Source organism: Megalops cyprinoides, chromosome 18, assembly GCF_013368585.1.
Source record: "Megalops cyprinoides isolate fMegCyp1 chromosome 18, fMegCyp1.pri, whole genome shotgun sequence".
Taxonomy (NCBI): domain Eukaryota; kingdom Metazoa; phylum Chordata; class Actinopteri; order Elopiformes; family Megalopidae; genus Megalops; species Megalops cyprinoides.
Window position 1 is genome coordinate 30427652 of NC_050600.1, and position 144179 is coordinate 30571830.

The 144179-nt window shown below is 41.4% G+C and overlaps 3 protein-coding genes across 3 annotated transcripts; all 3 read left to right on the plus strand.

The window, feature by feature from the left end:
- Window positions 1-32360: 32360 nt before the first annotated feature.
- Window positions 32361-43861, plus strand: spon2b (spondin 2b, extracellular matrix protein). The gene is made up of 6 exons (XM_036551962.1): window positions 32361-32428; window positions 33916-34145; window positions 38162-38385; window positions 40730-40921; window positions 41575-41743; window positions 43647-43861. The coding sequence occupies exons 2-6, from the start codon at window positions 33923-33925 to the stop codon at window positions 43859-43861; spliced, it is 1023 nt and encodes a 340-aa protein (XP_036407855.1). The 5' UTR covers window positions 32361-32428; window positions 33916-33922.
- A 4470-nt stretch (window positions 43862-48331) lies between these two features.
- On the plus strand, window positions 48332-53842 carry si:ch211-255i20.3 (transmembrane emp24 domain-containing protein 11). Its single transcript, XM_036551000.1, has 5 exons — window positions 48332-48461; window positions 49876-49967; window positions 50252-50377; window positions 51722-51868; window positions 53693-53842. The coding sequence occupies exons 1-5, from the start codon at window positions 48332-48334 to the stop codon at window positions 53840-53842; spliced, it is 645 nt and encodes a 214-aa protein (XP_036406893.1).
- Window positions 53843-54157: 315 nt separating this feature from the next.
- Window positions 54158-82153, plus strand: LOC118793465 (probable E3 SUMO-protein ligase RNF212). The gene is made up of 14 exons (XM_036551659.1): window positions 54158-54334; window positions 56969-57081; window positions 58595-58656; window positions 68940-69014; window positions 69650-69706; window positions 71710-71768; window positions 71890-71949; window positions 72245-72303; window positions 73769-73838; window positions 75805-75847; window positions 77124-77187; window positions 79971-80040; window positions 81096-81231; window positions 81945-82153. The coding sequence occupies exons 2-13, from the start codon at window positions 56970-56972 to the stop codon at window positions 81223-81225; spliced, it is 861 nt and encodes a 286-aa protein (XP_036407552.1). The 5' UTR covers window positions 54158-54334; window position 56969; the 3' UTR covers window positions 81226-81231; window positions 81945-82153.
- The last annotated feature ends 62026 nt before the right edge of the window (window positions 82154-144179 follow it).

Here is a 144179-nt window from a genome sequence, read left to right on the forward strand (position 1 = left end):
ATAAATGCCATCACTGTGTACTTGTGTAAGGCCATGGTTCCTTTTCAAACAGTTGATAGAAAGGGCTTTAAAGACATGATCAAAGCACTGGATCCAAGATACGTGGTACCTGACCGCAAACACTTTAGCCAAATTGAAATACCAAAACTACTGTACCTGGAGTTATCTCAGTCAGGGTTATTACCAAAAACCATGTTTCAGAACAATACTGTCAGCCAAATAGCACACTCTTCTTTTAAGTGAAATGTCTCTTCTTACTGCAAAAGGACCACCAGGCTCCAGCAGGTTTTTGGCAGAAATCTGGAGTTGTACCTTGACAGCACCAGCCAGCCAAAATAAGCCAACCGCCAGGGAAGAATCTGATATAAAAGCAATCAGCTTGGATTTATCTCCTAAGACTGCCCTACTTGGCAGCCCCAGATGGCCACTGATCTGGCCAGAGGGTGACTGCTTCTCAATAATATTTTTGGAAAAAGAAAAAATAAAATAAATAAAAACTCTTAACAATGGCTTTTGCCCAAGGCACCAATGGGGAAAGGTAAGATTAAGAGACCCTGAGAAATATGCATGATATTATTCACAATTTAGTAGATGAGAGGATCATCAATTACATTATTGCACCCCTCCTTGTAACTCTAAGATAAATAATGTAATAAAAACCCTTCTCTGTCATCATTTCTAATGGATCTCTGAGATGAGGAACAAAAACCAAGAGGGACACAAAACCAGTTGTGCATCAGATGAATGCATTCACTTGCACTGTTTCTTGATGCTATTACAGCGAATGACAAAGGAAATGTTGTCCAATGGTGACCTTGGTACATGGTAGTCTACTTTAGTATAAATAATCTGTATTTTAGTCCTGTAGTCATGGTCTCTGGCTTGCTCATCAGTATAACCAACAAATATGAACTAAGTGCCTGCATGATGCTTCCAAAAGCAATATCAAGCTTGAGAGGCCTGATTCCACATACATTGCAGTTGCTTACAGTTTTTCTGAATGCTTAAACACTAACAGTGATTCTTGAAGCATTATCTCTGAAACCATTAACACTTGTAGCCAATGCAAGTGTGCCAAACTGAATGCACACTCTCTGCTTTACACTCAGTTTGCAATGTAATAACACACTTCTAGCAAAACTGTAAATATTGGTCTCTACATTGCTACTCTATTTTGTCCACATTGATACATGTGAAAACACTTTTAGATAATGAGTTCACTTACAAATCAGAGCTTGAGCACTATAAATAGGCCACAGGTAAACATTTGGATTGGACAACAATGCAGGCCAATATTGGACAGAGAGTAAGAGGGGTGAGAACTAGAGGAGGACAAGGAGGAGGAAGAAGGGGATGAGGAGGACGGGGACAAGGATATGAAGAAGTAAGAGGAGGAGGAGGAGGAGGAGAAGGAAGAGGAGAAGTAGGACGGGGGAGAAGGAGAGGACGGGGAAGAGAAAGAGGAAGGGGAGTCAGGAACACAAAAACTGATGAAATCAGAGTGACTGTGATTGACCATGGGATGAGCATGAGGGAGACTGGGCAACGGGTTCAACCAAATCTGAGTCACTATATTGTTGCAGGCATCATCCAGATATTTTGAAATGCGAACCGGTAAGTAACTGTAAGTGCTGTGTAGTCTTACTGGTACAGTAATATGTACTGTACTTTCATAATGAGAAGGGTCTATCACTAAAAGAAAACCAGTATCTGGTGGAAGAGGTCAACTGTTCACCCCAGAGGAGGAGACCCACGTTGTAAATATGGTCATTGCAAATAACTGCATCAGACTCAGAGAATTGCAGGACCACATAATAGCAGATAACACCATATTCCAAAACGTCAACAGAGTGAGTCTCTCTGCACTGTCTCGTCTACTGAAATGCAATATAATTAGGATGAAGCAGCTGTACAGAGTCCCTTTTGAGAGAAACTCAGACCGTGTAAAACAGCTGAGATATGAATATGTGCAGATGAGCTATACTATCTTATCATCGGTACTGGATCTGGAAGTGTATGGTGCGACATCATATTGACTGATCCCTGTCTTTTCATACTGTGCTATATTGTTTTGTCTTGTCTCTTTATGGCGCTAGAAGCAGATGCAGTGTATCATTTTTTTTGTTAACATCTTTTTATTCAAATTTTCCATATTTACAAATGAGTACAGTAGCTTAGGGGGATCATCACATCAAAAAAAGGCAATGACACAATATACAAAATAAATATTACATAACTACAGTATATGATCACTTCAAAGCAGAGAAACTATGGCAATGTCATAATGAAGAGCATCATGAGCTAATATATGTGGATGAGGCAGGTTTCAACCTTGCAAAAACAAGGGGCCGCGGCATACCCCTTCTACAGGCAATGGATACGGCACTCCAGATGATACTTTCCATGCAGCCTAGCTCAAGACAACATCGCATGTGATGTGGATGAAGTCTAATGGCCAGACCGACAAAGAAACCCACAAAGATTTAGCCTAATTTTTTTCTGTTCTTTTTTTTTCTAGCACAAATGTTTTTATTTTCTTATACTGCACCTTTGTTGTTTGAGGAGTGTTAGAACATTTTGAGAAAAAAAAACTTTTTCCCCTTATTTGTATTGATAGTGTATATGTATGACAAAACTTTATTGCGAACTGCTATGCCCTGCACACAGAAAAAGCAAAAGCCACAAGTGTTTTTCATTTATACTATCAGTGTGTAGTTGGTGCTTCGTGCTTATTGAAATGATAGTTTGTGTGTACTGTATTGACGCAAAACACAATTTTTTAAAAGAATTTGAAAAGTTTTGCAAAAATTGTTTGCTTTTGCAACAGATGTATAATGTTTTGCTGGTTTGGTGTAAGGTTTTGTGGTTAATGTGTAGAGTTTTGCAAAAATAGCCTATGGTTTCAAAGTAAGTGCCTAAGCAATCAGAAAAAAACAGATGCTCGGAGCAACTTACATCACTTACATTTTTGACATGTAGTTGGTTTATATTGCTGAATATTTATTGAGGTAATCTGAGATATGTACATTGCCCAAGGGTACAACAACAGCAACCCACCTTGGAATCAAACCAGCTAATTTTGGATTACAAGACCTGCTCCTTACCACTATACCAGGGGTCGGCAACCTTTCTGACATGAAATGCCAGTTTGAAATGTTCTTGTTAATTAGTGTGCCATATCAACATTAAGTTTAACATTAGGCCTGCACAATATGATGTGCGATGTGCGATAACATTGTTCAATATTGCGAAGACAATATGACTTGTGATAAATAAACAAATATTACAGTGTGCATATTAGCTATACAGTTCCTATGTCTTTCTGCTTTAATAGGTACACTGCTAGTATAGACCCCAAACACTGAACAGCCTATGCCCACTCAATAAAGAAATGACATAAATTATTTCAAACATTCTTTTATTAAACAAATTGCACATGAATGCCCAACCAATTAAAGAGAAGATTTATTTAAATAAGACATTATAACTATAAGAAATTAAAGTTTAATTTCCCTGCTCCCTTTAAAATATTTTCTTCCAAACCAAATTCTTTCCTATGAAGGGCCAAAAATTAATCTGGATGGAGGGCCACGGGCCAAAAATAAATGTTGATGTTATGTGAAATTACTTTAAAATGTAATATATTTTATACAAAATTAACATTTTAATTCGAAAATAAAATTCCAAAATAACAAAAACACTACTCTTTAATCTGCTCAACAGTAATTTTATTAATTTGCATTGATGATTGTCAAAAACATAAAACATCCATATGCTTCTTCTTGGGAGCATAAACATATTTAAAAGGAAAGACACCTTTCTGACAGAAAGTGCATACAACTCAAGGTGCTTTAGAAAATTAAGTTGAAAACAGCTGTATTGTCCACCTTCAAGAGTGGAAATTTAACTTCATCTTGAAAAAATTGACAAAAATATAAAGTTAAACATCATAGTGATAGCACTAAATAACAAATCAATATTGGATATAAAGTTTACATTGAGCAACGTTTAAGTTACACATCACAAAATATCCCCATATGGTAGCTAATGAGCCACAATATCAAACGTATTAACGAATATTAGCTTCTCATTCACAGAGTCACTCGGAACGATTTGGTAATTTCGTTTTATAGTAACGTTGGCTAACTAATAACACCAACAACAGATTATTAGTCGGAAATACAACAGAATCCGCTAACCCGGGCTGCCAGGTTTGGCATAATTATTTTTTCCTAATTGGTAGTGATTTCGCACTGACTTGTGTGACTGAAATGGCTTCCTTACTGAGATCGGGTCAAACTAAACAAAATAAAACATGCATTTTAGCCATCAATTTGAACACTCGTTCCTGCGCAGAAATAGCCGTGGTTTGTTTCCATGGTTAGCAGTTTATTGTAAGTAAACACTTGGCAGAGTTGTGTTTTAGTGCTATTCCCAAAGCGAACCTTGTCGGGAATCGGTTTTGATAGTGTGTAACACGATTTCAGCGCTTTTTATGTGACGTCACTTGAAATCAGACTGGCAACCCTGTCGAAAAGGCCGACTGTAGTTTATCACAAAGACACGTTTCTTTTAGTGCATTTTATTTCCTAATCAAGCAGCGCTCGCTACGCCCCTGCCCCTTTCCGCTCATTGGTGGAACGTCAGGTGTAAGGGGCGTGTCATCTTATCCGGAAAAACGTGGCGGTGGGAGCTAACTGAAAACTATGACAAGCTTAATAATGCTAATGAAAACATAAGAAACCATGTAACATAAGATGTGCGCTACGTAGCATAAAAAATAAGTTACGTGCGAAAGTAAAAAAAATAAAAAATAAAAATCTTCTCTCGCGCGCTTGATGGTGATGGTGGCACGGGTGCCTAAGGTTGCTGACCCCTGCACTATACTATACTATTACTCCTTACCACTACTCCACACTGCTGCTCCCTCCGGGGTTATAATCGTTAACGAAAACGAGCACGAGAACGAAAACTAGTGATAAAAAACCATTCTTGTTAACTGAAATAAAAATGAGAGTTTGCAGAAAAAATGAAAACTAAACTGAAATTACAATGTGCACAACAAAACTAAATAAATTGAAATAAAATTGTGAAGATAATTCCAATGGTTTACGTCTTTTCCGTGCATGCAGGTTGGCGCGTCTGAACTTGTGGATGTTATTGCCTGTATTTTGATGAGGGCCCAACAGATGGCGATATCTTTTGCGGCTGTGAGATTAAGACCTGCAAACAGAAGTATAGTGGCTAGCTAATCAGGTGTGTAATGGTACAGTACATAGTATAGGCCTACCATATACTGTAGTATGGTGTTCGCACAACATCCAGATCACATAATGTCCTATTTCACAGAACGTATTGTGGACATTAAGCAACGCGTGGCTGTATTATTTGTTAATAAAAAACATTTTCCAAAAGCTTTGGTGTGTTTTATGCATGTTTGTAATCCCAAGGGGTTTGGTTGAACGAGGTCCTATCAGTGCACTTTTTGTGACATAATAACAGCTTGTGACAATTTTTCTTATCATGGATAAATTATAGACATATAGCTATTTATGAAGGTGATGGCATGAGGAAAGAAACTGCTCCTGTGTCTGGTGGTTTTGGTGTACAGGGTTCTGAGAGTGGTGCGCTTAGCTGACCACATTTCCAGGACTGCCCTCCCCTCTCTGCAGGACATCTACACCAGGCGATGCAGTACCAGAGCCATCAAATTATGGACTCCACCCATCCCAGTAACTGCCTGTTTAGCTTGCTGAAATCTGGCAAGGGCTTCCTCAATCTGATGGCCAAAACTGAGAGGCTCAGGAGGAGCTTCTTCCACCAGGCCATCAGACTCCTCAACACGGACATGCCCGCCACACTAATCTCAAACACATACTCTGGACTTTAATGATGTGATACTTTCTAGTTTTTATTTTTATTATTCTTATTGTACATATTTTTACTTTCTAGTTTTTTATTCTTAACGTACATACTTTTCTCCTTTTATCTATTTTTATCTAATTTATTTTTATCTCTGCTACTTTGCACAGCCTAAGGAGTTGGACCAGTTGTACAACTGGTTGGACCAGTTGTACACTTCACTGCAAGTTGTATACTGTTTATAACTGTGCATGTGACAAATGAAGTTCTTGAATCTTGAATCTTGTAGCACCTGCCGGAGGGGAGGAGTTGAAAAAGTGTCCACAGGGTGTGAGGAATCTGTAATGATTTTCCCTGCCCGTTTCCTGGTTCTTGAAGAGTACAAGTCCTGGAGGGTGGGCAGGGGAGCACCAATGATTTTTTCTGCTGACCTTCCTGTTCGCTGCAGTCTGTTCCTATCCTGATTTGTGGCTGCTCCAAACCAGACGGTGATGGATGTGCACAGGATGGATTCAATGACTGCGGTGTAGAACTGGCTCAACAGCTCCTGTGGCAGACCATACTTCCACAGTTGCCGCAGAAAGTACATTGTTTGCTGGACCTTTTTGAGGATGGAGTTGATGTTGGTCTCCCACTTCAGGTCTTGGGAAATGGTAGTTCCCAGAAACTTGAAGGTCTCCACAGTTGACACAGGGCTTTTGGATATTGTGAGGGGGAGCAGTGCTGAGGGGTGTCTCCTAAAGTCCACTGTCATCTCTACAGTCTTGAGTGTGTTCAGCTCCAAGTTGTTCTGACTGAATACTTTTGAGTATGACCCAGTATCTGCACAAAGCAAGTGTTAAAGGAGTTCGGTCTAATACAGAACCCCAGGAATGTTTTAACCCCAGGAATGACCTGGCTGACGTGCTAGATTTGACGTTGCTAAATTCACTAGGCCTACCAGTTTGTTCAGCAAAGAGTCTGCAGACGGTTCTTTGGTAGCAAAGTAATCCTCATTTATTCTACAGCAGTCACAGATAAAGCTCAATGTCCATTCACGAAATACCACACCAAACAAACTCGCAGTACAGCTTACAGCAGGCGTGAGCTTAGCATGAGCCCAGTGTGAACCTAGCGGTCAAAAACCCTTTGCCCTTCCGGGGTCAAAGACCTAACCACAACATTGAACTTGGCTACCAATATACCTGAGCACCCCAATTAATAACAGTGACACCCAGTGTACAGAAAGAAAATTACAACTGAATTATCAGCAACATTTGGCTCCTACAGCAAGTGTCTTGTAGTGAACAATGATGGTAAAATTTGTGGGGCCGTTCTCAAGGGGAAGAATCCCACGAATTTAAAAGTACACCTGAAAAGTGCACACAAAGAGGCCAATCAGGCTTTCCAGGAGAGGGAGAGAGAATGTGGGGCTGAGAACATGCGGCACCGCCGCAGTACAGTGAGCCCACTGAAGCACACACAGCAAACTTTGCCACAGTGCTTTCAGCTGCGTGATAGCTGGTCAGTTAGCTGACTGGCTTGCTTGATAATTGTAACTTATTCCAAATTTTGGTTAAATGCTCTGATATAGATCGCTAGCTAGCTAACAAAGGCATTCACAAAACATCAGATTTTAACTATTAAGCAGACTATACGGGTGAATGGTTATTTGCAAACTGAACATGACTCTAGCCTGCTGCAAAGACATCTTATTGAATTGGCTGTCCCTGACGTAATCTTGACTTGCAAAAACAAAACTAAATGTGTCTGAATTACCTGATGCTGTATTTCACTGAGCTTGGTAATCAGTTTGGTAACCGATTTTTTTGTAAGATGACAAACTGGTACAGCGTAAATATGAATATTAGTGGCTACTTCTACATCGCTAGCCAACTTAGCTAGCCAGTTATCTAAAGTGTTTAAAGAGAGCCATGGTGTAGACAAGAACATAGCTAGCTACCGGGTGACATGTATGCTTATTGCTAGCTTGGTATAATAACAGCCCCCAGTACCTTCACACCTACTTTGGGAAAGACACACATAAATACATTCACTCGCTCACTCACTCACTCACTCACTCACATGACACATAAATACATTAATTCATTCACTCATATGAAATACACATAAATACACTCACATAACACATAACTATTCACTCACTCACTCATTCACTGGCATATCATATTTGAAGAAACTGATTTTTGGATGAAGAAGTCCAATTTGCCAATGTGTTACAGAGATTCATTTACATATAGCATACTCAGTCAGATTTATTTTAACAGAACAACTTTGGACTTTGAACTGACAGAGGTATAGGCTACTTGTGTTTATGTTTATGTTTATGTTAAGAATTTAGTTGTGTGGCCTAAATAAATATTACTAACAGTGTATAGTTTTGCTGATTTGTGTATCACAAAATGCATTTTGAATGTCTTATATCCTACCCTTGATAAATACCTACTAGAATATGGAAAACTAAAGCTAAAACTGAAACGAAACTGAAACGAAATAAACTAGTCATTATCAGAAAATAAAAACAAAATCAAAACTGTAAATGAAACCATAAAACTAACTGAAACTAAACTGAAAACCAAACCAAAATAAAAAACTAAACAGACATAAAAACTAAAGAAAAATTCAGAACTATAATTACTCAGGCTCCCTCACACTGCGATCACAACTTTTATGCTTAAAAACATTTTTTTCATTATGCTTTGATTATCATACCCTTTGTTTTCACCACTGCCTGGTTGTATGGTTTGTAAAAATTATTTTTCATTGACTTTTTGATACTATTTTTTGAATTTGCTATGTGATTGTGATTGTGATTTTGTTTGTGTCTTATCACATTGTAGTAAAGTTCCTGTTGTTGGAATGTTTGTGTTCATGTCATTCTGTCATGTGTTTTTCATTTTGGGGAAATCAGATTATCTGCTTTGTGTTTCAACATCTGTGTTACCATGGTGCTCTGTTGATATCTGCTATTTAGTATGAATCATTGGTTAATAATTGTATCCATATTCCTATCTGTGTTTTCCATGAATGTTTGGAGAAACCTTTTAGAGACTTATATTACACATTATACTGACAGGTGGAACATATAGACAGTTTTGTCAGATGAGTGTACAGTCCATTATTAGCATTGTAACACTGATTCTCCACTGAAGAGGCAGTGAGACTTCTTCACCTATACACCTACAACCTGTGACACGTAACCCTGGCTGGAACCAGTTACACACAACACAAGCTGGAACCTGGAACATACAATACAAGCAGGAACCAGTTACACACAACACAGGCTAGAACCTGGAACACAGATAGGAACCAGTTACAAACAACACAGGTTGGCACCAGTTACACACAACACAGGCGGGAACCTGAGACACAAGCTTGAACCTGGAACATACAATACAAGCTGGAACCTCGAGCATACAATACAGGCTGGAACCTGGAACTTGCAATACAGGCTGGATCCAGTTACACACAGGCTGGAACCTGGAACATACAACACAGACTGGAACTTGGACCATGCAACAAAGACTGCAACGTGGACCATGCAACACAGACTGGAACCTGGACCAGCTACACCAGCTGGAACCCGGAAAATACAACACAAGCTGGAACATGGAACATGCAGTACAGACTGAGTTGCCAGGTGATAGTGCTGATGTAGCAGGCAGGGGGAGTGGTGGGGACTGGCCACCTTGCCCTCAGCCTGACCCCCTTGGCTGTAGGTGGGAGTGATGGCTCTAGCAGCTGGAGGCTCTATTACAGCTTCTACTAATTCCACCTATGAGAAGGCCAGCTGATCTGGGCACAGGGCACCATGCCTTAGGTCCAATGGGGAGGCAGCTACATGGTCCATTTAATGGGGGAACCAGATGAGGAGCTGGAGAAAGTCTTAGACTCTGGTGGCGCCAAATTACCTGCACCAGTCGTACATGCTACATTCACCCATCATGGATCCAGTCTGAGGAGGCAAGGGAACAGGGCCTCATTTCAACATGGGTCAGAGGTAGAGTTCAGTATTTACTGGTGGGACATGTGGGAAAGACTCTGCTGCACTCAGGGGTCCCCACATAGCACAGATCTGATGTTTGCAAAGCAGCACTGCAGAACATCTCAGGATGCTCTCTGAGTGAGGAGAAATATATTTATGGTTACTGTCTCTTTGGTCAGCATGCATCTACTAACAGCCAATGTCTGTAAATGGAGCCTTTAAATAATATCTTAAAATTATAGCTCCAAAAACAGACATACTTCATTCACACCTACAACTCCTTGACTCACTTTACTCCTGTGAACATAAAAAGGTCCCTCCACCCCAGCCCCATAGTGTGCTGGCAGCAGCTCTCCACCGCGCCTCTCAGACATTGGGCTCATCCCTATCCGTCCCATGTGTGCCCCAGGGTCTCTTGCCTCCTCCACACTGATGAGCTGTGAGAGATGTTGCAGCATCTGAGATATTGTCCTTCACTGAAGAGGCAGTAATTACTCATGATTTAAGTTGATATTATATAGTTGTACATTTTTCTCTTAGACTTCCTGGTGTACTAGCCTGAGAGATATGGTCGCATAAATGCAAGAATAGCCCACATTTTTTGTGGTAGTTACACAACATGATAAACCATCGCCGAACTGTGGTCACATGGTCTTGGCTATTGACCTGTGCTCAACAAGACCAAATTGCGAAAAATGCCAAAACCCAATGGGTCGTGATGAGCTGGAGCACAAATGCATGGCCTGTGTGGTGTAGGAAAGGAACACAAAGCAAACGATGAATAGCTGCCAGACATCACTCCTCTTTAAATGGATCCCTGCATGGTCTACCTCCCTCTCTGGTTCAGAGGGCATCAGAGGCTGTTCTCTGATAAATTACCAAACATCATTTGACATGCATGTGAACCTAGAGCTTGAAAGTTATTTCACCAATCAGGAAAAAAATCCAAAAATATTTCAAAATTAAATGTGGGGAAAGTGGTTAGTTGGACATACAGTACTTTAAATGAAATGACCCTTCCAAAGAAGACCATAAACACTTGATATGTCCAACTAAACACTTTTCCTGGATTTGATTTTCTAACCAAAGGACCTTGGGTCCCCTCTGCTACTAGGAGCTGTGCATGTGTCAGGAAAGGGACCAGCAGATAAATGTTTCCTTAAGGTGTGCGGTCACCCGGTTTGGTCAGGAAGTGAGCCCACTCTGCGCTCTTTGCCTGCCTCATGTGTGCTATAGCACCTGGTGATTCCAGTCATAGAGGAGCAGATATCAGACAGGAAGCAGCTCCACAGAGAGAGAACCTACCTCGTGTGGATTCCTCCACTGCTTCAAAACTTTGAGAAGTCTCTAACTTTCTATTAAGAGGGGCTGGAAACACGTGGGGAGATTAATTACATCATCCCATTATTTCAAAGGAGAGGAAAACTTGAATTGCGCTCTTTTGCCACATAATGTTAAAAGAATGGAAGTTGTCAGTGTCATAAGGTCCTAATTCAGCAAAGTTTATAATGGTAAATTCTAGTAATGATCTATGGCCACAATCAAAGTCTTAATCTCAGAAAAAGAAAAGAGAAAAAGAGACTGAAATTATCATATTTCTTTGAACACACTGACCTTGTTCCCATCTCATGAATCTCTTAGCAGAAAGTTCATACTTTTGAGGCATACTATTATGCTCTTATGAATATATATTATTCTCATGAGTATACATCTGCATCATATACAATATACATACACTATATACAAATACACAGTCTAAGCAATCAAAACAACAGAAATTATCTTGAAGAAGACTACTTTATTCCCTGTACTCAGCATGTAATATAACATTGTACGACAACATCAAAGCTGTATCTTCAGAAAGGATACGTGTGTATGTGTGTGTGTGTAATGAAAAAAGCAGCTTCCCTGTTAATGACTGAGCATTATTCCAGTATCATGTAATATATATTACAGAACATAACACAACCTTCTTAGCCCCTGACAGTTAATACTTCGGTCTTGTCCTGTCCTCAGCCCAACCATAGCTGACAATCCAGCCAAAAATCTTTCAGCAAATCCAACCGTTGCCAAAGGAGCAGAACTCTTCTGCCCCACGCCCACATTTCACTTCCAGGAGTCTGCTTCAAAGCACATCCCCCCAGAGAACCACCAGCTTCCTTGCTGTGTCCCTGAGAGGGACACTCTTCACTAATGCATGGGTTCATCTAACCTACCTAATGCTAACCATTGCAGTACAAGACTGTGGAACAGTGAGGTAACCAGAAGTCATTGCAGTACAAATCTACACAGGAGGCTAACTCTTCCCTTCTAACATTCTTTTAATTAAGAGAGATTACTATGCTTTTGGTATACTTGGAGTTGTATTAATGGAGAACGGAACAAAATCCCAAAGACCATATGCTATGGGGAAATATACAGAATGGGAGCATTATGTATATAGAACTACTAGATCTGAGACTATAAGACTCACCTTAGCTCCATGCTATTCAGCCCAGTACATGTACTGTAGAAGAAAACACTGTAGCAGGAAAAACAATCTGGACGGTCTTCACCAGATTGCAAAATCAGATTATATGATAAATACATGAATTTGAATTAAGAATTAAAACCCATGAACCTCTTCTACTCCCAGATCAACCCTGATGACTTCATCTGGCAAACTAAACACAGTGATTAAATCAACACCTAATCCCTTGATTTCCCATTTGCTTGACCTTTTCTTGTTTACCCCATAGCTAGCCAGCCAAAACAGAGTTATACATCAAGTTTCAGTTTAAAGTAAGCTAAGCAAGTTAAAATGTTTATAATTTTTGGATATAATGTACTTTTAAGTAAAGCAACAAAGAATACCCTGGAGATAACTGAGCATAAATATTTTTGGGAAAATCACACACAATGATATTGATAGGGTGATTGATCTGAGGATGGGGCATTAAATATTTTCAGTCAGATAGAGAAAAACAAACTTTGAGAAAAACAAATTAATGTGAAGTTTCATTAATCCATGATTACTGAACCACCCTGCGTCATTGGATTTGGAGTCTGGGCCATTATTGGAAAGGAAGATCCCCACATCCCTCCCAACGCTACCATTGGATGAACACCCCCACACACATAGCCTATTTCACATTTACATTTATTTATTTAGCAGACGCTTTTATCCAAAGCGACTTACAGAAGTGCATACAGCAAGTATAGCGACAGTACGGGGACAGGATGTGTGCAGTTCCACAATGAGACAGTTCTCAGCTGAGAGCAAGGTCTGTTTGAGGACACAGTACTATTAGATTTGTACAATTACAGCCTATAGGGCAACTAATACGATACACTTTCAAACGGCGGACTTCAACAACTTCAAACGGCGCAATGAGCGTCAGGGTAAAGGCGGCAACAAGAAACAATTTAAAAAGCACAATTTAGAAACCACAGCAATTTACGACAGCACTGATTGGGAGGGGGGGGGGGGGGGGCAATTGTGTGCTGGGTCAGTCCAGGTAGAGTCTGAAGAGGTGCGTCTTCAGGCCCCGTCTGAAGGAATGGGGTGAAGAAGCTGTCCTTAGCGAGACAGGGAGTTTGTTCCACCACTGGGGAGCGATGTAGGTGAAACGCCGATGTCTGGCAGAACGAGCACCTCCTGCCTTGACCATGCAAGGAGCGAGGCGTCCAGTTGCTGCTGAGCGCAGGGGTCGGGCTGGTGTGTAGGGTTGGATGAGTTCTTGGAGGTAGGCAGGGGCTGTTCTGTTGATATCAGGGGCTGTCCTGTTGATATCATAGGCCACACTGAGGATTCTCTGGTATTTACATCTGATGGATATATCCATTCCAAATATTTAATGTGTCTCTTTTCCACTGTCAGTGCCCTATCCCATTGTCTTCTAGAACCTTCTTTTTCCTGGAGTCATGAGGTAATTTTGCAGTTTTTTTTCCTAGACTTTGGCTCTGGGTATTTTGGTTTCAGATATTCAGACCAGCCTCAATGTAATTGGAAAGGTGCAGCATAACACATACATTTTATATGATTCATTAATCAGGTTCCCAAGTGGCTAAACCAGTTAAAATGCTTGTGAATGCTAGCTAGTCCCACACCTCATATCCAGGTCAGAGTGTGGGCTGGTTCATTTGCCCACGATGGAAGAACATGATTGGCTATATTCTGTTGGGACAGAGTGGGTTTCAGCGACCAGGGTATCGTTATCCTGCCTGCAAATTACTTGGATGATGTTAATGGTAATACACAAGTCAGCATTCACTGTCCTGTGTTGTGGAGCTTGTAGTGTGAAAAATATCTGGCTGCTTGCAAGTGGAGGATTGGAGTGCTCCTGCAGAGAGGGCGGCCTTATGTAGTATAATTTCTTATTCAAAAAGGGGGAAGTAGTACACAAAAGAAAATACAAACTGATTGATTGACTTGGTGGATTGTGTCTGATTATCAAATACCTAATTTTGTCACAATAACAGTATTGAGGGGAGCTCAATGAACTTCCTTCCAGTGCAACTCTTCATTGCTTAATTGGAGCCACTGATTAGGTGGAAAGTGGAATCCCCTGATATTCCAGATGTTAATCAGCTGCTGGTTGAAAAGAGTGGGCTCCACTAGTGATACTACCTACAGGCTAACCCAACAACACAGCTCTGAAACCTAACATTTAATGCACAATTCATTTGGACTAACTTTTATCACTTGATGTTTTTAAATAAAAGAAATGTCCTTTAATACCACCACAGGGCATTGGGAGGGTGTCCTGTTGCAGCCAGATGTGTGTAAGACATCCTACACCCACTTGGCAAGTGCAATGCTAACAGTCAATGAGCCTCTTGGGAATGCAATCATGCAAGAGCTTCCTGCTGTCCACCATAATGTGAGAGAGGGCAGAGATATTTGATTGCTTATTTGTTTAGCAGATCCCCTTATCCGGTGCAACTCACTGTAAATAGATGACATCATTAGATAGCTTCCATTTACGCAGCTGACTGCTATAGTCCAACAGCACCTTAATGCATGCATACAGACCCTGTTGAGGACCTCTTTTCTCAATAGTTTGTCCATGGATACTGTAGCACAGCATGAATAGATTTCCCCTGTTGTGGGGCTTTGAGAATACAAGGAAACACTCATTTACCTCAAAACAACTGGTATACAAATGAATAATGCTATCTTATGTGTTAGAACATGAGAAGAAGCCATTCAACTGAAGTTGGCTTGTAATTTTGCCTATAGTCTAGAATGTATTTACACTTTAAGTGCTGTTTTTAGTGCTGTTTCCATTATGAATCTCACTAAGCTATTACATGCATTTATAACTGAGTGAAAAAATGTATCTTGTGCATGTGTGTGGATATTACCTTCACTCACATAGTCATATTGCCCTTCTCTGTGACTTGAGTCTCTATGTCCTTATACTGTGGTGCTCACAACTCTACAAACTACTGTAAAATGAGCTAAATGACACAAGCAAGTAATACAAAATTGAATTATTCATTTATATGTAATATAATTTTTCCTTATTTCTCAGCATCCTATTAGCCTGTTTTACTGGCAAACTTCCAAACCATTTACTTCAGACCTGGTGAATTTAACTATTTGAATACTAATGAGTAACAGATACTAAGCTAAAGAGTGTACCTAGTACTTCACTAATACTACAGCCAAAGCAAAGTAGTAACATAACCATACCTCTAGACACACATACCCCCCCCCCCCCCCCCCCACACACACACACACACAGCCCAAAGCAAGTGATAAACACTTCCTTTACAATGACCTAATTCCACATACTGGAAGCAAGCAGAGCACCATAAATCAGCTGCCTTTGTTTGTGACTTGATGCTTGTCTGACTTGGCACACTGTAGGGAAATTTAGATTTTTATTTGAATGTTTGGAATTGCTTATCTTTCCCACATGAATATGGGGTGTTGAGGACAGCTGTTGCTGGTGCTTTTGACAATCAGTCACATGTAATAAAACTGTAAAAAGCAAAACAAAAGTCCAGGACAAACCTGGCTAAGCCACTGATCAATGGTCAGAGTTGTTGTCATGCAGGAAGCCGCCATGCTACGTTTAATATCCTGGTCAGACCCGAATCTAGTTTGTCTGCATCTGTAGCGGAGCCCAGGCCTATGGTTCCCTGTTCAGACAGTCCCACATTTGTTGGTTCTGAAGCCTAAAAGGAAACAAGACACTTTGTTCAATAACAGCTTATCCAGACCCCTTGTAAAAAATGACAATAAAAACAGTCCTATATGCAGCAGAGCAAGGAACAGCCAGATGCCAGTCTTTCACAGCGGTGAAAGAGTGGCAAGGAAATTTCACAGGAAATTTCACCCAAGAACAGCCCAGGAAGCACAGACAATAAGTTATCAGCCCTGTTAGGACAGGCCAGGAAAGGAATATGAGGTGTATCGTAACGCATTTGTGCACATGTGCAGCAGCATTCAGACTGTGTCATCGTTAGATGTCTTTGAAGTACATGACAGGACATTTTCTGTGAGTTTAGTAGCTTCTCTCACAATCATCATTTCCCTCATGAATCTAATCAAGACTTAATACATTACATTTTAATAAAACGGTCTATGGGTCTACTTGAAGAGTAATCCTGGAGAAAATGTCTTGTCAGATAATGTCATTTGTAAGGATTACTTATGAGTAAATGCTTATGCAACACATCCAACTCTTCTTCACATTTAATGGTCTCATAAGACCACCTCAGGTGCCCTTTAAGAACATCCAGTTGTTTAACTGGTACCGCTATCAGCAGAAAATGCCATAATTCAGATATATCATACAGAGTATCAGTCATGCCTGACAGAAACAATCCCTTCTTTGTCCTCTTTGGAAGACAGCTCTTTCACATATTTTTTTAACATCAAGAATTTCATAAGAATTACATATTATAACTATACAAATGCTTACATATATGATCACACCATGTTGTTATTATTACCAGTATCAGTGGTTAGTTGTAGTAAGAGCAACTCTAAAATACTCAAATACAAGAAGGAAAAGTTACTAGCAGAATAGCTCACTCTCTACTATGCTGTATTCCTGAGGCAAGGGGTCCAGCACCCAGAGTAAAGTGAATGTGGGTTCCCTGAATGCCAGCTCTGAGAATGGTCCCAAAACACAGACACACATTAATCTAACACATCAATGAATGTAATGTCATTAAGGAGGGTGACACTGAGGGAGACTGCAAATTATGCCTCTCCACCTCTGTATATTTAAAAAGGTGATTCAGATTTAGCACCCTAAGCAGCTCAATGGTACAACAGCACCTCTGCCCTTCACAGCGGTGTACTTACGATGTCTTTCCCATAGCTACATGATCATGGTAAATGTCGTGGTGGGTCAGGGTGATGGTCAGCATCTGCTCCTCAGAGAGCAATGGCGAGAGATCACTAGTCTCACCAACACCCACCCTAACAATCTTCAAAAACAACAGTTAGATTGTACTTCTCAGATCAGACATCACACAACAATGGATAAACAAAGGCACTGTTTTGCAACATATGGGTGGTGCATCCCTAAATGAAATGGCTCCAAACACAAGCCAAACACATGAAAAGCAAGATGCCTTACTTTTCGCAGACTCATTCCCACATATTTGCTCAAAATCAGCAGAGGCTGGTAAACACCAGCAGATCACATATAATCTGGATGACAAGGTGGAAACAAGTGGGAATGAAAATGTTGACAGAGGGGCTGGTTTATTTTCAGAAAGAGCGACACACTGGCCTTTCCTGGCATACCAAATTTCCAATCCTCTCAAAGAGACAAAGATCTTCAACAAGACAAACAGTGAGAACTCCAAGAAACAGCTAAATTCAGAGTTTCCACAGTCCTTAAATGCAAACAGATTGCTCTCCTGTGTAGCACCTGGGGCTCTGAAAATTCACACCATCTCTCTGTCCTCGGCTTTCCTCTGGCATAGCATCGAGGATGTGTTACACAGACACTTTCAAAACTATAAATTTCAAAACTCATGAAATGCAATTGTGGTTTTTAATGGATGCCATCCACACTGAGCACTGAGCTGTTTACACTAGGTTACAAAATGCATTGCTCTGTGAATGTTATTAATTAAACAGCCACACGTGCCAGTGTGTCAAGCGAAAATCCTAATATTTACACACAGCTCAACCACTCCTGTCAGAAGAAAGTTCTGGTATTGAGAAAGGGCGGCCCAGAGTGTAGGAGTGGCTTAATATGTGGCAGTAAGGAAAACTCAAAGCATTTCCCTCATTGCATCAGCTTTAATAGGTTGCTGCCATGGAGAGCCGGTCACCAAGCTCCCTGTAAAGTTTCTAACTTGGGGTGCCACACTGCTTATTAATTCAGAAGGATTCTGCTCCAAAAGCAGCCCTATGTGAGTTATTTTATTATGTATTATTAGCATCTGTTTGCTGAATAAAATCTTGAGAGTTAAAAAGCAGTGTTGAGCTTTCATTTTGTGACTTTTATTGAGGAAAGTCTCTCAGACCAAAAAAGGGCTGCGGCTCTTCTGTAAAATATAGAGAAGGCCTGTTTTCTTTCATTCCTACAAAGAGCCACTGTTTTAATAGGATGACCTAGAGGGGTGGGTGCCACAGTGTAGGTGTAACATTCTAGAACACTTTAAATGCTACATCAAGCACCATTTGTTACCTGGGCTCTGTTGTGATACCTTTCCTCAGTAAAAAAATTTAAAAAAAACAAGGGATTGGATTTACAATGTCAAACCCTTTCCTTCCTGTCTGAAGGTGTAGTTATCAGTGACAATCAAACATCCATCTGTCCCTGATAGCTTGTCATCACCTGACCTTCATATCAGCTCTCCAGGTGATCTCAGGGAGAGTTGTATTTTCAGTAAAAACACAAATTCAAATTTCAGCATTTTTTAAAGATTCACATTTGTCAAAACACACATATCAAGTTTGAAGAGTCTGAACAGGGTGAATCACATTTCAATGATTCACCCCTAACAAACATTGCTGACAGGTGCTGCCCTGCCCAATGGCCCTGCTCCCCTGAGGGCTTTCGAGGCTCCAACGCATGCTCTGTTATTTGGGGAGAGGAGCTTTGTTGTTGCTTTGCTGTTGTGGCTTTAATCGAGGCAGACCATGGCAGAACCTTGGCAGAGAGGACCACAGGCTTGAGCACTTTGTTTACTCAGAGCGAGGCTGGAAAACACTATGAAGGCAAGTCCAGCTGACACAGCTGTATAACATTTCAACATATCGTGCTGGGGGGACATAGGAAGGGGAGGGGGGACCATAAGAATGGGAGTTCCCTCAGGAAGCGGTCGGCCCACTTAACTGCAGAGAAGCTGCTAACAGGAGATGATGTGCTGGAGCTCCCACAGCTGTCCTGCTTGAGTACAATACCTCCTGTTTATACACAGGTGGACTACAAGTTTAAGCAGGTAAGCAGGTCAGTTGTCTGCCGCAAAGGAATACCATTTGCCACAGGGGGAAAAACATACTCAATAAAACAAAACAGCCAATTGACCTGTCCGGCAAAGCCAAGAGTTACTCTGCTCTCTCTTCAAACAACATTCTCCAAAAGAGGTTTTGAAAGGCTTTAATTCTTTATTGTCCAATATGACTGTAATGCTTCTCATCTCAGCAAATGCATTTACTGTTTTAGTTAGAGGTTTAACTTCTTTAAAGTGCTTTCTGAGTGGTGTAACAATGAGGACTAAGAGGATGGCTGTGTGTATCGAAGTTGAAAGAAATAACCTCCCTCTTTGTCAGAAACATCATTATGTGATTTTGTTTTTGTGTGGTGTGTATGGTAAGGTGCAGGCTGCTTCCTGGAGAAATCCACAGAGATGCACAGCCCTCTCTTGTTGTACGACTGACAATTTCAAGAACAACTCACCCCATCAACACTGCATCCACATACACACTTCGGACCCCTGTCAACACCCCCTTCCCAAAGGTTCATCAAATGCAGAACATATGGACCACTTGACATTACAGCTTGTATGCTTTAAAGTAACCCCTGGAGTGTGTGGATTCACACACGCACCTGTTCTGGGGCCTGCTTGGAGAGCTCAGGACACTGCACCTTGCCTGATTGCCACACTACAGGGACACATGTGCCGTTCCAACTGATTGATGACACAGACAGTCATCCTGACTCCAGCTGAAATCCTTTGCTAACAGGAAGTGCATCGTGCACTCCAGGAATACATGTTCACCTTATGCTCACCCTAGCAAAGTTCGAGGTCACTATAATCTGCTCAAATGCACTGTTGTACCAGTGATGGAGAATGTAGCCTGCACTTTTCAATTTTTGTTTTTTTTAAATTTTATTTTACTTTTGGCAAATCCACACTTTCCATCATCTCAGTAGCATAAGAATGCGCTCATGCTGGAATGTGCTCCGAATTTATCTGCTCATTTACTCATTGCAAAACATTAAGAACAGGGTTTTGGCATGTCTTTTCCATGCAGGCATTCCAGAGAGAGAACAGCTTTTAATCGCTGGTCCCTGAAAGATCTGTCTCAGCATTTAATGTGATCCAAGATGAGAAATCTATTTGGGGGCCCTTTGCACATGGAACGGGCACCAGGTACCAAGCACCACAGATATTGTGCAGTATGGCAACCTTCCATTATTATGTAACATAAATGAATACATTCTTTGAATTACACATATAATGTAATGTTGAATACAGCTTGTTATTATTGCTGAATGTTAAGCAGATTTAAGATGTGATGGCCACCAACAGATTACATGATACCTCCACCCCCAACCCCCCTGACAAAGCTGTGTCATAGTTCTTTTTACCACTGTGTTGCAATAAGCAGCTGCCATCTGGTTGTTTGGTAATCATTGGTGGTGAATATGCTCTCACATCTGTCCCCCCCCGGCCAAACCACAAGGTGTGAAATCCCACTTCGAACTGTCTAAAGTTTTGGGTCGAGGTCACCTGGTAAGTGACCTTTCACCTCTGCAGTCATGTGGGATCTCCAAGGGGGCTTAAGGAATTTAGCAGCATGGCCTCATTTGCTATCTCTGTGCCTGGACTCTTCTGCAGTGTAATTACAGTAGGGGAAAAACCGAAAATGCAAAAGGTCATGGAAATCCCTCTTTTCAAAGTAAATGCTTTGACCCATTTTCCTTTGATCTATTTAAACTGATGAGGCTTTAATCTTGGGCCAAATGTGAGGGGAGGCGGACAGGACGGCCGCTATTTTTTGGCTCCCCTCTCTGCTAATTGCAACAGTTTAGAGACTGGAGGCTATGCATGGCCTGCGAAGGCTTATATCAAAGAGAAGGCATGCTATATGCTTCCTGGTTAGTAATGACAATGAGGGGTGCATACTTCATTATCTTCAGCCTCGCCTGTAGTCTCTGGATGGGGAGTGTGTTTGAAGAAATAGCTCTGGTTTGTTACATTTAGGATGTTCAAGACCACCAGCCTCAATGACAAGATGGAAATACTACTTTCTGGAGCCAACCTAAGATTAACTTCTCATTTCTCCTTTCAGCACTTTCCCTTACCTCTTTTATTGGTTTAACCATGACCATATGGACAAAATAAAATTCTACAAGGCATGAGACAGGATCCTCTGGAACCTGGACCCCACTTTTCTGCAAAGGGGTATAATGAGCCAGACTGGATCCAGTTCTACAGTGGGAAAGAACACAGTGAGGCAGCCTGGTTACAACTTGACACTTGAAACGTGGAATAAGAAAAGGAATGAAGGTACAAGTTTAGATTTTTGAGAAACATTTTGGATATTCAAGAAATATTTCAAATAGCATCTGATCAACACCTGGAACACCAGATGATTGATAGATAGATACTTTATTCATCCCCTTGGGGAAATTCAGGTGTCCAGTAGCTCACACGGGGTAGATTAGAGACAATACAAGCATTCTTGCACAGACAATACAAGCATTGAGTTTATTTTCTTTTTCAAATAAATATTTCAACTAAGAAATTAACTTCTGAGATTGAAGAAAACAATAATCATTTTGGCCTGTTCCTAGAACAGTTTAAGGTCAATGTCAGAATATGCTCAAATGAACTGATGACCTGATCCAATACTATACACTACATTACCCAGGGCTCTCTGGCATTCTAGTGGCTGTCTGTGAACTCCACGGAGCATTTGACACCCCAAATAACCATTCTGAGAGGATAATTCATTGTTACAATGCTAATTCATTGGGAAGTCAGTGAACAAAGTTAACTAAATTCAGTGTGGAAACATTGAGCCTCTGATCAGCCACATTGGAATAGTGGTGTCTGATAGTTACTTTAAACATGCAACATGTTTCATTTGCAACAAAATCCTCATATAAAGTAGAGCTATTTCACTTGTTCATGGGTTTCCTGTACCAGCCTGACAATGCCATTCAATTCAGTTTTCATGAAAGTCACAGACCCACAACCGTTTAAGACAGGGATAGACAATCCTGCCTCCTAGCTTTCCAAGAAAGAATGGGAGTCTATTTCTAGACCCTGGCAATTGAAACTGGCACGTACTAGCCTCACCATCAACATAAAGAAGTAACTTGTTCCAAAGGAACCCAGGATGCTTTATCTGGGACTGTTGTGGTTTCTTTTGTTCATGTGGAAATAATGAGCTCAACAAACCAAATACGAAAAACAAAGATACAGACCTCCACACCATCTGGTCCCCAAAAGGAAGTACCTTATCCTCTCATGGAGAATAGAATTGTCTTGTTTCAGAGACTGCTAAGAAACTAAACTTTACATTGCATTACATTATTGGCATTTAACAGATGCTCTTATCCAGAGAGACTTATATAGGTTAAAATGTTTTACCTATGTTACCCATTTTTACAGCTGGATATTTACTGAGGGAACTATGGGTTAAGTACCTTACCCAAGGGTACAACAGCAGTGCCCTGGGGAATCAAAACAGCAGCCTTTCGATTATGAGTCCTGCTCCTTACCACTGCTGCCCCACTCCTGTCCATAAGCCTTTGGTGTTGTTTCCCTTTAAAGGAAACCACACTAGAAAAACAGAACACCCCTCTACCAGAACTTATGTCAGGACAGGAGAAGAGTCTGAAGGGATTTCCAGAAGGGAGTCAAATTCAGGCAACTTACCAACTGCACTGAGAGGGAGAGAGGGGATGACACAGAAAGATGACAGGGAGACAGAATTATCTGTTGCTTCTGGGCTCACTTTACTACAAGGAAACAAAATTCTTGCTGAACGCAGATGACCTGTTCCAGCAGCCTCCCACTGAACAAGGGCTGGATTTGCTATAGGAACACTGCAAATATTTAAGAATGGACACAAATTAGACACCAAGTACTACCATGAAAACCTATTTGAGCAATAACCAGAGGAAGGTGTTTTCTATTTTATGTCTGGGCCATCCTTGGGCAACATAATGTGTTGAATGAGAGTCAGATTGGCTTTTTACCAAAGCATTGCAAAACACCAAATACCCTACATACCTAACTAAACATACATCCACCAAACAAATAAATAAAGAAAAAACATATGTCTGCCTCACTGACTTCAACAGGCCACTGGACTTCAAAGGGCAGTTAAGTAAATATCATAAAACTGTGTGAAAAACTGGAACCAAAAAAAAAGTGAAAACTGGAACCAAAACACAGAGCTCTTCACTCAGGGACATGGCTTGTAAAAGGAGTTCAGTTTGGGAGTCCAGCACTATTCAACACAAACATTAATAAGTTAGTCATGATGTCATGTTGCTGTAGTATGCAGCTCCTAGACCAGGGTACTCCACCACGTCGCTTGCAAGCTACCGGTAGCTCACTGCATGTTTCTGAGTAGCTCGCCAAAAGGTTCAAAGATTATGTTTAAAAAAATCCGACAACAAATAAATGCACCTTGGAAACCTCTTCCCATTTCAACCCAATCAAATACACAGATGTCACACCCCCCTCCAAAACAAAATGATATCAGCTGTCAATAAAATACGTCATGCCACTGTCAAGTTTGTCAACATGTCGTCACGTCAGTTACGCTGTAGGCTAGCTACTGAGGTAGCTACTGAGCTAAAGCATGGAGTTTGATGGTGTTAGCAAGCCAGTTTAGCTTATAAAATAGCCAGATGTGTGATGAACAAAGAAAGTGGCCAGGCCAAGAAAAAGCAGAAAACATACTATTTCCATGAGGAATTGGAACGTGTTTTTTCTTTTCACGAATGTGAAGGAAAAGTGTGTGTGCCTCATCTCTGGTACCAGTGTTTCAGTCGGTAATAGATGCAACATTCAGCGCCACAATCTAAAATTCTTAACGTGAAAAGGCTTAACTTGGCTTAATGTTCCAAAACAGCGATCAATGATCACCAAATTTCTTGCGGACATGTCTTGTCATAAACACTTTCACCTGCCTAAAAATCAAAACCGAAATCCTATGAGTATGGACGTTATCTTACATTTAAGCGTTTTCCTGTCTATTGACGCCCATTATAAAGAAAAGGCTTAACGTGGCTTAATGTTCCAAAATAGCGTCCAATGATCACCAAATTTGTCTGAAATCTCACATCATAAACACGTAGTAATATTTTCTATGACTTTGATGTGAATTTAAGATGTTTTGACATATTATGTGAACTTGACACATTTGAATTTTTGACACATTGGAAACTTGAAACATATGGATACAGAACATACATTTGACATGCTATTGATGTGAATTTAAGATGTTTTTGATTCAAAATGTAAGCTTTGGATATTGTGATTTGTTACATGTATATTAAAAAAGTAGCTTAATTCAGCTGGTTAATTTGAGTGTTTTGATACCTTATGTGAATAAGCGCGAGTAATGTAAGACATGATTAGCTCTCGGCCACTTTCATTTTTCGAAGTAGCTCTCAGATAAAAAAAGGTTGGGGACCCCTGTCTTAGACTAACTCTCCATAAGTCTTAAATTCAAGTCCCACTCTATGCAAATGACCTGGTCCTGCTGTAGCCTATAGATAAGGGGCTCTAGTAGAGCCTGGCACTGTTAGAACAGTACTGCCAGACCTAGGCCCTGGCAGTCATGATATCTTAAAGAAAATCATATCTCCAGTATATAATCTTGATCAAACTCAGGACAATAATACTGATATAAACATTACTATGTAAGCAAGGAGGAAGCTGCGAGACCAACCACACATATTGTGTAGCTGTAACATTCCTTGCCCTCTGAGCAGAGGCTTCAAACAAGCCATCCATCACATGTGGCAAAAGGGCATGAAAAATTCCACATCTGTAAATAAATTCCAGCAGTTGCTCTTACATTTCCCTTCCCCAGCTGACCACCTGCCCATGGCCCATACTGGCTCAGACTATGAATATGCAACAAGAAATCTGAATAATTCAGGGAGGAATTTTAAATTACAGTACATGCTGAACCAAGGTGCCACAAAAGAGAAACACAAATTAATTATGTTTAATAATCAAGGGCAAATAGAACAAGCGTAATGATATGACTACAATGGAGTACTTACATTAAGCCAAGTTATACAGCAGCCATGGCACCCAGTAAACTTCTATCAAATGACAGGTGTGAGACTGGGCTTTACATACATCATAAAAAGTAGGGGCTTCCCTGATATGTGGACCAAATTCTCATGCTATTCAACCATTTGTCCTTGACTAAATTGGTGAAACAAATAACTGTGTCTCCAGAATTTACCATTGTGCTGTCTGATACAGTACTCTAGGTATATACAGAAATTGGTCCATATGCTGTCTATAGTTTAGTTCACAAAGCCCTTTTGAAGAAATTCCACAAATTCATTCTGTTTAAAAAAATTGCATGCATGGCTGTTCCCTGAAACACAGGCTGTGGTACAGTATAAAGTGGTAGCCAGACCTGATATCCCTCTGCTTTTCTGGCTTTATTATCTGAGGAAACACTCAGGGTGCAGGAGAGCTGAGCTTATTAACACAGATGAAATGATGAAATTAAATCTTTAATTTCCCTCTAAGTTAAAAATTACCAAGCAGTTTAAAGGGGGCTGTTATATTCCCCAAGAAGGAAAGGGAGAAAAAAACCTCCATTGTAAGTGCTTTACCAGCAGGCAAGAAGGGGTTCTTTGAGTCTATACCATGAATTTAGCCCCTTTTTTGAAAAAAAAAAAAAAAAAAACAATGTGTGTATTTTATTTTTGTGGAATGATTTAGGCTTGTGTGCAGGGCAGTACATTCTTGAGTTTGACTGCAAAGTTAATTACTGACTCTAATGGAAGCATGACACATGAGACTGTAAAACAGAGCATGCACATGAGAAGAATTCATTATGTATAAATGAACACAGAGAAAACTGCTTTACCCTTTAAATAAAAACAAGGCTCACAAACATGCTGTCTATGTCAAATGTTGTCTGTAGCTTTACATTTGCAGTCTATGGACAGCAACTGGCAATTGTCATTCAGCGTCATTTACACTACATTACCAATGCCATTAACTCCCCAGCCTATGTAATTACATGGTCATAGCTTGGTGGCACTGTAGCGAAGGGCGAGAGCAGAGTGTGACAGAGTGCTGTCACTACGATTGAGTATGCGCTCTGACTGCCATACCAATGAGCCTGGCTCTTTGGCATTGTGGTCAAAGTTGCATGTTTGGTAACCTGTACACCTGGGTTCAAGGCTGGGTGGGGTGACTGCTCTTACCCTTTACTACAAATGGTGCTAGCAGTGGGATGGCTGGCACGGAGGCGTGCCCAGTGTGTGAGCCGTATGAGGGACCCCCAGGTTAGGTTGACCCCGGTATGTGAGGGACCCCAGAGATGGGTGAAGCACGGTGTGACGGACCCCAGAAATGGGTGAAGCACTGGTGAGTGGGGCACCCTGGGATGGGAGAAGTACGGTGGGGGATGCGCGAGGGATGCCTTGGTGTGTGAAGTGTGTGGGCACGTTTCCCGAAGGGGAGGGCAGTGTGATGGAGTGCCATCACTACGGTTGAGTATGCTTTCTCACTGCCATACCAACAGGCCTGGTTCTTTGGCGTTGCGGTCAAAGTCACATGGTTGGTACCCCGTAAACCTGGGTGGGGTGACTGCTCTCGCCCTTTGCTACAGGCACATTGATGTAATAATGATACAGAGTGCATTAAGTAAAATACGTAGAGCAGTGGAAATGGATACACCGTAATGCTGTGTTGAGGATGCATGCATGTATTTTGCATTCAAAAGTTCATTATAACACCATTTGTTTGAAATGCAATAAAGTGACTTACATCACACTCCAGCAGTTTTGTAAAGAAGGTGTCTGGCCAGAAATCTCACATTTTCACAATAGGAAAGGACATTTGCATAAGGCTTAAGATGTTATAAACATGTTCTGTTGAAAAAACATGCTTTTAAGTATATTGAGAACTGCTACTTTTGAGAACTTCAAAAATGAAATCCCTGACTACAGTGCATGGGCTGCTGAGTGTGTAACTGGGAATGTCTCAGTGATACAATATGCAAGACTTGGTTAATACAACATGAAGTCAATCCTATTCATTTATGACCTGCATATTATCTGTACAAAGGAAAAGCTTTTTTTACAAATCAATCCTGCATATTGCAGCTTGCTGCTTTATATGAATAAGCTGTCACATAAAAAGTGTTACTTTGAAAGCTTTTTATCAAGGTGCAGGCATTCGATCTGCCAGGAGGTCTGGCTACCAACTATTGTCATCTTCCATTTAAAAAAACCACCAACATCTCATTATTGTTGAATGCTTGTAAAACCCTTACGCAAAGATTAATTGGCAAATAAATTGATTAACGACTCACTTGAATTTGAGACTTCATGGGGGATGAGAAGAGGAAAAAGAAGTTATCTAGCTTGTTGTTACAGAATACACAGTCAATCACTGTTATGCTGACGACATCCAACTCTTTTTCTCTTTCCCTCCCTCTACCCCCCAGGTCAACAAAAAGATTTCCACATGCCTGGCTGACATCTCCAAATGGATGTCATCCCACCATCTGAAGCTGAACCTCAAGAAAACAGAACTGCCCTTCATCCCAGCCGGCCCGTCCCCCCTGCAAGACCTCTCCATCACCATCGATGGCACCACAATACCATTCTCTCAATCAGCAAAGAGCTTGGGCATCATCCTCAACAGCATCGTAGACTGCAAGGAGTACATCAGGAGGAATCGTCCGTTCCTGACAACATACGCCACCCAACTCCTTGTCCAGGCCACAGTGCTCTCTCGCCTGGACTACTGCAACTCTCTCCTTGCAGGCCTCCCAGCCTGCACCACCCAACCTCTGCAGCTCATTCAGAACATAGCTGCCTGACCTCCCCAAATTTCAACCTCCCCAAATTCTCCCATGTTACCCCCCTGCCTAAATCCCTCTCACCTTCTCTGCAGTCAACAGGACAGCCCCTACCTATCTCCAAGACCTCATTCAGCCCTACACACCTGCCTGGCCCTTACGCTCAGCAGCAACTGGACATCTTGCTCCTTGCACAGACAAAGCGGGAGGTTATCGTTCTGCAAGGCAACGGTGTTTCTCCTCCATCACTCCCCAGTGGTGGAACAAACTCCCTGTTTCACTATGGACAGCTCCATCATTCCAGTCCTTCAGATGTGGTCTGAAGACACATCTCTTTAGACTCTACCTGGTCTGACCTATCGCACAATCGCCCCACCCCCGACCACTCACTCCCCAACTCCTGTCTGTGGTCATCTTCAAGCTCCCCATCTGGATCAGTGCTGTTATAAATTGCTATGTGCTTTCTGTGTTTTTGTTTTCTTGTTACCGCCTTTACTCTGGCACTCATTGCACTGTTTTGAATTTGGATGTTGTTAGTTGCCCTATACCCTGTAGTTGTATAAATTAGCTAGCACTGCATCCTCAGACAGACTTTGCTCTCAGCTGAGAACTACTGTCTCATTGTGGAACTGTACACATTCTGTCCCCGTACTGTTGTTATACTTACTGCATGCACTTTTGTACGTCACTTTGGATAAAAGCGTCTGCTAAATAAATAAATGTAAATGTAGAATACAGCAAATGCCTTGTATCTATCAGCTTCCACCCATGGAGCGCAATACAGAGATATACATAAGTGCTTTGGTTGCATGTGGCTCCTCAGTATAATACCAGGATGAAGAAAGATTCTAAGGCCATTGTGACATCATGAAAAGTGCCTGTCTTTTGTTAGGTTACAATGAAGAGGGTAAAAACTGAAAAATCAAAGACTGATTGCTGCTATTGTATGAAGATGGCCTGGCCTCTGGCCTGACAAGTAAATGCAAAAGAAGGATGCAGTGTATATATTATGGGGTCTGACAGATCTAGTGCATCAACAAGTGACTAGTTGGTTAGGCTACCCCATACTCTGTATGTAGGAGCTTGTATTCCACTTCAGCTTGGCTGCCTGCATGTCTCTCATTACTTAAGAATATCACTCTGCAACAGGTAATATATGTATGTGTAGTGGGATGTTAGTCTTCCTCACACGGGGTACCAATTATGTAAGGGTCATGCCTATCCCCACAGAGGCACTGGCAATTTAGCGAGGATAGTTAACATTCCTCAACAAACATAATAATTAATAAAATGAGGTCTTTTAAGCCTATTAGAGCCCAGTTTGTCAATACAAAATTCAGACAAGACAACAATGTAATTAATAAGACAAGTTTAGTAACACAACACAGACAAACACTGACGAAATGACATAAACTAGAATATCTAAACAAACAGAACAGAAAATGAATTAATGAATCAATTGCGAGACTGTTACTGTGAGACAGGACAACACGGAAAGGGGAAATGTGATGATAAGGATTTGTATGTTTCAGAGTGGTTATCAGCAGCTAAGTCAAACTACAGGAGATTATGAAGTGATAACCGTAGTTTGACATGCGCTGACAAAACATAATTAGACGTGTGTCTAACCGTGCAAGTTACCTTACTTGACAAGTGTAGCTAAACTATGTGCAAATCAGTCGAACCAGTGTCATAATGGTAATCGTAACGGGAAAAAATTATCATTGTACGAGTTGCGGATATGTCTAATCACATCTCGTACAAGATCAAATCAGCTACGCAACAAATGATGCCAGTATTAAACAATAACACTCATCGAGCTATTGAGGAGGACCAGTCCATCAGACTTGAGGGGATGAAAGCTCACTTGTGGCAGGCCTACTGGGAGGCTGCAGTCCGTTTTCCACTGGAGGCTTCTGGTTTGTCGCTGAAAACAGAGACACATGCCGGAGAGATCCATTGCCTGACCGCCGCTGGGGAACAAATGCGGCGTCCAGGTCCGTCATTGGAGGTCCGCTTACTATGACTTTCCTTGCCACACACACATAAAAGAAGCGCTACATATTACCTGCAGCTAGGTCTTCTGGCATCCCTGCCAGGTACAAATGTCGTCGACACAGGAATGACAAAGAGATCTGGTCGTCTTCACATTCAATCAGATAGCCGTCTTTTCTGACAGCCTCCAACTTCGTGTCGGGGCATTTCGCTCTCTAAGGTTGCGTCATTCATTTTTGAGGGACTTGCTCCCAGAGCCGGTTGTGGATTCATAACGGGGCATACTGCAAAGAGCTTGGCCGTCCAGAGCTGAGGATGAGTTCAGGATGCGTTGGTGGTGAGTTCAGGATGCATCGGTTTGATTTCAGGAGGCATCAGCGATCAAGGAGTTTTCCTCTTTCAGAGCTTGCTGATTTCAGAAAAATTAAGTGCATCTGTTTCGGGGGGAAAAGACTTCCCCCCCCTCCCAGAGCAAGGAGGGGTTCCCTAGCAGAGCTAGATGAGGTGTGATGCCACCAGCAACAGGGAGCCAGGGAGCCAAGGGAGACCAGGGACACTTATATAGAGCCACTTCAAACACTATAGTCCACATGGGTACACAGTTCAGTCACTGGTAGAAAACTCTAATTGTCATGCGATCTGATTGAACGAGAGGGGCCCATGTAGATGCCACATGACAAAGACCTGAGAATCTCCAGTGAACTATGTGTGATCCCATAGGGGCTCACGTTTCAGGTGTCAAGTGTCTCAGAGGTATTGCACGCATGGCTGTGCCAGGATGTTTGTGTTCATCTTACACCAAGAGCAGTGTCATGAGGCCCAACAATAAATGGCTTGGTGTTCTTTTATGGCCTGATAAGGGTGAGCGGTCATGCAGAGCCCAATCCTCTCCTTACCAGATGGCCACGGCCATTTACATTCCGAAGGTGCCAGTAGTAAGCATTGTAAATAACTTGATTTTGGTTGTAGATATGTGTCCATATCCCCTACATATGCTAAGACATGCAAGGAGAACTGCATGATCCAGAGCCCATTAACCTTTCTTCAGGTTTATGTACTGCACTTACAGCAGATCCGTTTGTGGATTTCTCTTAAATTCTCCAAAGAAATATAAATTATTGTGCATTGAAAGCAGCTAGCATTTAGTAAATATTAATGTGTGCATTAAAAAGGAATGAACTGCTTAATGCCTGCAGCATTGTTGGCAAGGGTTCAGTGGTGCACCACTGGAACTGGTTTTATACTACAGAGCTCATCGGTTTGTTTAGTTAAACCCTGAGCAGTCTTCTCACGTGTTAGGACTGTGTATTTCCACAAGTGTAGGCCTGTCATACTGAGTCACCAAATGTTTAACACTGCTGTTGTTGGAAAAAGGATGAAAACTGATGTCCACCTTTCATGCAGAATTACTGCATCAAAATCACAGACATCGTTTTTTCCCCTTGATAAGACTGATCTGTGGCAACACAGCCTACCTCTCCTGCCTCACGTACATTTCACTAGACCAAGCTGTATCAGATTTGGTCTCTTTAGGTGTTTGCTGCTTCTTTTTATAGGCAGGCAGCAGTTCTCCAAAGACAGATACATCTGAGTCTTATGCGTGCAAAAATGCTTCTGATTAGCATGGTAATTATTAAGATGTTTAACTGATTCCTTTATATCATATGCTTGTGAGACATTCATCCCTAAAGTGACTGTGAAAGGGTTAGGCTTTTAAAGAAATGAAATGTGGCAAGAAATGTGGCTGTGGTTTGTCCAAACGGTTTAGGAAAGCGCTGAAAAGCCAATGCTCCAAAAAGTCAAACCATGTCCTCTGGTCTAATTTACTGCTCTCTTCAACGACAGTAACAGATTTTGACTTCCCTGGAACTTCAGCCTGCGCTGGGGGAAGGCTCCAGTGGCATCCTGCCTGACATCTGGAGGGGAGCTGGGGGCGGCAGCACCAGGGAAACGTGAGCATGTGGAAGCTATTAGAACAGCAGGCTCTAGCATGTGTCTCTCTGTGCTCTGTGAGGAGCCCAGCAGGGTTCCCGTGGCACTCCCATGGCAGCCGCTCTGGCGGACTGAACGGGGGAACCATGAAACTTGACGGAAAAAAAGAAAAGCCATCTTTTGGATCCAAGCCATCTCTGTCCACTTCCACTGGAGGGAGGTGTTTCAAAAAAGGGGTGGGGTCTACGAGAGAGGCGCATGCACCGGCCAGTGCCAGTGGGGTCAGGAGGTTAATGTAATTGTTTGACTCGTGGGACCTCTGAAAGGCTTAAATAGCCAGCTGCAGCGGGTGGGAGCTGCAGTCCATCCCACAGGCAGCCTCGGCTCAGGTGATCTCCTCTCCTCGCGTATCTTCTCTCATTACTCAGCAGACTTCAGTGAGTAGCTGTATGTTCCTTTGCTCTCATTTCCTCGCATCTGCAAGCAGTTCCTTTGCTGCAGCAGTGTCATGCTGTCTGAACATGCATGCAGGATATGCATCCTCACTGCAGCCTAATTAGAGAAGAACACTCATTTTGCTACAGGGAATTTCACTAAATTTCTCTGGCAGTATTGCTAACAACTGTCAATAGATCTAAGAAATAAACACACTTGATGCAACAAGTCATGGTAACGTCATACAATTCTTACAACATCAATAGAAATATTCTTAAAAGGGGACAAATCCTTATAATGTTAAGTCAATCGCTCCACACTTCATTTATTTCTGTCTTTACTTGTGACTTTCTTGTTATTACAAACCAGTTGAATATTCTTGTTATTACTCATTTTCACACTGACTCTTTTACAGGCTGTCAGTCCTGTTACTGACAGACTTTATCCTACAGTAGCTCATTTACAATATGCAAAGCTCATTTCATGTCAAATTTTTCAAATGACTTTTTGCTTGTAGTCTGCTGATATCATTTGCAACTTTCATGACAGTCTACCCTTCTCCTGATTATTCAGTATGAACTACTTTTCTGGCAGTGCTGGTAGCTAATTTGTTACTTGGTGCTACCTTTTAAACTCTAGCCTTTTTAAACTTACCACACCTTTTTAATACACACATCTCACCATTAACTCCGAAAAAGGGAACTTACTGGTTTAGCAGTCACACACAAAGGAATCAGGTGTGTCCCCAACAGCACTCAACGACAGAGACATGCCTGTTTTGACTTTTTTACAGCCCACTTGAAGAGAAGGATTTCTGTTGTCCTTTTTCCAGTTCACATTTAATGCTTACACTTGGAAGATCTGGAACATTTTTACTAAATCTGCAAGCTTTAACAATAATGTGTCTGTTTTGCAGTGCCTCTTGTTTGTTGATTTGTGTTGATTATATTGAATACCCGCTGATTACATATTCCACAGCCCATGAAAGCAATCTCTGTATGGTACATCAGATTTAAAATATATGTATAGAGATGTACAGAGTAAGGGTCACCTTACTGTATCAGCAAGTGCAGCAGGGTATCATGGTGGGACAGCTGGACTCTGGACTTGGAGTCATAGGTTTGAATCCCAGACTGTATGCTATAAGTGACATTCAACAATGTACACAGTTAACACATGACTTAAAGCTGGAGTAAATTAATTAACAGATGCATTTTATTGACATTCTAAATATAGCCATGTGCAAATAAAAACAACATTTTATATGTCTCCTACTTTTCAGTCACATTTAATGCTGTTTCCTCAGTCTTCCCTGAGCTTAACAGGAGCTGTTAAATGAAATCCGAGGACTCACGCCAAAAGGATATGAATTCCTTCTGTGTTATTCACGCGTGTTGGCTTGCCTCGAACTAAGTCTGTGTGTGTCTACCCCCTCAGCTGAGCTGTGTGTGAGGATGATCTTCCCTTCGTGTCTCTGTCTCCTCCACAGAAACAGCATGGTGAGGATAGCATGCACTCATGCGAGTGGACTCCTGAGCTGGCTGGCCACCCTGTCCTTGCTCCGTGGTGTCCCAGCGATGCCCATGGGCGTGGACAAGGTATGCACCACAGGCGCCAGTGCCAAGTACAGCCTGGCATTCACGGGCATGTGGAGCCAGACTGCCTTCCCCAAGCAGTACCCCCTGTACCGGCCCCCTGCACAGTGGTCCCCTCTCATTGGTGAGTCAAACCCACTGATATTTATCAGTGCAGGCTCATATCTGTATCTGTTAAGGGAGTTTTGGTGTGTTAATAACTAGCCAGGTTCCACAGAGCTCTCTGGGGTTTTCTAAACAACAGGAGTGAAATCATAGACTGCAAACCCTTACATATGTCATTCATACTGCTGGTGGGGGGGGGGGGGGGCGGGAACGAAATAGGAAGAATTCAAAATTGTAAAACAAAAATAATCAAAACAATTACTAATACAATTTTGTATTACAGTGCTCAAATTAAAACTGCTCTCCTTTTTCTTAGATGTTATTAAAATGAAAACTGCAACTTCAATAAAAAAAGATATTTCAATGATGAGCAAAACAGTAAACAAATTTAAATGCAGCATTTGTGTGGTGACACATGCATCATCACTCAAAACAAATGATGAAGATGCAGAACAACAGAACACTAAGGTTCATACAGTTTGCTCAACAAGTGATCACTCTTATTTCCTCATCCTTTTGGGGTTATAACAGAAGTCCCTCTGTTTTGGTGACTTTTCAATATCGTCGTAGATGTCAGAACAGAACTCCTCCACCACTGAGTTCAAGGAGCACAACAAATCCTTGGATGTATTATTCACCATGTGCACGGTGTCTCCATTTATATCAAACAGATGAGGGTCCTCCCTCCTGACTTGGGTCTCAACCCATTTTCTTGCCTCTCATTATTGGACAGTTATCCAGTAAAATGCTAACAGTTTGGTTCCAATTGAGGTCAGAATGCAGTGTCATTGAGTGCAACCATAAGGGCTGAAGCATCAGCTACATTTACTTTTTGAGCAGCAAGATGCTGTGTTACAACTTTGTCCAAGTCGTCATCATTCAATTAGACCAAGACATTGAGAATTCTGCCCATGTTGCGGGTTGTGGACTCGTCAACTTTCAGTGAAAACATGTTTTGACAGCTTGTGCGCTAAACATTGCCTAATGTGACAGGCAATGCCGTGAGTGGATAGGTAACTGGCCCGTGTATTTGACACGCTAAGTTTGGAGAGTGCTGTTCTGTCCTGTGTTAATGTTTACCACAGGTCAGCTAGCGCTGACGCTATCATGAAAGACCAGTCATGTTCCGCTATAAATGTACAAACGCTGACTTTATGCCTACACAGTCTTGGATGGATGAAGCGGCAGCAGCTACAGTGGCCACAGCTCCCAGCAACGTTGACGTATAACAAAGAGCCCAAACAGCTGCTTTGTGTGAGCGATCTGTATCATGCTGAGACAATGCTGTATACAATACTGTATTTTTTCGAGCACATAGCACAAAAGCAGGTCCCGGGCTCGTTTAATTTGTGACACCATGAGCTGAACATTTGTCCGTTATTACCGCTTTCATCTAACCAAGCCCATCACCATTTGTTTTTCAGCTCCTGTTCTATTGTGCTTGTGTCTGCGCCAATCTTCACAAGTTTCGCTTCCATGCTCCATCTAATTCAATCCATGCTAGCCTATTGTGCAGTAATCAACTGATGCAGTCCCCACAAATACTTCCTGGGACCATCTCACAGAAAGTAGAAACTAGTTGCCGATTGGATAAGAACAGTGCTCTCGTGCCAGTACGTCGCCTTAACAGGCTACTATTGGTTAAAACTCACAGAGGGAAAAAAAACACCACGTCCGTGATTGTTTTTAATAGAATTGTATTCTGGTTTGACAATATCAGAGCCCATCTACGCTAGTATAATTCATTGCCTGATCTAAAATCTCTGCACACTGGAATTCCATCTTGGGGCCAGAGATCTTTAACCCATGCATTCACCCTCAAGCAAGAGTGGCGACATGTTTTGGCACTGATATGAACAGACAGATATACTGAGCCCAACGCAATGCCCTCTGGATAAGGGTAGAGGGAAAAAAACGTGATTTCTGTCATGTTCTGAAAAAATATCTTTGGGTGGTATTAAACTCTCCCAACACTGCATTGTGGCACATTGATTAGGATATTGGAATCGAAGGATACAATGGGATATGTATTACGTTATTTAACCTATCCTGCTTCAATAAATACATTGTATAATATTTTACATGAGGATGATTGCAAATAACAATAACATTTGCTATTTTTTTCATAGGAAAAATGGGTCTATCAAAAGATATACTTAAAACAAGGCCTGGAATTTATTTAAATAGATAGGGACAAGGGGCCACATGTATCAACAGTGCGTACGCACTAAAATCGTGCTGAGCACTTTTCTACACATAAAACGGTATTTATGAAAAGATGCTTCTTGGGAAAACATGCGTACCTCTGCGCATGGTCTCGAGGTGGCGTACGCATGAAATTTGTAATTTGCAGATTGGCGACACCAAGAGGAACTAACGGTGATGCAAGTAAACGGGTCTTGTGTCAATCATTGATGAGTGTTATTGCGCCATGTCCCGGTGCCAGGATGAAATGACTGAGGGGGCAGTTAAAAATGGCGAGGGGGAAAATCTTTATAGTCTATCTATATTGTAAAAAATAACATTATCATCCTGCCTATTTCTGCATTTTTTTCATCCTGCGGGTGGCAATATAGTGGCGTTTTGACTAGATGCGAACAATTCCCTACCTTACCTTTTCCATGTGTTTGTGCATCATGGCCATAATATGAAATAGCAATATTTGCGGCAGATTGCCAGGTCACCACCTAAAATTGGTCTGGTAGTAGGTTTAATGAAATTTATTGATTTAACCATGCAATAGCCTCTGAAAGGCTACATAACAGCAACACAAGACTACTGTTTCAAAATCAGATAATACAATTATTTCACAGCAGTGGTGAAGCCAGTATTAAAAGAGAGGCCAAAAACGAATAAGCGCACACAGGACCAGTGTGTCCGCACCTGGCGCCACGATGGGGCAAGAAGGGGCTTTGCCCCCTCAGTTGTATTTTCTGCCCCCTCCAGTTTAAGTTTAATGTACCCTACAGAAAAATAGCACAAGCAACAAAAATATTGGAAACGTTGGAATACTCGCTGGAAACGACACAGGGAAGTAACGTTTCGGTCAACGAGAGAGAGGGAGAGAGAGAGCGAGCGAGAGAGCTGCATGGCATGAGCAGAAAGACAGACAAATCGATCTGATTATCTTTTTACTTAATGACCCTGACACTGTTGGCTATTATTTTGTTGATTTTAGCAGTCATCTCTCAGTGGTTAGAATCGTTCATAAATTGTATTATTTTGCATTTTGTAAATCTACATTCCGAGTGCTCCGATTCCTTCGAGTACGAGGACACTCAGGTTTAAAATCCGATCACTTCTTTTTCTTCTCCTCCACCGTACACACCTCTGGTGAAACTGCATTCATAGCAGTCACCACTTTGAGCCACTCCGCATTTTTCCGTCGATTCAAAATGCCGCTAGTCTGGCCTCCAAAAGGGACATTTTTCTCTTCTACATCTCATCAACCATCACCTCCATCTCTGTGTCCGAATAATTTCTTTTCTTACGTCCTGCCATTGATCCTCAACATCAGTCTCTGCATTTCACTCAGATTTACCCGTGATCTTTAATATGCTAATTTGATGAATTAAAGGCGTGTCTATACAAGAACAATTGTGGGAGTGGACGTTAAGCGCGTTCATGTGCACATAATCTCATGTTGATTTCATTTACGCTCAGATTTATGAAGACAATCAGGTGTACGTAGTGTTTGATAACTCTGACAAAAAACCTTCGTACACAAATCGTGAGATATGCATGAACCTATGGCAAGTTGTACACAAAGATTGATACATATGGCCCAAGGTGTTATACTGTGTATATAGAGCTAAAGATACTTTCACATGGATCCAGACCATGTAATGCTGTCAATGAGAGCAGCTAAGGACTAGTTTCATTTTGGCAGAAGTAAAAATATTGGAGCAAAATATAAAGTAAAATATTGGAGCTTAGAGAAAGCAATTACAACAGGTAAACAGTAGAATACAGAATGATCATCACTGCCAACTTGTTAATAGCACAAGCATCTCAGAGTGGCTATTCTCTTTCCAGGCGTAACTCACAGCTCTGACTACCACATCTGGCAGAAAAATGAACATGCCAGCAATGGTGTGCGGGAGTTTTCAGAGAAGGGCGAGGCCTGGACCCTGATGAAGGAGGTGGAGGCAGCTGGAGAGCGAATCCAGAGTGTCTATGGGGTCTTCTCTGCACCTGCTGTTGCCTTGGGAACTGGCCAGACCTCCTCCGAATTTGAGGTCTTCACTAGGCACTCTTTTGTAAGTTTCCTGACCTTTGACATCTCATCTCCTGTCAGGTGATGGACAAGCTGTACCTCTTTTACATATGCCTCATACAATTGAGCTAACCATTTGATTCTAAATAAATCTAAATTCTTTTATTAAAACCCTCTCCTTGAACAAGTTATCTAATCTCATCTTGAATCAAATCTTTAACACCTTGAATCTGTAACCTTATCTCAGTATTGGCAACTCATATACTGTATCAAACAACCTCAATAAAGTTAGATGAGTTTTAAATTGTAAATTGTATTCATCTCAATGCCATGTAGCTCCATAGTGCAAAGCAAAATATTAACGTTATGGTGTGGAATGCCTGATCACCCACATGGGTTCACTCTAAGTGTGTACTTACACTAGGCAATCCATACCGTGCCCAAGCTCATTTGAACCCCAAAGTCCAGTTCGTTTGACTAGTGTGATTGCTCCATACCGTGCCCGGGCACGGTACGCTGAAGGGCCACTTGAAGAGGTGGGCTCGGGCACGCTTCAGTTGGACTCGCTAATCGTGCCTGAGCACGGAACTCGAACAAGACGTCAATGATGTGACTGTCCCATTTAACAAATATATCCGTTATAGCAACGGTTAACTGGATATCTGTTAGTTACACTCCCAGTCATAATAAATCCTTTAAACCATCATTTGATTAGCTAGCTGACTTCCTTAAATATAACAAGCTGGCTAACTCAAAAATTATCTTTGATTGGTTAGTTCTGCAGATCTATATCTAAAAACAACTCTGTGGATCCCCACATTAGCTTGATTACTAGCAAGCATAATAAAACTAACCATACTTTATGTGATGATGTAAGCATTGCTGTTGTCAGGGACTTAGAGTATCACAAATGAAGTAGCCAACCTGTTTAAGTAGCTAGTTTTCAACAATCTTTCAGATAGGTAGCCTGTTAGCTAACTAGGTATGTTGGTCAAATTTATCGCTAGATAGCTAACGTTCGCTCCCCAGCCAGTTAGCATTGATTATGCAACACAGCAATTTTCAGTTAATCATGCTGCACGTATAAGAAGATTTTTACGGAGGCAGCTGGCATTGAGGGACGAATTTGGAGCCTTACTCGCCGACTACAATTCACGTTCATCAATAAGGTGAGAACCCAAGTATTCTCAAATGAATTGAAAAGTGTACTATCCAAGTAGTATCAGAAGATATTTGTTGTAATGATGACAGTAGAGCACACACAAGTAGTAGCCCTAACCGGTTAACATTAGCTAACATTATTGTGATTAGGCTACTGTAATCTGACACAAAATATTGGTCTGTCCCTTAGCATAATGACTGAAACGTCAGCTGCCTCCATAAAAATCTTCTTATATGTGCAGCACGATTAACTGAAAATCGCTGCGTTGCATAATCAGTAAATCTATAAGGCATGTGAGAGGGCCATGTGTCACTGTGCCCAAAACGACTCAGAATAAGCCACAAAGTAAGTACAATCATGAACTCCATTGTGCTGTGCGAGAGCACTTTTCTTCAACACAAAAAGTTGCATCATGAAAAGTGCAATGTGAGCGCAGGCCAGCGGGGGAGTGGGGAGGGGGGACAATCATACTCGGGCACAGTACAAGGTAACCGGGCCTAGTGTGATTACGTCCTAAGTTAGGAACTCCACCTGTTCATCTGAGCAAGGCAGTCTGGGGAAGGGTCCAGCTGGTAACATTCAGCTGGGGGCACTCTGGGGAAGGGTCTAGCTGGTAACGTTCAGCTGGGGGCACTCTGGGGAAGGGTCTAGCTGGTAACATTCAGCTGGGGGCACTCTGGGGAAGGGTCTAGCTGGTAACATTCAGCTGGGGGCACTCTGTGGAAGGGTCTAGGTGGTACAACAGAACAACAGACACAAGGATGGTTTCCCGGCATTAGAGTCGCTCTGTGTAGTTACTAGAATGCCTACAATCAGTTGCTCGATCCCCCCTCATTCTTACTGAAGTTATCTTTACTGGTCGCTGTGAAGCTACAGTCACTTCCTGCCGAGTCCTGGAATATTAATGAGCAGTCAAGCCTTTAACACACTTTTCCTCTGAATGACTAAGTGGGGCAAGGATTCTTAACATCCATACTGATCAGAATCAGAGCCAAAACAGTAGTTGCCTGACTGCCTGATAAAAAATATATCAATGAATACCTGTCTTCTCGACATCTCTGTAGGTTCACTGATGCACACACACACGCTTCGCTACATCTCTGTATTTTCACAGATGCACACACAGGCTTCTCTACATCTCTGAAGGTTCACTGATGCATGCGTAGAGAGTATGACCATTCGCTCCACCTGCTGTTATCTCTGGTGTCCCCTTGCCTTTCCCCAGCTGTCCTTCATTGTGCGCATCGTGCCCAGCCCAGACTGGTTTGTGGGAGTGGACAGCCTGAACCTGTGCGAGGGGGACCAGTGGAAGGAGAATGTGTCGCTGGACCTCTATCCTTACGACGCTGGGACAGACAGCGGTTTCACCTTCTCCTCCCCCAACTTTGAGACCATTCCGCAGGAGAAGGTTACACAGGTAATGCCCTATTGACGGATTAACATTACATTATATTAATTTAGCAATGTACCTACCTACAGCAACTTCCAGAACATGAAAACAGAAGTGTATTCATTCAAGTTAAATGAACATCAGTGTCAGACCAGGCTAACAAGACTCCTAGACCACTGACTGTGAGCACAACACCATTCAAACGCAACCACAAGTTAAGATGCCAATCTGACAATAATGTAATGTAATCTGAAACTACACAGCCTAGAATACTAAGGAAAGTCAAGCACATACACTACCATACATGTTAATGTCACTACATCGCAACATCCATAACATACTAGACTACAAGTATTCTACAAGTAAATAAGCGGCATGTAATGCAAGTAGCAGGAATAAGAGCAGGTGATATCTCCACAACTGTTTTACAAGCAGGTAATGTCCCAACAGTGGATTAAGAGGTCAGGGAGAGCTTTCACCATCCATCAGATCAATGGCTCTTCAGGTGGATGGGTGAACATTGTGCTTGATATGTTATGCCCGGTCACTCAAGTACCTGATATTGGTTTACTGAAACATCACTGGGAGCTCAGAAAATTGGTGCACATGCAGTGAAACCCCTGACAATTTCTTATCAGTAAGTAACAGTGGTGTAACAGACTTGCTCCTGTCTTCTCCAGATTACCTCATCATTCCCCAGCCACCCGGCCAACTCCTTCTACTACCCCAAGCTGAAGCACCTTCCCCCCATTGCCCGGGTGTCCCTGACTAAGGTCAAGAGTAACCACATCTTCAGCCTGCCCATTGAGCCCACCCAGTCCAATCAGATTCCTACTGGCAATGAGATTGGTGATTCCCTAATAAGTAAGCATTTGAAAAATGTCTATCAATGTAAATACAGAACAGATAACAGGCTGTTAATTTGGGTTTTTCAAGACCAGAACATGTCAAATTTGCATTAACATAATATTATAATGCAGGATATATGCCCTCAGATCAGTGTTTCTCAATCCTACTCCTGGAGCACTCCTGTCCTGCATATCTTCAGTCTATCCTTGCTCCAGACACACCTGATTGAAATAATTAACATGCTCTTTATTAAATCAGGGGTGTTCGGCTTATCAAAAGCGCCACTGATGAGTTTGGTCAGGTAGGTAGAGCAGGGAAAGATGGAAAACATGCGGAGCAGGGGGGCCCCAGGAGCAGTCTTGAGAATTAGTGCTTTAGATAATATTAACCTGAGCCCATATTTAGACCAAGGTCTGCTCTCTGATCCCAACACAAGTGATTTTTTTCAAATGCTGAATGCTGATCTAATGAAGTGTGCCCACACTGTATGTTGTCATAAATATTAACTTTGTTGCACAACTCATAACCCATGAGAACCTTACTGAACTGATTACTTTCATCATTAGAGATAAATGAACATTATAAAATTTATGCAGAATAAGGCTTCATAATCAAGGGAAAATCCTGAGAGTATCACCCCTCTCGAAGTCTCAGAATCTTCTGATCCTGGCAGAGCATCTGGAGTGCATTAGTGTGAGAGGTGCATTTGTGTGACCAGTGTATTTGTGCGAGCACTGTTTGCAAATGTTGTATTTGTGTGAGTGGTAAGTTTGTGTGAGCTTTGTGCTTTTGTGAGTGTTATATTGTGTGAATATTGTGTATGCAGAAGAGTTGTGTTTTTGTACATGTGGTGTGTTTGTGTGAATATTGTCTATATGTGGTGTGCTTCTGTGAGTATTGGGTGTATGTGGTTCATTTGTCCTTGTCCACCACATGTTCCCCGACCACCAGCCCCAAAAGCCAAGAGCTGCTCTGGGTCACTACGGCAACCAGACAACAAACCCCAAACAAGATAACAGAGGCCAACATATATTGAGGCTGAGTGTTTCTAACTCTAACAGGAAGGATTTGTAATGGAAGCGAACTGATGTAAAGTGCAGCTCTGCATTCATTTCCATGTACCATCTGTGTTCTCCTTGCCCTTGGAAAACCCGGATCTGGGATAGATATCACTGTGTTTTTACAAGCAGGTCACTCGTTGAAGTTAACCTCAAGTACTGGAAGGAGGGTGCCTGCCACTGACAGCAATAACAAAGCACTTTCACCGCAGTCCACAGGCAGCTATGTCCATCTCGTTAGCCCATTTTCCAGCTAGGACAGAATTACAGCTAAATTCATTACCATTAGGAAACAATTACCACTGCATGACACATAACAGAATATAATTCATTCTTTACCATCAGATGTGGTGGAGGACTCTCAGTTGATTACAACAACAGCTGTTTCAACAATGCTCACAAAATGTCCTCCATTTAGCCTTTAATGTGTCCAATGGGAGAGATTGGAAATTTTATATGAACTTTTTGCAGGCAGTCACAACAGAATTACCTTCTATGTGATTAATGTACACTGAGTCCAATGACCAAATGGAATTGAACTGCTCTCTGTACCTTTGCTGTATTACAAGCATGTATCCACTTTGAACAGGTGGGCATAAAAGTACTGACCTGTGTATCAGTGGGAAGACCCTACACAATCCATTTGTATGATTGAGGGAGGAACACGGAATTCATATACCATCCTGTATGAATATATGACTGTGTGAGCTTATATAATACCACATGTGACACACTCATAAGTCACAGGTCATGTCTTATGGCATGTTCATGAGGAAGCTGACTTGTGGTTCAAGATGTGGTCATTGTATATGAATACTCCACCGTGCTGTTCTGTGGGCTCCAAGCTGATGTCACAGCGTACCCCTCTGCTTTGGTTCCAGACACTCCCTTGGACTGTGAGGTGTCGGTCTGGTCTCCCTGGGGCCTGTGCCAAGGGAAGTGCGGGGAGCCCGGGGTCAGGCACCGGACCCGCTACATCCACCTACACCCCGCCAACAACGGAGTGGCCTGCCCCCCTCTGGAGGAGGACAAGATCTGTGACCCCGACAACTGCGTTTGAGGGGTGGGACCACCCTGGAGGAGGGGCTCCCCCTTTCGTTGACAGGCAGCTTCCAAGAGACTGGGGGGGGTAGTGTACCACCATTTACAAACCATTCTCAGATGGTGGCATTCACTACAATTCTCATGAAAGTGTATAAGATGTGCTTATCTTCTTACCCCAACCGCCTTTTATGGTAAAAAGTGCCATTTTGTATTTCACAAAGCTTTTGGGGCTTGAGATTTGTCAGACATCCCTCTCCCCCTTCAGTCTATCACACACACACACCCCATGCCTAAGAAGCCAGCAACATTTCTATGCACTGATAGTTAATTACAATTGTGGGCTACTCAGCAAACCAACCTTTAGCCCTGACTGCATCATCAGCCACTGGTGGTGTTCCTTTAGTCCCATGTCCTGGACTGTACATCCACACTGGGACTGTTTACTAGTAATACTGCACAAACGGCAGAGGAAAAAGCCACCCTGGTGACTGTCTACTCATCATTTTGTTCATCAGACACAATGTTCTAAATGTGCTTGTGGTTATAGCACAGGCAAAGACTGGCTATATAGATCATGAAGATATACTGGACTATATATACGCGTCATTGAAAATTCAACTAAAATCACAAAAAAACATTTATTTCATAAACATACAGCAATGATGTAAGTAGGAAGTGACAGACTAAAAAAGAAAAGTGTCCCTAGTAACGAATAGTCTCGAATTTATCACAGAGGGCCATGGATTTGGGTCTTTCTTAATCAGCTGGTGGCCTCTAGTGGCTAAATTACTAATCATAAATTGTAAGAATTCTAGAGTTCGTTGCAGTAGCATGAACAACACTGACCCTAAAAAATTTTAAAAGACATTTTAAAAATCCACAACCGCTGTTCCAAATCAAATTTCCTACCTTTAATCTGAAATAAATCTCTCTATGTGGATCATTATGCACATTTAAGGTGATTTTTCAGCTGTAAGAGAAAATTCCATGTAGTGGACCTAGAGATGCAGAGTCACTGATTATTGGAGCTGGGTTTTGTGATCAAAGTTCTTTGGGCTTCAAGTGTATGAAAAAAACCTAAATTGTCTGAAAACTCATAAGGTAAGGTTAGAAACATCAGCACCTAATACTTTGTAAAAACTGTAAATAAATCACCTTGTTCTAGATTTGTTTTTTGTTGTTTTTTACACTTTCATACCAGAAACAATGGGTGGTTTTAAAACATGTAAAAGAAACATACATAATGTTTCTCAAAAAACATTCTGTAAAGCTGACAAAATCTAACAAATCCATGCCATTTCAGTGTAGTGCAGTATGAAGCTTGTGTCAAGCTGATGGTCTTTTGCCCATGGGCCATGATGTAGTCCTACAGGGTCAGGTAATCTACATGAGGAATCACCACCTCCACAGTGTCCATGGTGATACTCACTCACCATATTCTTCACAAACAGGGGGGAGAGGAGAGCCTAGCCTGCAGGACTGCAGTTTCTCTATGCCTCTTTGCAGAAGGAATTTTCTTACTTGACATGACCAGTCAATGAAAGACACCATGTTCCATAATCCTTTGGAGAGAAGCCCATTTTGTATGCTACTAAACAGCCACTCTAAACGAAGTCTGATTTTGTCTGAAAAGCTGGACAAAGGGAGTATTACAGGACATATAAAACAGGAATTCCCCATGACCTCCCAGATTTTGTTTTAAATGTTTAATGGTGCATATTAGATGTACTAAATATAACCTAAAACTAGCTATTGCAGAAATAAAAGAAATATGGATTTTGTGAGACACTAAAAAGAGAGAAAACATGCAAGTTGACAATCTCTATTAGGCAAATCTTTACCCTACACCCAAGATGGTCACTGTGCACAATATTTTGCACAAGCAAATGCCTTTTACATGTTGACTAAACATACAACTACAAGGATTAAATGAGTCCTTGGACTGGAATATGTATGTCCCTAATGCTAAATTCAGACTATAGGCTCAATGCTCAATTCTGATGTGCTGGGATTTTTTCCAAACTGTTAAAAATTAATTTCTGAAAGTGGCCTGTATCTGATATTAATGTGAACAGACCTGCAATGTCCCAGATGCATATATAAATAGCAGCAAAAGATGTCGTGTCTGTCTTTGGAATTATAATGATAAGCGTGCAGACTAACATAAACAAACCTGGGCCCACTCAATTCCACCTTGAGCATATACACACACAAGTTGCAAGCGGGTCACACACCTAGATATACAATTTATTTCAACATACTCATGTGGCTCAAAGCATAACTGTAGAGATGCGACAATGTGTTTTTTGCAGTTCATACTGCTCTAAAAACATCCAAACTGGGTCACATATGAGAGAAAAGATCAGAACTGGGCCACTTTCAGCTGCAGTCTGAATGCAGCTAACCACAAAATGCACTCTGTTCATTGATGCTAATGACTAAAATATTTTTTTTAATAATAAATAAAATTTGCTAAAATGTTAAAGGAATACTGTTCTAGACTTCTGCATAACCAGCACTACTGTACTGCAGTATTATAATATACTATACCATCACCCTACAGTGATGCGTTTTCTTTTTTTTAAATAATGGAGTGTTTTTGCCTTGTTGTCTCTGTTGTCACTCTATGAAACGTGTGCAGTGGCAGTCTATCGCTGGAGACTAAGTAGAGACTTCACATGAAAATCTAACCAAAAAAAGTTTGCTGGGTCCACCCCAGTGTTGAACTAGCTAGCTAGTTTTGGAGCTGTTCAAGAAATACATATTCATGCAATGCAACTTATACCTTTCCTGATGTATTAATGAGTTAGCTATCCTATATCATAGCCTACACGTTTTACCAGGCACAGGCGTAAGTTAGATGAAATGTACTGCATACACTGTAGGTGTATAACTAGAAAACCTAACTGCTTGTTTGCTATTACAGAAGGACAAACAGGAAGTTAAAAGTCTCAGTGTGGTCCAAACCACAACAACGTGTGGCTACTACTTAAGTTTACACGTTAGGCTCTGGCACAAGTGAACTCTGATATAGTAAAGCCCTGCCTTGTTAAGTCTCTTTGAGTATAGCAGTATGATAACTAACATTGCTCTTAAGGATCATGTAGCAGCACCATGTAAAGGCTGTCATTTATGTTGCTTTCATGGATTATTGTTAATATCTCCCCTCATGTTAATATGATGTATGTTGCCCTTAAGGGCAATATTTAAAACTGTCACATCCTATAGTTCAGCTTGCTATAATTCTGGCTGTTCTGTGCTCCTGTGATATGTAATTGATGCATGATGATGTGTTAGCCCTGTAAATTACTACTTAAGATCATTTCCAAGCAAATAGATAAAATCTTTCATATATAATCAAAACTTGAAGTCAGGAAACAAAGTTGATTAAGGTTACCCACATCAGTCACAGGATTTCGTGTATTTCATGTTATTTCTCAGTCATTATCAAGCATGAAAATACATGTAAACATTTTGGTGTTAATTGATGATTTAGAAGTGTTTTGCAATGTGTTACATGAATGAAGGACTACAGATGTTCTTCCCATGGGTGGGGCAGGGTCTTTATATGGCATCACTCACATGGTGACACTCTTTTGAGACCTCAAGTGAAATTTAATTTACTCTTATAAAACAAGATTTTAACTCAGATATCAGAAGCATATTCACAGTATACACAACAAACTTCAAGTCAAGAACATGTCTAACTAGATTTATGTGCATTTTATGAAGAAAATGATGTGTGCTTGCCTGTTGGCATTATTGCATTATCAAAAACCTTTCATCACAGCAGTGAACCAAAGACATTGTGAGAATCTGCACAAGTTTTCCTCCGTTTTAATGCATAATGTATGCCTGTACAGCCAGAATTCATAGAGATACGGTATTTCAAAAAGTTTGTAAGAGAAAAGTACAGACCTTTGGCCTTTGCATTCTAAAATCTTTTTTTCATGAGGAATGGGGGAACGAACCAGTCGATTTCGCGTTGGTTTGGTGTCTGAAAAGCGAATAGTTTAGGCGCAGTTAGACCTAGGAGAATAAATAATAATAAGGGACACAGGAACAGTAGTGTACTTGCCCTTTGGTGATAACAAAGGGATTAAAACTGTAGACAGTAGATGAAGATTCTACAAAAGTATTTTCACTTAAACTATTTCCACAGGTAGCACCTTTTCAGAAAAGCATCAGAACTCTAGTGTGTAGCATCTACAGCACAAAGGCACTCTTATTGTAATGTGTAGATTCTCCTGCAAATGCATAGATTTCATAGCAAGGCACAGCAGTTAATAACTGAACCATTGCATTTTCTTTATCACCACAGTTTGACCTTTTCTGTGGGAGCTTATCTCATTTCTCCTCCCAGGCATGTAGTGGAGTGCTTGCCCTGGCACACAGGTGTAGGCTTCTCATGAGGAAACTGCCACATACACACCAGCCACCATAACAGCTCATTTCATCTTAAATATTCAGCACGAGTGTGGTGAATATGGGAGTTTGGTTCTCTGGGTTGCTGGTGCTGTGTTACCTAGCATTGACTTGGGCCATGTTTTTTGACCTTGGGGAACAAGAGGAGAAGTGCATCATTGAGGAGGTGCCACAAGATACACTGGTCACAGGTGCGTTGGGTTGTTGGGCTGGTACCAGAGGATACACTGGTTAGAAGTACATTGGGTTGTTATCAGAAGACACACTGTTTACAAGTGTGTTAGTTTGTTAGGGTTTGTATCAGTGGGCACACTATGTACAGGTGTGTTACTTGTTGGGTTACTACCAGAGGACATAATCATTACAAGTGCATTGGGCTGGTTCCAGAGGATATACCGAGTACAGATGTGTTGGTTGTTGGGTTATGACCAGAGGATTACATTTACATTTATTCATTTAGCAGACGATTTTGTCCAAAGCAACATACAAAAGTGCATACAAAGGGCAAACGGGCACAGGCACAAGAGCAAGACGTGTACATGCCATACAAAGCAGATAGTGCTGACGCTGAGCACAAGGTCAATGTAGCGAGACAGAGCTAATCTGATCTAGGGATGCATATATCAAATGCAATGAAGGGACGAAGAAGTACCGCTATGCTACCTAGGTAAAACGTGCTACAAATACAAGGTGAGAGATAGAGCTACAAGTACATGCCAAGAATCTTAGGTCAACAAGGTCAAAATGGCAAGGGTGTCAGTCCAGGTGGTCTTTAGACCACGTATACACTGGTTACAGGTGTTTTGGGTTGGTACCAGAGGACAGGTGAGTTAGTTTGGTTGGGTCAGGACAGAGTTCCCTCAGTAATAAGCTGTTGCTCTACCGGTGTGGGCAACAAACTCACTGCCAGATGAACGTGCTTTAAAAGAGCAGTGGCTCAGTAAATTCATAGCACACTATTCAGCTGTAGGGCCAGCACTCCACTTTGGCTCAATGGATCTGGCCTGATAAAAAGCCAGCTGCTGAAATTTAGATGGACTTACATTTACTTGGCTCCATTCAAATCATATCCATGTAGTTCATGGTGAAGTATGTCCACAGCTACACCTCCCCTATGTCTCACCCCTCACCCCTGAAGTGAAGTTTTATCCAGTCAGTCAAAACGGTATGTGGACTCCTGTCCAAGAATGGCTGTTCAAACCAATGACCACTTGACAACAAAGTTGTCTTAAAAGAATAAGCTAACTTAGGCCATACCCAGTACTTCATACAACTGGCCCTGTTGCATCAAGCGCTGTTGTGCTGATTACGATTTCACATCACTGGAAAAAACAACCAGATTGGCCTGTACAGTGATTAAAGCATGAGGGAAAGGACCCTTGTCACATTCTTTTCATTTTTTTGGAGTAATGACAGTCAAGAGAAATGTAATGACCTTAACTATAGGGAGATGCAGCAATCTGAAACCCAAATGGCTACAAAAAAGGAGTATGATGTGTATTATGCAGCCGGATGCCTCTATGTAAACCTGACTTCTTACAGCACCGACTGCCTATACCACTGTACCCCTCTTCTCACAATGTGCTCTCCATGTGACCTCTGCAGGATATTTTTTACTGGAGTACTGGGACACCGGCAAGCAGACAAACTCACCCCACCTTGGCATAACCGTGATTGTGAGAGACCCAGACCACCAGGTGAGATCAAGGCTCCCTGGTGATACACTCAGACTGCAAGGTGGGGAGGAAGGAGTACAACATCACGCCTACATGTGCTATGCACACATTTGTGTTCTATCGCATTTCACAGGGTTGAGTCCCTGTCGAGGTGCTACAGTTGTAACTTTGAGTGAGGTCCTTTGACCCATAAATATCAGTTCAGTAAATATACAGCTTTATGAACAGACATGTGAAAGGGGACAATACGAGTTGCCCTGGATAAGTGTTTCAATGGACTGTTGTAAATTGTCTCTCTACTGCAGACTTTGATGTCTAAAAGATACGGTCGAAAGGGGAAGTTCACCTTTACCTCACACTCCTCTGGGCAGCACTTCCTGTGCATGCAATCCAATTCCACACGCTTTGCTGTCCTCGCTGGGCAGAGGCTGGTGAGTTCAGCCACACCAAACCTTCCTGATAAGCTGTACCACATGCCAATGTTATACATAGCCACTACACAGAGCTGGAAATACTGTCTAAAGATTACAAACAGGTTACTGTAGCAGAAAAAAATACTAAGAGAGATTATTTATCATACACAGTCTCTCCACTTAACATGTGTCAATGGAAAACTATGGTAAATATGAAATACGAGAGAAAAGGAATAGATTTTTCATTGATGTCAGAATACGCATACATGTATGGGGAGATGAAGGTCATAATATTATGCAAGATATATTCCCACTTTCATGCATGTAAACACATGTAAATAAGTTAAAATACATACTATTTTAATAAAAAAGTGACAATGCAGTTCACTCAAACATGTGCCAACTGCCAACAATTTATCACACTTATTCTGGATTTTGTAGTGTTATTCCTTAACGTGGTAAAAATATCCAGAATACTGCACTGAACTTTGCCACGCAAATTCTGCTTCTGGCTATATCAGAACTTCTCCAGTTCCCCAACAAGGTAATAAAGAGCTGAATAAAATGAAGACTAATCTGTGAATGGGCCAAACATCTAATGTAGGACCCATCACAATCAGGAGAATGTACAATGCCTTGTGCACAAGTAGCAATAAGCCTAATCGAATTTGGCTGTTAAGGATGGGGGGGCATTTCACCTCAGTAAAAACAAACCAAAAATCCTATTGTGTGCAGCATTTGTTAGATATCAGGATAGGATATAACGTAAACCTACATAAGACCCTCTCCCATTCATGTGCACATATTCCCACTGAAATACTCAATGGGAATAGATGTGAGCAGTAAGTGTTACCCTGCCCACTCTAAACAGCCGGGCACTTCACTAACTCACTGTACATGTACACACTGGGTGTCCTTACTTCTGCAGTTTAGAAGCGATATTTGAGTGTCAGACAGCAAAGGCTTTTGATTTGATTAGTCCTTTTAACAGGAATGATTATTAGAAAGACTAGGTTTCAGCAAGGAATAAATGTTGAAGAACTTTTGCTTTAGACAAGTGCCTACTCCCTCTACAGGTGGTTCATAGGAACCAGTCAACCTGTCCGGCAGCAAAAGTGCTCTGAAATGAGACAGCATATGCACAGGTTATGCAGTCAAAAGCAACAGCTCATTCACCCACTCAATCAATCTGCAGTATACCTTTCTCATTACATGAAGGATAACTTAGGTCCCCTGATACTGCCCCTTTGAATTGACTGATTTCATTAAACAATTTGAACATGACTGTCCCTAACATTAGTTGAAAGGTCCTTTCCTGTAAGCTCAAACACCAATGTTCCACACCTTTCTCCTGGTTTTCAGAGACTGCATCTGGATGTTCAAATGGGAGAGCACACTTTGGACCCCAGCACTGAAAAGGCCAAAGACATGGTTAAAACTGTGGAGTACAACCTGCGACACCTGATCGACCAAATACACTACATCAGCAAACAGCAGGACTTCCAGAGGGTAGCAGAAAAAGCTTGTCACATTCATTACAACAGCACTGTGGTCAGATCATTAATACACTTGAAGGGAAACACCATGTCACTGAATATGCTGTTCTTTACTCTTGCAGCAATGGCTTTAGGAAAATGTGATACCGTTTACATTTTACAAATGTAACAGTATATAAAAATGAGATTGTGACTGGACATTTGATAACTAGCTAGCCAGAGATTTATGTACATCTATGTTAGTAACCTAGCTACCCACATTTGCAATTGCACTCACAGGTTTCAGGAAATCTATAAACAGTTGCGAATTCAAATGCACATTCTCCTGTGTCTAGCATATGGCAGAAATCTCTCTTCATATAGCCTAAGCACTTATTCTTTCATTAGGAGTACCAACATGCCCATTAGATTAGATTTTCTGTCTTGGAGGGTGATGACCAAACTGTGCAAAGGTGCCTTGCTTTTTAACTACAAATTTAAGAGAAAGGAGTTGTGAGAGCTTCATTGATTAAACAATCCATACTAGAGTCCAGGTCTAGCCAAATCCTCAGATTTATTGCCACAATCACTGTTTGGAAAGTGAATGATGACAGATGAGCAGAGAGGTAGGAAGAGAGGTTTTTTGAGGAGTGTTTTCTCAAACTGAACTGTCAGTTAAAACTACTGCAGAGACACTTGTCCCCCATGGATTGGGTCAAGAAGTTATTAAGTGCTGTCCTGATTCATCAAATATTCAGTCTCATTACCTCTCCATTAGTGGGGGCAGTCATCAGATGTTTCCTCGGAAATGCACTGGTAAGCAAGGCAAACAGGAGCTAGAACCACAAACTAGAAAATTTCAGTTTGTTCCTTCTACTCCAAGCATCAGTTGCTAATAAATAATGATTTAGGACCAGTGTTGCTGTTAACCTTGTAACATTTAAGCTTAGAATTGTGTCTGGGGAATCTGGTTCTAGATCAACACTTAAAGTTCTGCAGCTTCTACCTCAACAGGTCCAATCAACTGCTTGGTCCAGCCAATCAGGAGAGATGGCAGAAAATCCACCTGTAAAGAAAGCTCTAAAAGAAAACTATTTTTGGAGAAATGTCTCCTCTTATGTAATATTTTTCATGGCTAATAAGGTGATAGATCAAAGATAAAACTTTATCAATTTAATCAACCAAAGAGTAGGTATTTCTCCAAATTAAGATGTGCTTTTCTCATTTTATCCAGCCAGCTGTCTGCCATTTTTTAAATAGGCTCTCACCTGATTGACTTTGACAGCCTTGCCACTCCACCACATAACGTAGCCTATATCCTGTTATCTACCAGAAGTATAAGCTCTGATTATAGGTCACAGGGCTTGATGTGAGACACAAAAGGTAGGGATAAGGATTACCAACTGTTTAAATGCAAACAACAACATATCAAAGTCAGATTTTTCAGTTGATAGTCCCTTTCACATTATCTAGTAAAAGGAGTGGGTCTTTGATTCCATTTACATTTACTTCATTTGGCAGATGCTTTTATCCAAAGCAACTTACATAGGTTATAGTTCTTTACAATGCTGTCCATTTATGCAGCTGGATATTTGCTTAGGCAATTGTGGGTTACATACCTTGCCCAAGGGTACAGCAGCAGTGTTCGAACCGGCAACCTTTCGGTTACGAGTCCTGCTCCTTAACCATGCCCGTTCCAGTGTTAACATGGGAAAGGAAACAAGGCTTGTCCGCCGCTAGCACCGCAAATGTACTGAAATAATTTTTACAAACACATTTAAATAGATAAACCTTGTAGTTTTTCGATTTTTCTTTCTGTAATGTTCCCAGACTTACCCCGCAATCGTCTTTCTTTAAGGAACGTGAGGAGACATTCCGCCGAATAAGTGAAGAAACCAACGGGAAAATCTTATGGTGGGCCGTCCTGCAAACGGCCATTCTTCTCACCGTTGGGGTTTGGCAGATGAAACGTCTGCAAGATTTCCTCATCGAAAAGAAGCTTGTTTAATTTGCAGATAGCTTCTGCCTTTATACCATTGAACAGTACCCAATAAACTTGAAGTCACACTTTCTTGTTCATCTTGCTCGGTATACATATTGGTAGAGCTGGTCATCCAGTTATCCATAATAGGTTGGGGATTTGTGGATCGTATCCACTGTTTGTCTGAATTTGCAGTAACTCAGTCGCTGGTCGCTCCTTAAAAGCGTTTTGCTACTCAGAGTTTGATGAAAAGTGATGCCCGCTGCCCCTGTTCTACTTTGTTCGGCAGCTTGCACCAGCTGCATGGGCTGCTGATCAGCTGCAGTCACGTGCAGCAGCTACCCAACGGCAGCTAGCCAGCAAGTTCCCCCTCTAACTAGCCTATATTAATTACATACATTAATTAACCCTAGCTGGTATATTAACGTGTAGCTAATTGTGCTTAATTGATTCTCCATTTACACTGAGATCAAGTTGGTCAAGTTTCAAGTGAGGCTGGCCAGTGTGGCGAAGGATAAGGTTAGTTATCGCCGATAAGGTTAGCTTGCCAGCTTGCTAGCTGGTAAGTAACATTTCAGTGGCGTAATACTAGGTAAAGTTACCTCCCAGCGACAAATATTAGTGATCCATGTTTGTCGCTTTGTGGCTAGGAGCTATCATTTTTGTTTGTAGTTGTAAAATGAAATCTACTAGGACAGAAAGTTGCCATGTACATTTCTTTTAAACTTTAACCATATAAATCGGTAGATGTCCAGTCAGTGAGATTTTATCATTAATGTGGTTCATTTTCAAGCACAAAAAAATCCTGTTTCAGTGTAATGTAGCTTACTAGCTAACGCTAAATAACCTACGAACTTTAACGATACCTAAATACGGTTTCTTCAGTTTGACATGTAGGCTACTGTACTTTTGTCAGTCTAAATTAGCTCACTAGCTTCACAACGACAAACATGAATAGTATTAGTTAACGCTGCCTGGCTAACCATTATTTAAAGCTAAGCAATGAGATGAGTAGACAGATTTGGCTGCTTAGCTAACGGTAATGTTAGCGTGCCAAGGTCATAGCTACCTGGCTAACGTTAGCTATGTCATGGAACACAGTATAGTTGGCTCTTTAGAGAGTTTGGAATTACAGGCCACTAAAAGTGTCAAGATATTTGTATTGGAAATGGGAAATTAGAAAAATAATTGTTATTGTGCTACTTCACTAGTTACTGGATTAAATTAGCGTGCCAGTTAGCGCTGTATTTGCTTGTATGAAAGTAGCTAACTTAACTAAATTTTCAAACTTCCTAGTTGAGAGGCTGTCTAACCGTGTTAATTCAGAAAAACAACCAAGAATATCGCCACTCCTTAGTTGCTTGCATGATGTTATGAGGAGAGCAATGCAGTATATCCTGATATCAGGACTTAAGAAATAAAACATTTTAATGTAAAACAGAGTACTAAATCTTCGCTCCCTTAAATGTAGCAGTTAAACTTGTTTTTGCAAAAGGAAATGTGTATTGCCAAGAAATGCTGAGGAAATTACCTGCCACGTCGCGTTTCCGAGGCCAGCAACTGCGGGAATACGTTCCACCGAGAGAGAGAGAGCAAAGATCAAGATGTTCTGCTTCAGCTCCAAAATGTATCCATAACTTTGTTAGCTTCCTTACAGTTTGATCATAAACGCACTTACAAGACATGGCATTTCACAGTTTAATCTTTTCAGGAAAAGCTGGTCTATTGAAAGGCTTCTTAATTTATCATCTTAATATATTGGTCAAGTTGAGCAATGCTATCTAACTGAGCAACTTCATTCATTTTCTGCCATCAGTTAATCACAGCAGCAGTGACAGTGGCAGATTGGCTGAACGCTTGATTGCTTTTCCAGTTTAGGGCTCGTTCCCCATGAAGCACAAAAGGCCTGTGGATGTTTAACGTTTGCTTAATGTTTAAGTGAAGAAAGTAAAGTGAGGTCAGAATTGACTTGTTAGGAGGGTTAAACTTATGTTGTGCTATGTTAACCTTGTTTTGTTTTGGAGAGGTACAGCACTTCATGTTATCGCCAGGGTCTTCATTTTTATTATTTTTGTTTTAATGAGGATTGTATTGATTACATTTGTTGGTTACTGAAGAGTTAATATTAACATAAAGCACAAATTCCTAAACTAACGTAAAGCCATATTAACATAAAAGACAAATTCCTATAATGAACAGAAGTGCTGAAGTGCAGCGAGACACACGTGTATGCAGCCTACAGCTGTATTGCCACATTACAATTCCCACAGTGCACCAGGAGTGGAGATCATAAATGTCTGACAGGTGTGTCACACTGATATTAGTTGTGCGAACCATTGGTGGGTGACAGGTTGCAGGGTGTGTGAGAGTGGCAGGAGGAGCAGACCCTGCTGACATACCTGCCTGTGTACCCGGTGCGGACTCACTGGTGGTTGATATAGCTGAGATCAAACTTGGACCATAGGTCTGGAACAAGTGGCGTAATCGGTGGAACCACTCGGTGGTCTAATTTTCTTCTGTATGTCCATGTCAACTGCAGTCAGGACAACTGATGAACAAGGTCATCTTGACTGTTGAAAACCTCTCAGTAAGACGGCACCATTACAGAACACCATCCAGCTGCTTCTAGGCTGCTTTCTCCTATTATGCTTTTTCCTCTTTATGCAGCCATTGACTGCATAATTAACCAACTATTGCTTTAGATTGGTTTGTCATTTTGCATACATTCTCTGTTTAATGAATAGTTGACATCAACTGTGCTATGAGATGTAACACAAGGCAGCGAAATGATTAGAGCTCTGGGCTCTGAACCTTGGGGCCATGAGCTTGAATCCTTGAGATGTGACACCACACTTGTACACCTGCGCTAGTTAATTAATCTCAGCCATGTTCTTAGAAATGAAGTGGCATAAATATGCAACAGAAAGGAAGATATAGACACTGTGTAAGAAAAGTTGTTGAAATATGTGCTGTATTCCTTGTTGTTGGTGTACATGACCCCTGATAATACTTTTTCCAGTGAATTCAGTGAGTCGAGAATACTGCGTTCAGTGCACGAAGCTTGCAGATTGCTCTTCGGTGATGTCAGCTGGTCACCCTTCTCCCGAATCTGGTTGGCTGTTAATGATGTTGAAGAAATGTCTTATTCTGCAGGATGATGCCAAACTGGATCTGCTGTAACTCCTGCTTCCATCCCCCAGCAGCTGACTTCCGGCTAGCTGTGACCACCTGTGGCCACATAGTTTGCCAGGGGTGCTTTCAGAAAGGTATGGCCTGCCTCTCGCTCTTAACCTAGCACTGTCAATCTTCTGATATTGTTAGAGCAGGGGGCAGGGCTTAGCCCTGGAAGTCCACATGAACCACGATGAGTGGGACAGATGCACAGAGAGGGGTAATGCTTCTATGCCCTGTTTATGACATCACTCCGCGGTACTCCCAGACAGATTTTGAAAAGAGCCAGATTTACTGCAGGGTTCTCTCAGAAAAATGGCTGGTGACATAGTCAGAAAGTGACTAGATTTAATAATAAATATTCTAAGATGGCTGTCCTGGTACCGTTAGTGAGGAGTCCTCTACAGGATATGGCAGCAGTTTTTTTCCAGATTGAAACGGATGTGAATGTTGTACCAAGGGGAACCGGAGGGTTGTAGGCTTGACTCCTGGATACGACTCTGCTGTTGCACCCTCTTCCTGGACTGCTGCTGATCATATCCAGTGGTATAAATGGGTAACATTAAAGCTTTGTACTGCTTCAGAAAGTTTCAAAGAGAACATCCATTTCTGTGCAGAAGAAAAATGTTTTTGACACATTTCAATATTGGCTAGCTATTTTTCATTTCTTTGTTCAGTCTATTTACTGTAGTTGCACTATAGTGTGCATTGTGTATTTTGTTATATAGTGTACAGTAGGATAAAGTGGTTTGCAAACACAAATTTTGTACTATTGTGTGTGATACTGTTTGATATTAAAATCTATAGCACTTTTGGGCTTCTGATACAGTATTCTGTTATGTAGTATAAATGGTCATATTTGTCCAACAACTACACCATAATCCACCCACTTTGTTCAGTTCTAATTTGGTTTTAGAGAACCTGCTCTGTCACCACACATGCCTTGACCTCACAGTGTTTGTTTTGGAGAGGGTGAACTGTACATCAGACACCATAAACTGTAAACTGCTCTTACCTTTGGGCTGTCTGAATTACCAGGACTGCAAGGACTAATGAAAAAGTTCACAAATGTTTGGGCGGCAGTGTAGCATAGTGGTTAAGGACTTGTAACCAAAAGCTTGCTGGTTACGTGGGTAACTGCTGCTGTAGTCCTGGAGAAAGGTATTTAACATACAACTGCCTCGGTAAATATCCAGCTATGTAAATGGATAATGTTGTAAAAACTGCAATTGATGTAAGTCACTCCAGATAAGAGCATCTGCTAAATGCCAGTAATGTAAATTACATCTCATAATCAACGCATGCAGGTTGATGTCATTTTGCTCCATAAACCGTTTGGTAGCTTGGTTTTAAGAGCTCGTTTGAGATATTTCTTTGTTACTGTCCTTAAACTAATGTCTATAGATCTTGTGGTGGGTTTACTTTTATATACAACAGCATCTATAGCATCCGAACACAGCAAATTGCTTGAATTTAAGTTTTGAATGACCAAACGGCACCCTCTAGTGATTGTGCCTGATATCTCAGAAATTCTTTTTTTTGAGCATCTTCATTTGGCGATAGGCGTGTATCAATTTGAGCAGTTAATCCTGTGCCTGTTTGTTTTAGGCAAGGAAGGAGGGTGCCTGATTTGTAAAGCACAATGTCAAGTTTCTGCGCTCTCAGATAAAGTAAGTAGTAAGACAGACTTCAGTCCTCACTGGGCAGAAATGTAAATGTTTGTAATTATTGATTATCATTGCATTGTTTTTCTCATTCACATATATCCTGGCATAAGGCGTGATTGATTTCTTTTCTTTGAATAAGAGGTGTTTTGTGATGACATGCTTCTTAGATTATATTAAATGTCATTCACCCTGCATTATACCAACCAGTCAGTGAGTGCCCCGTTTTCTTTCAAAGGCAGTTTACAGCCCCTGAGTCAACACTTAAATGCTGTTATACTGATTATAAAGTTAAGTCTAAAATATGTGTAGAAGTGCAGTATGTTCAATCAGTGTAGAAGTCAGGGTTGGAAATTAACTTTTTGTCCACCTGCCACTGTGGCTGGTGGATTCCGAATTTTTTTTTTTTTTTTTTTTTTTTTTTACCAGCCACTTTCTTGTTTTAACCGGCAGTGACTGTGTGTGAGAAATAATACAAGATCTACAATATTCGAGCATGACTATTTAGGTAAATAATTTTAATATTTTATTTCATAAGGTACGTTTAAACTCTTATGGAAAATACTGACATTCTCTCTCTCTCTCTCATGCACCAGAGGTGTAGGAACTGTCCCCCCAATATTTGCGTGGGCTACTTTTGTCCCCCCCCAAACTAGTTCCCCAAATAAAACAGGCCTGTATGTAAATTAATTTCTCTAAATGAGTAAAACCATCATTTGTAGTCGTGTCACAACTGGCAAATTTAGAATAAAAGTTTAATTTGGAAACGGAATATCATTCTCCCTGATCACATCTTGTGAGCGTGCCAATTTTACTGACTGGATCATTATCAAAAAACACGCAAGAACAATCAACTTGAACCTAAACCTTAAACATGGACCCGCCCCCCGGGAAAAGAAAAAAAACGGACATTAGATCGACTACTGTAAGTATGGTAGATGATAGTGATAGGCGAGTGTGGATTTATTTAGTGACCAGTTTCACGTTAGTCATCTTTTGAATAATTTGGCAACAGCGATTGTAGCCTAGGCTGTTGGCTAGTTTCTGTACTGGTGAAACTACTGTATGTTAAATAAAATTTGATTTCAGGATACTTTGAATTCATGTTAAACGATGACCACAAGCACAGTAAATCCATTTTACAGGTTTTTAATTTTCGAAGATACCATAGTGTATTTGGACGCCTGACCATTACACCAACAGGGACTGTAATGACATTGTATTCAAATACATATACTTTAATATGGAGTTGGTCCCCCTTTTGCAGCTATAACAGCTTCCACTCTTCTTGGAAGGCTTTCCACAAGATTTTGGAGTGTTTCTGTGGGAATTTATGCCCATTCATTCTGTAGAGCTTTTATGAGGTCAGGCACTGATGTTGGACGAGAAGACCTGGCTCGCAATCTCCGTTCCAGTTCATCCCAAAGGTGCTCGATGGGGTTGAGGTCAGGGCTCTGTGCGGGCCAGTCAACTTCTTCCACACCAAACTCATCAAACCATGTCTCTATAGTCCTTGCTTTGTGCACTGGGGCACAGTCATGTTGGAATAGAAAAGGGCCTTCCCCAAACTGTTGCCACAAAGTTGGAAGCATAGCATTGTCCAAAATGCTATGGTATGGTATGCTGAAGCATTAAGATTGTCCTTCACTGGAGATAAGGGGCCTAGCCCAAACCCTGAAAAACGGGTGTGGCCAAATACTTTTGTTCATATAGTGTAACTCGGGGCTCCCGCTCATTGACACAGCGGATTAACTGGGACGACACAGCCAGAGCCATGTAGAGATGCATGTAGAGGCATGTGGCTCTGGACACAGCTAGCTACAACAGTCGTTTAAAAAGCACTGGGCTAAAAACGTTGAGTTCACGAGGTAACAGCCTTTGGAAATCAAGGACGTAGGAAGTATTCTGGCTACTCGCCACACGCTATTTTCGGTATCAAATTCTCTATAGCCTACTACTGAGCAGTATTCTGTTTGAGTATGTCGGAAATTTTCATATATAACGTTAGCTTGTTGCTTATTTCACTGATTGTTAATGAACAAGCTAACGTTAGCTGTTTTGTCATTGACATATTGCTGAGGTAAAGTTAGTATCAGCTAGCCAGCTAGTAATACCGGTGGGAGAATTATGTGCTTATGTAACCTGAACATTCAAATGATCACAGCTCAGTAAGCTGTGCTGCACAACCAGGGACCAATTTCTGTGTTAGCTGTTGCGTTAGCTTGCTGGGCACAAATGTTAATGTAAATGTAAATGTTTAGACTGAATACTTGGCTGTAAACTGACAAAACAATAGGACTAACCCATAGTCATAGACATAGCTATTTATTTTTACACAACAAAATCTGAAACTGATGGAGCTGTGGTGTTAGGTCAGCTACCCAGACAGTAAACAGTTGCGTAGATTTGCCTAGCGGGGAGCGGGGATTGTTGAAGTCCCAAAGACTAGACAGCCACCAAAATGTTTTTCAGGACAAAGTGAAGGATATTGGTAGTCTTCTCTGGAATTCTACCAGTACCACGTGCAAGCAAAGGGAAGCAAGCCTTTATATGGAGGTTTAACACGTGGCTACAAACCTGGTGTAGGAAAGAGGGGTACAGGTTTATGGGGCACTGGGACTCCTTTTGGAACAGGGGTGACCTGTACAAGCGGGACGGGTTGCACCTGAACCGGAGGGGTACAGCTGCACTGGGCCAGCGTATGCTTAAGGTAGCAGAGGGTTATTTAAACTAGGGTCTGGGGGGGCAGGGAGTTTATACAGTCAGATGGGTAGGGATAGACATACTGCCGGAATAGAACACACCATGGCTAAATATCTTATTAGTAGAGAGGAAACGATGCTTGTAAATCAGTCAGAGCAGCACTGTAATAGAGGTGGTTCTGGGCAGTTGAGGGCGGGGGTGGAGGGCAGGAGAGGCACACGTGGTACCCTGAAATTCCTCTGTTTAAATGCTAGAAGCATAAAAAATAAAATCCTCGATCTGGAAACCGTTATGAGTAATAGTAACTTTGATGTTGTTGGGATTACAGAGACGTGGCTTGGTGCAGGGGATGGGGATGAGTGCAATGTAGAGGGATACCAGCTGCTAAGAAAAGATGGAATCAATAGAAGAGGAGGAGGCATAGCTCTCTATGTAAAGGATAATCTTAATACTCAGGAAATGCCAGGAATGGAGCCCCTTGGGGTTAGTGAAGACATATGGATTAAGATATTGGGGGAAAATGAAAAAGGCCTGAATGTTGGAGTATGCTATAGACCACCAGCCTCAGACAGCAATGTCAGTAGTATGCTCTTTGATAACATTAAACTAGCATGTCAGGAGGGTGAGACAATAGTAATGGGGGACTTCAATTACCCTTCAATTAATTGGGAAGCTGTGTCAGGTCAAGGTAAATGTGAGGAAGAGTTTTTGGATGTTGTAAATGACTTTTTTGATACAGTCTGTTGCTCAACCCACGAGAGACAACACAATCCTAGATCTGCTTCTGTGTAATAAGCCTGATAGAATCAGCAGTATTGAGGTAGGGGAACCACTCGGTACAAGTGACCATAGTTCAATTACACTTGAAGTTTTTTGGCAAGTTAAGTCTGCATTCTCCAATGCTACAGTATTCAACTTTAGACAACCTGACTTTATTAAGATGCGTGATTATACAAGGAATATAAACTGGGTACCTCTTCTAGGTGGTAAAACTGTGAAAGAAATGTGGTGCATATTTAAAACGATTGTTCTGGATGTGCAGCGTAAATTCATTCCGCAAGTGAGAAAAGGAAAGCTGAAAAAGAAGCATCTACAGTGGATGAATAAGTCGCTATGGAACAGTTTGAAACAAAAAAGGAAATTATTTAGAAAATACAAGTTGGAGAGCTCAGATAGTAATAAGATTGAATACAGTAATATGCGAGCTCAAGTTAAGACAAAAATAAGGGAAGCTAAAAGGTGTTTTGAAAGACAGATTGCACTAGATGCAAAGAGCAACTCTAAACATTTTTTTCAATATTATGGTCAAAAAAGGATAGTTAAGGATGAAATAAGAGGGTTAAAAAATAAGGATGGGGTTATGGTTTATGATAACAAAGCTATTGCACTGATACACTAAACAGTTACTTTGTGGAGAGTTTCACTAGTGAAGTGTTTTCACATATGCCTTCAGGTGCAGTCAGTCCTCAGAGACTTATAGAGGAAATTGATTTAAATGATGCAGAAGTACTAGATAAACTTCAAAAACTTAAAACAAATAAGGCAGCAGGCCCTGAAGGAATATATCCAAGAGTTCTCAGAGAACTAGCAGAGGTGGTTTACAAGCCTCTGACAGTTATTTTTAAGCAATCTCTTAAAACTGGAGAAATGCCAGATGACTGGAAGCATGGCAGTGTAGTACCTATCTACAAGAAAGGAGACCGCACTGAACCAGGAAATTATAGGCCTGTCAGCTTAACTTCTGTCGCATGCAAAATACTGGAATCCATCCTTAGGGATAATTTGGAATTATTCCTGGAGCGAAATGGTGTTCTAAATGATAGCCAACACGGTTGTCGTAGAGGGAGGCCGTGCTTAACAAACCTCTTAGACTTCTTTGAGGAAGCTACAGCATGTCTGGACTTAAACCAAGCTTATGATATTATCTATTTGGACTTTCAAAAGGCATTTGACAAAGTTCCGCACGAGAGACTCATATTGAAAATGACATCTGCAGGAATTACAGGAGCTATCACCGAGTGGGTTCAAAGTTGGTTGTCTAATAGAAAGCAGACTGTAACTATGGGAGGAATTGTATCAGAGCAGGGTCCTGTACGAAGTGGAGTCCCGCAGGGATCGGTGTTGGGGCCTTTTCTATTTCTTATATACATAAATGACCTTGATGCAGAGGTTAGTAGTAAAATAGTAAAATTTGCAGATGACACAAAACTAGGGGCGTCTAGCCAACAGTATAGAATCAACTAAGGTAATACAGGAAGACCTAAACAGCATCCAAAAGTGGGCAGATACCTGGCAGATGACATTCAATTTAGATAAATGTAAAGTCTTACATGTGGGAAATAAGAACCTTAGACAAGACAAAAACTAGAATGTGCTCAATTTGAAAAGGACTTGGGAGTAATGGTTGACCCAAGCTTAACAGGATCTAGGCAGTGTGCTGTAGCAGTAAAAAAGGCCAACAGGATGCTGGGACATATAGCCAAAATAATTGAGTATAAATCTAAAGAGGTTATATTGAAATTATACAATGCCTTAGTCAGACCGCACCTGGAATACTGTGTGCAGTTCTGGGCACCGCACTATAAAAAAGATACCAAAGTTCTAGAAAAGGTTCAAAGAAGGGCAACTAAATTAGTTCCTGGTATGAAATACAAAAGCTATGAGGAAAGACTCAAGTTACTTAACCTATTTAGACTAAGGGAGAGGAGGCTTAGGGGTGAATTGAGGTATTTAAATTTATAAAAGGAATCAATAAGGTTAACTATAATAGGTTCTTTAGGGTGAGTTCAGTCTGTAAAACAAGAGGACATAAATGGAAACTAGTTAAGAGTAAGTTCCGCACTGATATAAGGAAATATTATTTTACACAAAGAGTTATCATTACATGGAATAGGTTGCCAGGTCATGTAGTTGAGGCAGAGACCCTTGCTGTGTTCAAGTCTAGACTTGATGCAGTTTTGGATACTCTTTAATTAAGAAATGGCGAGCTTAGTTGGGCCGAATGGCCTGTTCTCATCATATGTTCTTATGTTCTTATATAAGCCAGTCTGTAGAGGACCATTACAGAATAGAGTTTTTCAAAGTCCTGGATATGGCTGACTCAGTTAGAAGATAGATTCCAACAAGGTGGGCTTTTAACATTACAGAGGTTGGAAAACGCACTTCTTACTGGAGATATAGATCTTGCAGTCATAGATACATACATACCCAGAGTTGAGCAGACAATCCCTGTCAGTGCAGCTGCCCATGTTTCTGCCAAATTACCCATTTGAAACAACTTCAGAGGCTGCAAAGATTATGCGAGGGCTACTGGAAGAGGTCTGGCCTTTATTTGGTGAAGTTGAAACCTTGTTTAGGTTAGTTACAGTGGTTCACATTTCTTCCTCAGAGGCAGAGAGAAGTTTAGCTCTCTTTGGAGACTAAAGACATGGCTCAGATCTACCATGAGTCAAAAAAGACTCAGTAGTGTAGCAGTACGTGTGTCATGTCCACCATGACAAACTAGGCCTCATAGGGAATAAACAAATTTGTCAGCAATTTCTTGCACACAGTGATCAACACAGAGCACACTTTGGTTCATTTGGTTGAAACAGCATATAGGCCTGTGTATATAACCTATACAGTATGTATTACATGTATATATTATGTGTATATATGATGGATATGTATATAGTTAACTTAGTTTGTACAATGTTTTGTTACAATTTGTAAAATTGAACCTTCTTACTTGGGATGTCTGCTTGGGATGTCTGTTATATTGGTTGCCTTGTGCATGCTAACCTAGCTAACCAGCATTAGCTATCACGACTCATCCACATGAAAAGACCAAACGTAGAAAAAATGCCCACATCAATATTGTTAAGGTGGACAATACAATATGATGTTTATCACCATATCTAAGCAAGTGTGTCAGCATGAAAATACATCTCATTTTGCAAAAACGCAACAACTTTGACGTTAGTAGACTACTTACCGCATTCCAGAAGTACCAAATGCAAGATGTTGCTCGAAACTCTGAAGAACAAGTCATGGGTAACCGATCAAGAGCACGGTGGATGGGCGTGGCATGTGATTGACAGCTGATCGGCAAACTTAACTGCTCAAACTCTTTGCAAAAGTAAATGAAAGGCACTTGAAGTAAATGGTGGCGCATGGACCTGCATGAACCTGAAATGAAGCGCATCCATCAAAATGAAATATAATTTCCACTTCAAATTAAATTGCATTTAATTATCATTGATAGTTTTAAATTACATGAATTTTACTTCCCAATTTACTTTTAATTTAGTTTTTGTTACTTCCACCCCTAATACACATGGGCAACATACGGCCTGCATACTATTTTAATCCGGCCGCAACACCTTTGAGGGAAAAACTACGAAAAAAATGCTGCGTTAGGCTGTGTTCACACGTAGCATATCTTTTGAAGCTGTCAGCGTCTGTTTTACATAATAATCCTATGGAGTAGACCGTCCTGAGGGTTAGGACCAAAAACGTCCTGTGGGTTTTTTTTTTTTTACGCCGACGCCAGCGTTTTTTTTTTTTCTGCAGCTCAGGGAGTTTTGAAAATTGAAAAAAGTCCAACTTCTTAGAAAGCGGGCTACAAGCGGAGTAGTGAGACCTGTCGCTTCTCATAACAACCACCAAAAATGGAGAAGCTAGCGGTGAAGTTAATTGTGCTAGTTTCTGAGCACAGTGAACTGTACAACATGACAGTTAAACTGTAGCATGACATTCATCATAAAGATACCGTTTGGAGTCAAATTGGACCGATCCTTTCTGTTGTTTCTGTTTACTGCTTGTAGTTAGCAAAACTAGCCTGTTAGCTAACGTTAGCTCTGCAACAACGTATAGCCAGCTAGAGCGTTAAGAATGTACGTTATCTACTCAAATGGTGTCTCGCCACAGAAAAAAGTACTAAAGCCTCATGTAATTACCATATCTGGTAATGTTTGGTAATGGTAATGTACCATGTTTGAGCCTCCAGAGGCTCAACTAGAGCTGATTGACATGCAGTGCGACCCTGCTCTCAAGAACAAGTTCACTACATCCACAATGGACAACTTCTATGGTGCAGTAAAGGAAGCCCAGTTTCCGAACTTGGGTAGGCACGCAGAGAGGATGCTCGTTTTATTTGGCTCGACGTATGTGTGCGAACTTCTTCTGTGATGAACTGCAACACGTCTCGCTACAGATCACGGCTAACAGATAAACATCTGTCGTCTGTGTTGCGCATCTCGACGTCCAACATGACGCCAGACTTGGATGGTTTTGCAAAGAGAAGTGACCGCCCCAATTGTTCACATTAGGCTAAAATCCATGAATGGCACTTTGTGTGATGAAAAGCTTTTCCTATCCATGTCGCCTAGTCATCTCACAGTAAATAAATCTCACACAGTTTTATAAATCACACAATTATCTCATACAGTTACAGGAGTAAAAACGGTCTCGCACAGATCCACAGTTCATCGTGATTCCATAATGAAGGTATGTTATTGTCAGATGGTCTTTATTCCTTTTGATTTGTCAGTCTTGTTTTTCACTTTTGATGGCCACCTGCCTAAAGTAGATGGGAGTATTGATGCTTGTAAATCAGATTTCATTATATTTTGTTGAATATTGTAACTTAAATTTGGAGTGAGGTTTTGAAAAAAAAAGAAGCTATTTTTCAGTAACTAGATTTTGTAATGTACATAGACTTTTTGAGACAAAATGCTTAAGCATTAAGTTCCTTAAATTGAACTGTCCATAAATTGTGTTATGACACAATATATTTCTTCATAATAAATATTAAACATCTCTAAATATAAATATGAGTATAGCAGTGGTACATATCAGACAATTAACAAGATGCAGGGTAGTGTAAAAGTTGATACTGCATTTAAGTGGATTGTTTTATGAAAGTAAATCTTATTGTAACCGCAGAGTACACCAGATTGACATAAAGCTGTAAAAAATGTCAGGCCTTTGAGTAGGCTGGCAAATAGGCTACTGTAAAGTAATCTGTCATGTATATCAAATTCATGTCATTTAACATAACGGCACTATGCGTTTCATGTTTCATTTCAAGCGACCAATGTGTGGCCCTCGGCTTACTTTATCAAAGTAAGTATGGCCCTCTGGGGGGGGGGGGGGAGAATGTTGCCCACAAATGTCTTTGGGAAGAAAAAGAAATTTTACTGACCGTTTTACTAACATGTAACATGTAGCCTAATAGCAGTATTTAGTAGATAACAAATAAAGCGTAATACTGCAACTTAAGAAACCTAGTTGCACAAATGTTTCTTTTTACGGCACAAATCAGCACAAACGTAGCATAATCGATTGAGACCATCTCGGAGCGATATGGACAATGATGGGGGGGCTGAGTGACGTCACTGGCCAGAAAATGTAAAGTTTAATTACTTACATTTACATGTATTCATTTAGCAGACGCATTTATCCAAAGCGACGTACAAAAGTGCATATAGTGGGCAGACAGGCACAAGGGCAAGATGTGTACAGGTCATACCATGCAGACAGTGCTAAAGCTGAACGCAAGGTCGGTGTAGCGAGCCAGAACTAATCTGATCTAGGATTACATATATCGAATACAATTACAGGGACAGTAAAGTACCGCTATACTACCTAGGCAAGAATACTATATTCAAGGCACAATACAAGGTAAGAGATAAAACTACAAGTACAAGTCCGGAATCTAAGATTTACAAGGTCAAAGTTACGAGGTCAAAAATGGCAAGGGTGTCAGTTCAGGTAGAGTCTGAAGAGGTGTGTCGTCAGTCCACATCTCAGGGTGGTGGGGGTGTGTGTACTTAAAACCCTTAACAGCACAAAGATTTTTACGGCACAAACCAGCACAAACGCAGAACAAAAGAACAGCAGTACTTTGATTAATTTTCTGATGACATGGGAGGTCGATGTAACGCCACATTTTTTTTTTTTTTGCTACGTTAGCCTAGACAACTTGACCTGAGGTGATTCTTTTTAACCGTTGGTCGCTAGTTAGCGTTCTATGCTCAAGTTGCCTCGGTAACCCCCTGTGTCTCCTTGTTAAAGTATCCGAGTGAAACAAGCAGACTCGCAATTCAGTCTGCGTTGTGGAATGTCACAATTCGCTCTGTTACAATTGAATTATTTGTTTGTATATGCTAGTTTTATTTACCTGCCACCGTGGCTGCTAGTTTGAGCAAATTCACCCACCACTACACAAAACGGGTGCTAATTTCCAACCCTGGCAGAAGTATTCCAGAATTAGTTTAAAACTCCACAGTCAGAGTAAAACACTAGAATGGGTATAAAACTCCAGAGTAAACTACTACACTGTGTGTAAAACGCCATTGTCAGAGTAAGGCTCCAGAATGTGTAAAACTCCAGAATATATAAAACTCCATAGATCTTAATTCCATAATGGGTGTAAAGCTCCTTAGTCAGAATAAAACACCAGAAAGGGTGTAAAACGCCATAGAATAGCCTAACATTCTACAATCGATGTAAAACTAAATGGTAATATTAAAACACCAGAATGGGTGTAAATCTCCATTGTCAGAGTAAAACTGTGTAATGTGTAAAATTCCTTGTTTTCACAGAGCAGTGCTGATGTCAAGGCCCTTTTCTCAGAAGTCAACATTCTCGCAGACAAATACTTCTCAGAGATAAGCAAGGTAATTGTGTTTTCATTACTGACTATTAAGGCTGTTTGCTTCTCTAATTTTTATTTGTATTTTAATATGTTCAAATTAGCAATATTTGTTTGTGTGTAAGATTTGTAAGTTTGTGCGTGGGTTCCTTGTATAAGAGAATGATCGTATAATATAATATCATATATTATTATATTATATTATATTATATTATATTATAATACAATAACCCTGCTCTGGATAACAGTGCCTGTATCCCCAGAAATACCACTCTCACATGTGAGTTATATTTGCTCTGGGTTTTGGAATAGTAAAATCTAAGGAACATTCCTGGAAAAATATTTAACGCTACCACAGTCCAGTCAGTTAATGGTAGAAGGGCCTGTGTGAGATGAAAGAAAGTGGTCAGAATGACCTTAAATGGTTATGTACACGTAAATGTTTGGACTTTTGGTTCTGCCCACCCACATATTCATAATACAGTGCAATTCAACTTCTCTGTGGTTCAGAAGTCATACATTTCAGCCGTTGAATAGTGTGTGTGTGTGTGTGTGTGTGTGTGTGTGTGTGTGTGTGTGTGTGTGTGTGTGTGTGTGTGAGAAGAGACACAAGTATAAGTGGGTGTTTAGTGAAGGCTTTAAGAGTGGTTTGTTTTGCAGGTATTAGTATTTCAGATGAGACACCAAAGAAGATTATTGTCACATTACAGGCAGAAGGTAAGTTATGCACCCCCAAAGCCTGTATTTTTCCTGCTTAGGGAAAGTATGATAGGCAGTGACGTTCCCTGTACAATATTCTAGATTTATATGTGATTATATTCATTTTAAGGCCTCAGTCCTCCTTCAGAGCAATTCAGCCTTCATTTGCAATTACAAGTTGGCTCAGTGAATACAGTAATAATATTATATAATTATACTTTTTAGTAGATTTTGATTGCTTTCACTGAGAAAAGACTTTGAGAACTGAGCTCATTTTGAGTGTCAGTCACACCAAGTCAGTTACTTAGTCTGTGAGTTCCTGAAACTTTTAGATTGCGGGTGCCTGAATAGCTGAAAACTGAATGAAAATGTATCAGTTACGACAAAAGAAATTTATCCATAAACTCATACAAGCAAAAGCCAGACCACCATGTGTGAGTGTGGAGTCCAGCCCTCTAGAAGAGGAGGTGCTTAAGTTGCTAATGATTATAAATATAAAGAGCTCACAAGCAGGAACCTTTACCCAAGCAATCTTGGAACTTTCATTCTCAGTCAAATGGAGGTCTCTTTTATCCAGATGACGTATATAAATTGAGCACATACGTTAAGGATAAGGAACAACAATAATAGTAATATTTAAGGAACAATAGCAATAAAAAATCTAAAATCATTCATAACACAGATAAAAAAAACAACTGAAAAGGAGTGGAATATTTTTGACTGGCAAATGAACACTTCGCAGGTTGTAGCAATAATTTAATGTCACAACAACTGGCATTATTTTACTGTTAAAAGTAAGTTAAAAGTATTGTAAGGAAAAACAAGGCGCAATTCCGATCTTCGCAGAAAAGACTTCTTTATTTACAGGAACGGCAGTTGTCAGAAATACGTGAAAATGCACTCTGGGTTCAGCGGAGTCAATCTGACCATGAGGGTCCACTGAAGACATTCTTTATACAGATGCCGCGCTTTGATTGGATAGACAATAATTAAATAACTATCATTAAGGGTGGGAATACATGTGGTGAAATACCGGGGGTTTGGTAATGAGATTATTTCGTCTTTGATCAGGATAGACAATAGAGTACCGGCGGTGAACTACCGGAGGTCTGGTCATTAGATTGTCTTCCCTAACAAGAACAGTTCTCAATCACCCATCGCTGGTTCCTTTAGAAGTCTCAATTGTTGCAGCAGCTAGCTGCCGCCAAAGTGATAGTTGAAGTCTGTGAGCAGGACTGTGGTTACAATAAGGCCATCTAGACAAATGAATACAGGTATTAGCATACCTTAAGTGAGAGGATCTGTGCTATCTTATGCTGCACTGAGTGAGCTGGTTTAGGGATCTGGACCAAAATCTTACAATATGCATGGTCAACATATGTCTGACTGGTAAAAGCTGCTGTGGTAACAGATGAAAATACAGTATTTTGTGCTCAAAAGAGCCCTAAAACAGGATTAGTACATAATAGATGCCTATAAAGCATAAAGAAAAAGTAGTGAATGAAACTGAAAGGCTAAAGCAATACTAGTACAGGTAATTAATGAAGCTTGTGGCAATTGTAAAATCCCATTAATTAAACCATGCTACATTCCACCTCGCTACGCTACACTACATTCCACGATGCTACACTACACTACATTCCGCCACACTATGCTACATTAAACTGCACTGTGCTACACTTCACTACACTACATTCCATCACACTACGCTATGTTACACTGCATTAAACCATGCTACACTACACTTCATTAAATCACACTGTGCTACACTATACTACATTCCAAAACACTACACTACACTATATTCCACCACACTATGCTGCACTACACTACATTCCATCATCCTGTGCTACACAACACTACACTACACTAAACCACATTACACTACGATATATTGACAGTTGTACACGGGCCCTTTAAAGTAAACAAAAAAGAAGTTAATACATAAACAAACACTGATTATATAGTAATGCTGTCATCACAGAACCATTTATAATCAAGCTTTGTCTGGTTATGTTTAGAATGTCAAACTGGAGGAGTACATAAAAAAGATGAAAGAAGAGATGCAGCTAATGAACAAGTAAGATTGTACGTGTGTGTGTGTGTGTGTGAGTTTTTGATGTTGCATTATGAACATGATTTTTGATGATTCAGTCCCACCATTTTGGATGACATATCTAAGCCTGTTACTCTATCTGCAGAAAATTGGAGGAGCAGAATGCTTACATTGACAAATTTGATACTGCTCTTCAGCAGCAGAGGTATTATTTAACAATATTTAACAAGATTAGCAATTTTATAGATGAGTGTGTATTAGGATTAGCAAGTGTAAAGATGGGTGTAGATTAGGATTAGCATGTGTAAAGATGAGTGTGTATAAAGATTAGCATGTGTAAACATGAGCATGCATTAAGATTAACATGTCTATAGTTTAGCATGTATATAAATGAGTGTGTTTTAATGTGAGTGTACATGAAGATTAGCATGTGTATAGATGAATGTGTGTAGATTAGCAGCAGGTTATAAACTCTTTTTGGTTTTGCTTCTCCCCTGCAGGGCGAGAACAGTACTGCAGTCCAGCCAGCTAGCTCCCTCATTGTATGGCTCAATGACAAGTGAGGGGATGTCACAAACATAACTGTAGTCTTCTGGGTTTCCATTACTTTCTGATGGCCAAAAAGTCTCAGTACTGTGAAAACATATGGAAATACTGTTTCTGATGCAGTGTCACTGCACTCCCTATGACATTACTGTTACACTGTAACACCCCAGCCTGCAAGTAATGCTACTTTTGCACTGTTTGTACTGTTTGGGCTCAGAGAATGAATACATCTGGTTTACAGGTGCTTCATCCTGCCTTGTCTTTTCAACAGATTATTTCCACCTTTGTTATCAAAACACGCCATTGAATGTCGCCTTGCTTGATCACGAAACTCTCCCATGTGTCCCCAGAATAGTGGACGACCTCAGAATAGGGGTGTGCATCCTCAGAAGCAGTTTAATTTTTCAGAATATACACATTTAAATGTTTACTTTCCCATATTAGGGGTCAACCAGGCCATGAGCCCTCAGTGTCTGAGGCCTGAGAGATGTGTTTCTGTTGGCTATGCTTTGATGTACGGTACCTACACACTGACTTTTACAAAGGGTTCTGTTATACCGGAAGCCATTGGTTTTCAAAGGGAAGCATACACCTCGGTTCACTTTCATACATTGAAGTCAGAGCCATCCTTCCATGCTTCTGAGAACATTGAGGCACAGAGGTCAAACGCATTGATCAAAAATGAAATGCATTTTGGCTTGACTGGCAATGTGCTAATGCCAGGGGAAGAGTCTCCCCAGAGTACTGCACTTCCCCGTAGCAAACGTTGGGGTGCTTTTATTGGCAATAAATAAACTGTGGACCATAGTGGAGTTTCTGTGATCTGTGGGCTTGGCCATGAACACAGTACAAGGTACACATCAGTTCGTATGCAACCAGCAAAGCCTGATATCACTTGGCCAAAGATGATGTAATCAGCAGCACCAACAGCAGTCTGGTTTTAAACAGACACTGGTAGCACCCTCACATGCGCAGCACAGAGCCCTCTTGAAGCCTTCTTGCTCAGAGATTCCTGACCTAGGGTCAGTGTTACATATGCAGCACAGAGCCCTCCTGTAGCTTTTTTGCTCAGAAATTCCTGACCTGAGGTAAGTTTTTCAGACTGCATGCCAGTTGTGGGTTGTGAAAGTATTTACAGGGCACATGCAGGGGAAAAACCCTCTGTAGCCTCACACTTCCTTCATGAAAAAGTCCTGTTAGTTCAAGTATAAAACCTGTAAAGAGCAGCGTGCACAGTACTCTAAATGCAGTATGCTGTAACATATGGTATATATCACAAAATATGTTTTCCTAATCACATCCAAGTGTGTATTAACACATGAAAAGAGGCAATAATTGATGCGTTGTTTGTTTTGCGATATGCTGTATATTGTGACATTTTAATATGTATATGCCTGATATAATGTGTCATATTTTCTGTGTAATGGTGCATATTGGTGCATTTTTGGTGAAAGTTCTCATCTGTCATCTCTCTGCAGCTCCTCAGCTCAAACAAATCCCATTCGCATCACCCATGGGGCGGTCCCAGCCCTCGTCTTCTAGCAGTCTGTGAGTGCACAGCAGTGATCTGAGTGTAGGGAAGGGTCGTGGTCACATCACGGTCATGTCATGGTCATGGTCAGTGTCAAAAATGGGGGAGTCTGTTTGGGGGCTGATGGGGTGTTTCTAGCCCTAGCCTTCCAGCAGTATGTGGGTGAACAGCAGTGATGTGAGTGGAGGGAAGGGTCGTAATGTCACAGTCACATCACAGTCATGTCATGTTCACGGGCAAATATGGGGCCGGTTTTCTGGGTCTACCGCAGCCTGTCTAAGGAAGCCTTTTCCAGAAGCTTGTTCATGCAGGCTGGGGTCTGGTGTGCCAGCAGCGCTCTCCAAAGCTGACAGGAGAGATGCCAGGAGGGAAATATGCAGATGTTTGTCCAAAAACAGAACCATGCATGTCGACTGGCTCATTCTATTGCTTGGGCCCCCTTTGGCGGATGTTAAAATTCTCCCCTGTCGGAAACACGTCCCCCTCAACATTGACCCCCCTCTGTCTGGAGCGTGAAGATCAGGGCAATGAGGAGGTGATGGATCCCAGACTCCCCAGCTCTGTTTGTAGTATAGTCTTTCCATCTCCCACCCCCCGTCCCATCATCCTCCACTCTCCCAGGGAGGCCGCGGGGCTTGGAGAAGAGAAAGGTGATCTCACAACGTAAACTTCACATCCTGGAAGTTGTTCCTCTTGGTCCCAATCTTTTTGAGAGACTGGACAAGCCTCATTCAGTGTTAACGGAGACCACAGCCTGATTACGCTGAAGGGGGTTGAGTGGGATTCCCCTTCAGTGTAATCAGGCTGTGGTCTCGGTTAACACTGAATGAGGCAATTGAAGACAATTGGTAACTGATGATAAAACACACACAGGGTTTGGAAACTTTGCAGCTCTGTGGTTAGAAGGGTTTTGACAGATAAATGTGACAAAGCCAAAATGTTTTACCTCTCTCCCTGTATGTTGTCACAGAAGTGCTATGACTGAATTAAAAGCATAACACCAGAATGATGAATTAGTCGGGAGGCTTTTGGAAAACGGTGTGTACATTAATGTTCGATACAGCTTTGTTCGATACAGGAAACTCATGGCTGTTGGCTTTGCAAGGCTGTGAGGCGCTGAGGCAGGGCCAGGCGACCATGTGGGCAAGGTCTCAGCCTCCTGCTTCTTCCTGTCTCTCTGGAGTGGGAACTCGGCATTATTATTTTTATTTTTTTTTTACATTTGCTAGAAGTAGTCACTAAGTGTTTGACAACCAAAGCCTCAAGAACAGTGGTTTCTTGAATGCACCAGATGCACACCAAGTCGGTAGTCATTATGGAAACGAATTGTAAGCGCTCGGTTACAATCAAGCTGACTTTCCCTGCTAGCTTTTATTTCCTCTTGGAACAACACTTGATTCAGCTGAATATCCTGCGGGAGTTAAGAAGCTGTTTACACTGCAGGGTTCCTTTTCCTTTTCCATTTGCTTGCATTACTCGGGGAATATTTATGCCTCTAATATTCTTAGGGAAGGTGTATTTACATTGTCACAGTCATTTTAGTCTATAACATAAATTTTTTAAAGTTTTTGGTGGAATATTCTCCTCACTCTCAGTTAATCTGTTCCATTTTCTCAGTACAAATTTGTCATTTGGATTCCTTGAAGACCTTTAAATCCTTATATATACCTCTGCTATTTGATTGTGTTCCTGAGTTGTTGCCTAGCAGTGAAGCCAGGCTGCACCCTCAGTCACATGCTGTTAAGCTTTTGTTGACTTTACCTGGTCATCCACTCTGGATTTTGGCAAGATTCTCCTCTTCCTGCATGGAGCTATGAAGGAAAAAAACTCAGACATACTGTTATATACTATATGTTTATAATATATATTAATATAATATAAAATATTTGGGAAATATTCTATTATATGGAAAAAAACATTTCATAAATTAAAGGATTGAAGGATTTGAATAGGATTTTAATTGTTTTTTGTTTTTTACCTTAGGGTTGAACAAATGGAGGTGGACACCCAGGGTTTGTATAAACAAGTGTGTACATCTTTTTAACCTACTTTAGACCTGGAGCGTTTGTGTGCATGTCTAAGTAGGCATAGAGACCACAGGTCCAGGATGATTGGCAGCCAAACACTGGACCAATATTTTTTATTTCATGCTTTTTAGGCACCAGTTCAGAGCAGGCACAGCGCAGGTCCACTGACCCTCGTATCATCCAGATAGACGCATAGTGGACGCCAGACAAATGCGATGTAGAAATTGGCGAGCCTGCACAGCCCCTGCTCTGAGCTGAGGCCTATGAACAGGCTGGTTATTATTATTCCACTGATAATCTCATGTCTGTGATGGCTGCTGTAGTGATATGTAGATAATTCAATATGGATTTTGCTTCCATTGTCTCTCATAAATGTCATTACTATTATAATTACAATGATGTGTATCATGATTCCTAGTGGTAGTAGAAGTAGTAGCATCACAGTGAAGTATTACAGTAATATTACAGGACAGATGATGCCCTTATCAAGGGAGAGATCTAAAACATGCAGGACAAGTGGCCCTCCAGGAGAGGTTTGGACACCCCTGCTCTAAGGCAATGATTGCATACTAATTTTTATTTAAAAAAAAATAAAATTAGGATGTGATTTTGGTGAGCACAAGGCCCTACCTTTTCCATAACATTAAAATATTCTTCCAGTTTGGGAACCCCTGGGTGTAACTAGAATAGTTATATGCTGGGCTGATAATGATTTGACATTTTATGCGTGGATTACTGTTACGACAACATATCTAATGTACAAAAGAAATGCTGTACTTGTACAAGCACATGGAGCTTTAGATAACAGGTCCTTGCAGATAAAATAGAAATGGAAGATTTCAGTAAATACAGGTTATAACTCACTTTTGAGCTCCTATGTATATGTATCCTACTATACTGCTAGTCTTCAATTTAATGATTTCACAGCAATGCTGATATATCATTATTATATACTAATATAATGTATACTATAGTATACATTGTAATATTATATAATGTATATTATGTAATGTAAAGCTGAACACATAAATTTGAACATAACTAGAAAAATAATTGGATGCTCTTTAAATGACAAAATTTAAATAGACTTGGTAATGGGCATAATTTATTTTGCATCATTTATAAAAGGATGTAGGTCCACCCACACAGCAAACAAAACAGGAGGGCTTTATAACAGGTTGTCTTTAAAACGTGTGCCATGTTAATGGAGACCACAAAGAGCTGCATTTACAGTGTTTTTTCTCTTTTTTTTTTTATTGGGTGCCTCACATACAGCCAGAGATTTCGGGAAGTATCACCAGGTTGTCCCTGCTCAGCCCGCCCTTGGATGGACAAATGGGTAATCCAGCCAGCCAAACGGAAAACCAGAAAAGGCTAAATGACCTGGCCCTGTCATTATACTTATGCTGTTTGTTTGTCTCTTAATATTCATTTATAAACAGTTAAGTCAGCACTGCTCAACAGCAGGGAATAGAAAACACCCTTGTACATTTATATTTAGATTTATATTTATTCATTTGGCAGACGCTTTTATCCAAAGCAACTTACAAGCGAGGCAGAGTACAGCACAAGCAAAAGCCATACACAATACACAAGTCACCATGTTAGAAGTGCTGCATGACCAAGTTTCAATAGTTGTCCAGATAAGATATGGGTTAGTTGCTAGAGACACAAGTACATTAAACCATTTTTTTTAAGGAAAAAAGTTTAGGACATAATTACTTTTAGGTGGTAGTGATTCAGGTAATTAGATGAGTTCGGAAGAGCTGTGTCTTCAGATGCTTCTTAATAGTGAGGGATTCAGCAGAATGGATGACGCGTGGAAGGTCATTCCACCTACGGCGGACAGTGGCAGAGAAAGAAAACCAGGGGCGTAACCGCATTTTGTATCAACTGCAGAGGCTCAATTTTGCATGCAGGAAGGCCATCCAAGAGAGCATTGTAGTAGTCCAGTCTTGTGATGACAAGAGCCTGGACAAAGAACTGTAAAGCATACTCAGATAGGTAGGGCCTGGTTTTCTGGATGTTGTACAGCACAAATCTGCATAGTCTGGTTGTCATCGCAATGTGGTCCTTAAAGTTTATCTGGTCATTAAACACTACCTCTAGGTTCCTTGCAGACTGTGATGGAGTTAGTGTTGTTGAGCCAAGCTGTACGGTGACATCATGCTGAAGGACGGGCTGGCTGGAATGACAAGGAGCTCCGTCTTAGACAGTTTGAGTTGAAGGTGGCGTTCCTTCATCCAAGCTGAGATGTCCGATAGGCAGGTGGAGATTCGTGCTGAGACTGTGGGGTCATCGGGATGGAATAAGAAGTAGAGCTGGGTGTAATGGGAAGCTGCGGGAGGTGCGGGGTGCTGTGCACACTGCAGGGGATATTCCAGCACTGAAGAGTTACCAGATCTTGTTCAACATCAAGATAAAAAGAAAGTTTAATAGGGCATCTACATTTGTTGCATGTATAATGTCATACTATTGATGAACTATTCACTGAACTCTTTAAGCATTTAATTCGTAGGCATCTTCGAGGCCAGTAATATTTTTGTTGTTTTAATACTCATTGCAACATTTGTTTCTAATCAGTTGCAGTAGCCTATTGAAGTGGTAGCCTATGAGTATGCCCTCATTATGGGTAACCTGTGCCAATCATATGCACCCACAGACATGCACACAATTGTGTCGTGTATAAAAATACTGGAGGAAAAAACCCTAAACTAGCATTGTGGTTCAGCTAAATTTCCAGCTTGATAATCTCAAACTTTTCATATTTTATTCTTTTGCACAAATAAGGTAAATAAAACAATTATTTCTACAATGTCAAATGAAATGCTCTCGACAGTACCTTAGCTCTCCAGTTGCCTCAGGGCCAGACACACACGTGTGGTAATAGCATGCGGTGAAGAGGGGGGCTGTGGTTGGACTGCACACTTGGGAGAGCACCATGTGCCTGTGAGCCTCTGAACCGCAGCTGAAATGTGAGGCCTCAGCCATCACTTTGCCCTCCGCCTTTCATTTCAGCCACACTAACCTTCTTCTCAGTCGTACGCAGATGGTTTGGGTTTGGATCTTGGTTGCACACAGTGTAATTGAAGAAAAAAAAATTAAGGTTTACAACGAAAAAACTTTTAATGAGGCCAGGAAAAGCACTCCATGGAGTGTGGTCTGACCTGTCAGGTGATTAACCTGTGTAACAAGCAGCCCAGGAATTCTTTGATCTCAACTTGTACATGCCCTTGATTAGAAAAACATCATTACATTTAATGTTAAGATTTTCTTTATTGTGCTGGTGAATTGATTGAAACCAGGTTAAAAAAGTTCTGTGAAATCAAAGGCTTCTGCCATGACCACCTCAGATTTTCATGAATTGGTGCTGTGTTGGTGGTGGTAAGGAAATTAGAGGTTGTGGGTTTGAATCTTTTGGGCAAGGTACACAACCTGAAAAAAGGGCAGCTGATTAATAATTAATGAAAAGGAACAGTGTACATATTGCCTTTGGCTTGCAGTGTCTCTCTGATGAATACTTTGAAGTGGAGTCCATCCGTGTGGAGCTCTGATCTGGTACATGGTTTGTTTGATATTCTCACAGGATCTGACAGATTGCAGGTTCTACATATTAACAATCAAAACTTTCATTTATATTGCATCCATGTTGTGCATGTTAGGAGCGAACGCTCTGAATGACTGGCCCCTCCATATTGTACATGATGGGAGAGAATGATCTGACTGTCTGGCTCCTCCATACTGTACATGTTAAGAACGAATGCTCTGACTGACTGGCTCCTCCATATCGTACATGTTAAGGGCGAATGATCTGACTGACTGGCTCCTGTTTGTCTGATATTCTCACAGCATCTGACAGATTGCAGGTTCTACATGTCAGCAGCCAAAATTTTCATTTATATTGCATCTATGTTGTACATGTTAAGAACGAATGCTCTGACTGGCTGCTCCCTATTGTACCTGTTAAGAGTGAACGCTCTTACTGCCTAAAGCAGCTCCTGCGGCTTTGATACCTGCAGCCGCAGGGCAGTGGTTGAGTGATGCGGTTGGGTCACTCAGTGGTGACAGGAGGGCAAGGGGTGTCAGTAGAATGACATTAACCTGCTTTTCTCTGCTTCACAGGTACCGTTCCCCACAGATCTGTCAGCCAGAGCTCCCTGTTGACTCACTTCACCCGCTCGGCCACAGTCAGGTAGGATGGTCATAAGGAGTAGCGAGGTCACTCACAACCACAATCACTTGCATAAGGCAGTTGAGTAGCACGACACTAGTTCACCCTTGTATCAGACACAGCTGCAGAATCTGTAGAAGCTGCAGCATGCAGTGTTGCTCTGGCCATGGGGCTACATGCATCAGCATGCAAGCTGATCAGGCTGAACACTACAGGCTGGGAAAAATAGCAACTGGTCAAACTCACTGCATAAAGTGGGTACTGTACTTCTAATTCTGCTCAGAAGTACGTGTGAAACCAGCCCACACATGCTCTCCTCTCCGAGCAGGAAGATGAGAACACTCATGCATTTGTCTGCATTTCTTTTTCTTTCATCTTTTAATAGGATTGTTTCTTTATTTTTTAGTGTAACCTTACAAGATCCAGTTTCCCTTTTCCTCTGGCATGGCTTGAAGAAACATACCGAGTTTGCCAAGAAGTTTGGCTCTGAAAGCTCCAGTTTATATGTCCTGCATGGAGAGTAATCTGATTCAACTTTAAATGGAAGATTGGCACAGCTAATGTTAACCTTAGTGGTGGGGTGGGGTAAAGGAGACTGTTGAAGGGTTTGCATATCCACCACTTCACTCACGAGCTACTCGTAACAATGGACGTTTCTAATGACAGTACTGGACAAATCAACAAAACAAGGACCCGTGTACTGAAACAGCTAGACTGTTAGTCAGAGCACACACTTAAGGAGGAATCAAATTCACCCTTTGGTCAGAATGGGGGGAAAATTTAATTATCTCCTGTTTTATATCATAAGTCAAAGGCCACTGTTCAGCTAAGCAGAAAGGTCTGTTTCCTTCAGTTTGAATAACACATTTCCTAAGCAATTGTTTCACATTTGAAGTTGCTGGAATTAATGGAAACTGTAGAAGGAATCAAAATTAAAATCCATTTAAATGATTGAGGGGCAGGGTTTACATGGAAATGACTTCCCTTTTGCCCCTCAACTAGCAGAGACAAGCCGTACAAGCGCTCAGGCAACGCACAGAGCGCCCTGACAATGGTGTCCCCATGTTGTCCTACAGGCGGAACATGTCCTGGGAGACCCCCTCCTTCAAGCCCCCGCTCCCTGTTTGTCATGCTTCTCTTTCTGCGTTGCCATCCATAGCAACAAACGCCGGCCCACTCAGCTTCCAGGGACACCTGCCCAGGTGAACACAGGTAGGTCAGAGCAAGACCTAAGAACAGCTGCAGTATATACAACCCAATACAACCCTGTATGAACCCCTGAAGGCCACTAGGGGGTGTTGATTCCCTCTGCAAAAAGAGCAGTTCACAAAAGTGCACTTTGTGTCCATTCATACAGCTCATTTAGATGTGCGCTTCATACCAGTGGTTCAATTACCCAGATTCATTTTGTTGGCCGTCATTCAGCTTGGGAAAGAGGAATCGGCTTAGGGGGCATTGGACTACTTGAAGTCTTAAACCCATTGTGTAAGAAGTTTAAGAGCTTTATATTACCTTACCCATACAATGACCTTTGCACTTTGTTGCCCATATACCATAACTGCACAGTCAGGGTAGACAAGTGCATGACTGCTACCATTGCCTGTACCTGTGAATTCTGGGATATGCTCAGCACCTCCCAGGACTGCACTGCAGAACTGCAAGCACAAAGCAGTGGGACTCTGGCTCCAACTCCAACACTCCTCTGCCCCGCCACTGCCGCAGGAGTGCCATGCCTCGCAAACTGTGCCGTGACCGCTGCATACATATATGATTTTTTACTGTTATATGGCTTTTTGTTTGTGTTATACTCTGCCTCACTTGTAAGTCACTTTGGATAAAAGTGTCTGCCAAGTTAATGAATGTAACATAAATACAAGCATAAAAGTAAATGTTTCAGAATGTGGGGTGTGCTTTCCTGTCCACAGGAGTGGGAGCAGAAACTCAGGACAGACAGGAGACACAGAGGCCTGCATGGACACCCTGTCCTCTGGTCTCCACTGAAAGAGCAGCCGACCTGTGCAGGCCACTACAAAACCAGTGCCGGAGCCATTGCTCTACACAAAGTCCATATCTACCACCTTCTGTTTCTGCCAGGTTCAGACCCAGTTCCAGTGTTCGTGTTTGAGTCATGTGAAAATTGCCCAAACAACTTTAGAAGGAAGATTAAATGAAATGCGCTTCTATTTTATGTGAGATGTTTTTGTAGATGAACGTGTGCTGTACCAGCCATTGAGGTCTTTGATAGGCATTAAAGATCAGCTACGTGGTGTTGTACCTGTCTGAGTGGCACATGCCTCTAGTCACAATGCACCTCTTCTATATCTGAGAGATCTTCTGCCTCTCTTTTTCCGTTCATTTACTTACTGAAGAGTTAAGATTTGACTTTAGCATGAATATGATAAAAGGTTAAAAAGCTGTATCACACAAGTCATACTCTACAGTTAAACATTTCCCCCGAAGGTTCATTTCAACATTATTTCTTCATATTCCACTAAACATTACTGTAGTTAAGTGCTATCCATAAGATAATAGACAGACAATTCAGTAAGCGGTTAAGGTGAGCTAAAGAATGACTGATCAAATCCTTTTTATGAATTTGCATGTTTATCTTCTGTTTTTCCTAGTGCATAATAGTGAATGATTGCAGTTATGACTGCTAGGGATAGCTTTGTAGCTGCAGAGTTGTGATGGTGCCAGTCTCTCCTGGGCACCTACTTACAGGTGAAGGCAAGACTGAGAATGAAGACCAGTGAAGTCAACTCAGCACTTCCTCAGTAGAAATGATCAGGACTCTCTAATGATGTGCTTAGCTGGAATGGTCAGCGGTCACTAACCACTACGCAAATGATCCATGGTCCATAACCACAGCAGCAATGATCAGCAGTTCCTAATCATTGCAGAAATGATCAGCAGTCCCTAACTGCTGCAGAAATGATCAGCGGTCCCTAACCATGGCAAAAATGCAGTCACTGTGGCACTTTGTCTGAGGAGCTGGTATTCTCCATGCTATGCATTTCTGGCTGCTGAGCATGAGCCGCAGAAACCTGCTTCTCCAGCTGAGCCTGTGCCTCCAGGCATTCTGCTCCTAAACAATGTTCAGGGGAAATGAATCATGAAACCACCGTTTGAAGAGGTGTGGCTAAGGTAATTGTGTTTTCTCTTCAAATAGGTTGTCTGACATGGCATATATGACTGGTAAGTACAAGTCTTAGTGGCTCCTGATTGCTTCTAGCCTTGAGGGCAGGAAATCTTTCATGAGGACTCGTTCAGGTTGTCACAACTGTTTTAAGATGTACACACAGGGTAAGGTTCAGGTTCCTCGCTCTGCACCCAATCACTTCAGTGCAGCAGCAGTGCTTGATTTTTGCTTGATATATTGTCATTCACAATATGCCTCGGTGAAGGAAGATGAAGGAAGAGAAATGTCCTGTTCCTGGAAGAGCACTGAAATGGTGGAAGGATCTGTTATCTAATCTGGGAGCTGCCTGCACAGAGGAGATGAGCTGGACAGAGGATGCCAGTGGTTATGTGGTAGGGGGGAGACATGCGCAAAACATGGAGATCGCAGGTGGGAACCGGGGTTATGGTGAAACCATTCCCTGCATAATCTCACTTTACATAAACACCCTCTCTTCCTACTCCATCATAACTGCAGTGGATTGATTTTTCAGCCAATCTTTGCTTGTTAGGCTTCCTAGTCCATTCAAGTAGGAATGAAGATCAGTGGAATACCCACAATATCCTTTCTTTTAGATCTGTGGACTTCTTCAGCGTGCCTGTGTCCCAAATGAAATCCTTGCAGCTTGGAGTCTACAATGGGAAAAGCAGGGCAGGAGCTTAAGGCCAGCAGTAACTTAAGGCCAGAATGGACCCCTTCAGGAATGTGAAGGACTTCACTGCTCAGGTTAAGCTCCCAAATAACAAATTCAGGACTTGGGAATTGGCTGACAAAATATAGATACCACTTCAGGTAAAATGGCAGGCAAATGTTTTGAACTGGCCATGTTGTACGAAGACTCATTTACGGTAATGAATGCATAGCCGTGGACCGCATTGCAACACATGTAACATTTTTTATTTACAATTTGTACTCAGCCTTCGCTTGGCCACAGATAGAGGCAAGAGCTAGAACTGCGCCAAAAGCCTCTTCCCAGGTAAGCAACAGATGGGAACCTGTCCAAATTGGAGGAGGGGGGCAAATGTAGGCTTGCATCACAAAAGTCAGCCGAGTTCAGCACAAGAACCAAGCCTTTGCAGCCCTTCATCAGATGAGAGGGAATAGGGTGTTGCGTTGCAGCACTATTGTGAGGACTAAATCCATAATATGGCGCAGATTATATGAATCTGTGGGCTGCACTTCTAAAGCAAACATCTCTGATCTTCCGTGTCTGTGGTTTGAGAGGAATCTGAAAGCACACAATAAAAGGTGTAAGCAATTTGTGAGGCTTTTCGTAGCACTGAAAAAAGAGCCCCAGAGCTACCAGCACATTTGGTGCAGCTCTACCTCCATTCAGTGCCTTATGCACATTAAAATGTAGTATGGGGCAGGGCTGCTGGAATGGAAAAAAGGAGGGGGGGCAGACATAACATATTTGCCACTCCAGATCAGTCACCGAATTGTCTGGCTTTCAGAAAGAGCCAAACATCTGTGCGGCCTCTCCAAAATCCATGGCCTAGGAGGGTGTGCTGAAGGACCTGCTCTTAAAGACACACATCCACAGGCACATGCACACATACGCACACACACACATTTACACACGCGCACACATACATGCATACATACTCGCATACATATGCATACACACACACACTCACATGCACATTCACATGCAAACTCCCACACATGCATACACAGGCTGAGCTCATGGCCAAAGAGGAAAAGAGAGAGAACTGCAACCATGATGTCATCCTTAATGGCCAGTCACAATTAAGGTATTAAGGTATGCATCCAGAATTGGGCAGCAGTGTTACATTGTTGCTCTGCATCCCATAATGCAAACACAGGGTCAGTCACCCGCCTGGCCTTCGCCTACACAGGGAAAAAGGCTGAACTCCTTATCAATGCTCAGGAAAGCCTCGATACAGGTTTGGGAGGGACTTAGGGCAGAGGTGAAATTTGAGCAGTCACGCTAAAGCACACATTCCCCCGAACCCCCAACCCCCCCCGCTTCCTGCCATCAGGAACAGGAGTAGACCTCTTTGATGTGAGGAATACTGAAGAAGTGCAGGGAGCAAAGAAAGATTATTCTTCTCTTCTTCATGCATGTTTGGCCAGTTACAGTGTGAGGGGCAAGTTCTGTTCATTCCCATAATGCAATACAAATATGGCTGCTTCAACCTCAAGAGGGCGCTGTGTGGAGGTGGAAGCCATTTAAACAGAAGGGTTGTTGGTACCTGAGCCATCCCTTGGTGATAAACAGCCACCTACTACTTCAAAGTGTGGGTAAATTATCTAAAGGATTTAATTGCACAGAACTGTAATTATTTGAGTTATTCATTTTTTCCAATTTTTTTTGTCATGAGTGCTGAGTGGCAGTGGTGGAGTGGAATCCGGGCTGGAATGCATTCCAATTGGTGCTCCGACTCCAAGCCTTGCATTGATGCCAGGGTCCGACTAAACCCTTCATCCTGTACCATTTCACAGCCGCCATTTGAGAGGACCAGCTGTAGCATGTCACTCCAAATTTTGAAGACACACTTTGGAGGAGTGCTTTTCAAACGTTCAGAATGAATACCTGTCTCCAGATTCCCTCTATATATGTCACCCAGAGGACAGCCCCACCGTTGTCCAACATTGTGCCTTCCTTTGAATTAAAGAACTTGCTCGAATATAAGGCAGCCCTGATTGTGAGTTGTGTCCCCCTTTTTAAAGAGAAGGTTTAAAAATGGACTTTACCAAACCAAAACGTTTTCCTGCGATGGAACATGTCAGCACTCTAGTAGGCATTGTGTGGCCCACTAGCTAGAACATGGGCAAAACATGCCCTTCCATTATACACCATGATCTTCAACCTTCAATGAATTTTAACAGTATCTGGGATTTAGTGCATGGTATTTAATGTACAACAGTTCTTTCATCACTGGACTGTATTGTTTGTGGTTTCAATGAAGAATGTTTTGTGTCAAACATGCACCTTTTTTAACAACCAGGTTTTGGTTTTCTAGTTCATTGAACAAACATGCAAATGAACAGAGTGAAATTTATATCACCTAGTAATGGTGAAGCCCAGCTAGCCAAGAAAAGGGAGAGCTTTCAAACATGGTAGCTACAGCATCACAAAGACTTTCAGACACTGGGGCTGAAAAATTCATCAGTTGAGTCTTCCTGTCTGTAGCTGTTACCACAGTTTAGAGCTTTTGTCTGGAGTCTGGAGTTTGCACTTACAAGTCAAGTACTGCAAGTGCATCTGTGTTGACCTTCCACCGCTTAAAGGCTTAGCTTAGTGTTTTTCAGACAGGTTTCCTAACCGTAGGAAGTTAGCACAAAACGGATGATTCCAGAGAATGCCAGCAGCCATGCTGCCACATGCTGCATAGTGATGTGCAGTTCATGTACAAACGAATCTTTTTGAACGAATTTTTGAGGTAAACTGAGTGTACTGAATCGCTAGTCTAAAAGATTAGTTCCTTCCTCTTTGCAAACATGTGCACTGATGTACTGTTGACAAGTGCTCAGTACAACGGTTCCTTCAGACTCTAAAGATTCACTGACTATGCTGACAAGTTCCCAGTACACCGGTTACGTTCCCCTCAAAAGATTCTCTGACTATGCTGACGATGTGGGACAATGCCAAAGATTCGGTGACTACGAAGACTCTAAACTCCACCTACTGACCTGATGTACTGTTGACAAGTTCTCAGTACAACGGTTCGTTCAGACCCAAAAGATCTGGTGAATATGAAGACTCTAAATTCCCCCTACTGACCTGATGTACTGTTGACAAGCTCTCAGTACAACGGTTCCTTCAGACTCCAAAGATTCACTGACTATGCTGACAAGGTCCCACTACACTGGTTCCGTTCCCCTCAAAAGAGTCACTGACTATGAAGATCTGGTCACTACCTGTTGCCAGAATCGCTACTTCCCAGTATAGCAGGCTTGGGCTACATCCACTATTCACTGTGACGATGCAAAAGGAATCAGAGCGCTTCCGTGACATTATTATAGGAATTAAAAATATTATTAAATATTGTTTTGCTCATCTACATGGAATATTATTTTATATTTACATTTTTAACAGTAGCATATTTTAGGTGTGCACAATGTATCGCAGTTGTTTATCAAAACTGCAATTTTATGTATAGGCTACGATTTATTTAGTGATGACATCAAATTTCCTTTTAACGTGAATACAGTCCTTATTAATAAATACTGACACATCAACATAGGCTACAAAACAAAACAGAAGCGTAGCCTACTATGTCTACATTAACAACAAATAAAAATGCACTGACTAGGCCTACAAGTACTATATTAAAATGTTTGGGCTCGGTTAGTTCAAAACTTATAAAATTAAGTTTTTCGCTTTGGATGTAAGCATGGCTCTTTTTTCCCTCGGTGCGTTTTTATTTTTAGTTTTAACAAATGACATGTACTTAGGCTATTATATACGATTAAAATGTGGGGTTCTATTACCTTCCTAAAGACGAAGTATACTTTGTGGCTCCATGATTGTTTGAATAGCATGGTGCAGTTTCATGTAATGAATATTACGATTTAATTATTATTAATTTCATTGACATTTGGTTTCGCACGTGCTGTTTTGTGGCAGAGCAGGCTAATAATGAACATGATGTTTGGAACGATGTAGAGTAATTTTTAAAATGCAATAAAACTATTTACAGATTTGTGTATGCCACCCGACTGGATATGGAAATGAACAAATCAGAGAGTCAAAGATTCGAATCATTTTATTGTACTGAACGAAAGGAACCGAATCACTGAAAAGAATCATTTTGTACACCACTGATGATGTATGCTTGGCTTTTGGGAGTAACTATACTGCTATCTATTTGTATGTGATGTTGCAATAGTTAAATCTGGAGTACCTCTTTGAATTTTCCTCCTTCTCCCGGTCGCATAGAATTGTTTGAGCACTTCCTCACAGACCAGACATTAATCACATACCCTAATTGAAGAGCGTTTAGCCAGAGGAGAAATATGGGGACATTCTAAAACACTTAACATGACTTAATGTTCCAAAACTGTGATCAATGATCACCAAATTTGTCTGACACCTCACATGTCATAAACACTATCTAATGAAATCCAATGAAAAGGCTTATCTTGCGTTAAGCCGTTTCTTCTCCATTGACCCCCATTATAAGGAAAAAACTTAACATAGCATTATGGACCAAAACAGTGATGTATCGGGACTAAACTTCTCTAACACGTTTCTGATCATGAACACGTTCAAGAACCAATACGACGACCCCATGGGTTTACTATAAACACTGCTGTTTTCATTGAAGTTTTCCCCATAGGAACCCGTTATAGAATAGAATAGAATAGAATAGACTTTATTGTCATTGCACGGTGGGGGTGCAACGAAATTGTGGGTGGTCTACAACAGCAGCGCACTGATGAACATTTATGTACACACAGTACAAATAAGGCATGTGACATAGGAGAAAAAAAATATACAAAATATACAATAAAATACAATAAATACAGTAAAATACAGATTTACAAATTTAAAAAAAGAAGACACATTGTGAATGAAAAGAAATATAAAGAAAAACTTGTGTGTTGATATGGCCTTTTTTAAAAAAAAAAAAAACTTAAAGTGCACAGTGGAATTGCACAGTTGTATTGAGGTAGAGGGTTGGGGGGGGGGGGGTCAGTGTTTGTTTGCAGTCCGTATGGCCCAGGGGAAGAAGCTATTTGTTAGTCTGGTGGTGTGGGACTTGATTGACCTGAAGCACCGTCCGGAGGGCAACAGGTCAAACAGGTGATAGGCGGGATGTGAGGAGTCTCCTGTGATGGCCTTAATTTTACTGAGGCAGTGGGATCTGGATATGTCGTCCACGGTGGGCAGAGGGCAGCCGATAATTTTTTGGGCGGTGTTAATAACCCTCCGCACAGCCTTCCTGTCCTCAGCTGTGGAGCCTGCGTACCACACCCCCAGAGAGTATGTTAATATGCTCTCCACAGAAGAGTAATAGAAGGCCAGCAGCAGCTTCTTGTCCAGGTTGTTCTTCCTGAGGACACGCAGGAAGTGCAGCCGCTGCTGAGCCTTCTTCACTAAGGCCTTGGTGTTGGGTGTCCAGGAGAGATCTGCAGAGATGTGGGTGCCCAGAAACCTGAAGGTGGTGACAGTTTCCACCTGTTCTCCATTTATGAGGAGAGGGGCGTGGGCTTGTCTGTGTTTCCTGAAGTCCATGATAAGTTCTTTTGTTTTAAGGACGTTCAGTGACAGGTTATTTTCTGAGCACCACACGGACAGTTTCTCTATCTCAGCCCTGTATGCCGTCTCATCCCCATCGGAGATGAGCCCAACCACGGTGGTGTCGTCCGCAAACTTAACGATGGCGTTGGTTGGGTGGGACGGAGCGCAGTCGTGAGTGTACAGGGCGTACAGTAGGGGGCTCAGCACGCAGCCCTGAGGAGAACCAGTGCTGAGTGTGAGCGTGGAGGAGAGGTGGGGGCCAAGTCTGACAGATTGTGGGCGGTTTGTGAGAAAAAGACACTTATAAAGACACTGCTTGCGGCTGGCCTACAGTTAGCCTATTGCTTAACGCAAAAATTCATGTTTAACCTTTTACCACATCACTTGAGCTGCAGCCTACACTGGGGTGGTGATCAGCAATGTGCAGGCCTACTGTTGCAATAAGGAACTATGGCAGGAAAGCCCCCTCCACACACTTACCAATTGAGAGACTTCAGCAAACTGTAATTCCAAATAGGAAAATTCACCAAGAATAAGCACGACGATAATCCAATGAGTCTTTATTGCAACATCTACTTTATTGTAGATGTTGCAAATCACATACAGTAAACCGGGCTGGTCTGCGGAGCAGTAATGTCATCAGCCATATCCCCAAAAACAGTCAGTCTTACAAACCCCGAAAATGCATCTTTCTTTTATGCTTTTACCTTGGTCCCTCCTGTTGTGGAACTTAGATTCAGTCCCCTCCTGTAGTGTCACGCCTTCTCCCCCCATTTTCTAACATGCTTTTCCAATAGTGGTGTACAAAATGATTCTTTTTAGTGATTCGGTTCCTTTCCTTCAGTATAAAAATAAAATGATTCGAATCTTTGACTCACTGATTCGTTCATCTCCATATCCGGTTGGGCGGCATACACGAATCTGTAAATAGTTTTATTGCATTTTAAAAGTTACTCTACATTGTTCCAAACATCATGTTCATTATTAGCCTGCTCTGCGGCAAAACAGCCCGTGTGAAACCAAATGTCAATGAAATTAATAATAATTAAATTGTAATATTCATTACGTGAAACTGCACCATGCTATTCAAACAATCACGCAGCCGCAAAGTATACTTTGTCTTTAGGAAGGTAATAGAACCCCACATTTTAATGCGTATAATAGCCTAAGTACAAGTTTTGAACTAACCCAGCCCAAACATTTTAATATACTTGTAGGCCTAGTCAGTGATGTCATATTTTTATTTGTTGTTAATGTAGACATAGTAGGCTACAAATGTGATGCAAAGGCTTATGCATCACATTACTGTTTTGTTTTGTAGCCTACTATGTTGACTTGTCAGTATTTATTTAAGGACTTTATTCACGTTAAAAGGAAATGTGATGTCAACATTAAATACATCGTAGCCTACGTAAAATTGCAGTTGTGATAAACAAGAACTGCGATACATTGTGCGCACCTAAAATATGCTACTGCTAAAAATGTAATTATAAAATAATATTGCAGGTAGATGAGCAAAATAATATTTAATATTGTTTTTAATTCCTATAATAATGTCATGGAAGCGCTCTGATTCCTTTTGCATCGTCACAGTCAATGGCGGATGTAGCCCAAGCCTGCTATACTGAGAACTAGCGATTTTGGCAACATGTAGTCACCAGGTCTTCATAGTCAGTGACTCTTTGGAGTCCGAACAAACTGGTGAACTGAGGACTCAAAGGAACTGGTGAACTGAGGACTGGTGAACTGAGGAACTTGTCAGCATAGTCACCAGCTCCTTTGAGTGCGAACGAACTGGTGAACTGAGGACTCACAGTTTCTTTGAGTCTGAACAAACTGGTGAACTCAGGAACTTGTCAACAGTTCATCAGGTCAGTAGGTGCAGTTTAGAGTCTTCGCAGTCACCAGATCCTTTGCATTGTCCCATATCATCAGCTGTGCCGAGACGGCCAGTGGGAGGTGCTTCGAGAGTTTTAGGATTTCAGCCATTGGCTAGTTGTTGTCATGAACGTACTGCTGATACAGTTTTTTGAGAGGCTGCTTCGTGGACAGACCGCATATCTAATATCCACTGGAGGGAGAGTTACAGCTGCTATGCCAGCTAATCAGCGCGTGTGTTTGCAAAGAGGAAGGAACAAATCTTTTAGACTAGGGATTCAGTACACTCAGTTCACCTCAAAGATTCGTTCAAAAGGATTTGTTCGTTCACAAACTGTACATCGCTATTTTCCAATACACCATTATCTTTACGTTTTCTACATGTTTTAATTTTTAAAGCAGCCTGGAGTTTCCCATTATTTCCAAGCCGCTCCGGTCACAATTTTTTTAAACTTAGGCGCCTGGCCAATTTACCAGGGCCATCCTTACTGATACCAACTCCTTGTTTTTCTTACCTAAAGTAACCCTGTACATGTGTTTTTATGAACTAAAATAACCCTTATGCTTATAAGTAACAGAACAGAGCAAACAAACGAATTTAACATATAGTAATATTCACAATGCCTAATCGTCTCCACCAAGTAACAAGCTTAATCGTACCATCGTACCATCATACCAATCATACTTAACTGGGGCGGCAGTGTAGCATAGTGGTTAAGGAGCAGTACTCATAACCGAAAGGTTGCCGGTTCAGTCCCCGCTGGGACGCTGCTGCTGTGCCCTTGGGCAAGGTACTTAACCCACAATTGCCTCAGTAAATATCCAGCTGTATAAATGGATAACATTGTAAAGAACTGTAACTTATGTAAGTTGCTTTGGATAAAAGCATCTGCCCAATGAATAAATGTAAATGTACCATGTCAAGCTCTGCTTTTTCTGGTGGGGTGAAAGTGGTAATGCTTATAACCAATTTTCCATCACAGAACATTACGGCTTTTCTGCCATTATAAGAAAAAAGCTTAACGTGGCTTAATGTACCTAAATGTCGATCAAAGAAGACCAAATTTCTCTCACACATCTCTTGTCATAAATACTTTCTCATATCAAAAAATGTGTCACGCTGCCTTCACTCCCATTGGTAGTCGCCGTGTCACATCGCTCATAAATTAGACCTCTAGTCCATTTTAGCCCTGCCTAGTTAGCTTTGCAACGGCTGTTTGTCTCTTGTCACTGTAAATCGCCAAGTGGCTCCAATTCTCATTGAAAATGAATGGCAGCCGATCGCTTTGTCTCCCTCCTGTGTTGTCCTTCGACTGTAGGGTTAGATGAAATCCTGCAGGCGCCCCTGCCTCAGGTCAACCACAAAATAGCCTCACAATGTGCTATTTTTGTGCTCCAGACTCTTGTACAATATTACAAGATTGTCCCAGCTTAAATTGGGTCAGAGAATATAAACTTGTTGGACTTCTGGAAATGTCTTTTAGTTAGTGCTGTACTGGGGTGACCTCTCCTTTTTTAAGAAAAATAAAAAACTGAAATACACTGTTTGCAAAAGCATTCAAACCCTACACATTAATATTTGGTAGAACCACCTTTTGCTGCAATGACAGATTTAAGTCTTTTGGGGTAAATATCTACCATCTTCGCACACTGTTTGGGAGTGATTTTTGCCATTCAACCTTGCTCCAGGTTGTTCAAGTTGGTTGGATGATGCTTGTAGACCGCAATGTACAAATATTGCCACAGATTCTCAATCGGATTGAGATCAGGACTCTGACAGGACAACTGCAAGACATTCACCTTTTTGTTCTTGAGCCATGCCAGTGTTGCTTTGGCCTTGTGCCTCTGTGTCCTGCTGAAATATGACCATTCCCCAAAGCCTCAGTTTTTCAGGAGACTGAAGAAGGTTTGCTTGCAGTATTTCCTTGTGTTTTGCTCCATCCATTCTTCCTTCAGTTTTAACAAGATACCCAGTCTCTGGTGCATCCTCAAAGCATGAAGCTGCCACCACCATACTTCCTTGTCGGGATGGTGTCTTTGAGGTATAGACAGTGTTAGGTTTGTGCTACACATAGCGCTATGAATTTTTCCAAAAAAGCTCTATCTTGGTCTTGCCTGACCACAAAACTTATCCCCACATCTTAGCTGGGTCACTCTCATGTTTTCTGGTGAGATGGTTCTTTTTGCTTAATGGCGTCTTTTTTCCACCCTCCCATACAGGCCAGTTTTATGCAGAGCTGTATTGACCGGAGTACCTTCACTCCACTCTCAGCCACCAAACTCTGTAGCTCCTTCAAAGTGATTGCTGGCCTCTCCATTGCTTCTTTCATAAGTCTCCTTGCTTGGACACTGACTTTTGAGGGATGGCCTTTCTTGGGTAGTGCCTGAGTGGTGTGGCTTCCCACTTCCTGATTATTGATCCAATAGCGTTCACTGGGATATCCAAACACTTGGATATTATTTTGTTGCCTTTTCCTCATCTATGCATTTCTACTACTATTTCTATTATCTCCAACTTCCGTAGAAAACTCTTTAGTCTTCAGTTTCACACCTTTCCTTCATATAGACAGCCTGATCAATGATCCTTATACAGAGTGAAATTTTTATCCAGAAGATGTGACAGTTACTTGGTTCGCAGGTATAGACCAATGGGAAGGTAACTGTGTCCTTGCTAAGGCATTTATTTTCATCTGTGTAAACTTGGAACCTCCAGAGCACAGGGGTTGAATACTTGTGCAGACAAAATATTTCAGTTTTATTATCTTTCTTAAAACTGTATTTAATAAATATACTTTTATAATCACACAATGCATGATTTGTAATTCAGTAAAAATGAAATGTGAGAATAGGTCCATTGTCTGAATAGACACTGTGTATAACATGTATATATTTACCAGCCCAGGTGAAAAAAGATGATATAATATACACAGATTGCCAGTAAGCTTCAAGTTTTGTTCACCTGTCCAAGTCAGGAGAAAATACAGAGGAATGGAACTCCAATCCACGATGGGGGGGGGCAACTGGAGACAACTGGAGATGCATCTGCCTGGTCTGGTCCAGCTACTGTTTGGTCACTGGGAATGCAAAGACACAGGGGAACAGTATTGGTGGCACCATCCTTGCATCTGATGAAGTGTTGAAAGGCATCTCATTCATTGCGCTGTCACTAATGTACAGTCACACCAAGATTAGCAATATGCCAATCACAGGTAACTGTAGCTCATAAACTTTCCTTCACTTCATAGATGCCATGGGACATCCATCAATTCACGTCCCATGGTCAGTCATTGGTTCTGTAGGAAATGGAGATACTGTATTAAAAGGATAACAAGGTTGCTGTGTGTAGATTTTGGTGGGGTAATTTTAGAGAGAATCGTGTTCAAGCCAACAGTTTTGCAGGTTGGCCCTGGTAACAAATGCTGGAATTAGACCTTTATCGTGAAGCCAGAAGAACTAATTTAATAGGGTGACCATATGTCCTCTTTTTCCCAGACATGTCCTCGTTTAGAGATGCATGTTTTATGGAAAACGAATCAAATCACCAAATCATCACTAGCACTAAATAAGTTCACCCCACTCTGGCACAACCCAGACTTCATGTTACAGAACAAACCTATTTACGTCTCCACATGGGCACAAAAGGGAATCACACACCTTCACCACCTGTTTGAGAATCATCAACTCATATCATTCAACACACTCATACAGAAATATGGGGTTGGGAGAGACCAATTCCTTCAATATCAACAACTTAGATTCAGAATTAAAGACAAAACCAGTTTAACCAACAACACATTACAACCCTCTCAATTAGTTGATGAACTCATGAAAATCAATAACTCTAAAAATTTAACCTCCAAACTATATATACTGATCTCCAACTCAAATAATATAATAACAATACCAACAACCAAGTGGGAAGCTGACCTAGCCCTCTCTCCCAACCCTGATTTCTGGGAACAAATCTGTAAGAATACCGTCTCCATGACCACTAACACAAACCTGCAGCTCATACAATATAAAGTCATTCACAGAACTCACATCACTGAAAGTAAAAAGTTTAAAATGGGACTAGCCAACACAGATATCTGTTCACAATGCACTTCAGGTAGCACAGACAACTATCTTCACGCCATCTGGCTCTGTCAACCAGTCCAGTCTTTCTGGATCACGGTTACTGAGACACTCTCCACCATCCTGAGCTACAGAATCCCACCATCCTCAACACTCTGTCTCCTTGGTGATATCTCCAAAGTTCACATCCCATCAAAACTCAGGAATCCATTGCTCATTTCTCTAACTGTCGCTAAGAAAGTAGTCCTCCAAAACTGGAAATCAAGGAAATCCTGTCACATCACTCACTGGACTAATCTAATTTCAGAATACATTTCAATGGAAAAAAGTAATGCTCACAAAAAGAACCAAATATCAGCCTTTGAAGACATTTGGTACCCATTTCTAACTTTTCTAAATTCAATCCAAATATAACTACAAGCCGTGTATATTACCAGACACATACCCCCCCTGCTCCCCTTTTTCTGGGGCCCCCCTCCCCCCACCCCAGCTCACCCCCTGACCCCTAACATTCCTACTCTCGGTTCACCCCCCCCCTTTTTCTTTCTTTAATTTATTTACTTATTTTGCCTATTAGTTACCACAATTACACATACACATAGACACATGTCTCTTACACTCTTGCAGAATATATGTGACAACCTCCTTCAGCATCCCTAAACCGTGACCACCCAATGTAAATCATAGCTTACTTTATTCAATCATTAATAACTTGCCTCTTCATGTTCGTCAACTGTCTTGTCTAGTCCTGTCTTCCCAGTCCTTTGCTATTGTCCCGTCCTACTCGTCCCGTCTTACTCGTCACTTTGTTTTTTCTTGCATTTTCTTTATTTCACATTCTGTATGTTGTACTATACACAATCCCCCCCTTTTATGGATATCCATATTATTATCCATATTATTACGAATGTATTGCCTTTATTTAAAAATAAAGTTGTCCTCCGAAGAGGGGGGGTGGTGGTGGGTCTTTAATTAAAAAAAAAAAAAAAAAAAAGAGATGCATGTTTTAGGTCCCAAAACGAGGACATGTCCAGGATGTATGGTGACCCTAAATTTAATGAATTTCATTTCATTATCTGAAATAAGGAAAATATTGGGAAGAAAAATGTCTTGAAAATGAAGAAAAACTAGCATCTACTTACATTTATACATTGAGAGGCAACACATGGCACACAAGGATTGACATGTCAAAATGTTAACACTGTTGGAGTAATGCATTCGGAGGCACCAAGGGAAAAAATACATCAAAATCACAATAAATGAATAAATAAATAAATAGTAAATGGAAAGACTGGCTTGAAATCAGAATGTGTAGCAAGAAAAGCTGCTGCCGGCACTCTATGCTGTCAAACATAGCCTGGAAGTTGACAGAACGAATGACTGCTGACTTTTTCTATAAAGTGAGAACATTGTTACACAGACCCAGCCCGTGGTATAGGCGGTATAGGCAAATGCCCCAAATGAGGGAAGAAAAAAAATTTTAACTTTTACAATTTTTTACTAATACTATTATTTCGAAATATTACCAACAAGCCCACAACAACATAACTACATAGCCTATTAAATAGGGCCAATTTTCTGGGTTGCCCGCAGCATCACCTAGGCGCATCATCCCCCTGCTCTTAGTTAGACTTACCTGATTGTGGGGGATGGGCAAGTTATCTGAAGTGAGTGACACAGTGTTACTAGCTTACTTTGGACGATGGCAACGTTTGCTAATTTAATGAATAGCTAGAGTTAACGTAAGTTACTCCCATCTTAAATTCATTAGGGAAAGTTGGAAAGACTATTCAGGTGTTTGGGGAATAACCTACAACATAATTTTGAGAAATACAATTTTTCTTTTAAGTGTGCTGCACGAACCATCCTCTGTCTGCGTCAAGAAACCAGGCATACATTTTTATTTCATACATCTTAGTCTAGTTAACCAACGTTAGCCTTGCTTGTAATAGTCAAGTAAAATGCTTTTCTTTTTCCATCCCCTTTTGTAATTAATAGTTGTAAGCCTTTGTATTTCATTATTAATTAGTCTTATATGTATAGCAAACAGCATGCATCATTTGAGAGAAGTACTCATTGAATACGTTTTGTGCATGATTGCTAGGTGTAATTACTCTTGCTGTTTGTGTTTAGAATGTTATAGGCTATAATGTGGCTTAGGTGCTATCAGCAGCTTTTTTATTAATATAATGTAACACCCAATGGTCACACTCCTCTTCTCTTTTCAGATGCACTTTTGAAATATTTTAATCCCATCCCTGCAAATCCTGGGCCACCTGCAGACATTTTAGCACCTTCTAGCGATGCAGCTATATGACCTAGCTATGTTTCTGTGTGAGTGTATGAACACAATGATTGGTGGTGGAATTGGCTGAGATGCAAGGGGCACTAGCTAAAATCTTGTCTAGGGCACCAAGTTGGTCAGGGCCGGCTCTGCCCTTACACATCATGGAAACATATCAAGTACATTAATGAGTTTTTGATTCTTTAAAAACAGTTACAATTAAACTGCTTTTACAAAACTGCTTAACAATTGTACAGTTGTACAAATGTTAGAGTAATTAATGACTTTAAACCCAATCTTTTAAAGTGTAATTATCACCCACAGCCAAAAAACAAAGGTTTTTCTCTGAAAACGCCTGACTTCTCGTATTGCTTTGTGATTTTGCTGTTTTTATTTGACAGTGACATATCTCGCCCTGGTGCTCTTCCCGCCTCCCTTTTAAAAACTGATATGAGGTTGATGGTTGCAGTGAGGCGATGTGGTCCTGGCTGACCCTGAGTTGCTGATCACCTCTTTTTATCACTGATAAAACCACTTCTGTGGTTTGTTCAGCTAGCTGTTGCCAAAACACTCTGCAAACTGGCCACCCCGAGTCTCGGTCGCCTGGGGAAATGGGGGTACTTGTCTGGTGGTGATCACCGCTGAAGCACACGCCGACGTCGCTCCCACCTGGAGCTCATTAGCCCAGTGCGGGGAAACTAAGCAGGCGTGTTTGTTTAAGCGAGTATTGCACTGCTGGGCAAATCCGAGCAGATTTAACAATGCGAACTTCAGACAGCTAATGTAGCTTTAAAGTGAAATTAGGCCATGTCCCAAACGTGCCAAGAGAGAGGGGAAACAAAAAGTCCTTTTATTGTATGAGTGTTTTATTGCAACAGCCCACGTCCAAATGTGGTAGGTATAATGTAACGCATTACCATAGTGGGACCGGCCTCTCTTATAGGTCCACATTACTGAACGGCTCCATATGGCCACAGTTGTTTGGGTTTATTAATATCATTATGTGTCTTTGTGTTCTTTTCAAACCCATAGAAGGGGAAACTAAACAATGGTTTAATTGTGTTATACAGATGTGGCCCTCAGTAGGTTAACTAATTTTGACTTACTACACCACCCTCACAATAAGGGGTGAGGGAACCCTATTGACAGGCTCACTAAAAAGCCCCACACAAGCCTTATTCAATTAAATGAAACAGATGGACGCTGATGTTTAGAAGAATACAAGATGAGCAGGATAAACAGGGTGAGCACTAAATCAAGAGAGGCAATAATAGCTCTTAGAGCTGAGGGTGGAATGTAAAAACTGCAAAACTTGACCCTTGCAGGCCAGGGGTCAGGCCACATTACAATTCAAGATGGGCCAACACCGTTATTCTAATTGCAAAGCATGAATGGACACAGAATTTCATCAATTTCACCCACACTCAAGGATCACAGTGAAAAAAAATACAGGAAATAAACACACACACACACACCAACCAACAACACAGAACATACCAGTTCAATACGTGTTACACTGCAAACTATAAGGGGCCATACAACCAAACACGGGTTGCCCAAATGTATATTGCACTTTGCCCAAGGGACCAGCCCAAAATATTTAATTAATGTAAGTCTAAGTAAAATAAAAAATGGTACAGTTACAAGTATAGACAAATAAACAATTAAAGTTTGAGACACTCGCTCCTCTTTCTCACCGCGTGACCCTCTAGTGGGTCTGCGGATATTGCACACTCCTGCTCTCTTAAGCCCAAGTGGTAGTAAGGCACTTTACTTCGATACACTAAATAAAATACTAAAATACTAACCAGGGAAAACAGTGACCGAGAAGGCACTGTTGATCCCTCCTCCCTCCCCTGCTGCTATGCAAACCCCGACTCGCACACAACTTCAGTCGCAACCAAACACCTCTCGAAATCTTTTTTTAATTGTCTCCTTTCACATGGAATCACCATCTAATCCATGTTTCAAAAGGTCAGAAGAATGCCTTATCTCCGCTGCAAGCAAAGAAAGCAGGCATGGAGCGATGATGTAGTTTTATTTTCACACTTCTTGGCTTCCCTTCTGCACAAACACAAGGCTTAGCACCTGTAGCAATGATGTCATCTTATCACAGGTAAAGATGACATAGATCCCTTTGTCTAAGGTAAACCAGATGACATAGATCCCTTTGTCTAAGGTAAACCAGGTGACTAAAAGGAAGGGCTTCTAGGTGCTAATGCCCTGACCATTACACAGACATGCACAGTACATTCTGTGGTTCATTACCAGATATAATATAGGATCCAGTCTATGTCAGGCCTCAGTCAGGAAGGTTTTTGACAGACAGAAATGGAAGTGCATAACAGTGTTCTCGACTGAGGTGAAGATCAGTTATTTTACAGTTTTTTACAAATGCTTTCACACAAAATCTTTACATGTTACATGATTTCTGAAACCTGTCACTCAAAGAGCAAAACCACTCACCAAGTCTAAAAAACTACAAGCTAATTCTCAGCCTTTCTCTCAGTTTTCAATTTCATAAAACACTTCTTGCAGAACACTACACACAATTCTCTACCTAAGACACAAAAATCGAACAGGAAGTAACTTGCTTGCCTTTTCCAAACACAGCCAATCAAAATGCTAGACTTATTCACCACTGTCTCACACCCACTCCTCACATGTGCAAACACAAATTGCTTAACTGATCACTAACCAATCACTGCTTTAGTATAGGCCTATAAATAGGCCAAAGGTCAGATTACCTGTTTAGAACAATGGATGTGAACATTGGAGGGAGAGCAAGGGGCCAAGAATGACGACAAGGACAAGTTCAAGGAGGAAGAGTTGGAAGAGGAGAAAGAGGATGAGGTGGATGGGGAAGAGGAGGGCAAAGAAGAGAAGGAAGGAGAGCTGTCTCTGATGAGATAAGGGCTACACTTATTGATCATGTGATCAGCCATGGGTTTACTATGAGAGAGGTTGGACTGAGAGTCCAGCCCAACTTGAGTCGGTTCACAGTGACATCCATAATTCGAACCTTTAGAAATGAGAACAGGTATGCAACTATCTAATGGCTACTTCAGCATTGCTGTAAAATACGTATTATTGTATAGTATTACATACACATTTGTAGCTCTAAGCCACCCATTTACTGCACTGCATTGTAGGAATGGATGGCCACAGTGTGGTGGGTTATCATCCTGTACTACAATACAGCCAACTGTAAAAAACTGTACCATACTGCACACACTCACACTGTTTTTGATTATTCTACAGAGTGGAAAGGCAAAGATATCATGGAGGAGGAGGTCGCATGTTTACAGAGGAACAAGAGATGGCTATTGTAAATATGGTTTTGGCCAACAATGCCATTTGGAGGGAGATAAGAGATCATATCCTAAATGATGCAACAGTGTTCAACAACATTGATGCTGTAAGCCTGTCGACTTTGCAACGTGTCCTCCAGCGGCACTAATTGAAAATGAAACAACTGCACAGGGTGCCATTTGAGAGAAACTCTGACAGAGTCAAAGATCTGCGACGATACTATGTGGATGTATGTATGTGACACTACTTCCAGTACTTCAAACTTGCAGATACAGAGCCAGAGTATTGGACTGTACCATATTTTTTTGTCTGTTACAGAGATAAAATGCTCATGCAATTCTCCATGAATATATTTACGTGGATGAGGTTGGCTTCAGCCTCACCAAAACCAGGCGCAGGGGGAGAAATGTAATAGGACAGAGGGCCATTATCAATGTCCCTGGACAGTGTAGGGGAAATGTGACCATGTGTGCTGCCATCACACAGAACGGTGTCCTCCACCACCATGCCACACTTGGTCCTTACAACACTGCCCATATGCTCACGTTTCTGGAAGCAATTCACAATATGCTTGTTCCAGATCAAAGTCCGGATCCAGGGCAGACCAGATTTGTGGTAATATGGGACAATGTAAGTTTTCACCGGGCTGTTCTCGTCCAAAACTGGTTTGCCACCCAACACAGTTCACAGTTGTGTACCTCCCCCCATATTCATCTTTTCTAAATCCTGTTGAGGAATTTTTCTCTATGTGGTGCTGGAAAGTGTATGATTGTCAGCCCTATGCCCGCATGCCACTTCTCCAGGCAATGGAGGAGGCATGTGGGGACATAGATGCTGCCTCTGTCCAACGTTGGATACGCCACTCTCGGAGAGTCTTCCCTCGCTGTTTGGCAAAAGACAATATAGCATGTGATGTGGACAAAGTATTATGGCCAGACCCAGTCCGGAGGAGGGATGCAGCTTAGCACTGGTGATTTGACAACCCCCACCCCAAATTTTTTCTTTCCTCTAAAAATTCTACTTTTGGTTTACATGTATTTATAGTTTCTGTACAGATTCCCATATGGTATATGGTTTTGTTTTCTTGTATGCCATACAACACTGTACTACAGTAACTACAGTAATGTGTTGGAAAAATAAATATTTTGTTTCAACATTGCATTGGTGTTTACTATGTACATTTCAACCCCTCTCAGCAGATTACTTTCACTCTAGAACATTGTATGGAAATGTAGATATAAGCCTATGAAAGACAGAAGAGCTTTAGATTTAGAACAACAGTGTGTACATGGTATATCCAAAAATTTACTATTGTGGAAAAAGTGTTTGGCATTTGATGCAAATACTTGATTTTGAGATGTGTTTATGGTATTTTGAATGACATGTTTCATTTTGCAGGAGATATGAGGCATTTTGCATTTTGAGACTTAGTTTCAGAAAACGTGTGAAAGCAGTTGAAAAAAACTGTAAAAAAAAGATTCTTGGATGGCACACACAAGGACTGGGCCAATCTAAATCTAAAAAGTGATTTGAGTTCAGCTGACAGGCACCTCTAGAAAAAGGTAGAGCTGGGATTTGAACACAGCTGCGTGCGCGCGTGTGCGCGCGCGTCGTGCACAAGGGCCTGGCAGCTTCTCAGCCAGCCAATAAACTCCCATCACTTCTCCGAGGAGAGGAAAACAATTATGAGATTTGTCGTTCTGTCTCTGGGCCCTGGAAAATCCTTACTGCTGTTTTCTTGGCCCCCTCTGAGAAGGCTGATTTTACTGTTTAATTGGGGTTTGCAAATTCTGAGCCCTGAGCTCCAACAGAGCGATTGTCTGTGATATCTATGTGGCTTCAATCCAACAGGGCTGAAAACTAAGATGCACGGACATGCATTTAACTCAACAGAACTCTTTATACCAAATGTCAAGGAAATCCCTGGGTCCAATTTTCTGAGGGATGGCTTCGCCGTGGTGATATTGTCAGTGATTCAGTCAGAGCATAGAGCATTTTACCTTTGCCTTTCAATTATGCACACAAGGTTAACGCTAAATGCCAGATGTTAATGCTGTCTGTTGACGCAACAGGTAGATACTGTAAAGTAACCACATTGCTTTTGTTTGAAAAAATTGGGGCAGAATCATTTAGTGCTTTGGCCTAGACCAGAGAATAGAGTGGGGCATAATTTAAAAATGTCGGGACTGATTCGATGCAAGCACAGCAGTGCACCATACAAGAAGCCAGTGGACAAAAGTGTGCACAAGGACAGGTTAAACCAATATCCCAGCGCCTTTTCATTTCTTTAATTTCATGTTCCTTTGAAACAAGAACGAGCATTGTCCATAATGACGCCACTAAACTGACCCTCAGAGCAGAAGTGGCTGATGAGCAGACGACGTAATTAGTTGGAAAAACCAGCAGTTGTCCCACGAAAGCAAGCTCAGACTGTAGTTATGCATTTTTTGTGATCTGGGCTGACAAAGGGCCCTTTATTTTCCATGGATAAACACCAAAGCAGAGCTCTCCTAGGGAAAGACTCTTTTCTCTTTTAAAGAACACACAGAAGTGATAATGATGCCTTACATAGGTAGTCAGAACTGTGAATCATCAGCTAAACAAAAAGGCCTTTCATTAATATGAGCACACCTTTTCCCAATCACTGTAGGGACCAAGAAAATCAAAAGATGACATACTCATATCATATTTAATGGGGGTCTGTTTACAGTGTTTTCTCTAAAATGTCTAAAATGTCTGAAAGGGTTCATACTTGTGTTTCACATGGGCACTATAGGTAGATTTAAAGTTCAAGAACACACAGCTGAAGGTCATTTTGTGGCAGCAGATTGATTACTCTGTATTCTTAAAGTAAGTGCTGTTTTGTCTCGCTGTATGTTTTATTTGTCATGCAACATTGCAGACAATGGGTTTTTCTTGCAGTGCTAAGAAAAAATAGCCAAACATGAAATCCAAAATGTATTCTAGTCAAATTTTAATGAATATCAAAATATATAGCACACATTATGAAACATACATTATTTTTACATGAATATAAATATGAACATTTTTACACATTAAGTATCAAAATTGTTATATTTCTAACATCTGCATATGCACTACATTTTCTATCATAACCAATCATTCAGTTTTGATTTTTCCCTTGTCACTGTTTTAGTTAACTAATTGTGTGTGTGTGTGTGTGTGTGTGTGTGTGTGTGTGTGTGTGTGTGTGTGTGTGTGTGTGTGCAAAAAAGTGCTCACATATCAAATTATATTTCAGTATTACGGAAAAAGCCAGTAGATATTTCAAAATGAAACTCAGGAAAAGTGTTCAGCTGGATAAGCTAAGCACACATTATTAGTGGCCGTAATTACAAATGCCTGATATATCCTTAAGTCCCTTGGTTTTAATTTCACATAGAATTAGCATAACCCCTCCTTTGTTGACTTGAGTTGTTGCACAGCTGTTCCAGCTATGTTGAGACTTATGGTACACAACATGAGCTTTCCTTAATCGACAGAAGGATACACAGTCATAAAGCATTAAACAACCAATCATCATTTAAAAAGCACATTTTGTACCTCTAGATGTGTGCGCTGGAAGCCCGCTAGCAGGGCAGTGCAGGAAAGTGCCCACATTGCCCACATATTTCTGCCAATGAAGAAGCATAATTAAAGACCCACGTTCCCCACAGGTGCACTCTTGAAGGTGAACTCTTCAGTACCAAGAAAAACATTCAAAAACTATGATATAAAAACCTCACTGCTATAAAAAATAACTTGTGTTGTCTAACAGGTAAATAGGTAGTTTACCTTACCCAGCTAGCTAGCTAACTAATAAGATTGTAGTGAACGCTGTTTACTAGCCACGTCGACCGACCACGCCCCCCGGTGATGAACTGAGATTGTTGCAAGCCGCAGGGTGGTGGCACACCTGTGGCTTATTGAAATCGGTTACATGTTTAATTGCTGGTGGTGTGAGGAGGACGGTATAAAAAGGGCAGAGATCGGGAAATGAAGGAGGGCCTTGGAACTGTGGATTAATCACTGGCGGAGTCTACTCTCTACTCTCTACTCTCTACTCTCTACTCTCTACTCTCTACTCTCTACTCTCTACTCTCTACTCTCTACTCGTGATGGGAATAACGGCTCTTTGAAGGGAGTCAGATCTTTCCGAGAGCTGTTCAATTCAATTCAATTCATTTTTATTTGTATAGCGCTTTTTACAGCACAAGTTGGCACAAAGCAGCTTTACATTGTTCCCAGGCCTGAGACCCCCTGAGAGCAATCCTAAGCAACAGTGGCAAGGAAAACCTCCCTAATTTACAGGATGAAACCTTGAGCAGAACCCGGCTCAGAGGGGGGAGCCCATCTGCTTCAGGCCAGCACTGGGCAGATAGAATTACACAGAATACTTGAAATTGTCCAATGTACTTTAAGACATTTGAGTTTTTTTCAAAAGAACACCTCATTGTTCTTTTAGGGGGTGGGGATTACAAGGTTTATGTCATTCCCTCCACGTGATGTCCTGCTTGTGTCATTTTTTGTCTTCAGGCCTGTCAGTGTGCGTGTGTCATCTGTTTTGTTTTTCTTGCGTGCATGTGCGTCTGTTTTTGTTTTCAGCCATCACGCCACCTCCTGTCCCACCCATCTGCCCTGCTGCCACACCCACCACCTGAAGCCCATCCTGCACACCTGGTCCCTCTCTCTCTCTCTCTCTCTCTCTCTCTCTCTCTCTCTCTCTCTCTCTCTCTCTCTCTCTCTAGATTTAACCAGCGACCCTCTGGTTACAATTCCTGATCCATAACCACTATGCTACACTGACTGAACTTAAGGCATGCAGTGAAATTTGGGTGCAATGATAAAATGAATGGCTCTCAAGTATGACCCCTTTGTTCGTACCAAAGAGCCATTCAAAAGACTCGGATCGGTCGCGAACGTAACATCACTACACTCTACACTACTCTGTTCTGGGGGAAAATTGAGAGACGCTGATGGACTGACCCAGTAAACTCTTTCTGAGCCGATGTTAGTGACTAAGGGTGTAGTATGCCATTTTGGCCTGTCATTTAAAGGATAGCTGCACTGAGTATGCTATTTTGGTCTGGACATTTCAAGCATCGGCCACACTGGGTAGACTAGGTTGAGTTAGCCCCTGGCTGGGGTTAATGGCCAGTCTCTTCCCCTAGATTAGAATAAAGCAGCCATAGAGAGGAATAGATTAGGCTGGATTTAGCGTGAGTGTGGGCGTTTTGCATGCGGATTGGTGATACTGCATCTATCAGGTTCATGCTGAATCTGTATGCGTTTAGGTTTAGTGAATAAACTTAAGTAAATCTTGTTTGCGTGCATGGCAACTCTCCTCCGACAAATAAGTATTACACTATTTATTTTGAGATGGGCAATGTGTATCTAGTGTGAAAAAATGTAGGCTGCAGAAATTTATTAACAATAAATGTAGCAAATGGATGAAAATGATGAGTGTGCCTCTCCCTGCATATGATCCAATTTTTCAGTGACTACCATTACATTGAATAATATGATTGCTTTCCTTGTTTTTATTTGTGGAAACAAGCACACAAACAAAGTGTTTTCCAGCACAGAGGACATTGCTTCATCCAGCTTGGGAACAAGAGTACTTTGATTTCAAAAGACCTAGGTAAGGTTTTCTGGAGTGTGCAAGGTTGTGCCAAGCAATAAAGTCAACTGAAAAATGGTGCTAAAAATATTACAAACATCAAACAATTCAAGTGTAGGAAGGAATGTTTACTGGAGAATGCCAAAGCTAGTAGAGGAAGTGGGGTAGTTACGCTCTGTGTCATAATTCGTTCAAAACCTTTCATAACTAATGAGGTAAGTGCCACGGGGCGATAATCATTCAGCACCTTTGGTGATGGGACCTTGGCCACTGGAACAACCATGTATACTTTCCATAACATGAGGACTTTATTCTGTGATGAAGAGCTAAATAAAGATAAATGTGAAAATGCCACACAAAAACAAGGCACAGTTTTTAAGGAGTCGGTCGCTGATGCAGTCAGGCCCATGACTTTTCCTCACATCTGTCTGTTCCAGAGTTCTCCAGACATCCATTTCATCAATCTGAATCTGACTGCCCTCTGAAACAACTCTAAATTCGGTCAATTCATCACTAAAATCGTAGGAATCAAATCTTAAGTACAACTGGTTTAACTCCTCTGCCAAGATGGAGTCAGACTTATCAGGGTTAAACACCCCTTTTTTCTTATTCTGAATTCCCACCATAGCTTTGATTCCCCTTCAGGCACAGCGAGAATTGCCATTCAAAAGTAAACAGGTGTTCAGTGCCTTCAGAGAGTAAATACCCCCAGTGATTATTTCTCTTTTTGCTGTGTTGCAACATCAAATTTAAGTATATTAGAATGGGATTTTTTCTGCTTATTTTGAAATGACTCTCTAAAGAAATAAAATGAAATATTTACATTTGTTCAGAATTATTTAAAAAATAAGAATCTGAAACCTGCTTAACTGATATGTATTCACTCCCTTTCTTCAAACAAACTAAATTAGGAGAAGTTTTTCATTTTCTTCAGAGTTCACACCAAATATGGTAAACAAGGTACACCAGTGATCACTTCAAATCCACCTGTGTCCAATTGTATGTTTTCACAATAATTGATTGAATGATTTTGGGAGGTCAGATCAGTCCTGCTGTCATAAAGACCAGGGAACTCCCTGTGAAACTTCACAATGAAGTTTTTATCAGGAAAAAAGCTGGAGAAGGTTATAAAATGATCAGCAAAGCTTTGAACCTTCCTAGGAACGCTGTGAAATTCATTCTTGTGAGAAAGGCCAAAATAAAGGCATGCCTGAAGGTTGAGTTTTTGGAGGAAGATTTTGTGGTCTGATGAGACTAAAGTTGAGCTCTTTTGGTCTAAAGGCAAAGTGCTATATTTGGCGCCCAAGTAACACTATCCCTACTATCAAGCATGCTGGTGGTAGCATCATGCTCTGGGGTTGCTTTTCAGCAGAAGGAACTGGAAAGCTTGTTACCATCAAGATCAACATGAATGGAGCTAAATACAAGCAAATTCTTGTGGAGAACCTGTTCCAGTCAGCCAGAGATCTGAGCTTAGGGTGAAGATTTATGTTTCAATAGGACATTGACCGTAAGCACAGGGCAAAAACTACAAAGGAATGGTCTGAATGTGTTCTGGAATGGCCAAGTCAAAGCCCAGCCTTAAATCCAATTGAAAATCTGTGGCATGACCTGAAAATTGCTGTCCACCAATGTTCTCCATCTAATTTGGCAGAGTTGGAGAAAATTTGCATTGAGGAATGGAAGAAAATTCCAAAATCAAAATGTGCAAAGTTCACAGAGACATATCTGAGACAACTCAAAGCTATAAAAGGACAATGCACTCACAAGTATTGACTCTGGAGGGTGAATACTTATCAATTAAGCACTTTTTAGATTTTTATTTTTTGTATCTAAATACTTTATTTCATTTCATTTCTGTAAAGAGTCACTTCAAAAGGAGCAGAAAAAAATCCCATTCTAATATACTTAAATTTGATGTTGCAAAAAGAGAAATAATCATTGGGGGTGATTACTTTCTGAAGGCACTGTAACTGAGCTGTCAAGGATATCAGTGAGCACTGAGGAATATGTATCTGGATGAGATTCAAGCTCTTGCCACATTTTGTTTCATTTTGTACAAAATTAAATTAAACTCAAATTGCATATTTAAGTGGATTAGAATTGATCATTGATATATTTGTAAATATATTTTATTTAGGCTCATATTTTAGCATATATTGGCAGCTGTTGTTTTCATAAGTGATGCAAAGACTGGTCTCAGATCAGCATGAGGTGGGGCAATTTTTGGGATATCAGCATAAAGTAATCTTGTTTATGGCAGATCAGTGTGAGGTAGGCCTGTTTATTGATTGATCGGTGTGATGTAGGCCTGTTTATTGCAGATCGGTGTGAGGTAGGCCTGTTTATTGATTGATCGGTGTGATGTAGGCCTGTTTATTGCAGATTGGTATGAGGTAGGCCTGTTTATTGATGATCAGTGTGAGGTAGGCCTGTTTATTGATGATCAGTGTGAGGCAGGCGTATTGATTGCAGATCGGTGTGGGGTAGGCCTGTTTATTGCAGATCAGTGTGAGGTAGGCCTGTTTATTGATGATCAGTGTGAGGTAGGCCTGTTTATTGCAGATCAGTGTGAGGTAGGCCTGTTTATTGCAAATCAGTGTGAGGCAGGCCTGTTTATGGCAGATCGGTGTGAGGTAGGCCTGTTTATTGATGATGGGTCTGAGGCAGGCCTGTTTATTGCAGATCAGTATGAGGTAGGCCTGTTTATTGCAGATTGGTGTGAGGTAGGCCTGTTTATTGATGATCAGTGTGGGGTAGGCCTGTTTATTACAGATCAGTGTGATCTGGTGTTCCACGCCCTCTGTCATTTGTTCATAAGCACCTTTGGTACAGTATGTTTAGGAAGCGATTGGTCTCTAAGAGAAGAATTTGGAAAATGGAGAGACAAGATTCAGCACCAGGGTCAGGGGAGGGGCTGTCTGGGAAGCGGGGGAGACCCTGGGAAGTTGGAGGGGGTTTGAGGTGTGGGGGAGAATCAAGGTTTACTATAGCGGCAAAGCCCCTTATTTAAAGGATGGGCCACTGTGACAGATTGTATCCCCCCCCATCTTGTTTATTGCAGATCACTGTGAGGGAGGCCTGTTTATTGATGATCGGTGTGAGGTAGGCCTGTTTACTGATGATCGGTGTGATATAGGCCTGTTTATTGCAGATCAGTGCGAGGCAGGCCTGTTTATGGCAGATCAGTGTGAGGCAGGCCTGTTTATGGCAGATCAGTGTGAGGTAGGCCTGTTTATTGATTGATCGGTGTGATGTAGGCCTGTTTATTGCAGATCGGTGTGAGGTAGGCCTGTTTATTGATTGATCGGTGTGATGTAGGCCTGTTTATTGCAGATTGGTATGAGGTAGGCCTGTTTATTGATGATCAGTGTGAGGTAGGCCTGTTTATTGATGATCAGTGTGAGGCAGGCGTATTGATTGCAGATCGGTGTGGGGTAGGCCTGTTTATTGCAGATCAGTGTGAGGTAGGCCTGTTTATTGATGATCAGTGTGAGGTAGGCCTGTTTATTGCAGATCAGTGTGAGGTAGGCCTGTTTATTGCAAATCAGTGTGAGGCAGGCCTGTTTATGGCAGATCGGTGTGAGGTAGGCCTGTTTATTGATGATGGGTCTGAGGCAGGCCTGTTTATTGCAGATCAGTATGAGGTAGGCCTGTTTATTGCAGATTGGTGTGAGGTAGGCCTGTTTATTGATGATCAGTGTGGGGTAGGCCTGTTTATTACAGATCAGTGTGATCTGGTGTTCCACGCCCTCTGTCATTTGTTCATAAGCACCTTTGGTACAGTATGTTTAGGAAGCGATTGGTCTCTAAGAGAAGAATTTGGAAAATGGAGAGACAAGATTCAGCACCAGGGTCAGGGGAGGGGCTGTCTGGGAAGCGGGGGAGACCCTGGGAAGTTGGAGGGGGTTTGAGGTGTGGGGGAGAATCAAGGTTTACTATAGCGGCAAAGCCCCTTATTTAAAGGATGGGCCACTGTGACAGATTGTATCCCCTCCAGGTTGCTCTTCAAGGCAAGGAACACAACCCCCCAGCCTGTCCCACCACATGTCCCAGGCTGCTGAGGGGAGTAAGGCCTTCAGACGGATTCCACCCCATCTTTAGGGAGGATTGGGGGATGTTTGCTCTGGCAGTGCAGTGTCTGCACATGCTCTAACACAGACCAAATTTCCTGCCAATAATATTCTCATGTAGTCTTTCCTAATATAAAGTAATAAAGTTTCAAAATAAATGGCATGCAATACAAAATGCAGAACAGTTACCATCAATTTCATACATATAATTGTATTCATGCATATTATAGACTGTTTCCCCATCCTAGTCCTGGGGACCTTACTGTGTGTGCTGGTTTTCAGTCCAGTTGAGCTCCCACTTACTTAAGTTTGATTGACCTGTTAAATGAGTACTAACGTCTGTAAATACATATTTACTTCTATCTATAGTTTGTACTAGTATCAAGGAAAGGAAGAGAAAAATGTAGTTCAATATATTTTGTGAATATATGACCCCAAACAAATTTAGTACAGCTGTCCCCATCAAGTATAATTAGTTGTTCAATTTCTTGTTGTAGTCCACATTGAACAGCTAATTATTATTCAGTAAAGGTAAACACTAGTTTGTGTTACTGATTTAAGGGACTCACATGAATAGACATAATTTACAGAAATATCCCACATTTATAAAACGGATAGTTTTGACCCATTGTTCCTATTGCTGATTTGTGTTCCAGCCTGCACTGTTCTCTGATATACCACGGGTAAATGTCATTTACGTACATCGTTTTAGTATTATTGTGCATTGAATGTCTGTCATTTTTTATTAGTGTGGTTGCCCTTTGGCAAGCACACTACTGTTCTTGCATGGCTTATTAGTGTGGTTGCCCTCACTCCACCTACACCATTCGCACTACAGACACTAAGCCAAATCGACCAGCTTGTTCACCATTTGTGTGCTTGTACTTTTCCTGTGGGAAGATTTGAAGATATTTTTTTACACAGCCGCACTTCTTGAATTCTGGCTCGACAGGCATAAATTATACACTACCGGTCAAAAGTTTTAAAATACCTCCACTTTCCAGTTTTATTGAAATTTAAGCAGTTCAAGTCCAGTGAATGACCTGAAATGGAACAAAGGGAAGCGGTAAACTGCCAGAGGTTAAAAAAGTTTAGGTTACCAAAAACTGAAAAATAATGTAAATTTCAGAGTTATAAAAAAGGCCTTTTTCAGGGAACAAGTAATGGGTTAACAACTTACAGCTTTTCTGCAGCAATGGAAGTAAATTAAAATGTAGAAAAAATTGTGCAGATTCTCACGATGCCTTCGGTTCAGCGCTGTGATGAACGGTTTTGTTTTGTTTTGTTTTGTTTTTGTTTTTGAGATATGAGCCTTTGTTCAGTCTTTAGTATCCCCTCGCTCTAACCAGATTAACATTTGATATTTAAATTGCTGAAATGGAGCCAATCAGAGAGAGCTGGTGTGAGGCTCCAGTGCCACATACAGAGGGAGAGGGGATGGAGACGGAAACTCCAATGCATACAAATTTGTGTGTACCCTCAATAATGCAAACAAGTAAACACACATTGCATTTTCTTCAGAAAATTATTATTAATAATAATTTCGTTCACCATTGGTGTGTTTCTATTTTTATAAATTTTATAGTTTTAACGATATTTTTCTTCTTTTACTGACTTTCTAAACTGCCGTATCTCCGCGAATACTGGCTCTACGTGCATGAAAATGCATCGTAATAGAGATACATTTGTGCAGATTCTCACAATGTTGTCGGTTTACTGCTGTGATGAACGGTTTGAATTATGAGCCTTTGTTCAGTTTTTGTTATCCCCTCGCTCTAACAGGATTAACATTTGATATTTAAATTATTGCAACGGAGCCAATTAGAAACGTGCTGTGAATTTACTAGTAGGTTTGCGGGTAGCCGAGCAGTTTCAATGGTTACGTCACTCCCTGAGACTTGATTAAATACATTTTTAAAAAGCCGTATCTCCATCAATTCTGCCTCTACACACATAAATTATACATCAAAATAGAGCTACACTTGTGATTATGCACATTCTGACCATGTTTTCACTTCAGTCATGAGAACTTGAAAAACTAAATGCTAATTTTACACACATCAAACACTATAGGCGAGAACAACGGCAGTATTTCACTTCCACGTTTGAAAAATACGTTTGTTTAACAGCCATATCTCCGCCAATTCTGCCTCTACGCGCATAAATTATAGAAAATAGAGCTACAAATTCTCACCAAGCTGTGATGAACGGTTTTTGAATTATGAGCCGAAACAGGCGCCCAGTTCAATCTTTATTCTAAGTCATGTAAACACATTTAAAGGAGGCTCACAGTAGGTGCGTTTACATGGAGCCTAATATTCCGTTAATAATCGGATTCAAGATCAATGGGAATGAAAATGCCTCGTGTAAACACCTCGATCGTAATGAAATGCCCCAATCTGATCAAGAATTCAGTCGGATTTAACCCTTTCATGGATGGTGTCCACATTTGTGGACAGTTAATTTGACTCCATTTTGGGTTAGTTTATCATGATGAAGTTCTCCAAACCACTTGGGGCAGTATCAGTAGATCCACAGCAATACTGTAACAGTAGTTACTATCTTGTATTCCAAAAATTATTTGATTGCTGACACCCTCCTGACGGTGGTAGCCATGGACAAAATTCTTCAGACATATCTGTGAAAAACTTCTATTCAAAGAGGTCAACTCAGGTAAAAAAAAAAATATTAGTATGCGCAGGAAACTGTGATTAACATGTCTGTGTTTTGTAAACCTAAATTTAGAGTAAAATGTAGTCTTTATACCTCAAAAACCAACTGTCCACATATGTGGATGTCATGCAACAGTGGACTCAGATTACTTTAAGTCTTGTTTGTGTAACCTGCTATTATATCTATTGTATTTCTTCAAATATGACTTAAATTAGCTTATATTATAATTAAACAGACAATAAACATATTAACAACAAGGATCATATAGAATTACACATTACTCCATTAAATTCCAACTTTACACATGCATACAGAGACTAATTTTATTTTGCCTTCCAAACAGGGACTGTGTAGGTCAAAGACACAGTACAGAGTAGTTGAGAATATCCCAAAGGAAAGTGGAAGTGACATCAGTGACAGCAGATTGCTTGATTGCAGAGTCCAGCTCTGAGACAGAGAGTGATCCAGAGAGACAGGCAGAGACACAGTGAAAGAATGAGACAGAGAGTGAGATGGCAGAAAAAGATGGAAGAGGCAAAAACAGAGCATGAGTCTGTAGGGACAATGGCTATCAGGGGGTCCTCCCAGCTTTTTCAGGAAAGTTTGAGGTTATTGCACAGGGTGAAGAGCCAATAGAGTTATTCTCCAGCCTTTTCCCAGACTCTCTCATAGATGAGATAGTATTTCAGTCAAACATGCATGCACTCCAAAAAGGAAAAGAGAACCTGAACCTCACTTCATCAGAGTTGAAAGTATTCCTAGGCATCAATTTGACAATCAGTTATATAAGGTATCCAAGAACAAAGATGTACTGGTCGTTAAATCCAGGTCTCCGCCAGCCCTCCATTGCAGATGCTATGTCTGTCAATCGGCCACCACTGCTAACAACATAACTGTCACACGTTGGTTTGATCCATATCGCCTCAACCTGTGCTGGTATACATCCAAAGGTTATGTAATGCAAAAAGATGGAACAAGAAAGAGTCTACAGTGACTCAAATACCTTGACCTTTTGCAGTTTCCTTGTACAACAGCCATATGGGTGGGGTGGAGCTGGTGGATCAGTGCCTGGAAACATATGCACACAGAAGGCAGAACAAAAGGTGGTACATGTGCATCTTCTTCCATTTCTTGGATGTGGTGTGTGTGAATGCATGGCGCCTTTTTCTGATGAGGAACTCACAGGCAAATGCTTGTGACTTGCTGAATTTCAAGGCATCCATTGCCCAAGCTCTGATCAATACTGGGTCCATGGAAAAACATAGTAGGGGGAGGCCAAGTCAGACCCAGCCTCCCAAGAGAAGAAACCAGGTGAATACTGCCCATGCAGTGCGGTATGGCATTGGGCAGCACTGGCCAAGAAGTGCAATCACCAAGAACGCCAAGATGCCGCTTTGAAATGTATCAAAAGAGGACCAGATTCGTGTGTCCAGTGTCAGGTCGCCCTCTGTCCTGACTGCTTTGAGGACTTTCACACAAAATAAGAATAACTTACCTCAATTATAAAATACTTCTCACTATCTAAACCAATTATAGCCACAGATCTCACATACATTTGCCTACAACTGTAAAGAAATCAGTTCGAGTTATTTGTACTCTGTTGTTTGTTACATATTGGATGTTGACATTTTTATAACCGTGATGATTCAACATGAACTGAAAATGAGGTTAAAAAGTGAGAAATTAGTTTTTTTCATCAGCAGCAGATGTATTCTCATATTTACTACACTGTTACAAGGTTTTCCTGGTTGGTATGGACATTAATTCCATAGTTAATATCACTTTGAGTTCCTCTGTTGTTTCTAAAATATGTTTTGTTGTTTTTTAATAATTTAGTTTATATACATAACATAACCTAAAAAAGACATTATATTCCTTATTGTCAGCTGTTGCTTTATACCCCTTTTTACTCCTTTGTTGCATGGTGTCCACATGCGTGGACAGTTAAATACCTTTTAAATAAAACAAAATTTTGAAACAAAAAAATTTAAAACAAAACAAAAAAATAAATAAAATGGATTTCAATTTTAGCACAATTTTGAATAATAAAAACAATCATTAAAAATTCTGGATCATTTTCTCATAATTCATGCATGAAAGGGTTAAAGAGGTGGTGTAGAAGTCTGATAATCCGTTCGATAGGAAAATATTAGCCATGTTGACACTCATTCGGATCGCCTTCTGAACTTGGAACTTTCTGCGCATGTTCATTACGCGAAATAATGACGTGTGGAGTACCGAGGTAACTACGTCACACTGGTGCCGGAAGTAAAATTCCCAATTCATTCTATCACTTTTTTAAAAACGCACTTTTAAAGTACTTCTAGTGATTTATGGCTTGCCATCGATTTCCGGATTATATATTGTGATCCCAACGTAATTTAATTTTTATCTTATATGCTAGTACAACCACGAGCTAAAAACTACACGTCCCATAAAGCCACGGAGCCACTATCGCTGTAGCGGCTAACTTGCAACCTCGTCTGTAGCAGTCATCGCTATCAGCAAGCTCGTCGTTAGTAGCAATGGTGTCTCTTAGCCATATTCTCCTCTTCTTTAAGGATGAAACCCGAAATTTTAAGCGGGGCGAAAATCATTGTAAATCAGGGAATGTGGAAGAATTTAGGTGTTTTGAGGGCCATATCACCAGTTTGGTCAGGGCGAGCATGAGGGATAAGACCTACAGGGTGTCAGTGAGTGTAGGCCAGTGTAACGTTAGGTAGCATAGCTAACCAGCTAGCTAGCTAGCAAAGTCAGGTTACCACATCATCACCCATCGAGCTTGCTAAGTGGACCGATTGTTAGCCCACGATTTTGAATGATGAAAAACACCGGAAGCCTTTGAGACATATCTACAGAGTCAGAAACAACTTGATGTTTAAGCAAAAAGATAATTCTTCATACACGCGTAGATTTGGGCACTCGACTTGAGTGAAAATGCAGATTCAGTTAGCTACATTTGATAGACGTCTCTCTGATGGTGCTTCCAGAGATAACCTTCACGGTTTACATAACGTAAAACTAGTTTTGTTTATATTAAACATACAAATTTTGTTGCAGATGCGTGTGGTCGTTGTCCACTAGCAAACCTAGCTGGATTCAAAGCCAACGGTTTTCTAAACGGAACATCCCAGAATACGCGGATGAGGTGGTGGTATCTGATTTGTCAGGACGTTCCCTCGAAAAGTGGACTACAACTCGAACTACAAGTCTTAAATCTTAACATTTTCGGAAAATATCGAAACATTTGATGAGTCCAAATATATCCTCACACGGAACAGGTTAATTCAGGAAATTCCCAGCTCCTGAAATGAATCCGAATTTGAGAAAAGATGGATAGTGTGCGAAGCCCACTGTAATTTCCCATAGGGAATTTACTTCCGACACCAGCGAAGAACCAGTGATGACGTACCCACCTCGGTACTCTATTGACGTTTTACTATGCATGACAGTTAAAAAAAACAACAACATGGCGGCCAGTACGAAAACGGAGACCACGTTTATGTTAAACATTCTCAAAGAATTAAGAATAGTCGAGTGACTAGATGGGCACACAGCATCGAGTTGTTTAAGCGAGTTTGGGAGAAGCTTAATTTTACATTTACATTTATTTATTTAGCAGACGCTTTTATCCAAAGCGACTTACAAAAGTGCATACAGTAGGTACAGCGACAGTACGGGGACAGGATGTGTACAGTTCCACAATGAGACAGTTCTCAGCTGAGAGCAAGGTCTGTTTGAGGACGCAGTACTATCAGATTTTTACAATTACAGCCTAAAGGGCAACTAGTACGATATACTTTCGAACGGCAAACTTCAACAACTTCAAACGGCACAATGAGCGTCAGGGTAAAGGCGGCAACAAGAGACGAAATTTAAAAGCACAATTTAAAAAGCACAGCAATTTACGACAGCACTGATGGGCGGGGGGGGGGGGGGGGCAGCAATTGTGTGCTGGGTCAGTCCAGGTAGAGTCTGAAGAGGTGCGTCTTCAGGCCCCGTCTGAAGGACTGGGGTGAAGGAGCTGTCCGTAGCGAGACCGGGAGTTCGTTCCACCACTGGGGAGCGATGTAGGCGAAACGCCGATGTCTGGCAGAACGAGCACCTCCTGCCTTGACCATGCAGGGAGCAAGGCGTCCAGTTGCTGCTGAGCGTAGGGGTCGGGCTGGCGTGTAGGGCTGGATGAGTTCTTGGAGGTAGGCAGGGGCTGTCCTGTTGACTGCAGAGAAGGCGAGGGTCAGGGTCTTGAATCTGATCCTGGCAGCGACAGGAAGCCAGTGGAGGGATTTCAGCAGGGGAGTAACATGGGAGAATTTGGGGAGGTTGAAGATCAGTCGGGCAGCTACATTCTGGATGAGCTGGAGAGGGTGGGTGGTGCATGCTGGGAGGCCTGCAAGGAGAGCGTTGCAGTAGTCCAGTCGAGGGAGAACTGTGGCCTGGATAAGGAGCTGCGTCGCGTATGTGGTTAGGAACGGGCGAATCCTCCTGATGTTGTGGAGGAGGAATCGGCAGGTCCGTGACGTGCGAGCAATGTACTCCTTGAAGTCCAGGTTACTGTCGAGGGTGATGCCCAAGCTCTTTGCTGTCCGAGAGGATGGTATTGTGGTGCCATCGAAGGTGATGGAAAGGTCATGCAGGGGGGAAGGGCCGGCTGGGATGAAGAGGAGATCCGTTTTACTGAGGTTCAGCTTCAGGTGGTGGGATGTCATCAGGAGTAAACAGGTCTATTGACTAAATTAAGCAGGGGTGTGGTTTTTCCGGATTAATCCGGAATTTCGGATTTTCCGATTTGAAAATGTGACCCACGTGAATCATGCAGATCCGTAAAAAAAAACAGAAATTGGGTGTGGATTTGGGTATGAGCTGTAAGGCTACATATAGACGTTATACGCGTGACGTCACAGTAGGCGGAGTCACTGCGGGTTACATCCACTGAGTGGCAGAAAGACAGCGTTAGCGTTCATCTTGAATGCTGCGAAAACACACACAAAAAAAACACATCTAAAATGGGAATGAGCTGTTGTGCGATTGACTGTGCAAGTAGATTCAACAAGAAACCGGAGCTCTCTTTTTACAGACTGCCGAAAGCTAAAGAAAAGAGAAGCAAATGGATCGCTCCAATTCACAGAAACAACGAATCCAGGCACCGAAACGTGGATTTGCGGTTGCCATTAAGGATAAGGATGTTTTTATTGTCATTCCAGAACATGTTGTACATGAAATGGAACGATATTTTTAATGTTAAATCACTGTTTCTTCAAAGCTAAAATTAGCTAGAATTTTTCCAATCTAGTTTTCTAATCCAGCCGGTTTTAACATACGTGCTAAACGGCTAATCGCACCGGTGTGACCATCCGTGCAAAGGGTTAAAAGTGTTTACAAAACATGTTGAAAATTTTTTTTTTTTTGCTTTAATGGAAGCTTTCAGAGGCACCACGCCAGTTGCTTTAAAGGTAATCAATTCACCGGCGTTTGAAGGTCAGCTGTGTTAAATGAAAAAATGACAAATCTCCATTCATCAAAACTACCACCTCAACTGTATTGCCTGTTCTTTTTTTTTTGGAATAGAAGGTTTGTTTATTGTACTCATTTAGAATTAAAATTAGTCATGCCAGCACTGTCTTTGTAGTCTTTGAATCTCTCAATTCTTAGAGTCTCCACTGATGTCAACCCAAAAATAAATACTTTTCCCAGCAATATAATTATGTTGTGTATTGTGTGAGAGTGTTTTGATATATATCGCCCAGTGTAACTGTAAACAAGTTTAACTGAAAACCTGAACCTTTTTCCAAAGTAAGGCCACAATCGGACAATACCAAAACAAATGCTCTACGGATTCCACCTCTTCTTGGCAGAATCGGCATACGGGGGATGGGTCAATTCCCCAGATATTTAACATTTTTTTCGTTGCCAGGAACTTATATATTAGTTTGTATTGGAAATATCTTATTTTTGAATCTAGTGTTGTTTTATAAAGGATATTGAAGATCTGATTCCATGGGATTTGTGTATCTAACATTTTTTCCCAGCTATCTAAAATCTTGTATGGTATGGCAACTAAGTTATTTGTTCTTAAGTAAAATTTGTAGATATCTTTATTTATCTTTGTTTTTTTTAGCCAAGTTGCCATTTTCATATGTGGCCTACAGACTAACTGGTATCCAGTACCATTTCTAATTTTCCTTTTCCACGTTTGTGGTAAAGATCCAATGAGTTGATTGCATTGCTGTAATGTGCAAACAGTTCCATAAATATGAATTAGTTGTGTATATGACATGAGTTTACCTTCTTCATCAACTATATCCTTTATAAAAATTATGCCTTTGTCAAACATTTGTTTCCAAAAAATCATTGTTCTATCCATCATAATGTGGGAGTTCAGCCAGATGATTTGTTGTAAGACTTGTTCTGTATTTTCTGGTGGATGAAATTGGTATTGTAACCAACTTTGTAGAGCTTCTTTCAAAAAAGTGGAGACATTAGAGAATATGTAATTAATTACTGAATAATGCATAGGCTTGACTTGTAGGAATGGAAAAAGGCCTTTTCCATGGTAAGATGGTAGTCAAGATGGCGGCGCGTACGGACGCAGCAGCTCAAGGCTCTCTACTACAGCGCACTCTTTTGTGTTTTTACTCGTTGCTTGTCTTGTTTTGACACGGAAACTTAACCTACAGTCGTCAGGAATTAATAGGCATTGGACTTCAGCTTAACACTGAAGTCACAAGTGCCTTCACACGGACTCATAACATCCCACTGGAGTTAGCGAGACCGCCGGGAGCTCCGTGGATCGTTGCCGGGCCCAGCAGGCGACGGAGGCGGCGCAGAGAGAGGAAGCAAAAGCAGGGATGCAGAGCTGGACTGCTAGCTCAACTAAGGAAGCAACCGCACAAACCTCCGCTACCATCTATTTTCCTCACAAACGCCAGATCCCTCACAAACAAAATGGATGAGTTACAGTCACAGATAGCCTACAACTGCCTCATCCGTGAGTGTTGTCTGTTGATTGTGACGGAATCCTGGCTGCACTCGCAAATCCCCGACGCTACGGTGGAGCTAGCAGGATGGACCATCCATTGCCACGACCGGAACAAAGCCTCCGGTAAGAGCAAAGGGGGGGGGGACTCTGTGTTTACATGCTTGAGGGCTGGTGTTCTAACAGCAAAATAATAGACAGCCATTGCTCACTGGACCTAGAGGCCATGTCTGTCCAGTGCAGACCGTTCTATCTGCCACGGGAGCTAACTGTAGTCATCGTTACCGCTGTCTATATCCCGCCGGATGCTAACGTTAGCACGGCGCTCGGACACCTTCAACACATCGTTAACAAACAACAGAGGACTCATCCTGACGGCGTCCACATAATCGCCGGGGATTTCAACCAAGCATGCTTAAAGACTGTGCTCCCCAAACTCCACCAGCATGTCAAGTGTTCTAATAGGGGAGAAAATACACTTGATCGTGTCTACACCAACATTAAGCATGCTTACAGGGCGACACCCCTCCCCCACCTAGGACAATCTGACCATCTCTCTCTGCTCCTCATTCTGGCCTACACCCCCCTCCGAAAACAAACAAAACCGAGCACACAAACCATCAGAACCTGGCCTGAAAATGCTCTCTCTCAGCTACAGGACTGTTTTGCTTATACAGAATGGGGCATCTTTGAACAGCAGGACCTAGAGGCATACACAGAGACTGTGCTTTTCTACATAAAGAGCTGCGTAGAAAATGTCACAGTGGACAAACGCATCCGGGTTTTTCCAAACAGGAAACCCTGGATGACGAATGAAGTCCAGACTCTGATCAGAGCTCGTAACTCTTAAGCCTTCAGTACGGGAGACAGCTCACTGTACAGCATTACCAGAGCCAACCTGAGAAGAGGCATCCAACATGCCAAGGAGGTCTACAGCAGGAAGATGGAGGGCTACCTCATGGACAACAACCCTCGGCATATGTGGAGGGGCATCCAGGCCATAACCAAGTACAAAGGCCAGAGCCCAACGACCACCGGCAGCAGCAGCACGCTGGCAGAGGAGCTGAACAGCTTCTTTGCCCGCTTTGAGACCACCACACACCTACACTCACTGCCTCCCCACAACTCCAGCACCCCCCCCCCCCCCCCCTCTCTCCAGGAGCATGAGGTGAGAAGGACACTGAGAGCAGTGAACCCCAGGAAAGCTGCTGGACCTGACGGCATCCCGGGGACTGTGGTCAAGGCATGCGCAGACTAGCTGGCAGGGATCCTCACCAAGCTGTTCAACCTCTCCCTGACGCATGCCACCATCCCTTCATGTCTGAAGGCCGCCACCATCATCCCCATTCCTAAAAGACCTGCCATAGACAGTCTCAGTGACTACAGACCCATAGCCCTCACATCTGTAGTCATGAAGTGTTTTGAGCGGCTAGTCTCTCAGCACATCAGAGACTGCCTCCCTCCCTCCTTCGACCCCCACCAGTTCGCTTATAGAGCGAACCGATCTACAGAGGACGTCATTGCCATAACACTTCACAGAGCGCTGAGTCATCTGGAGAACCGGAAGAGCTATGTGAGGATGCTCTTCGTGGATTACAGCTCAGCGTTTAACACAATCATCCCGGACATATTAGTTACCAAACTGTTCAAACTGCAGATCCCCCTCCCCACCTGCACCTGGATCAAACATTTTCTCACAAACCGCCCACAATCTGTCAGACTTGGCCCCCACCTCTCCTCCACGCTCACACTCAGCACTGGTTCTCCTCAGGGCTGCGTGCTGAGCCCCCTACTGTACACCCTGTACACTTACGACTGCGCTCCGTCCCACCCAACCAACGGCATCATTAAGTTTGCGGAAGATATCACCGTGGTTGGGCTCATCTCCGATGGGGATGAGATGACATACAGGGCTGAGATAGAGAAACTGTCTGTGTTGTGCTCAGAAAATAACCTGTCACTGAACGTCCTTAAAACAAAAGAACTTATCATGGACTTCAGGAAACACAGTCAAGTCCACGCCCCTCTCCTCATAAATGGAGAACGTGTGGAAACTGTCACCACCTTCAGGCTCAAGGCCTTAGTGAAGAAGGCTCAGCAGCGGCTGCACTTCCTGCGTGTCCTCAGGAAGAACCTGGACAAGAAGCTGCTGCTGGCCTTCTATCACTCCTCTATGGACAGCATATTAACATACTCTCTGGGGGTGTGGTACGCAGGCTCCACAGCTGAGGACAGGAAGGCTGTGCGGAGGGTTATTAACACCGCCCAAAAAATTATCGGCTGCCCCTCTGACCCTCCCTGGACGACATATCCCAGATCCCGCTGCCTCAGTAAAATAGTTAAGGCCCATCACAGGAGACCTCCTCCATCCCGCCTATCACCTGTTTGAACCTGTTGCCCTCCGGTACGGTCGCATTCAGGTCAATCAAGTCCCACAACCCCCAGACTAACAAATAGACTTCTTCCCCTGGGCCATACGACTGCTAACAAACACTGACACCCCCCAAACCTCTACCCTCAATACCACTGTGGCAATTCCACTGTACACTTAAGTAGTTTTTAAAAAGGCCATATTAACGCACAGTTTTTCTTTATATTTCTTTTCATTTACAATGTGTCTTCTTTTTAAATTTGTAAATCTGTATTTTACTGTATTTATTGTATTTTATTGTATATTTTGTATATTTTTTTCCTATGTCGTGTGCCTTATTTGTACTGTGTTTACATAAATGTTCCTCAGTGTGCTGCTGTTGCAGACCACCCACAATTTCATTGCACCCCCACCGTGCAATGACAGTAAAGTCTATTCTGATTCTGATTCTGATTTTTAAACATGGGGTGAACACTCTTAAGTGATCTACTGGAAAACCATTGTGAGTTGAAATAGAATTTAGGAATAAGGGAGGCTTTAAGTGAGAGATTCAATGCTTCTACATTTAGTCATTTTAAACCACCAGATACGTAGTCATTATAGAGATATGTCCGCTTAATTTTATCTTGTTTGTCGTTCCATATAAATTGGAACACCTTCTCTTCATATGTTTTGAAAAATGATTCTTCAGGAGTTGGTAATGCCATGAATAAATAGGTAAACTGGGATACAATTAATGAATTAATTAAAGTTGTTTTGCCATAAATGGTCAAATGTTTTCCTTTCCAAGGCTGCAAGATCTTTGTGATTTTACTGAGTTTATTATTAAAATTAAGTGTTGATATTTCATTCATGTTCTCTGGGATGTGAATACCAAGTACATTAACCGATCCATCTGTCCATTTGATTGGTAAATCACATGGTAGGGAGAAATCTGTATTTTTCAGTGGTCCGAGCCTCAATATGTGACACTTATCATAGTTTGGCTTTAGTCCCGATAGGTTTGTGAAGTCGTCTAGGTCTTTTATAAGGTTTTGTAGGCATTTATTGTCAGGGCTCAGCAAGAAACTTGAGTCATCAGCATACATTGAAATTTTTGTATTTAGCCCTTGCAATTCCAAACCTTTGATGTTATTATTTGATCTTATTTTAACAGCAAGAATTTCAATTGCTATGATGAATAAATATGGGGATAAAGGGCAACCTTGTTTTTTTTTGTCATAATTTGTTTAAATTTTGTTTATTATTAGCAGGGGTGGACACCCCAACTTCAGAAAGTAAATGTCCTGCCATGTATTTGTTTTTTGAGGCCTTCTTTTGAATTAAAAAGTTGCATGTTGAGTGTTGCTTCTGCTGGGTTAATGTAAAATATAAAAATAAATTAAAATGATTTTTTTTTTCAAATTAATTCTTGTCATGGGTCATACCTTACCATTCATATGCTATAGTAGAGCTGCCACCGGTTTGAAACATAGTCACTGAGACTAACAAAATATCTTCTGCCAGTAAGGTAAGTATTAAACCAGTTGAGGGCTGTGCCTGAGAGACCAATCCAATTTTCAAATCGGTTCAGAAGTATCGACTGTGTCAAAGGCAGCACTCAGATCAAGAAGTACAAGAATAGATACTTTGTTATTATAGGCGCTCACTCTAAGATCATTGATTACCTTTACAAGCGCTGTTTCAGTACTGTGTCCCCTTCTAAAACCAGACTGAAATTTTTCATTAATCTTATTGTCATGTAAGAACGCATCCAACTGTTTAAACACTGCCTTTTCCAATATCTTACTCAGAAAAGGCAGGTTGGAAATAGGCCTAAAATTGCTCAAAACAGAAGAATCAAGATTATGCTTCTTGAGTAAGGGCTTGACTAGAGCTGTTTTGAGTCTGGAAAGATGCCTGTTTCTAGAGAGCAATTTACAATATCCAGTACATCACCGATCAAACTATCTAAGACCTCCTTAAAGAAAGTAGTGGGAATTGCATCCAGGGAGCAAGTGAATGACTTCAACTGCAAAAAATTTTTACAGAGTTCCCCTTCACTAATTTTACAAAAAGAATTCAGATTTCCCCGCGAGCCAGTCAGGGTCAGATTTTTTTGATTGTCAACATTATTCACAATACTAGCTTGGATATTAACGATCTTATTATCAAAAAATGATGCAAACTCCTCACATTTTGGCTATGAGGCATGTCATATTTGCTCACAAAGCTGGGAGGGAATTAAAAGGCGATCGATGGTAGAAAATAGGATTCTAGGGTTGTTCCCGCTTTCACTGATAATCTTACAGAAGTATGCCTGCCTCTCACAGTGTAAAGCTTTGTTATAAACATGTAGGGATTTTGTGAAGATCTCTCAGTGGATTGTTAGTTTTTTCTCCACATTCACTCGGCTCTACGGCACTCCCTCTTGAGCAGACGTATTCGCACATTTTTCCAAGGCATTACTTTTGTCTGTGATTTCTTTTTAGTTTTCATAGATACCACTATGTCGAGAGCAGATCTTAATTTGAAGTGAATTACTTTTTCATGTATCGATGAGATTTCATCTGAGAGAGATAGACTAGGCACGTGATAAGAGAACTTGGTGGCTGAAGACAGACTTAAAAAGCGTCTTTTAATGAAACGCTCTATATCATTTTTAGCTAAACCAGCGATAGTCACATTGAAAAACAAACAGTAGTGATCTGATATATTAATATCACGAATCTTATCAACAACAATATTTAGATCCCTAGAGGTCACTAAATCTAGGGTTTGGCCACATTTGTGGGGTGAGTAAAATCAAAAGAATGTAAAAGTTGCATAAATTCCATAGCCTTGCAGTCCGAGACATTATCAACATGCAAATTAAAATCATCAGTTATAAGAATCCTATTATGCTTAGTAAAACAGACTGACAGTAGTTCAGACATTTTGGTTAAGAATGAAGCTGTATGCTTTGGTGGTCGATAAATAGTAATCAACAGCACTGATGTTTGACTTTCCAATATAATTGTCAGTACACCAGCCCCCTAGCTGTGGTGTTTTTGTTTTCCCTGGCCCATGTGCTTTTGTTTTTCCTTGTGTTTCTAACCCTGCCCCGCTCTCCGCCTTGTCTCTGCCCACCTGATTGCTGATCGCCTTCACCTGCCTGCCTGCACACCTGCTTCCCATCCCCTCGTCTGCCCTGCCCTATATCTTCCCTGCGTGTCTCTGTCTTGTTGCTAGTCCGTTGCAGTGTATTCGTACCTTTCTCGTCCCCACCGTTGGTTCTGCCTGTTTGTTTTCACGTTTTTCAACCTCTCCTGTACTCCGACCTGGTTCTTGCCTGCTGCCTTGCCCTGATCGCCTGATAGTCTGTCTGCCTGGTTCTCGACCCTGCCTACTCCTGTTCCTGATCCTGGTTTTGCCTTTGGACTGCCTGCCTGGCTCTCGACCCCGCCTGTTTTGAGTTTGCAATTTTGCCTGACGATTTCAATAAACCCGCTTGGAACCAGAAGCTTCCGCGGTCCGTGTCTGAGTCCTTGCCTGAGCCTTAAAATAATAGCCTGATATTCGAAAGATAAAAAACTACCAAAATGCAAATGCTTGCATTTAAAAGTGTCTGAAAAAATAGCTGCCAGTCCTACTCCGCTCTTACCCTAACATATCGAGTGGATAAAACTGTTATTTGGAGAGAGGCTTCAGTTAAGAGAGAGGCTCCATCTGAACCGAGCCATGTCTCAGTCAGAAAAATAAAGTCTAGCTTCCATTCACTGATAAGATCATTTACAACAAAAGTCTTATTAGAAAGTGACCAGATGTTTAACAGAGCCATGTTTACCTTTTGTTCATGGCCAAACTTTTTTACTGGGCTACAACCTTTCAGGGGTACCATAATCAGACTAGACCTTCTCTTCGACTGTTTCTGTGCTTTGATTTTTCTATCAGAGATAACAGTTTCAATTGTGTAGACATCACGGTGTGTATGACTATATACGAGATTTTCGGGCAATGAATTCTTTCATGTCTATGTATAGGAGCACCTTGTTTTTTCATTGAAAAGTCCTCGTCATAACAATAAATGGTCCATGAAGTTGTCGGCCAGTACTGACGTTCCGTTGCGACTCGGGTGAAGACCATCTCTTCTGAATAATGCAGGCCTACCCCAGAAACAATCCCAGTTGTGAATAAAATCCAAATTGTTCACTGAACACCAGGTTTTAAGACAGTCATTTAACGAAAATTGACGACTGAAAGCTTCAATGCCACAGTTGTAGACAGGAAGTGGGCCAGATATAATTTTGCGAGCAGAGGATTTTATCTTGCTGTGCAGCGAAATAAAGTCTTTCTTAAGAGTTTCTGATCTCCCTAGCCTGATGTTCTTTGTGCCAGCGTGAATAATAACAATAGAAGAGTGGTTTGTGTTGACTGTCGGGACTAAATGTGCAAAATCAGAAACTCTTGCTTCGGGGAAACAGGGTACTTTAAAATCATTAAAGAGTTTGTGGTCAATCGTGGTGTCCAGATTGCGCACAATGGAGTCTCCGGTGACGACATTATCCATCTTGTCCGATGTTGACAGCGGTGAGGATGACAAAGATGCAGGGGAGCTGAGAACTTCAAATCGGTTTGTGGTGGTAAAACCTGGGGCTGGTGGTGGAGGGGATCTCGGGCGGCCTTGTGGCTCATCCTCATCGGCCCCAGCTTTGGGACCAGACTGGATGGCCGCCCCAGCCATATGGGTAGCATCACCGGCCCCTGCCGCCTCCAATGGAATGTGAAATTCCCCTTCATCTTCAGCTTTCTGACAGAGGCCAGCAGGTTTTGTGCCAAAATATCTTGATATCTTGAGCTATTCATTATCCCATCTATCTTGACAAGAGCCCCTGACCCAGCTGAAGAGAAGCAGCCCCAAAACATGATGCTACCACCACCATGCTTCAAAGTCAGTATGGTGTTCCTTGGATGATGAGCTTTATTGACTTTGCGCCAAGCATATCTTTTACAATTTAGGCTGAAAAGCTCAACCTTTGTCTTGTCAGACCATAGCACATTTTCCTATGGTTTGGGGTAACTGAATGAATTTTTTGGCTTAATTTAGACGGGCCTGAATTTTCCTTTTCGTAAGAAAGGGTTTCCGTCTTGCCACCCTACCCCATAGCCCAGACATGTGCAGAATACGAGAGGTGGTCGTCACATGCAAGGAGTGACGGGTACCTGCCAGAAATTCCTGTAGCTCCTTCAGTGTTGCTGTTGGCCTCTTGATAGCCTCCCTGATAAGTTTTCTCCTCGTCCTCTCTTCAACTTTGGAGGGTTGTTCTGATCTTTGCAGTGTGTCTGTGGTGCCACTTATTAATGATGGTTTTGACAGTGCTCCATGGTACATCCAGTGCCTTCAATATCCTTTTATATCTCTCTCCTGATTGGTAATTTTCAACAATTAGCTTTTGCAGCTCTTTGAGGACCATGGCTCTCCCAGTAGGATGCAACTGCAAACATTCAAGCAAATCCTACAGCAACAGCTGACTTTAATCGGAATCACTTTCATTGATGGCAGGTGTTTGCTATTTATCTACAGACATGATTTTGAATGTGATTAGTTAACTTTGAACACAGCTGGAGCCCCCATTCTGAAAGGGGGTGCAGACTTATGCAATCAGGGTTTTGTAGTTTTTTATGTTTCTAATAATTAACTATTTGTTTTTTTCTCTGGATTTGTTTGTTTGAAGATCACATTACAGATGGAAAAAGTCTGACATTTACATTGTGGTTACTTCTGTCTTTACATTTCAAAAACCTGCAATTTCATAAGGGTGTGTAGACTTTTTGTATCCACTGTATGTGTGTTAAATGGTCATTTTGAATTAAAATGCTGTTGTGTAGAAAACAATCTAATGTCTTTACATTGTCTTTGGTAGGTATATCTTATTTCCTCTTCCTTGGACATAAAAACAATGACATAATTAGAGTTGTTATCTATTCAGTTACATCTGCCTGTCTGTCTGCTGTGGATTTAACATTTGACCTGATACTGTAAGAGAATTGTGTATGCTTCCTTAAAGTCACATAAGGTATTTGGTTCTTTGTGAAAGGCAACAAGGAGTTCCCTAAAAAATGAATTTGATAGATTTCACCAAATGGGAGTTCTGGGAGGAAATGGAAGCTGCCTAAATGTAAATGGAATACCTGTCATGTTATCACACATGTGATCCTTATGGTGGAGGTGCAGCCAGTTGGCGCCCATAGAGAGCTACAAAAAATGGTCACACCGGGAACCGTAAAGGCTTTGTGGAAGGGAAATAAGCATGGTGTATTCAGTCTGAAATTATGATTAAAGTGGAAGGAATGTAACTGGTTTCGGGAGTTGAATTTCAGAGGAGCAGCTCTCTGTTAAATTGTGAAGTGGGTGTTTTTTTGGACAGCACCATTTGGCACTGCTGGCCACTAATGTGTTTTAATATTTTTGCAGTTTTGCAGTCATTCATACCCAGGAGACGCTTCAGGTTGTGCCTGAGGCCTTGCGCTGGGTAGGCTCGCCGATCTCCATAGCAGGTAGATTAGCTAAAAGAGGGATGAGCCATACAGATGATTTGATGATCGGTTAATCCATGCAGAATTTCAGGATGTTCTCAAGTCTGACCACAGCTTTAGTTCCTGCATCCATTCATGTCAAATGGTGTGGTGGTTGAACTGGCAACGCTCAGCTTTGGCATCCAACAATTTAAAAGTGATGACATGTATACTTTCTCACTTACTTGCCTTTAAGATGCTATTCCTCTCTGGTCATATTAACCTAGTTTAATTTTGCTGCCATGGCAGTACACCTGTTCACCTGCAGCTCATTTCTGAAGTGTTTTTGAAGTGACCCCTAGTTAGGCTTACAGTAAGAAGTGGAGTGCAAAGGTAAAAGTAATATTGATGCAAATGTAATATAAAGGTACTTATTGCTTATTACATACTTATTAAAGGTACATATTGAAATATGTATAAAGATGTGTAAAGATGTACAGTATGTATGCTTTTACCATAAACCTGCAGATGTGAAAGACAGAGGCAGGAACGGATATAAACTGGTTAATATGTGGAGTATATGTGGGCGTAAATGTACAATATGTTCCCAGCGTTTTGGATTTCATACTTAAACATATGTTATTTTATTGTTATTTTATCATCAGAGGGTGTTGGAAACCAAACCCCTCTGAAAACTCCAACTACTGTTGACACAAAGGGACACACACACATACGCGCACACACACAGCCTGTCACAGCAGTTGCAGTGGTGTCTACCACTCAATGTGTTCATCTGTGTGAGTCGGCCTGCACTGGATCTCAGTGCCGAGGGAAAAAAAACAGCAAAATGTAAAATAAACGACAGCTGAATGTTGAGAGATACTTAAACAGACTCTGCTGCACTTCCCCGGTCCTGTTTGAAGTCCGGGCGGCCGCATCTGTTTTGGATTTCAGGGGCTTTTTTTTGCTCCCCACAATCTCATCTGAAGTTCATTTATGACAAAGGGCCAGGGGTTAGGAGGACAGTTTAACCATCTGTTAACATTTTTACCATGTTTTCCTGTGAGATATGGCTACAGGTGGACTGTTTCTGTGGAGAATGTTACTCCACAGAAACTCATGCCTGTGGTCGTAAAGTAGCCCCTTGCTTTGGGCTTGAGGCAGACACTGTTCAGTTCTGGTTCTGAGGGGCGATGGAACGCTGCCCCCACCAGGAGAGTGATGTTCATCATAGCGGACATGCAGCGTTCTCATCCATCACCATGAATCAGCGGCTCTCTGTGTATTCTTACCAGCCACTGGAGGTATTCTCAAGTTCAAAGCTGAGTGTGCAAAACTCCCTGTGGACAGACCGATTTATTAAAATTGTTGGGGTGATGACACGTACTGTGTCATCACGAATCCCTCAGAGTTTAGTTGCATCGTTGCCAAGTCCTGAATCGCAGTCGGACTAAGCATAAATTGGCGTGTGATTCAGGGGTGGCAGTGTAGCATAGTGGTTAAGGAGCAGGACTCGTAACCGAAAGGTTGCCCGTTCGATCCCCACTGGGACGCTGCTGTACCCTTGGGCAAGGTACTTAATCCACAGTTGCCTCAGTAAATATCCGGCTGTATAAATGGATAACATTGTAAAGAACTATAACCTATCTAAGTCGCTTTGGATAAAAGCGTCTGCCAAATGAATAAATGTAAATGTCGGATCATCCTTTGAGCCAACTTTTGTGTGCGTAGATGCAAAAGATCACACCAATATAAATATCACTGTTCAATTGAAGTTTTAATAAAGTCTGGATTCCAGTAGCCTCTCATCTTTGCCTAATCATCCTTCTGACAGAGGATTGGAGTGATTTCAGTTGGACCCCAGCACATATACAACTCTAATATTGAACACTGCGCATGGAGCAAGGTGTCCATGAATGACATCTTTTTCAGACTCTGACATGGAATCTGAATGTTTAATTTGTCCAAGACCAACATATTATGTCTAACTTTGAAAAGGGACCAGAATGGCCTGTTTCACAGACACACATTAATGTGGTCTTATTGACCTGACATCCTTAGTTTACCTCAGTGTCATTTTTGATGAATGAATGAATAATTACTACATTAACAATCTTCAGGAATCTGAAATCTACTCTGTTTGAAATGATATGCAATTTATTCTGGCATCTGCGTGGAGTGGAAAAGAGCATAATAAAATGTCTTAATCAGAGTACAACACTCATGTTCAGACAACGAGGAGAGGCTACAAGCAAACAAAGTGAAATAAGTGGTTCTTTTATTAACTCTAGGCCCTATCAGTTTAAATAATATCAAATTTACCTGTGCATTGGGCTTGTATGGCTTTATTAATGCAATGCGATTAAAAATGTGAATGGCATCAGGTAACCCAGCTGTAACCCTGTCAGTTGTCAAGAGGGACCAAGAAGAGATATTCTGTAGCTCCTTCCCTTTGAAGGGTTTGATAGGATTTATGGAGAACTACTCCAGGATGGGAAGGATGGAGTCTAAGAGAGGCTTATCTGGTCTGACAGCCACAGCTCTGTGAGAGGGGTTTCTGTAGGTTTCTGTACATACAGGCCTGGATCCCATGGTAACCTCCCTGCTCCAGTATCGTTCCAGGGTCAAGTAATGAGTAAGTGGCCTTTATTATTATTAATTATTCAATTTATTAAATGTAGGAATTAAGTGCAATCATTTGATTGTATTGTACATTGTACAAATATCCAATTATTTTTCATTAACTGTTAATAATTGCCATGGTTGTGGAGCACTATGGGAGGTGAAAATGAAGTGCACAAGTCACATGGTTCAGTGGCCATTTTGGATGTTGTGTTGGTTACTGTTGGGCTGTGAGCCAAAGCAGCCAATGTCTGAAAGTGAATCTTGAGGGCAGTGTGACCACAAACTTGCAAGCATGTCTGTTGTCCAACTGTCAAAGACACGCATGTCAGAAGCGTCAGAAGTGTCAGAAGTGTCACAAATCATTACATTTGTAAATTGGGTACTGGCATAAAAATGTCCAACTGGGTTGCTGCATATTTCAGATGCTCACATTACTAGTGAAATGCTATTTCCACATGTGGGCATTTCAGAGAAGTTTTACCTTTGGGGAGGAGGGGGAGTTGTTGCTCGTACCTCAGTGGGGAGTCACCATCAAGTCATGCTGTTGCTGTGATCTGACGAGTCACTCTGGGCGGCAAGTGTAGCTGTGGTCTGGTAGCACCTTCAGGCCACATCCCAAGAATGAGTCCCTTATCCAGTGCCCTTCTCCTGTAAATGAGGATGAGGGCTGACTCAGCCTTGTGAATTCTGGGAATAAACGTGGCCTGGCACCGGCCAGGTGTTTCCATTACACCTCTCCACAAACAAAACACAGATGCGCCTTTAAAGATGTGTTGGGTTTAATGCACTGTAAACATAAGGCCAATTTGGCAGAAACAGTCTGAATCTGTAAACAATTGTGGAAGGCCCTGCAAATAAACACACTGCTTGCTTGGCCAGGTTGCGGACGGTCAGCCGTCCTAACGCGCAGATGCAGGCGCACTTCATCATGAGCTGGAGCATTCCGGTCTGAGGAAAGAGGCAATTGAAAGAATGTGAGCAGGTCCTGGCCCTAAGTAGAGTGAAAAATGTACAGTTTATGCTCACTGATGGCTAGAAACAAAATGGCTTCCAGTGGCAATCTAGTCAGTGATATCTCCCACAGCCTGGAGGAGGTAGAACGTGGTTCACCTGTGCTACTTTTAGGAAAAGCTATTGACTGTGAAACTGCCACCTGTCTAGAGAAAACAAATGGAAGTCTAAGCTTACTGTACATGCAGTCATTTTAAACTAGGTTTGAGATGGCTATTTATAAGGCTATTGTTTCTATATTTACATTTACATTTACATTTATTCATTTGGCAGACACTTTTATGCAAAGCAACTTACATAGGTTACAGCTCTTTACAATGTTATCCATTTATACAGCTGGATATTTACTGAGGCAGTTGCGGGTTAAGTACGTTGCCCAAGGGTACAGCAGCAGTGTCCCAGCGGGGATCGAACCAGCAACCTTTCGGTTACGAGTCCTATATTAATGTGATATAAAGACTATCCTGTCTTTAAGTATTCAGTGGGCATCATTATAAGGGAGCAGGCTTCTTTACAATGCTTAGTAACTGACCATAGAGGGGTGAAATGTCTCCTCTTATGTACAGTACTTTGAGTGCTCACCCCTCTCTTGTTTTTGGGGTATTTTCAATATGTTTTTTTTTTTCAGTATTACCCATTTTGGTATTTGTAGTTGTAAATTCAGATCTTAATTCAGCATTCAAGGCAATCCTCTCATACATTGGCACACCAACAGCAACTATTTTTCACATTCCCACAACGCAAGAGAGGGACTAAAGAACAGGAGAACAGCACATTTCCTCAATGTCAGCTGAGAGATTCATGTACGCCCTAATGAGTCGCACGGTGCCGACAGCAAAGCAATGAGGGAATACTGACTAGAGAAACCCATCCTACCCTGGCAGAACAAAGCCCACTGTGTTGTATGGACTCCCAGTTACTGTCCTAGCCAGTTAGGAGCCCTGACCCTGCCTTGGTTAGCCACAACCAATCAGGTGTCAGTGTCTGGGCCTGACATTCTTCTGCAGAGCTAAAGACATCACATCAGAAATATATGTGGAAATGTGGATATATGACTCTGCAGGACTCAAAAACAACATATTATCAAAAACAATTAAATATATTATAAATATGTTATAAAAAGAATATTTTATGGAAATGACAACAGTCCCTGACAATAATTTCAACCCCAGGGATATAGAGAACTGGTCTGCACTGTTGATTGAAACATTAGACTGATTCTCTGGGGAACACCCTCTTAAGCTCTAAATAATGTGGATCACTTGGAACAGGCGCAACAGGGCTGAATTCTTCAGATACCCCTGTCGACTGTTGTCCATTTGTGTTATCTGTTCAACCAGAACACAGACAGTAAACATGCCAGACGTTTCTCATATATCAGGCATAACTGCATTTCCTGTCTGTTATTTATGATTCATTTAACATCAGTAATTTCATTTGAACATGAATAGTTCTACCAATAGCTGATGTTTCGCCTTGCAAATACAATTTTGTCATTCAAATGATGTTAAATTCATTGGACATAAATTTTTGTCCTTTTATAAAGTTAACGTGTAACGGCTTGGAGTCTGATGAAAGGATTTCATGTTACCTTTGGCCAAGGTTGCTGACCCCCCATTATAGCATCCTAAACATGAATAGAAAAAAGAGGAGGAAATGGGAAGGAGGATACCATGAACGTCTTACACAAAAAGGAAGTGGTGAGTAGGATTTTTATACTTGTGGATGGGATGGGTTTGTTAATTGCAGGGATTGTCTGAAAATTCTCTTCCGCAATCATTGTCCCAAGTTGTTCAAGGTTCCAAGACCATGTGACTTAACAAGGAACAGCTTAACTGAGACAGTAGCAGCAAATATGTCATAAAATTCTTAACAAATATGTTTACAAATGTTTAATCATCAGTAAGTTCATGTATTTAGAGTATCAGCATTAATTCACCACATTTCCTTTACATACAATATATAACAGATTAAGATGAGAGGTGTTGTAGAATAGCCGAGGGGCAATGGGGGAAAAAAAAACAGTAACAGGTGAAAGTAACAAAAATAATGGTTAACTAACTTAATGAAAAAAAGAAAAAAATACTGGTGCAAACAAAGAGACAAAACAAACAAAATACAAACAACAATTGCCTAAGGTAGGCAAAAAGAGAATACTTCAATTATACAGCTGCTGTAGACACTACTGCCAGCTCTCCCCCTACTGACTGAATGCTGCTGAAGTCAGCCACTTTAGAATAAACTAAGAAGCATCAACTAAATCAATTAACTGTACAAAGGCAATAAACCAATAGGTATTGACATACAGGCATCTCTCTGCCATATTTAAAATGTTTCATATGTATTTTGCCTCTTTCACACACAATAAAAATCAATTATAAAAGGTTTAAAAGCAAACACAAGAAACTCCCCCACAGTCACAGCCCATGTTGTTCAGCCCCATTTGCCGGTGCTCTCCCAACATTACAAATCCCATCAGCCCCCAGCCCTCAGGTCCTTTGGCTGATGGAGTCTGTCCTGCTGGTGCCATTGAATGAACAAGTAAGCTTGTCCCCCCAAACCACAAACATTTAATTTGCTTTAGCTGTTAAAAGGTGCATATTGACAAAAAAATGCCCAAGAATTAGGAATTCTTAAACATCCATTTGGCCACCCTGCATGTTAAGATATTGCAGCCTTTTTCCTTGTTTGTTTGTAGAGTCCATGGTATGGGTACATTTGGGAGGAGGCAAACAAAGGAGTTGGTGAAAGAGGTCTTAATAAAATGTCTTTACCTCCAACTTGGGTGTCTGTGTATGTTTGTCCAGGATATTCTTGCTCATTTTAAAAAGGTCCATGGAATGGGCATGCACTCCTTTACAAGAGGTATCGAATAAGATAAAATAAGATGTTCTGTTCAGTTCAGTTCAATCAAACCAAACTGATGGAGAGCTAAGCTAGAACAAAACTCAGTGTGACCTAAAGGTCAGGTTTGGGACCTACTGATTTTCAGCAGAATGTATCCTTTTCAATGTGGACAAGCCCACAGCTCACCCAGGCTAAAGATCCATACAGTGGAACTGCAGAACTTACATGACTAGGGAAATGTCAACAAATCATTGGCAGCAACCTTTCTGTGAATCTTGCTACATTTTTATTACAATTTACAGCTCTGTTTCATTATAAACACAGACAAACCTTTGAAGTCATCTTTTAATGTTGGGGTTGTTTATAATCTCATCATTTATTAATTACATTAATTTCAAAATGTAATTATAATTATGGTGAAATTATAAATATAATGATAATTTAATGAAATTGTATAAAATTAAATATTTTAATGAAAAATATTTGAAAGGATGAGCCAGAGACTTATGTGTGTTATCAACTTTCAGCAACTTTTAGCAACTCTTTTAGCAACCTTTCTTTTATTAAACTAACCAACTCTTTTGAGTTCAGGTTGGAATCTTTTCAAAAGGAGTTTTTGCAAAAATGTTACAATTTTTATAAATTTTCTGGGTCATGGCCTGTAGTCTATCTTGTTTGCATGCAGTTAAAATGCCATCAAAGAGTTCTGCAGAGCTGAACATCCCCTGAAAGAAGCAACAGTTTTTAGCAGAGCGGGGTATTTGAGCCAAGGATCTGTCCTGAGTCTCATGAGCATGCTGGTCTGTTGAACCAGAGCATTTTCAGGCTGCAGACAGGAGGCGAACTTGTGACACAGGTCTGTGGAGCCCGGGGAGAGACCTCCTTATCTGGGGCTGAAGCAGAGGGCCCCTTGGCCCATAATCACAGCGACTCCGCTCACTATCCATGAGTGAAAGGTCTGGAGCCCTAGAGGCGTAGGAATCAGAGACTTGAAGGCCCAGCTTCTTCACAGCTGTGGCCATCCAGAGCAAGGTTCCCCTAATGTGGCCCACGAGTACAGCAACCCTGTCATCAACTGAGTGTTGACACATGGCTCCGTTGACAACTACATGCATCCAACTGCACTCATGGGTGACTCGGGCTGAACCCCAATATGAGTGAGGTGAGCACCCATCACTGAGCTTTTTGAGTTTGTTTTTCTACAATGCTCTTCGCCAAGGACATCTCCCACCCTGTGGCCCTGTCCCCCTTCCACTAACCTTCTACAGAAGTTGAGATCATGTGATCGCTGATGGATGTGTGTGACATCAGCGAAAAGCGCCAAAAATGTCTGTGGAGTGATTGATGAAACCTGGAGAGCGTGATTAGGGCAGGAACACTTTACAAAATGTGCCGAAGCTTTAGCCTCCACCCAGACAATTTTACTCTAGTGAAATCTTATGTACATGAGAGTCAGTGACACTGACCTTCAGTGCACACAGGTGAACACTTAATTCAGGGCTAGCCAAAGTCTTTAAGACTTCCAGAGAATCGTTAGCCTTCAAATAATTATCCAGTTATTAGAATGTCACAATATTTCTATTCTGTGTGACTGTACTTTTATCCTTATTGCCACGTCTATCCGTAACATTTCTGTGCACTGCTTGAGTGTACAGGAAGTGGCACTCAGACTTGTATAACACACATTCCCTCAGTTATTACAGCTGCGCTAGAGTCCTATGCATTATGATGTATTCGTCTGATGAAAAGTCTGAAGTTGCAAACACTCAAAATTTCCTCTGAACCTGTGGCCAGAATGCTCTCCCATTGGGAGAGCTGCATGACCAATAAGAGTGCCAGTGATTAGATACTTAGAGCCTCTCTCGAAAGGGTCCAGGGTAAACTGGATGAAACCATGCAGGAAATGGAGCTGATTGGACATACCAAGTGTTTGTAACTCAGCTTTGTATGGGGTACACAATATTAATGACTGAATTTCACCTCACAAGCCTCACCACACGTGATGGATTCTCAAGACTGCCTTACATACTGTATCTGCAATGTGTTGTAAAAAAACCCAAGGCTCAAAAAAATGTATGACATTGAAAATGTTCATTATTTTTTAGAAGGATTAGACCTCGTTTCTCAAGCTGTTTATAGCCAGGTATTATTTAATTACACATCTGGTAGCAGTACTCAAGTACATAAGTAGTAGTAGAAGTTCTAAAGAAGATGAAGATATTATAAGGTCACAGAAAATGTAGCTGTTTAGCTGTCAGCAAATTGAATTGGACAGATCCTCTCAATGTAGTACAGTATAACACACAGAGCACGAGTAACCTCAGCAAGCTTTTAGCCTTTTTGCAAAATTTATGAGCGACTATCCTCCAATGTATTCTCCTTTCACCGTATGGAAGCAGGAGCAGAGGTCATCCACTAAGTCTGCTTTCATTCATCCCCTGAAATAAGATCCCTGAATATATATTTAAGAGCGAAATGATAACACATTTCCCCTTGTAAAGTGAAATCATCCACAGCCTCAAAAAAGGAGGGACTATGAAGTTGACTGAGGCCTGTTTTGTTTCAGACATTTTCTTCCATAAAAGGCAATATTCATACTGTATCTGTGCCATTTTTTCTGGATTTGTTCTCTGAGCAAGTTTTGTTCGTTTGTGTGCACCTGAAATGGGAGGCACCAACTTTTCTTCTCAGAAAGGGATGCACAGCAGAGACTTCTAGCATCTCCTATTTACCTTGGAAGGGGGCTTGACTTGAAGCTGTGCTGGTTTGACTTCATTCCCAGAGCATTAAGGGGCACCTTTCCCAGTCTAAAAGGTATTTCTCTTTGATATGTTTTCTTTCTTTTTAAATATATTTTTCCTTAACACTCCATGTACTTGACGTTTGACTATAACTTCACATATATGCAGGGAACTAGCATAGGAAAACACACATGAAGGTTTATTCTGGAGGAGGGGATGTATAAAGAGGTTGGCTAATAAAACACTTTCCCAGGGGTTCAGTTTTCAAAGACACACTATTTCTTCCCAAACAATTTCTACATCCAGTTAAATATTCATGTTAAAAGATTTATAAATTGAAGTACTTCTGCATTTCTTAATGAAAATACAAAGGTAAACCAGTAAGCATTCTTCAAAGAACTACTCTACATCCTCCAAATAATGTTTCCAGTCTGTTATTTAGTATTTTGTAGTGCCAGGCGACGACGCAATCCGTGTTTCACAAACATATTTAACAAGAGGCCTTTCTCACACACTGTGTGGTCTCAATAACTGTGCCACAAAACACCAATGTTGTTTTTGGCAGGGAGCAGATTTGTGTCCTGGTTTGTATTGCCCTGGGAAAAAAGGGCCCCACACTCAAGCACCAATGCTGTGCCCAACAGAATCACCATGAGGGGATAAAATCTCAACCAGCACATGCTGACAGAAATCACAGAAATGCTCCCACTGAACAGAGTGCAGGCCAGGTAGATAGGGAGTGTGCCAAAACCATTGGGTAGGTAAAGATTTACCTTTGCAGTTAGGCTACCTCTGCTGCGTGAATCACCCTAACCTCGCTTTGACCTCTCAGTTACTCTACACAAGCCAATTTCCCTTCCTCTTTTCAAAGAGCTTTCTTTTATGAAGTGCCTCTGCTAAGTGTTCATTTGAAAAAATAATGCATGGGAAAGACTGCAGAGCAACATCACTCAGTAGCGTCCCCTCTTTCTCGCCGTGTTTTTAGGAGATGGAGTCAGACAATCGGCAGAGTCTCTGCTAAAAAGGGGGCTCGCACAATGCCCCCTTCTAGCCATGGTGCACCCGGGCCATTGCATCACTCTGGCGAGACAATGCCCCTTCCTGAGCCCTGAAAGGGGATCTCAGCAAGATGGGAGGTTAAAGAGCAGGGATTCCCTTTCCCTAATGGATGGGATGCTATTCTTTTGGGGAGTGCAGCAGCAGCGGGGCCTGTGAGAGCGACCTGCTCCCCTGCTGTTTAATTCATGTGCCTGCTTGCCCTGCCCGCTCCCTGTCACCCATTGTCCCTGAGAACCGGAGAAATACACCCCACCCCTGACCAAAACACCCCCCTCCCCCCACACAACGTTATCTCTTCAGAACGCTCACACACAGTCATAGGCCCTCAGATCCCCATTTTTGATGGAGGAGACAGTGCCTCTGACAAAGGTCACTCTTGTGCTTCTGATGAGCAGGCCAAGCGGGGTGCAAGGGGGGTGTGGGCTACGTGAAAAATGCACCCCTCATTACCCTTTAAGGGATCATAACCTTGCTTCAAACAGGGAGGTGCCAAACAACAAACCACCAAAAGTGGTACCTGAATTTGAAGAGATTTCTAAAGGGCTGTAGTGTCAGGGGTTGGGGGGGGTTTCAGGGGGTTAAAGTGCTGGCTATGGGGTGGAGGGGGAGGTAGGAGCATGGGGTATACAGTGTAAGAGCACACTCAAGCCCCTTTCAGACGTGCACTGAAAGCCGGAACTTATCTAGCCATCAGCCGGAGGTGATGGCTGTATGTGAGAACGCAAATGTCCGAATCAGTCGGACTGGACATAAAACGGACTTTGTTCTGCCAGCTCCCTAGTACAAAGTCCGTCTCATGTCGGAGTGAGTCCATGTGTGAATAGAGCAGGTAATTTTCCGGAGAGCTCACAGTAGTGATGTGCAGTTCGTGAACGAACAAATCCTTTTGAATGAATCTTTGAGGTGAAATCCTGAATACTGAATCCCTAGTCTAAAAGATTCGTTCCTTCCTCTTTGCAAATGTGCGCGCTGATTAGCTGACATAGCAGCTATAACTCTCCCTCCAGTGGATATTAGATATGCGGTCTGTCCACGAAGCAGTCTATCACAAAACTGTATCAGCAGTATGTTCATGACAACAACTAGCCAATGGCTGAAATGCTAAAACTCTCAGAGCACCTCCCACTGGCCATCTCGGCACAGCTGACGATGTGGGACAATGCAAAAGATCTGGTGACCTCGAAGACTCTAAACTCCCCCTACTGACCTGATGAACTGTTGACAAGTTCCTCAGTTCACCAGTTTGTTCAGACTCAAAGGAACTGTGAGTCCTCATTTTGTTCGGACTCAAAGGAACTGTGAGTCCTCATTTTGTTCGGACTCAAAGGAACTGTGAGTCCTCAGTTCAGCAGTTCGTTCGGACTCAAAGGAACTGTGAGTCCTCAGTTAGTTCGGACTCAAAGGAACTGTGAGTCCTCATTTTGTTCGGACTCAAAGGAACTTTGAGTCCTCAGTTTAACAGTTCGTTCGGACTCCAAAGATTCACTGACTATGAAGACCTGGTGACTACATGTTGCCAGAATCGCTAGTTCTCAGTATAGCAGGCTTGGGCTACATCCGCCATTGACTGTGATGATGCAAAAGGAATCAGAGCACTTCCATGACATTATTATAGGAATTAAAAACAATATTAAATATTGTTTTGTTCATCGACCTGCAATATTATTTTATATTTATATTTTTAGCAGTAGCATATTTTAGGTGCGCGCAATTTATTGCAGTTCTTGTTTATCACAACTGCAATTTTACATGATGTATTTAATGTTGACAAAACATTTCCTTTTAACGTGAATAAAGTCCTTATTAATAAATACTGACAAATCAACATAGTAGGCTACAAAACAAAACAGAAATGTGATGCATAAGCCTATGCATCACATTTGTAACATACTATGTCTATATTAACAACAAATAAAAATACAACATCACTGACTAGGCCTACAAGTATATAAAAATGTTTGGACTGAGTTAGTTCAAAACTTGTAAAACAAAGTTATTCGCTTTGGATATAAGCATGGTTCTTTTTTCCTCAATACTTTTTTTTTAGTTTTAGCAAATGACATGTATTTAGGCTATTATATGCGTGTGGGGTTCTATTACCTTCCTAAAGATGAAGTATACTTTGCGGCTGCATGATTGTTTGAATAGCATGGTGCAGTTTCACATAATGAATATTACGATTTAATTATTACTAATTTCATTGACATTTGGTTTCACACATGCTGTTTTGCCGCAGAGCAGGCTAATAATGGACACGATGTTTGGAACAATGTAGAGTAACTTTTAAAATGCAATAAAACTACTGTATTTACAGATTTGTGTATGCCGCCCGACCGGATATGGAAATAAACGAATCAGTGAGTCAAAGATTCGAATCATTTTATTGAACTGAACAAAAGGAACTGAATCACTAAAAAGAATCGTTTTGAACACCACTAGTTCACAGCAAGCGAGTGCGCATGTTGATGACGTTTCTATCATGCGACTGGCGCGAAACCGGAAGAATACAAACATCTGCTCCGTACTCTTTTCTGCTTGCCTGTATATTTCTTTCCACTCTTTCGTTGATATTGCGGATACGTCCAAATACATGTTATTTTGAGTCCAACGATTGTTAAAGAGATAGTTAGCTGTATCTATACTGCCAAAACGTGTCTCTTACGATGATTAATAACGTTGGTTAGTAGTTTATTTTCTGGTTAGTAGGTAGCTAAGCTGTAGCTAATAGTGATAGGCATAGTGAGACAGGTGAACTGGTGGCATAACACTACATAGCGAACAACAAAAACTTACCTTCCTGTTATAATAAATGTATAATTAGAAGTGGTGTAATGGACCGCTGATTCCCCCCCACCACGGTTTGGCACACATGTGAAGAGCAGAATAATTGCAAAGTTACCATAATAGTGTGAAATACAGTTTTACTGCCGCTGTTAGTTTTTAAAGTAATAATTCCCTAAACCTCAGTTTCGAATAACAGCCACTACAATTTCTGCAGCATACTTTTTGCGTCATGTCCTGTCTCCTGCATGCTCTACTCAGGCGCCGCCCCTCGCCTAAACCAACCGGAATATTTCCAATATGTGAGAACACGTCTGTCATGGACAGTCTCCTGTTGTGTGCTACATGTGTGAAAGGCCAATTTCCAGACCCGATTCTCCAGACATTTGTCCAGAGTTCATGTGCGAAAACGGCTTCAGTTGTGTTTGTGTGTTTGAGGCAGCAGCTGTTATAGATGCTTCCTTGTTCTGAGATTCCAGCAGTCCTCCCTTTCAGTCTTTATGCTGGACGAATACATCAATCACGTTGGTGATGCATCATTTTCAATTTCTAAAAGGTCATTCCTGTCAACAAAGACACAGATATCACCATGATCTACAATCAAACCCTAATCATTCTACAAGTGGTTGATTCCTCTCTTATGCTGAAGGACCACTATTTAATCTTGAGTCATTTTGAGTCACTTAAGTCATCTTCCAGGTTTTAATGTGCCAACCTGTTATTGCACCTCTCAAATATTATGGGACCCAAAACTGTGCCTTCATGCACTGTCTTTGCTGATTTGGTGTGCTACCACAGGTTTATAGCAATTATTTGGATCCCCCTTTAGTGATGGTAAGTAATTAACAGTGACGTCACCTGAATCAGTCATGGGTGTCACTCCATGACTACTTTGTTTTCAAAGTAGATAACTGAACAGTTCTTTTGAAATGATAACATATCATTTTCACTACCAGCTTTTTTTACACACAGTTTGGAAGGTCATGCAGTCCTGGATAAATTCAGAAAAATTATAAATCTGTAAATGTGTAATGACAATATGGCCAATGGCCTTTACGGAAACAAGCGGCAGAGAAGTGCAAGTGATTCCAGGAATTGTATTTCCCTTTTGTTGGCGATCCCATTTGGCTGAACTGTTTAATGCAGGACTAGTATGAGCAGGGTGAATTACAATAGCGTCTCTGCATGCAGACTGGTGTTTAGGTTCGATTGGTGAAAAAGGCACTTTGTGATCCCTCTTTGTTGCAGCCTGGTTACTGTTGCTATGTTCCACAAAAAACAGCAGTTTTTCACCACAGTGTCAGTGTTTTTGCCCGGAGAGTAAGACGGATATACTGTGTGAGCAAACAACACAGACAGGTACAATCAGGCTGCTGTTGTAGTCCAGGTGGACTCCCTGGAGGACAAGACATCCTGATAAAATAGCTGCATTTCTCACTTGATTGCAGAGGCATGATTAATGAGTTCCAAGCACTGCTCACTAACTTCTTGCAAATAATTTGAGCACAAGTAACATTTATATACTCAGGACATAGTCAGGCTCTAACGATTGAAAAAACATTATCATTTAAAGAGCATTAATCATTGGCTGTGTTGAAAGGAGCAGACATTTAACGAGCTCTGCTTTGCATCAAAAAATCATGGCCTCCAGATTTCACCTTTTAAGCCTCTGGTAAGGAAGGGGGAAACGATAGTGTAACAATGGGAGGCTCCTTCAAAGAGTATGCAAGAAAATAACCTGATTTATTTACTTTCATTCAAATAAATGCTCTTTTCACCTAAAAGGGGAGGGGGTGACAACACACCCAATTACTCAGCTCTCATATGTTAACAATAAATTCAATTAAGCAATTACAAGTGAATGTGGGATGAAACCATTCCCATTCCCATCACACATGCATAATTGACAGTTCATATTTCTATCTGCTTTGCTCCTGTATTTTGGCCAGTTGCCATATTTCTTTCTGTCAAA

What these genes read in the sequence shown, in the direction of transcription:
- LOC118793465 (XM_036551659.1), top strand. Translation starts at nt 56,970, where the DNA reads ATGATGCCAAACTGGATCTGCTGTAACTCCTGCTTCCATCCCCCAGCA. An exon ending in CCAGGGGTGCTTTCAGAAAG is followed by an intron (nt 57,082 to 58,594) that starts GTATGGCCTGCC and finishes TGTTTGTTTTAG; the next exon opens with GCAAGGAAGGAGGGTGCCTG. An exon ending in TGTCACATTACAGGCAGAAG is followed by an intron (nt 69,707 to 71,709) that starts GTAAGTTATGCA and finishes GGTTATGTTTAG; the next exon opens with AATGTCAAACTGGAGGAGTA.
- si:ch211-255i20.3 (XM_036551000.1), top strand. Translation starts at nt 48,332, where the DNA reads ATGGGAGTTTGGTTCTCTGGGTTGCTGGTGCTGTGTTACCTAGCATTG. An exon ending in ACAAGATACACTGGTCACAG is followed by an intron (nt 48,462 to 49,875) that starts GTGCGTTGGGTT and finishes TGACCTCTGCAG; the next exon opens with GATATTTTTTACTGGAGTAC. An exon ending in TCCTCGCTGGGCAGAGGCTG is followed by an intron (nt 50,378 to 51,721) that starts GTGAGTTCAGCC and finishes CCTGGTTTTCAG; the next exon opens with AGACTGCATCTGGATGTTCA.
- spon2b (XM_036551962.1), top strand. Translation starts at nt 33,923, where the DNA reads ATGGTGAGGATAGCATGCACTCATGCGAGTGGACTCCTGAGCTGGCTG. An exon ending in ACAGTGGTCCCCTCTCATTG is followed by an intron (nt 34,146 to 38,161) that starts GTGAGTCAAACC and finishes TTCTCTTTCCAG; the next exon opens with GCGTAACTCACAGCTCTGAC. An exon ending in TCCTACTGGCAATGAGATTG is followed by an intron (nt 41,744 to 43,646) that starts GTGATTCCCTAA and finishes GTGGGCTCCAAG; the next exon opens with CTGATGTCACAGCGTACCCC.